Source organism: Prunus dulcis, chromosome 8 (genome assembly GCF_902201215.1).
Source record: "Prunus dulcis chromosome 8, ALMONDv2, whole genome shotgun sequence".
In the NCBI taxonomy this organism is placed as follows: domain Eukaryota; kingdom Viridiplantae; phylum Streptophyta; class Magnoliopsida; order Rosales; family Rosaceae; genus Prunus; species Prunus dulcis.
The window spans coordinates 1435708-1571415 of NC_047657.1; the positions used below are offsets into that span (position 1 = coordinate 1435708).

Consider the following 135708-nt stretch of genomic DNA (forward strand, 5'->3'; position numbering starts at 1 on the left):
GGTTCTCTGTTTCTGATAATTTTTTTAGTGATTCCAATAATTGGGTCTGGTTTGTTCTAACAATCAGTTCCCTTCATTCTGTTGTTTTATAGTGTTGGTGAGGAGTCTTAGCTGCTTTATACCTTTGTTTCTGGTTACATATCTTGTTTTCTTTTGTGCATCCTGGTGGGTTTTTTTTTTTTTTTTTTTTTACATGCAGATGCTTGATCTTTTCCTTTTTTCTTTTCTCTTTTTGTTAAAATGTTTTATAAATCAATTAATGATGATGATTCACTTTTGATCTGGGTTTTCTTGGATTGGATTTGATGGGGGATGCCAATTTCAGTTTGGAAATTTTCTAAACTTTACTGAACAGAAGAAAGAAACCATAATTTTTTTGGTCAATTGTCTTGGCAGGGGACTGATCTTCTAGTTGGTTAATAATATTGATTAAATGGATGTATTGTTTACTAATTGCATTGGCATTTGTGGATTGTAGCCGCGGTGGCATGGGAAGCGGGGAAGCCACTATCAATTGAGGAAGTGGAGGTGGCACCACCACAGAAAGAAGAAGTCCGCTTGAAGATCCTCTTCACCTCTCTTTGCCACACTGATGTCTACTTCTGGGAAGCCAAAGTAAATTTTTATTATACTTTTACTGGCATTGTGTTGAACTATATCCATATCATGATGGCAAAAGAGAACGATTTGGTTATAATCTGCCTCATTGCTCACTACATTATTAAGCATGATTGAGCATCTGTTTATTATTTTGGTAACACATGTTTCCCCTCAAATGAAACAACAAGGGGCCTCTCCTGTACATGGCATTTTCGTTTGGAACTGAATCATCTCTTTTATGTCACAGGGACAACACCCATTGTTCCCTCGCATTTACGGTCATGAAGCTGGAGGGTATGTTTGCTAAATTTTGAGTTTCCCTTGTAGACAGAGTATTTTTAGTTTCCTAAATTTTGCTTGGTTGGCAATTTTTTGTTTAGAATTGTGGAAAGCGTAGGTGAGGGTGTGACTGATCTCCAACCAGGAGACCATGTCCTTCCTGTGTTCACGGGGGAGTGCAAGGAGTGCAGGCACTGTAAGTCAGAGGAAAGCAACATGTGTGATCTCCTGAGGATCAATACTGACAGGGGTACTATGCTCAGTGATGGCAAGTCCAGGTTCTCCAAGGATGGAAAGCCAATATATCACTTTCTTGGTACCTCTACCTTCAGTGAATACACTGTATGTCATGTTGGTTCTGTCGCCAAGATCAACCCTGCAGCCCCTCTTGAAAAAGTTTGTGTTCTTAGTTGTGGAATATGCACAGGTTTGAAAGACTTCTCACATTTTAATGGTTACAATGTTAAATAAGATTAGTGGTTTCTTTGTTTTTGTTTTCCCTAATCAATTTCTGTTTTGTGCATTTGAAGGTTTTGGTGCCACTGTGAATGTTGCAAAACCCAAAAAGGGCTCATCTGTTGCCATTTTTGGACTGGGTGCTGTTGGTCTTGCTGTGAGTCATTCTTATGTTTTGATCCTCTTTTATGGTGCTTCCTGCTAGTTTGGATTATCATGATGATTTTTCTTGTTCATTTCCTTGTTACTTTTTAGGCTGCTGAAGGTGCAAGGGTTTCTGGGGCAGCAAGAATCATTGGAGTTGATTTGAATTCCAACCGATTTGAGGAAGGTCAGTCTTTTTTAAATATCCATCCAAGGAGTCACTGTGCTTCATGTCCGGTTCAGATTAAGTTGTCATCGACTGATTTATCATGCTTTTTTGTACTCACTGGCAGCCAAGAAGTTTGGCGTGAATGAATTCGTGAATCCAAAAGATCATAACAAACCTGTGCAAGAGGTTAGTTACAGACTTTTTTTATGCCTTCACCTGTTGAGGAATTGACCTAAAGATTGCCCCTTGCCTTCGTAATATGTTTACAATACTGATCTTATTGAAGTCAAATAATGCATAACGACTTCTCCCATGTGTACTTGATAAGCTTGTGATTATTGGTTAACAGAGACTATTGGACTTTTATGTTTGTGATTATTGGTTAGCAAAGACTTAACATTTGAATTTTGACAAAAAGGTGATTGCTGAAATGACCGATGGTGGAGTGGATAGGAGGGTTGAATGCACTGGAAGCGTCCAGGCAATGATTTCTGCATTTGAATGTGTTCATGATGTAAGCAATTATAAAAGTTGTAGGTTGTTTAATTTGATAAGATATTAGAATATGCAACCACATTGCTTTTGAGGTTTAAAATTGAACTCTCCTTCCTCTCTGAATTTAGGGTTGGGGCGTTGCTGTACTCGTTGGTGTGCCTAATAAAGATGATGCATTCAAAACCCATCCAGTGAATTTCTTGAATGAGAGGACTCTTAAGGGCACCTTCTATGGTAACTACAAACCCCGATCCGATCTGCCCGGTGTTGTGGAGATGTACATGAATAAGGTAAGTTGGTATTTCCTTTCAAGCATGTTTGTGAATAATTTTCAAACCTACCAAGAACTTTGTTTATATATCTAATGTGTTCTTAGATGGACAATATTTAAGGTTGTGTTCTTTGACTATTCTAGTTGATTGTGGACAGTTTAAATTTCCAATATGATGTTGTAAAACTCTACCTTGTGTACTGATCTTGCAGGAGCTGGAAGTGGATAAATTTATCACTCACTCGGTCCCTTTCGCTGAGATCAACAAGGCATTTGACTTGATGCTTTCAGGACAGTCCATCAGGTGCATCATTCGCATGGAGGATTAGAGCAACTAAGGACTTTTTATGTGATAATGGATAGAATTTATATATCTATCTGATGTCTTTAAGAATAATTGTGTTGGTGTGGATTTTACAAATTTTGAGAGGAGCGACTTTAAGATTTTACAAACTTTGATATAATGATTTTTATGATAAATAAAATATTCCTCATATTTTCTTTAGATTCTCTTTTATAAATATATATGTCGACATGTTTTTTCTCTCTCTACCAATCTATGGAGGAATTCGAATTTGGAGATTTGTGCTCTGGTTATACATTAGCATTAGGTATCTGGAAGCATGCCGATGTGCAAATTCTATCTCTGTTTTGGAAGAATCCTAGTTGTGCATGTTTTGAAGTACTAAAGTGAAGGCAGAGATCCGGCCTCCTTGCATCCAAGTTCCAAGTTCGATGGATGTATTTAAGTTCGAATCCTCCTTTTGTGGATTAGATTCATTTTTGAGTAATTTAGAATAAGTTGGATGCAAGTTCGTGGATGCAAGTTCAAATCCCCCTTTCGTAGATTAGATGTTGTTGACCCTGCAACTAAATGATTAGAGAACCATGGTTACTTTTGACCCTATAGTTTCAATTCCGTCAATTTTTGACCATATAGTTTCGTATTTGTAGCAATTCAAGGTCAACTTAGTATTCCTGCCAATTTCTTTGACGGTGCAAGGGGCAATTTCTTGAACCCAAAATCCTTGAGCATAAAAACTCGTCTGAAACTCCCCTAATTTCATATTAGGGCTTGAAATTGGTCATTTGGGTTTAAGGTTCTTCAAAAATTTGCATTAGTGGTTGAATTTCAACATGTTTTTTCTCTCTCACCAATCTATGGAGGAATCCGAATTTGGAGATTTGTGCTCTGGTTATACATTAGCATTAGGTATCTAGAAGCATGCCGATGTGCAAATTCTGTCTCAGTTTTGGAAGAATCCTGGTTGTGCATCTTTTGAAGGATTAAAGTGAAGGTAGAGATTTGGCCTCCTTGCATCCAAGTTCCAAGTTCGAATTCCTCTTTTGAATCCCCCTTTCGAAGAATAGATTTTGACCTTGCAACTAAATGATTAGAGAACCATGGTTTACAGCTTTCCAATCATCCAGAGCACCGAAGCGATTATACCAGCTGTCGTCACAATATTGATACATAACATTACTTTTTTTTTTTTTTGGGGTTTTTAACTGTAAACATCCCTAAACTTTGCCTCCAGTTGCAATTGGGTCTGTGAACTTTTTTTTTTTTGAGGCAATTACATCCTTTAACTCGACAAGTAGTTCCAATTGAGTCTTACCGTAGCAGAATCTGTCGAGTTTGATCGTGTGAATAGCACGTGCTCTTGTTGTGAAGGGTATATTGGAGTTTTCAAGATGGCCAACCAAGAAAATGCTATTGAAGCTGAAGAACAAGAAACCCAACCCTTGAAGCACTCATTGCTTCTTGAGAAGCTGAGACTCAGGCACCTCAAAAGCTCTGCTAAACCACAAACCAAAACAACCGTAAATCCAAATGGGCCTGCCTAGAGACAGAGTGAGGATGGGGTGGGTAAGCAGAGAGTAAGAAAAAAAGGGAGGTTGAAAATTTTGGGGGATTGGGTCTGACTAGGAGGTCTTGGTAGCTGCGAGAGAGATGGGTATCAAGGTTCCTACTGAAATTCAGTGTATTGTGTTGAAGAATATGAGTCCCATATCGGAAACTTGATTAAATAAAATTCAAAATATAATGAATGGTTCTACTACTAATAACACTGAGGTCTTTTGTAATAAAACCTCACACTTACTGGGCTTTGTAGGTGGTTAAGTTAGGTTAGGGACAATATCAGTGTTGTTAGTAATGGGCCGCTAACAAGTCTCTCTGAAATTTAAATTGGTATCAGAGCGGGTTGATTGATTGGGCCTGAATTGGGCCTCTACCCTTACCCAATATGTGGTGTTCACATGTTAGGCTTGAATGTGTCCCTACCCTTTACCCAATACGTGGTGCTCACGTGTTAGGCTTGAATGATGGACTCCGATATGGACTTGGCTCCACTTGTGGCCCACTATGTGGTGATTCCATGTGAGGGGGCATGTTGAAGAATATGAGTCCCACATCAACAACTTGACGAAATAAAATACAAAATATAATGAATGGTTCTACTACTAATAACACCGAGACCTTTTGTGATAAAAACCCACGCCTACTGGGCTTTCTAGGTGATTAAGTTGGGGAAAATATCGGTGTTGTTAGTAATGGGCCACTGACCCGTCTCTCTAAAATTTAACATATTGAAATCCCAGCGGTGCTTGATCGGGTTGGTGAATAGGATACATAGGGCGTGTTGGTGAATGGGGTGAATGACGACGATGGAGAGCTTGATCGGGTTGGTGAATAGGATACTGAGGGCGTGTACTGTGCTGGGCGACTATGAAGGCAGTGATAATTCCTTCTCTTTGTGGGAAGCTTTGCCCTCTGTTGCCGTCGTCGGTTACCAGGTCTGTCTCTCACCTCACCACCTTTGAATCATTTTGTCCCATTTTTTATGATATTTGTTTGTTAAAGAGGGTTTTAGGTAGAAAAAGTGAGAAAGGATGAGACTTTTTTGGTAGATATTGATTGAAAATTACTTTCAGTGAGAAAAAAAAAAAAATTTTGGTTTAAGAGACAAAGTGGAACTGGTGTTCTTTTTATTATTGTTGTTTTTTAACATTTGGTTTCCTACTGAACTTCACACCGAGATTATCCAGTGAAAGAGACTCTTGGAACTCGAAATGACGCTTTTACCCCTCATTTTGATGGACAAATTGACAGACTTGGATGACAGGACCCAATCTCGTGAAGTTAAAGGATGTAATTGCCTCAAAAAAAAGTTCACGGACCCAATTACAATTGGGGGCAAAGTTCAAGGACGTCTACAGTTAAAAACCTTTTTTTTGTTGGGCAAATTGTGTTAGGTAGGTGATAATTTCTTATCCTTTCACTTGTGCCCTTCAAAATGTCAACTTCACTCTTTATGTAGGCTTCTACGCTTGTGCATAATAGATAATTGAGGAAGAAAAATATCTATGGTACCTAGGTCAAATAAATAAGCCAATCAATTTGGGAATTATTTGATTCTTACCCTAATTGGGAATATGATTTTAATCAAATCCCTAATTAAATCAACTCCAAATTGGGGAAGAATAATTCATTTCAATATGTAGAATTATTCTTCGAAACCTTAGCCTCCCAGGCTCCTATAAATACGTGGCTACACTAAGCGCACGTTTACGTATCAGTAATGGGTATGGGAGGAAAGAGAATGATTTACATTCCTAACTTTCCCTGCGTTTACTTGCAATCAGGAATGAAAAAAATAAGAGGGCCCCACCTCAAAATACATAATCACATCCCCTAAGAACTAGGTATCAAATCAACTATGGGGGAGTAGTCCATACGATTCTCATTCCTGTTTTCTCTTAGTAACTTCCAAAAATACCATTTCCACTTTACCATAATTCCAAAACACCCCAAACCCTAAGAAAAAGAAAAACTCGTTTCCAAGAAGTTCCATGTATTTAATGTATGAAGATTATGCAGATTATATATATATATATATATATACAATTCCGATCTCTTGGACTACAGAGGTCTAAGAGATTTGTGGTCACTCACCATTAGATGTAAATTCAACGGTTCACTAACTCTTGCACTCATTTTAAGAAACTTTTTTTAAACCATTGGATTAACATCCAAAGGTGGGTGAGTACAATCTCTTGGACCCCTGTGGTCCAAGAGATTGGGGCTGTATATATATATATATATATATAGATATATATATATATATATTTATTGGAGTTTATTTTTTTCGTTTGAAATTGGCTCTGGACAAGGTGTTATTAACATTATCATTGAACTGGGCTCTTGTTGTTCATTTCAGCATATTGATTCCTCATGTTTGCACCGCCTTATTGATTTGCTGCAGGATTAGTTTGGTCTCCTTAGCCAATTTGAGAATTATATATGTGCTGTGGTGAAAATGTGCAGAGCATTTTAGTAATCAAATTAATTTGGATTCTGATTCATGAAAATTAGTAAATAATAACAATAGGAACCAACCCCATTCCTTTGCTAATTCCATATGTTTAGTAAACAACTTAATGGGAATGATTCTTCCCATACCGATTCAATAGTTCTCTTATTCCTAAATTCTCTGATTCCTTACTTTCTCCGGTACTGATACATAAACATGCCCTAAGGGTTGTGGTACGTCTAAACTTCTGTCTGAAACTCTGCAGAAATCCTCTCTCACGAACCCTAGCTGCCACACTCTTCCTTTCTCACACACAAGGCTCATGCCACTCGATTCTCCCCTAGAGAAATCTCCGTGCCCTTTGTTAGCTATTGTTTTTCCTACAAACACTTGACTTAACTTAGGCATCGGAGGGCTTTTAACCAACACCCCTCGAGTGTGGCCTTTTCACTTCATATTGTTTTGCAGGGAGAAAGAGAAGTGAAGAGGAAGAAGGGATCTTCAGACGAATATTCTTTAGGGACGAAAATCATAGAGATGTCTAATTTCTGACTAAAAAGCTCTTGGTATTTTGTTTAAATTGAAATGGATTAGTTTCCTCCAACATTTCATTCATTTTTATGTTTGTTCATCAAATCACATATTTAAGAAAAATAACTTCACGAATTTCTTATGAGAAACTAAGACACGTCTTGCATGTAAATTATAAGAAGCCAATCACTAAAATGAGAATGAGAAAAGGAGCCATGTATTTATTATGAGAGACTCATGTATTCCCTAAAACATTTGAAATTTGTTTCAATGAGTTCGGTCTCACGGTTGAGGTTTGGGCTTTTATAAACAACGTCAGGATTGCCAAATCCACCCAAAATTTGATCCCTACACCCAAAAACAGTTATGAAGATTTCATCTTTTTTCTAAAGAGTATGCAAAAATAATTCATCGAAAATTAGAACGAGCACAAAATTAAACCTTCAGAAAAGAAAAAAAAGGCAAATATTTTTCCATTTACAGATAAATATTTTCCAGTGTTTGAAATTAGATACAGAATGTTCAGTGCTTGCTTACACGAAAACGTTAGGTGTCTCTAGTGGCTAAGTCTAGCTGTCCTACTCTTCAAATTAATTGTTTAGAAGTCAGTTGTCCTTGATGTGAAGGCAAAGATGATTACTATAGTTTTCAGGATTACAAAAAATAATGTGATCGATTGGATGGATTAGTTATTGTTTACATCACAGGAGAAGTCAACATACTTAATTAATTAAAATGATGTTGAATTCTTCAATTTAAATTGCTTATTGATTGCCAGCGGTGTTTGCCTTGAACAATCACGTTTGACATGCATTCCAATTTCCTATGTTTACATGTCTTTGGAAAATGTTTGAATCATACAACTCTGTGCCACTAGGTGCAATTGCTTAGAGCATTTATAATGAACTTTCTAAATTATCTCAGACAAATTTTAGGGAGGGATTGAAAAAATACAACTCCAACTATGCTCCTTATTCACCTTCTAAAATAGGAATACCTCTACGAGCTCCTAAATCTGATGAGAGAGAAATGACTCCTAATAATTCCCTATAATTTAATGCTGCTTTATTTAATAAGTTTTTCAAACCTTTAATTAATGCTAACTATTTTTTATATTATTTAATATGATTGGAGTTTAAATTTTATAGATAGCTCCTAAAATAACTTTTATATATTTGTAGCTAAAATTTAACTAAAAAGTAGAGAGCATGATTGTAGATGCTCTTAGAGTATCCACAATAGGCTCTCTAAGCCACCTCTTTAGATAAATTTTAAGGAGGAATTAGAAAAATACAATTCCAATCATACTCCCTCCCTATCCACCTCCTAAAATAGGGAGACCTCTAGGAACTCCTAAATCTGATGAGAGAGAAAGGACTCCTAGTGACTCCCTATAATTTAATGTTGCTTTGTTTTATGCATAGTTTAAACTTTTAACTAATGCTAATTATCTTTATATTATTGTTTTTTATAGAGATGAACCAATCATATTGAATTAAAAAATAACTATAGTATTTATGACTCCCTAGACCAGAGAGTATGACTGGAGTTCAAATTTTATAAAAAGCTCCTAAAATAACTTTGGTATGTTTTTAGCTAAATTTTAATAATAAAATAGGGAGCGTGATTGTAGATGCTTAGGCCTATATGCATACATCATACGTCAGTTAAGAAGTCAATTTCACTTAATTCACATAGGTGGTGATTAATTGCCTAGTCAAAGTGCACTTAATTAACAAGTTGGTTGGTTTTTTCAATAATTAAGTAGGGGGATTTATAATTAGAACTTTGCATCAGTGATGTCAGATGAAGAAGCTCTTGTCAAATGCTTCACCAATATATTTTCATTTCTGAGGCCAGGCCCAAGGGAGTTGTATATATAAGTAAATTGGTTGGTTTTGATTCAGCTACAATCAATGGGGGAATGCAGATAGTTGAATAAACCCAGTTCTCACATATAGTTGCCACCATGAAGGTAATACCAAAACACATGCAGTTGCTTCTTTTGGTCACAACTTCTAGTTTGTTTCCCTTCATAAAATTGTACTTATGTTTGTGTTTGTACAAATAATATCACGGAATAATATTCTGTATTTTGATGATGTTTCTGTGAATACGTAGAAAACTGTGATAAAAGTCACCATCAATTGTCAGCTTTGCAAAACAGATGTACTAAAAGCAGTCACCAAACTTCCAGGTAATTCCATTCACAAGTCCTTTCTCTTACCCTCTTCTTCTTTTTTATTTTTTATAAATGTAAGCTTAAAAACATCTACGTTTTCATACAAATTTTCATTTTAGTGTAGCATATTTTTGTTCAATGATTTGGAGTTTTAATTTGCTAATTAATGTAAGGGGAGCTTCTCCAATAATAATTTGTGTTAATAACAGGTTCAGAAATTATAATTTCAGCCGTTTAATGTTATATATTGGGTTACATATTTTTATTATTATGTGTCGTACATGTAATTCAATGATTGATATTTGAAGTTCTTAATCGATTCTTAATATAAAATCTTTAATAGAGACTTTCCCTTAATATAAGTGGGGCGCGCGCACATATATATATATATATATATATATATATATTATACTACATTATATTATATTATGTATTAGACATGTTCTTATAGTGTTGTTGATGAACAGGTATAGATATAGTGGCTGTGGATGGACAGAAGGGAACGTTAACTGTTGTGGGGGATGTTGACCCAGTGTTGGTGGTCAAACGACTGAGGAAGATCGGAAAGACTGCACAAATTATCAGCGTCGGACCGCCTAAGCCTCCTGAACCTAAGCCTTCCATACTCCTCCTCCCTCCATGTTGTAATCAATGTGAGCTTGTTGGTTTCAGATATGCTCCTTATGATGGCGGATTGTGCAGCATTCTTTGAGGGGATCTTCGAAGTTGGTATATAATATTCATGAATAAAGTCATTCATTTTCATCAACCCTACTCAACTTTTTATATACATTTTCTTTAATATGAAAATAAATAGACTAACATAATATTTGTATAAATCCACTACCAGCACCGATATTGTCTCCAAATCCAATTCTATGGATAAAGTCATGTCCAACAAACCCTTATATTATAGGTGCAGGATTTTATCTTTAATATTTAAAAATATATGTTTCACAACCCAATTAGATTGAAACGCATGAGGTGGTTCTTTAGGCTTATTAAGACAAAATCATGCACCTAGAAGTGTCTATTGAGCTTGACCTTACCTACAAAAATGGACTTGGGTGGTTAAATTAGGGATAATGGACTTGGGTGGTTAAATGAACTTGGGTGACCTATAAAAAAATAAATTTAGGTTTTAGCCACAAAAAAACTTTCACTTTTGAAAAAAGTTTAAAAGACAGAAAAACCTCTCAACTTTCAAATTAAAGACATGCAAATGTAAATGATTCCTTAGGAAATCCAAAAATAAATAAGGGCAATTTTGTCCATTTTAGTTTCTTTTAAAAAATTTCTCTCTGTGGTTAAATTAGGGATAATAGGTGATGGTAGTGAACCTATGCGTTTCAAGAATGATCACGATTTTTTATTTTATTTTTCTCTTTCTAATTAACAGGGATCCTAATTAAATGACTAAAATAATTTGGATCATATAAGCACATTACATGCTACTTTAACAATATAATATTTTCAGGATGGGCTAGATCTTAAGGTGGGTCTTAGAGCTACAAATACACAATGGGCTCCCTAAACTTTTCAAATACTTGTAATCCTACAGCTTAAATTGTTGTTACAAGATTTAGGTTTTGCATTGAGTCAACCAATAAAGTTATTCTGTGTTAATCAAGCTGTGCTTGATACTGCTCATAATCTAGTGTAGCACGATTGGACGAAAAATGTTGATAGTTTCTTTATCAAGGAGAAGTTGGATGATAAAATTGTTGAAGTGCCTGCAATCAGGACAAAAGACCAGCTAGCTAATATTCTTACTAAGGCAGTATTGAGTCTTGTTTTTCAAAGGTCTTGTACAAGTTAGGCATGTGTGATATTTATGCACCAACTTAAAGGGGAATGTTGACTTCTGTATTTTGGGTAATTACTTGCAATATTAGGTTTCGTAGTATAGCACGGTAATTATTCTATGTGATAGGGGGATTAGGGTTGTAACCCTATGTATATATTCCTGCCGAAATAGTATTCTTCATCTAATCCTGCCCTGTGGAACTTCATTGATCAACTCCAATCTTGCATCCATTTTGCGGTGTGGTTGTTGATTTGTCTCCTGACGGGGCTGAAATTTATGGTTCCCGTGATCCTAATTTGGATGATCCGATTAGGATTCTAAATAGACTGGAAGCCATTGATGAGTGCTGATTGCCCACCATAATGCTCAGAGAGCAGAGAAAATAGTACAGAAGGAGCTACAGGTAGAAAGACGAAGAAAGTTGGATAAGGAGAGATTGAGAGTTTTGGGTAGTGTGCGATTGGTAATTAATAATAATAATGTTGACTAAAAGTATTGTTTACAAGATTATAATAAATTAGTTATGAGATTTAATCTCAACCATTAATATTGCATCAATCCAATGGTTTAAAACTTGTGTCAAATGTTGTGTAAAAAATAGAAGAGCTGGTCCTAAAATCTCCCATTTTTGCAGTTGACCTCATCCTCTCTCTGCTGAGGCATTTGTTCAACAAGCTATTGTTATGCTTTTTTATATTTTTTTTATTTAAATCTAAAACTGAAATCTAACACATAGAGGCAATAGTGTGACACAGAGGGTGCAGAAGGGTGGAAGGAAAGAATCAATATTCAAAACTGAAATCCAAAATGTGCTTTTTTTCTTCTTCTAAGAGTGATAGTATTTTATGGATAAGAGGAACATAAACAATGTTCCAACTATGAATAAAGTTTCTCTAGTGACCAATGTTCAGCAACCAAAAGCATGCCCACTCAAACCTATACAAATCTGCCACGCAACGGCAGAAATGGCGAATTCGTATTGAAAGTTGAAAACTAAAAAAAAAAAAAACTAATAAATGACAAAAAATTCCTGAAGAATTCTTGAAAACTATTAGACAAACAAAGTAAGAAGCATGACTGCACATAACTTCTAATTTGGCTAGCTGGAACATTATTGTTTTAATTCGGGTCATCTACAAATGGCATATTTATGCTCCATTTCTAGTCATAAAAAAGGATGAACTTCAAATCTTATATAACAACTCCCAAAATATGCAGAACCACCTCTCCTTCCATTGCTTTCATTTATAAGTTCACTCATTTCTACATCTTATATTCCGTATGTGAAAGGTCGCTAGAGCATTGAGTCGCACCATAAAGTATGTCACCACCAAAAAGTTCAGCGTGCCCTTGAGCAAACATACGTGCGGTAAGAGAAGCTTCCAAACATAATCTCATTAGGAAATGTTGAACATTCGTATTAAACAACAAGGGATTATCATCCAATTTAGTACTCAATGAATAAATCCCATTAACAGTGTCGCTTTTACCTAAGAAATCTTTTTCGAGTATTTTAAGAAACAAAAATTGTACCAAATTATAGCTCCTGACTGTCGAGGACAACGCTTTCTAACCTCTAGGCTTGCTCTACTGATGCATCTTCTACAAGATATACGGTCGAATTCTGAGACGATTGATCCCCAGTACTTAGCCAGCCCATATAAACTTTTATTCGGTTCTTGTCTGTCAATGTTTACAATTACATTTTCTAGCTCAGCTGGTTCTCTATTAAATCTTGTCGGTATTGTTGTCAGGATTTCCTCATATGCCTCATTGTCTGGAAAATCTGTGTGACCAAAACAATTATGACCAAGACAAGTTTGAGCATGAACAAAAGGAGAGAAAGATAAGAGACTTACAAGGATTAATAATTTTGAGAAAAACATTTTGGTTAATAACATAGAACTTTAATTCAAATTTTTTTTTTTAGACTGCATAAAACAAACTTGAAATTATAACAGAGTGCAACTTCTATTTATATAATATTTATAATATATTTAAGACATTATAAGCTTTCGTACTTTAAAAAAAACCAAGAGCTCTCTTCTATTTATATAATATGTGTGATAGATTTGATATTAGTACTATAAATGTTTCTTGTAAGCTTTCGTACCAAAAAATAAAATAAAATAACCCAACCCTTCCTCCAAATTTAGAGTCGATGGCTTATCCCCACCTAAAATGGGTGTTTTTTTTCCATGAGCTTCGTCTCAGTTCTAGAGCTCGTGTCTACTCTTTGTTTCCTCTCCATTTCTATGCGAGTGTTTAAAAATGCGGAGACAAACATGCCGAGTACAATTAAAGTATCAAATTGAAATTAATTACACTTCAAAATGGTTGTTTATTTGTTGCTAAATTTAGAAAGGGGGAGGGGAACTCACACACATAGTTACCATGCACATGAGAGCACATCAAAGACCTAGACCAATCCAACACATCCGATTGGTCCTAAATTTAATGGTTGAGTTGAAACACTTTATTAAACCTAAAAGAATAGCTAGGTTAGTAAACCTGTATCTATGCACCCAAGTTCGAATCCCCTCATTGTAAATTAGATCAAGTTCACATATTTTTATTTTGGGCCAAAGTTAGGAGAAATGGGAATTTTTTCACACACAATGCAAGGTGCCATGAGGGACGATTAGTCCTTTTCCATTGGGATAGATCCCATTGACAATTCAAAAGAACAAAGCAACCTTGAAAAAACAGTTAATAAAACCTAAATTCGAAAATGGTTGTGCTCATCACAACTGAAATCCTATACATAATTCCTATTTTTATACGGAAATATATATATATATATATATATATGTGTGTGTGTGTTTGTTATAGTCAATATTGACAGTGACGAAAGAGGTGTCCACTAACTGTTTGATTAAATGACTGATCGAGCTATTCTTTGTTGCGCGCAGCGTGCATCCCTTTTTTTTTAAATTTATAATTCTTTTATAAATCCTAACCAAAATGATGTCATTTTGGACCGGGCCAAAAAAAATAATAAATAAATAATAAATAATAAATAATTTGAAGAACAAGAAAAACTACGTAACCTGCCAATAACTTATAGCTTGAATTGAAGACAAACAATCACCCTTGCATTGAAGGAGCTAACCCAAGCCTTGCGTTGAATTGATGATAACTTGATTATTATTGATATGATAATAATCAAGGCCTAGTACTTGAGACTTAAGGCCTCGTTTGGTAGGGTAGACTGAATTGGATTAGATGTATTACACTGAACTGGTTAGGATATGACTAGATTTTAAATAGTTATTTGGTATAATAAACACCAAGTTGAGCTTGTAGGACTTGAACAAAAATAGCAAAATTTTTAAAAATACAAAAAAAGAAGAAGAAGAAGAAGAAGAAGAATACAATTCTCAAAAATGCAATTTGACTAATCTACCAGCAAGATTCGCAAGGCTCCTCCTTTTAATCAGATCTCAAGTTTGGTCGGATCGATTGGAAGATGCGATGATCCGCGACGCCGATGAGATAAGAGTGCTGTGAAACGGCACTGTCGGGTTGACTCAGAGAGAGAGAGAGAGAGAGAGAGAGAGAGAGAGAGAGAGAGTTCTCGCAAATCAAAGGAGGCATGCTTGCAAGATGACTCGGCTGGCTTCGGAACCCATGTCTACCGATGGGTTCTGGAGCCCTTGCTCTTATGGACTAGTGTTCAATAACCACATCCAATCCATGATACATTATAAGACCACCAAACAATGGCTAGGATCTATGTCCAATTTAATTGAAAAAGTCTCATCTAGTCCAACCCACCAAACAGGGCCTAAGAACATTGACTCAAGGCCTGGTTTTTTGTTTTTCTTCTTCAGCAACCACCCATAATTTCTTTTTCTTTTTTTGATTTTTTCTTCATAATAATAATAATAATATTATTATTATTATTTCTGATTTAGTTATTTCCATATTCGTATGATTGACAAACTTGAATAGGAAGAAGCGGTGGCACAAGACTTGAGGTATGATCAATTATTATTTGTTTGTTTGATTGATAATTTGATATTGATTTTCTTTAGATCAATTGATGATTTGATATTGATTTTCATATTAATTGATATACTATATAAATTATAGCTCACTCCTTAAAAAGAAAAAAAATTTATAAAAATTTAGCTTTTAAAAATTACACTTTTGCTGAAAAATTCCTAAATTCGTCAATGAATATTGAAATTTTTTTTTTTTTCATGTACAAGCAAATTTGCGTTGAAACGCGAAAGAATTCTTATAAATACTAAAACCTATATAGCTGCTGGGCGAAAGAAACCTTCAAAATATATATTATGTGTACGCAAAATTAAAGGAATGTTGTAGATTTTATTTTTTGTTTGGAGGTGCAAAGTTAAAACAAATATTAATAATATAATGTACAAAGTCATAAAATGGGGACCCTTGCTGTGTAAAAGGCACACGTTGAGAACCCCCAAGGCCAACCGTCTGTGATATGACTAGCATTATTGCATATCAAATTGCATGCTTATTTATAATTGAAAAAATAAAAATAAAAAAATTGTACGGAATTTATGTGTTTTGAATTTCTGAAAGGATAATATAGGAAAATTTATCTTCATAGGTCACTAATTTAGAAAACATCCAGCTTTTTCACGAACGACAAAAATCTTTGAAATATTGTCAAAACATTCCTCAAAGTCCTCTATTTTTTTGACTCGTGGATAATTATACTTCCTCTTTCGTGGTGACCATGGATAATTACACATACGTCGAAAGTTCGCTTGTAACATTGAACATGAATTTTTTTTCCTTTGTCTATTTTGGTGAAGAACATTAATTTTTTTCATAACACTATTTATTATGCTGGAAAGATTATCTTCAGCAATTGAGGTGGGTGGAAGAACATGAGAAGGAAGTGAAGGATTAGAAAGAGATGGTAAAGAGCATGTTCTGCTTGGACTGCACCTTGAATTAGCCATCCATCCTAATATTATTATTAACACCAATATGAACTTTCAATTGATTTTCTCCATTGCTATTAAACTTTTCAAATTATGATTTTTTTAAGAGTGCTGCTAAATGAACCCTAATATTAACTGAGTACACCCTATGATCTAAGTACACCCTAATATTTTAATTTAAATGTAAAATTAACTAGGGTAAATTGCGAGAATGGTCCTCAAACTTGTATGCGGTGTACATTTTGGTCCCTAAATTAAATTATTAGTCTAAATGGTACATAAACTCTATTTTAATCGCTCATTTGATCCAACCGTTACATTTTCTGTTAAATGTAACCAAATTTTAGGGGTAAATACGACTTTTCATAATTAACAAATAAAATAGGGTTAAAATAAATACAAAATTAGAAAATAATTGAAGAAAAAGAGAGGAAAAAATCATGAGGCCCAAACCCCCTCCCTTCGATTTCTTCTCCCATATTCCAATTACTGAGTTTTTATTTTATTTTTAATTATTTTTTTATTTTCCCGTACGAAATGACCAATTTGCCCTCATATTTAACAGCAATATTGACAGAATGTAACGGTTGGATCAAATGGGCGATTAACATATAGTTTATGTACCATTTGGACTAATAATTTAATTTAGGGACCAAAATGTACACCGCATACAAGTTTGAGGACCATTCTCGCAATTTACCCAATTAACTAAGTACACCCTATAGAACTACCAAAAATATCTCTGATACACCCTAATATTTGTAGCATTATTTTATAGTTGATTTTCAGCTTGATTTTTTTAATAGTGTTTATAAATCTTTGATTTTTCATATGGATTTATGCTTCTACTAAAATTGTTGACACTTTTTTTGCAATTTCAAGTTCTTGCAATCACCACCTCTTTCGTTAATAATGATTTTTTTATGCATGTTTCAGTTATATACTACTATGCTACTGTGAAATTTATTTGTTCTCAACGAAGATAAAAACAAGCTAAACAAATAGAGACACATTCGCAAAAGTGCCACTGCTCCAGGGAAAAGAAAACAAAGAGATTCCCAAGAATCAAGAGTACACACTAAGCTCCTACACTACACCCCCACCGTTGGATCTCTTCAGCTTTGAATACTAAATACATCATAAATTGTACACTTTCGCAAAGAAGATAAAAACAAAGGACGGAATAAGAATGCTAATACACATTTTGTTTGGATTCAAGATCGTATCATTTTGGGAAGCACTGATAAATAGTCCTTACTTAACAAAGTTAAGCTTTTGAATAGAGAAAAGGTTTTATTTGCCTTGTGACTTCCTTATCAATGTCACCAATATGATGGTTCACAAAACTACTCAATAAATATAGGGTCATTATCATAAGTGTCTGCTACACCAGCTTCATATCTAAATTGAAATATACGATCCTGATATGGCGTAAGCCAATCTGATACAGTTATGGTTGCACATCTCAACCAATGCTCATCAATTGGTGGCATAGGGTGTTGACCTTCCAAATAAACCTGTAAAATAAAAAATAAAAAAATAAATCAAGTTATGTAAAAAGAATAGTAAACAAACATATATATATATATATATATGCATAAACATCTTAATTGTTTTAACTTAATCCAGTGGTTGTGGTTAACAAATCCAATCGAAATCTCACGGCGATAGATAGAATCCAATGGAGCAGTCTCATATGGAAAAAATGTAATTGTCTGATGCACTGACCAAGTCATGAGGATTACATTATAACAAGATGCAATGAGGTGTCCCATATATGGTATAGTCATCCACCTATCTTGAAGTGGGAAGTCCTCAAAATAGTCCAACATATACTCAATATGTTGTACCCATTCCTTACCATTTAATATTAACTCGTATATGACAGATTCTTTCCTCAACTCCTTCAACAAGTCTCTGTGTACTTTGCGCCAAGCATTGTCACCAAATCCCATCAATGATCCAATGGCTCTAAAACCACAATTACCATCACTCTTAACATCTTGTGCCCCTCTAATATGTATCAACATATGTTTAGGAAACCATTTATTAAACTCTGGTGTTAAGCAAGAGTCATCTACAATGGGTTTAGGCCTATAGACCTGCATATTACAATTACACCCAAATTACAATATAAACGACAGTATACAAATTTAATATTGTAACTACTTACAGGTAGCTTCGAAGGCCGCTTCTTTGGATTCACATATGGCAATGGTTGTGTCTGACTATTGAATACTGATCGCTTTTGGGGTATGGTCATTGGCTTCTTACATGGCGGTCTTGTAACAACTTTGTCAATCGAATGTGCACTATCTTGACCAAATAAGACAACCTCAAAAGCAAAAGGCAAATGTCGAGTAGATGTGTCAACTTTTGGACGACCTTTTGTTTTAATCTTCAGCTGGGGTTGTGTAAGCGTGGTAGATGTGGGATTCATAATCTCTTGTAACTTCATACTAACATGTCTCTTTGTCTCAGAACTACAACTTTGAAACCACTTCACAAATAATTCTAACTGTGCATTTTCTGGAGGATTGTTCGGTGTAGCAATAGGTTGGGGCTCCAAAAAATCTAATTCCTCCAATGAGGATGAATACAATCAAGTGGAATGGGCCTATGAGTCCGTTTGAACTCTTGCATCTCATGTGCACATGTAATCCGTGTGTGTGTTTTGTTATGCAACCACATGATATCGGATCAACCCCAATATAATCTAACCGCTTTAGCTCAACCATAATATTATCCAACACAGAAATGTGCGCGGTAGCTTAATACTTGCAGTGTGAGCATAAAACAAATCACTTACAATATTAGAGGTACCATAGGTTCTATGTCACTCTACATACTCATGGGCAAACAAATTTCGTAGCAATACCTGCATCTCTGACATACCTGCTTTCTCAATCACCCTATTTTTTTGTCTGGCATTGTAGTTTGTCTTCATTGTGGTCACAACCTATCTTCGTGCTAGTAGACTTCACACTTTTTTTCTTTGGAGGGTTTGAACTTTGATCAAGCTTATGTATTGTCTTGCTATCTAATTCCACAACTTTTTTTTCCTAAATTGGCCACCCCTCTCACAACAAAATAGAATTCGACCGGTCTTGAATTTACCAGCTCCTCCAATATCAGACCTTTTAATGATAATCGCAAAGCCATTCCTTTTCCCTTATTCACGAGTCCATCTTATTAATGCATCATGACTAACAAATATCTGTAAAATCACTGATAATTAAATTAATGTATGCAATTATAAAATAAATATATAAATATTCATTAATTTACCTCGTTTGTGATAAATTCCTTTCTGTAGTCTAAAACACATTGTTTATTGATGTCGGTGTCTTGCTTAGATACATCTTCTAGATGCTGTAAAAAAAAAACCCTCATATTTGTCATTTCTTGGTACACATGCTTTAGCCTAAACCAAAAAAAAAAAAAAAAAAAATCAAAGTTAATACCTCTTTTGATGACTTCCTCGAAATGTATGAAGCATCCATTCCAAAATTTCAAAAGTAACCCAACTTGCAAATTTGCATAAAAACATAAGATATTTTTAATCATACACGCTCACAAGCCAAAAAAACTAAGTCCTAAAAGGGGGATGAAGATGCTGCCACCACAATTTTCATTCATGTTGTTAGTGAACTAGGCAAAAGTAATATGCATAAATTCTATTTTTACAGTATATAAGTCAATTCACCATAATATTTTTTTGACAACTTACTCGATTGTCAGGAATTCAATGATCAATCAGGCCTTCACATAATCTCCACCGCTGCCCTTCCTTTTGGACCGCGAGAAGAAGCAAATTTGAGCCCAAGTCTTCTTCTGCTTAGCATGTTGTGCTTTAAGTTCTCTTTTCACGACAAGCTCAGTCATGTATTGAACAACAGCCTAAGATTATATTTGCTCCAAGCCATTCTGACTCGCGGATCACAAAGATGAGAACCAAATAATCTCTTGAGTAGGTTGAATACGATTAGTAGGGTGTACTTATTAAAATTATATTTGTTTCACAATTCCATATATCATTTTTGGTCATTTTATATTAGAGTAAATCAGTAATTCAATATATGCTTTTGTAGTAGAGTGTACTCAGTTAATTTTAAGGTTCGTTTAGTAACACTATTTTTTAAATGGTTAAATGATATACCACTAGAGAGCAGTGGTTTTTATTTATTTATTATTTATAAAATTACAGTTGCGCAAGTACAATTATTTTTCCATTTTTCCAATTCAAAAGTAGTTTTCTCTCCCCGCACCTACAGACACACTGAATTAATGATGGAATGTTTGTATCCCAATCCAAGTAATAACCCTTAGATGGAAATTTTTTTTTTTTTTTTTTTTTAATCTTGAAAAGGCAGATTTTATTCCATTAGAAAGGAGGAATAATGGGCACGTAATGGTTTTTTCGTACATTGAATTTCGACTTTCTTGTTCATCACAACAAAAAAAAAAAAAAAATTTATTCTCCACTTTCTTTAGCGGTTGTCAAAATCAAAATATAAATAATGCCTCCACATTCTCACTTTCCCACATCCAAAAACACAAGACTATTGATCGTAAATTAACAGATAAACATCACAAAGTTCTGATACAATGTCTACAGCTGGTCAGGTTATCAAGTGCAGAGGTAAACCCAGACCTCTTGCTCTCCTTTGTTAAATAGTTCTGCTCATTTCATTCATTTTTACATAATCCCATTTATGTTTTTGGTTATACCCTTTGTTGGGTTCTCTGTTTCTGATAATTTTTTTAGTGATTCCAATAATTGGGTCTGGTTTGTTCTAACAATCAGTTCCCTTCATTCTGTTGTTTTATAGTGTTGGTGAGGAGTCTTAGCTGCTTTATACCTTTGTTTCTGGTTACATATCTTGTTTTCTTTTGTGCATCCTGGTGGGTTTTTTTTTTTTTTTTTTTTTACATGCAGATGCTTGATCTTTTCCTTTTTTCTTTTCTCTTTTTGTTAAAATGTTTTATAAATCAATTAATGATGATGATTCACTTTTGATCTGGGTTTTCTTGGATTGGATTTGATGGGGGATGCCAATTTCAGTTTGGAAATTTTCTAAACTTTACTGAACAGAAGAAAGAAACCATAATTTTTTTGGTCAATTGTCTTGGCAGGGGACTGATCTTCTAGTTGGTTAATAATATTGATTAAATGGATGTATTGTTTACTAATTGCATTGGCATTTGTGGATTGTAGCCGCGGTGGCATGGGAAGCGGGGAAGCCACTATCAATTGAGGAAGTGGAGGTGGCACCACCACAGAAAGAAGAAGTCCGCTTGAAGATCCTCTTCACCTCTCTTTGCCACACTGATGTCTACTTCTGGGAAGCCAAAGTAAATTTTTATTATACTTTTACTGGCATTGTGTTGAACTATATCCATATCATGATGGCAAAAGAGAACGATTTGGTTATAATCTGCCTCATTGCTCACTACATTATTAAGCATGATTGAGCATCTGTTTATTATTTTGGTAACACATGTTTCCCCTCAAATGAAACAACAAGGGGCCTCTCCTGTACATGGCATTTTCGTTTGGAACTGAATCATCTCTTTTATGTCACAGGGACAACACCCATTGTTCCCTCGCATTTACGGTCATGAAGCTGGAGGGTATGTTTGCTAAATTTTGAGTTTCCCTTGTAGACAGAGTATTTTTAGTTTCCTAAATTTTGCTTGGTTGGCAATTTTTTGTTTAGAATTGTGGAAAGCGTAGGTGAGGGTGTGACTGATCTCCAACCAGGAGACCATGTCCTTCCTGTGTTCACGGGGGAGTGCAAGGAGTGCAGGCACTGTAAGTCAGAGGAAAGCAACATGTGTGATCTCCTGAGGATCAATACTGACAGGGGTACTATGCTCAGTGATGGCAAGTCCAGGTTCTCCAAGGATGGAAAGCCAATATATCACTTTCTTGGTACCTCTACCTTCAGTGAATACACTGTATGTCATGTTGGTTCTGTCGCCAAGATCAACCCTGCAGCCCCTCTTGAAAAAGTTTGTGTTCTTAGTTGTGGAATATGCACAGGTTTGAAAGACTTCTCACATTTTAATGGTTACAATGTTAAATAAGATTAGTGGTTTCTTTGTTTTTGTTTTCCCTAATCAATTTCTGTTTTGTGCATTTGAAGGTTTTGGTGCCACTGTGAATGTTGCAAAACCCAAAAAGGGCTCATCTGTTGCCATTTTTGGACTGGGTGCTGTTGGTCTTGCTGTGAGTCATTCTTATGTTTTGATCCTCTTTTATGGTGCTTCCTGCTAGTTTGGATTATCATGATGATTTTTCTTGTTCATTTCCTTGTTACTTTTTAGGCTGCTGAAGGTGCAAGGGTTTCTGGGGCAGCAAGAATCATTGGAGTTGATTTGAATTCCAACCGATTTGAGGAAGGTCAGTCTTTTTTAAATATCCATCCAAGGAGTCACTGTGCTTCATGTCCGGTTCAGATTAAGTTGTCATCGACTGATTTATCATGCTTTTTTGTACTCACTGGCAGCCAAGAAGTTTGGCGTGAATGAATTCGTGAATCCAAAAGATCATAACAAACCTGTGCAAGAGGTTAGTTACAGACTTTTTTTATGCCTTCACCTGTTGAGGAATTGACCTAAAGATTGCCCCTTGCCTTCGTAATATGTTTACAATACTGATCTTATTGAAGTCAAATAATGCATAACGACTTCTCCCATGTGTACTTGATAAGCTTGTGATTATTGGTTAACAGAGACTATTGGACTTTTATGTTTGTGATTATTGGTTAGCAAAGACTTAACATTTGAATTTTGACAAAAAGGTGATTGCTGAAATGACCGATGGTGGAGTGGATAGGAGTGTTGAATGCACTGGAAGCGTCCAGGCAATGATTTCTGCATTTGAATGTGTTCATGATGTAAGCAATTATAAAAGTTGTAGTTTGTTTCATTTGATAAGATACTAGAATATGCAGCCACATTGCTTTTGAGGTTCAAAATTGAACTCTCCTTTTTCCTTTCTGAATTTAGGGTTGGGGCGTTGCTGTACTCGTTGGTGTGCCTAATAAAGATGATGCATTCAAAACCCATCCAGTGAATTTCTTGAATGAGAGGACTCTTAAGGGCACCTTCTATGGTAACTACAAACCCCGATCCGATCTGCCCGGTGTTGTGGAGATGTACATGAATAATGTAAGTTCTTATTTCCTTTCAAGTATGTTTGTGAATAATTTTCAAACTTTGACTGTTCTAGTTGTTTGAGGACAGTTTTAATTTTCAATATGATGTTGTAAAACTCTACCTTGTGTACTGATCTTGCAGGAGCTGGAAGTGGATAAATTTATCACTCACTCGGTCCCTTTCGCTGAGATCAACAAAGCATTTGATTTGATGCTTTCAGGACAGTCCATCCGGTGCATCATTCGCATGGAGGATTAGAGCAACTTGGGACTTTTTATGTGATAATGGAGAGAATTTATTTATATATCTATCTGATGTCTTTAAGAATAATTGTGTTGGTCTGGATTTTACAAATTTTGAGAGGAGCAACTTAAGATAGTACGAGGTTCATGACTTTTGTCTTTGATATTATGGTTTTTATGATAATAAAATTTTCTGCATATTTTCTATAGATTTTCTCTTTTATAAGTATATATTTCGAAGTGTTTTTTTCTCTCTCTACCAATCTATGGAGGAATCCGAATTTGGAGCTTTGTGCTCTGGTTATATTTAGCATTAGCAGTCTGGAAGCATGCCGATGTGCAAATTCTCTCTCTGTTTTGGAAGAATCCTGGTTGTGCATCTTTTCAAGGATTAAAGTGAAGGCAGAGCTCCAACCTCCTTGCATCCAACTTCCAAGTTCGAATCCTCCTTTCGTAGATTAGAGTAATTTAGAATAAGTTGGATTCAAGTTGGCCAAGTTCCAAGTTTGAATCCTCTTTTCATCCAAGTTCCAAGTTTGAATTTACATATGGTTACAACCCTAATCTCCAATCACAGGGAATAATCATAGGGCTATACTAGGAAATCTAATATTACAAGAAATTACCCAAATACAAAAGTCAACATTCACCCTCAAGTTGCATAGATATCACACATGCTCAACTTGTTCAAGACCTTCGAAAAAACATCCTTCGAAAAAACATAACTCGATACTGCCTTAGGATCTCACAAATTCTTAGTGTCATACATTTATATTCATCTTCTGCACTCAAACGAGCAACCGCATCCTGCTTCTTACTCCTTCATGTAACAAGGTTGTGTCCCACAAAAGTGAAGTAACCCAACGTAGAGAGTCTATCATCAAATGATCCTACCCAATTTGCATTGGTATACCTTTCAACTCTGAGATGACCATTTTTATGACCACTTTTTGTAAATTAAAAAAAAAAAAAAATCATTTTCATGGACTCCCCTTCAAATATTGCAATATCCTCATAACTGCCTTCATATGTTACTCGCAATGATCATGCATGTACTGGTTAACCACACTCAAGGTGTAGTTAAGGTTAGGCTTAGTATGAGTTAGATACATCAATTTTTGAACAAGTCTCTGATATCGACCTTTATCAACCGATACCTGGTTCAGATCAATCTTAAGTAGACATGCTAGTTTCATGCAACAAGTCTATTGTGTACTTTCTTTGTGATAGGAAAATTCATGATTTAGACTTTGACACTTTGATTACGAGAAAGTATTTCAGAGAACCAAGGTCTTTCATCTCAAATTCTTTGGACAAATAGTCTTGTAACACTTTTCCTTCTTCTGGATCATTTCTTGTCACAACCTTATCGTCAACATACACAATTAGAGCTGGAAGCTTACCCTGCATTTGCTTAAGAAACAAGGTGTGATATGAATTACCTTGATTGTAATTGAACTCCCTCATAGACTTCGAAAACCTGTCAAACCATGCTTGTGGTGACTGCTTCAACCCATATAAGGACTTCTTCAATCTGCACACTTTTCGACTGTATTGTTCTGGAACGTCACACCAATGAGGGAGATCTATGTAAACTTTTTCTGTTAGTTCTTTATGCAAAAAGGCATTCTTCACATCAAATTATTGTAAGAGCCAATCCAAATTTGCAGCTAAGGACAACAATACTCGAACTGTGTTGATTTTAGCTACTAGCATGAAAGTCTAAGTATAATCAATTCCATATGTCTGAGTGTACTCCTTTGCTACCAATTTCGCTTTGAATCGATCAACTGTACCATCAGTCTTTTACTTTATTTTATAAACTCATGTACATCCCACATGTAATATACCCATCTTGCTTTTAATTCCAAAGCCTAATAAATCTAAAAAATCTAAATTAATTTTGAGCAATAATAATACCACTTATACAAAAAAAAAAAAAAAATGTTAATGTTTCCCTTATATGTGCAAAAGAAAAGAAAAGAAAACTATACGAGATTACATGCAAGTTGCAACAAAGTACGGACCACGTGGGCTTATTTTATTTAACCCAAAAAAACATTAGTAAATGCTTTTTCCTTATTAAAAAAAAAAATCTGCTGAGCGACCAACGACAATATGTCAAGTAAAGTGAGATTTGGAAATTAATTTAGAATAATTAGGCAACTAGAATTTAAATTTCCCTGCTACCAAAGACTAGTAATGCGCCAGCTGTCAATTACTCCTTCAAACACGCCCCCCCAAACCAAACCACGTCACTCTTTGTCGGCTTTGAACAGACCCACAGAAAAACCTGTCATCCATTTCTGCCCTCTCTGAAAACCACTGCTCCCTTGGTTTTACAAAACCCCGCACATTTTCCCTAAACTCTTTACAATGACATTATTATCCTTTACCCAATTTCTTTCCATATTTTTTAAATAGATTTCTTTTCACAATTAGAAAAATAAAAAACAATTTCATTTAAACATTTCGGTTCGATGAGACGCATTTTTCTTTCTTTTCAACATTTTTTCCCGTTTTAAAAATGTGTGGCATTAGAGTAATTATATCCAAGATTGAGGTCAGATACCTGATCCCAATTCTTATAAATGTAAGCCCCCGTTCACTGTGTGACGAAGAGCGAGCACCTACCTACATACTAGACGCAACCGAAAAGAACAATCTCTCGAGACATGCAGGGCTCCCTCTTCCTTGACACCAAAACTCTTGCATGGCCTTCTCGCGGCCACACTCAAACCTCCTCCCACCACCTCCGCCGCCTCACTCCACCAAATTCCACCATCAAATTCCGACAACCACAACCAATCTCCGCCGTCGCCACCTCACCACCGCCATCTCTAACTAGACAAAAGACCCACTCTATGCCCCCTGAAAAAGTCGAGATCTTCAAATCGCTCGAGGGCTGGGCCTCCGAACACGTCCTCCCCTTTTTAAAGCCGGTGGACCAGTGTTGGCAGCCCAGTGCATTCCTGCCCGACCCAGCACTACCCAAAGGGGAGTTTCTGGATCGGGTTCAGGAGCTCCGCGATCGGACCAATGGCCTACCCGACGAGTACTTTGTGGTGCTCGTCGGGGACATGATCACGGAGGACGCATTGCCCACTTATCAGAGCATGATAAATGGGCTGGACGGAGTTAGGGACGAGACTGGAGCTAGCTCGAGTCCGTGGGCTCAATGGACTCGGGCCTGGACTGCTGAGGAGAATAGGCACGGGGATCTGCTCCGCACGTTTCTTTACTTGTCGGGTCGGGTGGATATGCTCATGATCGAGAAAACCGTACAGTATCTTATTGGAGCTGGCATGGTGAGTCCAATACATAAATATTTTTTCCCTTATTTCGAATTAATTAGCTACATAAGATGTTTTTTTATTTGATTGGAAAAAAAGCCCATTTTTCCTTAAATAAAAAGCACTTTTTGGATTAAAATAAGCGTTTTTGGCTTATTTCCCATTTATTTGTTTTTATTTTGGTTCTATTGTTTGATTTTAAATAATTAAAACAGATGCACTTTTTGCTGTTAAATGAGCCAATGCCAATTTCGTGTTTTTAGAAAAAAAAATTAATTATTTTTTATGTGTGGCATTATATTATAAAAATAACCACGTTTGGGTTTCATTAAGGAAAGCACGTTTTGGCTTTTTCAGAAAGTGCTTTTTTGCTTTTAATTTACTGCAGGAGCCAGGGACAGAGAACAATCCGTACTTGGGGTTCGTGTACACGTCGTTCCAAGAGCGAGCCACGTTCATATCACACGGCAACACGGCTCGGCTGGCTAAAGACGGCGGTGATCCAGTGCTTGCGCGCATATGCGGAACCATTGCATCCGACGAGAGGCGCCACGAGATGGCATACTCTAAGATCGTTGAAAAGCTCCTCGAAGTGGACCCCACGGGAGCAATGGTGGCGATTGCTGATATGATGAGGAAAAAAATCACGATGCCGGCGCACCTTATGTACGATGGGGAAGACCCCAAGCTATTCGAGCATTTCGCCGCAGTGGCTCAGCGGCTGGGCGTGTACACGGCTGATGATTACGCGGACATCTTGGAGTTTCTGATCGGACGGTGGAGGTTGGAGAAGCTGGAGGGATTGACAGCAGAGGGTGCGCGTGCACAGGAGTTCGTGTGTGGGTTAGCGCCGAGGATAAGGAGGCTTCAGGAGAGAGCGGATGAAAGAGCACGGAAGATGGGCCCGCATGCGGTCAAGTTTAGCTGGATCTTTAATAAAGAAGTCGTGCTGTAATTAAGTAATTAAGAAGTTAATTAGTAGCAATGGGAATGTAATTAGGAACTTAAATCAAGACTTTTTTGGTATGTAATTAGAGTACTTAATCTAGACTATTTCTATTTTAGTGCTGCAAAACTTTCCTCTTTTTTTGGTAGTTGTAAAGAATGTGTCGCGTTTTTTTCCCAACCTGAGAGACAACAATTTTCTTCGTTGTTTGTTGCTTTCATCAATTTTCTTCATTTTGATTTAAAGTTTTATGTTCGTTTGTTTATATGCAAATTAATATATGACTTGTTTGTTGGGTTGGGTTGCTGTAGACGTCAGAGCAATTCAACCAGGATTTGACTCTATCTGGCAAAATCTCAACTGGACATTTCAATATTGCATTTGAAAATAAACATCCCAAGTTCTACAATTATGATAATGAGTTGGTTGATAAAGTTCTACAATTATGATAATGAGTTAGTCAATTATGATAATGAGTTAGTTGATAAAGTTCTACAATTATAATAATGAGTTAGTTGATGTAATCTTGTCTTATAGATTTGGCCAAAAACAAAAGAAGAAAAAATCTTATCATATGTATAATTTAGTCAGATTATTTATCCAGAATAAAACTAAACACTTTATAATATCATGAATTGTCAGTACTATCTGGAATAGATTAATACTATCTGACATAAATTATCTATAATAGATTAATATTATCTGACATAAATTAGTCAGTACAAGCAGACGTATAAGCAGACGTATAGCCGGCCCGCTAGATTCGGTTTTTTATTTTTTTAAAATGGAAATAGTATAGCCGCGCGGCTATACTAATTTTTAAATAGAAACAGTGTACTTGACCCAAGATTAGACGGCTCTGGTGCACTTTAATGTCAACATAATTGGTGAAACTACTTGACCTAAGAACTGGCTGGATTTTGTGGTTGTAATCTGAGGCAACTGGAAGAGCAAGGGGTCCTTCCTTGCCTGATATTTAGTGGTCTACTTTAAGCATAACAAATGCAATTGGCAGGGATGTTTTGTTTTGCTATGATTTAAAACTTCCTGAGCCTAAGAATCAAGGTAAGACCGTTGGAGCTTAGCTTTTACCTATATTAGTTGTGAACTTTGCCTTCAGCTTCGTCATTTTTCACCTTTCATTTCATCCTAAACCATCTGCAATTTTCCCCTTATTGAACAAATGGAGAGGTGGAGAGCTTCAAGTTGATCCCGGTGACTCATGTTGCAAACATCATACGTTCAAGCCAAATTGCTCTCTTGTCATCATTGATTTCCTGAAACTACATTCTTCTGCCAATTTATAGGAAGGAGTCTTGTGCATATTAACGAAGACGATCTTAGGGCGACGCAATATTCAGTTTTCATCACACCAGTTAACTGGATGTGGACAAGTACAGAATGATTACAAATGTTATTTTCAGAACAGGGGAGCTACTACAAAACAAAGCCTATCAAAAGGAATGCAACCACATGATGAAAGAAACGAAAAGGTAGAAACTCCAGACTCACTGTGGATAATTGATTGTCATTTTTCCCAAGTGCAGATGCGACTCTGGAGAAATATTTTTGTGTCAAGTAGAATGAAAAGGGAGCACCCTTTCCAAGACCTTGAAGAGCTTCATTAGCCCACTCCACCACTGCAACACAACAATGAATCACCAATAACAACAAAACAAAAAGGCAAACCACAATAATTACAGTAGTCTCCCCATAAATTGTGGCTTTAACTTCCACTTCCACCACCAACAAAACTTCAGAGTTGAATTAAAAAAAACAAAGAAAAGTGAGGAGCAATGGATGCTAGTCTGTTCAAGGCTGTGGTTTTGATGAGCATGCTTGTAATAGCTCAAGCTGATATTAATCCCTCTTATACCAATGCGGTTCCAAATGGCAACACTTGGTCAAGTTGATGATATCTCTGATCCTTCCAATACAAATCATCTTAATCCTTGTGGTTTACGATGTGCGAGAAAATGCATGTTGAGCCCAATATGCCTTTGCATATGCATGATTAAATGCAAGTTAACTCCTTCAGATGTTGTATATAATTGTATACAAAATTGTGCCAACTCCATTGCCATCACAAGGATTATTGATCTACCTTTCTCTCTATCTAGCTTTATCATGTTTGTTTTGAATTATATTTCGGTCATTGATATTCTTTGTATTTTGGTTTTATTTGCTTGATATTGTAGATAAGCACTATATGACAAGCATCGTGAATTCATGATGTGCGAGCTACTCCAAGAATAATCATATTATAATTAAGGGATTGCCAATTGCTGCCTAGCTCGCTGCGTGCAGCATGAATGTCCTGCGCTCCAGAAAAATAAATGGCAAATTATGCGTTGCATATGTAATAATTTTAATTTAAAATAATAATAAGATTGTACCAATTTATATTGCTTTGTGGACCTTATTTCTTTCTTTGCAAATATATATGTATGTCATGTCTTTGCAAATATATATGTAACTTCTTTCTAAACTACAATATGTCATGGCATTCCTATTTAACTCACCAACCATCGATATCTATTTATCCAGCTATAGGCTATAGCTCAAGCTAATATTGATATCTATTTAGTGTTTTTGAGAATATTTGCAATAGCTCAAGCTGATATTGATGACGTCCCTGATTTTTCCTATCACTTGCATATGGAAAGAGTACCTTTTAATATGTAATAATTTAAACTGAAAAGAAAACAAGAGTACTTTTGGGTTATTCAGGAGCTGATTTTCCCACTCCACTTTTGTCTACTTACACTTCATTTGTTGGAAATTGGACTTTTGCCAAGAGAAAAAAATTCTAAAAACCGCGTATAGCCGCACTGCTATACTATTTATTTTTAAAAAAAATTTGGAAAAATCCGAGTATAGCCGTAAGGCTATTCTCAGTTTATTCTATTTTTTTAAAATAGTATAGCCGTGCGGCTTTACTCGGTTTTTTATTTTTTATTTTTTATAAAGAAATCATATAGCCGCGCGTCTATACTCGGTTTTTAAATATTTAAAAAATAAATAAATAGTATAGTCGTCCGGCTTTACCCGGCTCTGTATTTTTTTTTTTACAATAAATAGTATAGCCACGCTGCTATATTAAATTAGCAATTTCACATTTAATACTGTATTATACACTTACGTACCTATATTTCAATACTGCATCCGTGTTTTGTACACGTCTTAAAGACTCGGTAAATTTCACTTTTTTTTTAAAAAAAACGTACAATAATCGTATTGAACAAAAATATGCATCGGGGAGCTGCTAACTTTTTTATTTAGTAAAGTTTGGATTTTATACATCATGTATGCTCAGCACTGGTTGTATCTTCCGGAATATGATTTAATTATTTGTTTTCATTTCTTCATTGTTGAGGAGTTGCTGGTGTGAGTCCCCTATCTTCCTTTCTGCTTTCCGAATCCTTGCCTGATCTCCTTTCTTGCCTTAAGCCTGGAGACCTGTTGGGCAAGTGAGGAGAGGCTGTGCTGTGCTAGGTTGGGAGAGTATTCCCCTTCCTTTGTATTTTGGACAATACAATGAGACTATAGTAATCGAATAACAAAGAACCACAAAATCAGTGTAAGAAAGTAAGTTTAAGGCATTCTGCTGCCCCCTCCCCAATTTTATCCCACACTCTCTGTACATTAGATTAATTTAGAATATCGCTGTGATTAAAATTAATTAAAGAAAAAGAAAACCTTATTGTTTCTAATAAACTATAATGACATGGACATGCATCGATCACACATAGTATATCAACTATTTTTATTTTTCGTTTGCAAATATGTTGTGATAGATTTTGTGTTTTTATTACAAAAACATGTATTTTTATTACAGAACACATACATCGTTACAATTTGAAGAAATATGTAACGCATACATCGGAGGGTCACATATTAACAAAGAGAGCATTAATTTTCGACCTAGTTTAGGTGATGAGTTATAGCCCTCATTCATGCGTACGTGTGAAAGGGGACCCATAATATATGTAACAGTATCACTCATAGGAAATCAACAACATGAAAAACTTGATTTGAGAGGAGTTAACTAAAATTATAGTGCTGTAGCAAAAAATAAAGCAGGATCACAACTGGGATGGTAAGTTAGTTGTAAATCATACCAACATAAGCCACTATCGGTCCATTCTTGAGATGTTATCTTAGCCTATATGTTATAATCCTTGAAAATACCTTCCTTATTTTTCAAATATTCTTCCACTTGGTGTGCATGACAAGGAATTTCCCTGAAATCTTCCACATCACATATTTTGACCAAAATAGATAAAGGCGCAGATTTTGGCACAAACAAACATAACTCTCCTTTCATTTCAATTAAGAACATTACACAACGCATTAGACATATGCAGAGAATTTTACTGATCCATCTTATTAGAAAAGAATTTATATATCACTTTTCAGTGATGAATCTTTATTAATTACATACAATTAATCTTGACTTCGTTCCAACCCTTGTGTGCAAGATGTTATTGGCCAATATCTGAACTCGTTGAAGGCTCATCTTTCGGTGCCACTACATTGGCAGCATGCAAACCTTTACCAACTCTCTCATTCTTCCTCACCACTTCGTCTATATGAACATCATCCTCAATTGTTAACACCACAGCTTTTGATCCATAGGGACCTCCTACTATGTCTTCCTTGACCTTTTTATGTTCATCGAAGTTAATGATCTCAGTTTCTGCTTGGACATCTGAGCTCTTTACTTTTCCATGCAAACCCTTGTGGCCAATTGTCTCATTCTTCCTTATCTCCTCGTCTATATGGACATCATCTTCAACTGATAATACCACAGCTTGTGGTCCATAGGGACCTTCTACAATTTGCTCCTTGATCTTCCTGTGTTTGTCAATATGAATAATGTCGGTTTCTTGGATTGTCTTCTTCTTTCTTCTCTTAATCCAACAAAGTAGAGCAAATGCAAGGAATGCAAGGAAGAAAACTGAACCCAATGAGATGAACACAATGATTATGACGGTGGGATTATTGTCCGGGGATGGTGAGGGTGGCAGTGGCGGTGGTGGAGGGCGAGCATGAGGCGGAGGTGGACGGAATGGGTGGTGTGGTGGTGGTGGTGGTGGGGTTGAGTGGCTTGGAGGCTTTGCAGCCGGGGGTGGCGGTGCTGGGGTTGAGTGACTTGGAGGCTTTGCCGCCGGGGCTGGTGGTGGTGGCGGGGTTGAGTGGCTTGGAGCGGATGGAGGAGGTGCTGAGGGTGGAGGGAAATACGGGAAGTAGAACTTATTTGGATTGGCCGCCATCTTATAATATTGTGAAGTTTTGAATGTTTGAGATGAGAAATGAGAATTGGATTGTTGTGGAGAAAGCGGTGGATAGAATGGCTATTTGTATAGCAAAGCGTTTATGCCAAAGAGTTCATATACAAAAAGTTAATAATATTTTGTGACTTGACTCTCATTCTAAGATTTGGGGAAGGGTTTGTTTGCATTGGAAAACACTTCTCAAAGTCCATTGGTTTCTTCTTTGACGATTATTTTAATTCCTTTAACAACATGAATGAGTTCGTATATATGTTTTATTGTGATCGGATATACAATAACACGTGTTTTAAATTAAAACATTGCAACATCAAGGACAAATCTTGTTCCGGTGTACGGGTATTTTTTATAATTTTCAACTTTACTTGTACGTTTTTTCTCTTTCATATGTGTTTCTTTATTCAAGTGTGATATTGAAAAAGAAGCATACGAATCGCCATGTTCAATCACACTGACAAGGATTTCTAGCTGGTATTCCCAATATTTTCTTAAACTCAATTTAATACTTAATGCTCGTTTGGGAGTGATTCTAGATAGGTTAGAATCACTTATGCGGAAAACCACCTCCTTTGTGCTTCTCCATATAATCATTTTTAAGTCATTTTAGCAGAAGCACTTCCCATGTGCTTATCTATAAAATCACTTAAAACTACTTAAAGTAATTATTTGGAGAAGTGAGTCTCTATAGAAGTGCTTTTTAGCTTATCTAAAACAAGCTCTTAGACTTGACTTGACTAGTTTGTTTGGTTTACAAATTTGAATATTTATTTTCGTTAAAGATGGAAGATGGGAAGAGAGAGACTGGAAGACCATTACCATACGCTAACATGACTTATTAATAGACCTCATGATGAATATGGTAAGTCAGTTTGTGTATTACTTGGATTAGTGGCAAGCAGATATCTCTATATGCGTCAATTCATATTTGACGTCTTACAATTTAGGCCCTATCATTGTCGTGTGGCCATTTTCTTTGCTCAATTAATACTCTTATTCTTATATATGAAAGTTACTTTCTGACCAATCATAAGTCATGATGGCATGATCGATACCTCTTAACTTTACAATTTAATTTTTCATTTATTTAATTGTACGTATTCTGATATAAGAAGGGAAATCAAACTTAAAACCTCGTGAATATGAATAATACTCTTAGCCACTTGAGTTACGTCGTACAGATAGCATCACGGCTGCTGCTGGGCAGTTCAACTCAAGTTCCTTTCTTTCATCCAGAATAATGCACCACTTTCTGCCTATCCCCAGTAACCATAAAGAGAGTTAAAACATGCTCTACTATTTGACTATTCCGCTTAATTATCAAGAGCGCAAAAAATCAAATAAAATGTTTAATAGGCCCCTTAATTGCTAAGCAGCATCATGTTGAAGTTCAGTTTAAAGTTCTAAGCATGCTGCGTTCTTTCCCTTGGGGCTTGGTACAACTGCAAATACACTGCTGGCACAGCAACAATTTAAATGGAACAAGAAAGCTGATCTACCGAGGGAACGGCTAGCAGACTGATTTAGAAGTCTCTGCGACTTGCCTTAATCACCACACGGGAATTGATTTTCGGCTGATGCATAGAAACATGTATTTCAATTTAAAGTAATGCTTTCACAAATGGCCTGTATAAGAACTTGTTTTCATACAAATTACAACTTGTAATCCTAACTACACACTACACCTCGTGAACAATTATATTACAGCAAAGCAGCTTCATCTCAAGTTCCATTAGACTTGAACTCTGGTTCTTACACCAACTGCCGGTGGAGAAACAATTGTACAACAAATGATAAATGTGTAGACGAATTTTCTGAACGGTCAAGTTCAGATTATGAAGCCAGGATATCTCTTTTTCCTTCATGCATTTTCTGAAAAACAGGGTGAAACTAGAGGTACTCGTTGATGCAAGCAGCAAAAAAGGAAGCATAATCGCAAAACCCCGTCATTGAAGGGAAACATCATTCCCGGGTAGCAGATATGACAAGAGAATTTCATTCCACATATCAGGTACACCAGGTAGGCACCAATGGCTACAATCAGGCACTGATGGATTATCGCTCCAAGTACCCACATGGCCATCACTTCGGAATGCTACCATAGGTGTAACATGCAGAACAGTTACAGGGACGGTCATTTTCCTCACAATCTTGATAATGATGTTTGAAATTGAGCTTTGGTCCCTTCCCTTAGGGCTTGACAAAGGATGTCGAGTCACTTTGCATGAATTACGGTTACGGCCACTGGTACATATAAGAATCACTAGCAGTCAAGTTTTGCACGAGTATGTTTGTATTCAGGAACAACAATGAAAATTAAACATATACCTCAATTTACAAGATTTAGCTTCCATAAAGCAGAAAATAGGACAAATTTATAGATAACAGGTTAGATTGCTTCAAATCAGCGAATAACAGTGTATTTACACGATTAACCATTGACTAGAGTAATTTGAGGCCATAAAGACTTGGAAATTCTTGTTGATCCCAGACTAACCCAAAATAAATCAGAAAGAACAAAATAATCCAAGCAACTATTTACTTGTCTGCTTAGTCTTTCTAAGTTCCCTGAGGATTTTCAGAAAAACTGTAATTTTATGATATAGAACCCCATTAGAAAACAACCAAAGAGGAGCAACATGGACGGAGATGTTATATTCAGAAGGCTAAATAAATAACAAAGAAACATGGAAGATAAAAAGCGCATAAAGGTGTAGAATGCTCTAATGGGATCAAAAGCGCCCAAAAGAAAAAAATAATATTCATGATAACACAAGTGTAAACCAACTACAAGTCAAATAAATTGCCAACGACAGTATAGTCGTTAGAACTAGATGCAATCAAAGTCCAGCAGCCTTAAGAAGCTAAAACCAGAAAGTTGGCAGCAAGTATCATAACTAACTTCATAACGCACCTCCAATGGGATGTCTCAAAACTCCTGAAAAATATACTTGTTCTGTTTGTATTGATCATTGTCTCAGCCCAAGATGCCCAAGTGTTTAAAGCTGTCTTGAAGGCAGTGGTGATTGGCATTCCAAGCTTCAGTGATTTACCCTCTTGAAAATAGCAGCCCCTGTCTGGAGAAATGTTAGACTTGCTTTGTTTTCTATATTTTATTTTTTGGTCTCTGTGTGTATCTGTTGGAGTATTTGTTGAAACAAAAGTGCTACAAGCAGTCTCAAATGTATTTTGGGAATCTCTTCATAACAAAAGCTAAATCTGAACAAACTTATGGAAATCTGATTGAGACCCAATGGTATGTTGAAAAAACATAATCATTCATACCAAAAAATAAAAATAAAAAAAATAATTGGAGGTGCATATAAACTAACAGAAAATAACAACAGAAGACTACCCAACTTGCAAGTACATATGCATTCGCTCAGACAATCCTGAATACATGAGTAGGTGAGGGAGAGGGAGGGAGAGAGACCCGCCAACATAGCACTAAGAAGTTGAGTATGGAAAATAGCAAATAGGGTCTGAAGTACAATGTTAAAATAACCTTCATTTATGCATTTCTTTCCAGCATTTATCTCCAAATATGTCTTTGACTTATAATTCAAAGCACCACCCCTTAGCTGTTGAAATTTTTTCAATTTCTTTTTTGCCTTTACTTGTAAATGAAATTTACTAGCTCATTTACAAGTATTATACAAAGCATATACATCATCTACAATAAATACAAGAATCATAACAGCTATAGAATTTGCATCACCAACAAACTTCAACCAAGACTTTGGCCACACCAGTACTAAGGGAAATTCTACCTCTCCTGGCAAAGTTAACCTTCTTAAAGGGCACTAACATGCAGAAGGCCTTCAAATCTATTTATTAATAATAACTAACATGCATGGGCCTTAAAAACATCCTCTCTTTTAGGAAACGATGAATGTGTTGGACTCCACTGCATGCACTAATCAACATCTATACCAAGAAACGTGGAGTATGAATGCTTGATGCACAACCAGTTAACAGCGCAGATTCTCGGAACTGAACGTTGGAGGGGTGAGGGATTAAAGATGAATGTACCAAAAATATATAACCTAAAGGTAGACTAAGTAAAAAAACCCCTCTCTTAGGTAAGATAAAAAGTTGAAATCCAGTACATGCATTACATTTTGTGCATTTATCAACATCTATACCAAAAAGCATGGAGCATGAAAGCATGATGCACAAGCAGTTAAAGTGAAGATTATGGAACTGAATGTAGGGGAATTTGAAGAGAAATGAATCACATAAATATAGAATCATAAACCAACTTTGTACACTTTGTTAACATAAAAAAGCATCCTACAAAAATAACTGAAAAGTAGACTAAATACACACACCAAACACAGGATTTATGAAAGACAATGATCAGGAGACTAGGTAACTCACATTTCAAAAAGTTTACTTGGTGTCCACCAGTGCCCTGAATTGAAAACCAAAATATCAGAATCAATCCATTCTTTGCTAATTTCATCCAATTTGTCAACTCTGAGCGTTGACTTAACCCTCTTTGGTGCTCGGTTTGGAGCTGAAGCCGGCTGCACTAGGAAAACCGACCGATAAAAGTCAATTCTGAGATCAAACGAACTAAACCGAACGGCTAAAAATCTAATCCGCTTAGTGATTTTATTCCCATTCACTTCATAAACACTAGTCTTATCCTCCACCCCTGTCATGAGTAAACATATCAAAGATTCCCACTGTGTTCTACCTAAAGAGTCACCAACAAAAACAATCCGTTTCCCACGAAGTGTTTCAAGAACTGCACGCACATCAAACCTAGGAATATCACAATTCTTTGGCTTCCACCTCCATTTAGCATAACCCCTATCTTTCCGCCCATTAGCCAAGCAATTAAATCCAATTTCTGCAAATGGACATTGTGAGGCATTGTACAAAGGGTAACTTTCATCTGGAATCCATCTTCCTTCAAAAACATTACATTTTTCAACAGAAGTAGTGGAATTAGAAATTCCATAGCTATGAACCACTGGGGGAACCCTGGGAAACAAATACAAAAATGCACATGACATGGCAACAACAAAGGACACCAATGAGCCAATTGCAACTAGTCCATTGATTGTTTGAAAACCCCAGATTTTACCATGACCCCTCATCATCTCATTACCAAAATTCAAAACCCTTTTGTAGAAAATCCTGAATTGAACAAACAAGTCCAAATTAACGTTTCTCACTATCTCCATCATTTACCAAACAAACCCAGATGAAGAAGAATCCCAGCTGAAATCATATATGAGACATAAAAGATTAGGCAACCCAGAAGAAACAAATTTATGTATTAATAAACCATCAATAAAGTATAAAAATTGAGCCAAGACTTGGAACTGCCTACTAACCAATACATGATCAGCTACATCACAAACCAAGAACAAAAATTGGTAACTTGAAGAGAGCCGAAAACAAGCAAACGAGCAAAGTAAACAGCAAGCTTACAGATTCACCAATTGGGTTTTGCGAGAAAGCACTTGGTTGTGGTTTTGACTGGTTCTGCCAGAAGAGAAGAGAAGAGAAGTTGGTTGGTGGAGGAGCAAATGGGAAATAAAGGTGAAGGATGATGGCATTTTTGGTTAACTTAGAACCTGGTTCAGGTTGGTCTGAGTGAACATGACCTCTCAACCGAAATGTTCAAATGTTGAAAATTGTTCTGTTATTTTTAAAGTGACTCTTGTCGGTGGGTTCTTAACCAAAAAACAGTGCTCAGTGGGCTTGAACACGTGGGAAAACTCCATTGGGTGCGCTGGGCCGGACTTGTGAGCGCTCTTGTCTTTTGGACTGTACTTGACGGATACCTTGTCTTTGTTCCGTTTATTTTATTTACAAGCAAATGATAAATAATTTATTTTAAAAAAAATACTATTTCTTTCTAGCAACTGTGGATTTTAAGGTCCGTCGAATTTCTAATTTTACTATTTATTTGAGGTTGTTTCATTAATAAATAAATAAATTGAGTTCACAACTTACCCCATTAAATCATCTATGTATAAAAATAATAATTGTATTCATCAAAAAACAACTGAATCATAGCATTAGAGAACATAAATCCACGAAAGATTCTAACATCAAGAGGAAAACTACCACTAATAAAATAACGAGGTTCTAAGTTCAAGTCCTTTATTCCTCATTGATAAAAAATAATAATAATAAAATAAAATGTCTGAAAGCATGAAGAGAGAAACTAAATAAAAAAGACTGGGGAGGGATATTTTTTATTTTTGGGAGTGTCAAAGACAAGTCAGGGAATTAACCCTCTTGTGATTCCTTTCTTCTTCCTTTTTCTTTTCTAATTGTGTTCTAGTCACTATTATTTTATTAAGCTCTCTTCCGAATTTCTAATCATAGTAGACTCAATATGCTCCCATTTGGCCTCTAGTGACTCCCCACCTGATGTGGAAGAAATAAAAGAATCATTTGTATAAAAACCAGTCAACCCGTTTTCGTTGTTTGCGAGAAGGAATGAAGGAATTCCTAACAATATAGGTAAGAAGTCCTAATTACGACAGGATTATCCAAAAAGGAGCAAATACAACCTTGAGTAAAAAAGGATACTAAAATTACCTGATCGGAGAGGGAAAGATCTCTGTATAAACCCCACAACTCAAGGTTAGTCTCATAACTTGTTGTAGAAATTAAAGGAAAAAGAAACACAGTGTTTACGTGGTTCAGCTTAGTTTGCCTTCATTTCGTGAATCAAATAGGGCCAGACAACGATTTCTCATTTTTGAACTTATCAAACATGAGGAAGTAACTGATTTCTCATTCCCAAGTCTCATTTCCCATGAACTACACGGAGTCTTTGTTCATCATAAACAGAGAATTAGCTTCTCTGGTACATAAAGTGCACTCATACAACAGCCAACTGAAAACAATTTAATGGACACATCAGGTAACCAAGCTACGCTCATAAAGAGCACTCATACAACAGCCAACAGACAACTAACTCCACTCAGCCAACATAATAATAAATGAAGGAAATAACTCTGCACATAGTCCAATACTTGCAAAGCTTTCCTCTTGAGATTTTTGAAACTTCAAATTAAACTCTCTCTTAACTTTTGTTGCTCGATTAAGCTTTGTGCATTGTCTTTTCTTCAATCACCCATGGAGAAAACACGATCATCCCCCTTCATTCTCCCACTAACGAAAGTCTTATCACTATTCTTAGTATTGATGGAGGTGAAATGAGAGGGATTATTACAGAGTTATACTCAAATTCCTAGAATTTGAGCTTCAGGTGAAAAGATCAAAACTAGAAATCTATACATGTTTAGCGGAATTATTAATTATGAGCAATATATAATACGAAACTTGATTCACCAGACAATGTTTCATTCATTAAAATATAGGGTTATTTGTAGCAACACAATATCTGATTGAGTGACCTCCGTAGGGACTAATGGTGCAACATAACACCTAATTGAGTGACCTCTGTAACTATTTTTTGGAGTTGAGTGACCAAAATGTAACTCCGAGTATAATTGAGAGACCATTGCTACAAATAACCATTATTTATTTATTTTTTGTTATTTCATTTTTATAAATATTTGGAATGAATTTCCAAGTTTACCCATGGATTTAACGGAAAAGTAGACAAACTTGACGAAAGGGACTAGTAATGCAACAACATACATAATTGGGGAATCTCTGCAACTATTTTTGGAGTTGAGTGATCAAAATATAACTACAGGTATAGTTCAGGGACCATTGCTACAAAAAATCCTAAAATATATTAGACCAATCTGCATTTTTGTTAGCCGATACCATGTTATTCGAACTTATAAGATATAATAGTGGCATGTGTAATACAAGGTTCATATGTTATGGAGCGTATAATATAGATAAATAAATACGCGTATTACAATAGTGCTATACCTAGTTAGCATATTTGCTCCACTTCTCACAATTTGATGTTGGTGTGTTTCTCATGCTTTTTTTAAATATAAATAAAAATAAATCTAATACAACTAATTTTGCTTTACTTGTTGTCTATATGCTGAAGCTGTGTGGTAAGAATGCAAGGCTCGCATATTATTTTCATGTAGTTATATGGATGAGCACATGTGGCCTAGGGCTGCCATGCTTACTACCCCATATGAAAATAATCATCCCTTGCATGTCGATGAAGATGTCATCCCTTTTTATCTCAAACATTGCCCTAAAATCCTCCCCCAATCCAGGTACAGTTAATTATTGACAAAGAGACCAATTCTTGTACTAAGTACCTTTCGTATGCATACAATATCCTTTGTACAAAGGCTCTCTCATTGTCAATATCTCATATTATTTGAAACTTTTAGGAGGGCCTAAATATAATGGGAAGTATTTACATAAATTGTTGAATAAAAAATTAGGAGACAAGCATTTGCATGACCCATTGACTAACGTTGTAATTCCAACTTTGATATAAAGCGGCAACATGTAGTTATTTTCTCCAGCTATCAAGTTTGTTTATTAATTATCTTTTAATTTGAACACATATATGTATATAATTTAATTCTTTATTTTGCTCTTTTTGTAACTAATTAATTAATTCTTGATTTTATATATGTCATGATTTTGGTTGGAAAAACACCCCAACCTATATGCTTTGCTCTAGGATATACTCATTGGAACTTCAATAGCCCCATATTACCTTTGTGGGAGTAATTTTTGTCCCTTAGAATATTCGATCAATAGATTCTCCTTTCTCCTTCCTCGAACTCTTTCTCCCTACAAAACCAATCGGAGCAAAAGGACCACACCCGGGGATGTTGGTCAAAGGCCCTCTGATGCATAAGTTAGTTTGATTGATTCGTAGAGAAACAATAGCTAAAAAGGGTACATAGATGTATGTATGGTGTGAACCAGGAGGCTGAAGTCACACGTGTGTGGTAGCCGGAGCCTTGTGTAAGAGAGAGAGAGAGAGAGAGAGAGAGAGAGAGAGAGAGAGAGAGAGAGAGAGAGAGCAGCAAGGAGGGAATTTCTGCAGTATTTTGTGAGCTTAGAATGGCTTACCTCATGCCTTGCGTAGCCTCGTAGGGCTAGGGTTTGGGAAAAAATAATCCTTGTTGAGAAATGAATTATTTTTTCCTGATTTTATGAGATTTAAATCAATTAGTAATTTAATGAGAATCAAATCCCTAATTCAAGACAAAAATCCCCAAATAAAAGGAAGTATTTGACCAAGAGTTTTGCTAAAATTCGGTTCCCACAACCTTCCAGTTTATCAATTTAATTTTACAATTTCAATGGATGAATCAAGAGAATTCAAACTCATCGATGGTGGAGTTGCTGCCAATAAAACGATGGGAATGAATTCTCTTGATTCACTCGCTGAGTTGTGGCATTAAATTGGTGGGCTGGAAGGCAATATATGGGGCTGCTGAAGTTCCAATGCACATATCCGAAAGCAAAGCATCTAGGCTAGGATTATTTTCCAACTAAAATCATTACCAACATATATATATATATATATATATATATAAAATCAAGAATTAATTAATTATTTACAGAAAGAGCAAAGCAAAGAATTAACTGTATACATATATGTGTGCAAATTAAGAGATAATTAATAAACAAACCTGATAGGTGAAGAAAATAACTACATGTTGCCGCTCTATATCAAAGTTGAGATTACAACATTATAGTCAATGTATCGTGCAAATGCTTGTCTTCTAGTTTTTAATTCAACAATTTATGTAAATACTTCCCATCATATTTGAGTCCTCTCAAAAGTTTCAAATAATGTGAAATATTGACAATGAGAGAGCCGTTGTAAAAAGAATATTGTATGCACATACGAAAGGTACGTAGTACAAGAATGTGGTCTCTCTGTCAACAATTAATTGTACTTGGTTTTGGGGAGGATTTTAGGGCAATGTTCAAGATACAAAGGGATGATATCTTCATCAACATACAAGGGATTATTATTTTCATCTGGGGTAGTGAACATGACAGTCACAAGGCCACTTGTGCTCGTCCATGTAACCACATGAAAATAATATGCGAGCCTTACATGCTTACCATCCAGCTTCTGCATATAGCCAACAGGTAAAGCAAAAATTAGTCGTATTAGATTTATTTTTATTTTAAAAAAACATGAACAACACACCAACATCAAATTGTGAGAAGTGCAGAAAACATACAAGCTGGGTGTAGCACCATGTGATGACATGATTAATTCACTCATTTTGTAATACACGTATTTATTATCTATACGATACGTTCCATAGTATATGAACCTTGTGTTACACATACAAATATATTATATCCTAGAAGTTCATATAACATGGTATCAACTAACAAAAATACAGATTAATTGGACTTATATTTTAATGAACGAAGCATTGTTTGGTGAACAAAGTTAAGTAATATGTATTGCTCATAATCAATAATCCTGCTAAACATGTATATAGAGTTCTGGTTTTTATTTTTTTACTTGAAAATAAGACTCTAGGAACTTGAGTATAATCCTGTAATTATCCCTCTCATTCCATCTCCATCACTACTAAGAATAGTGATGAGACTTCCGTTAGTGGGAGAATGAAGGGATGATCCTGTTTTCTCCATGGGTGAGAGACTGAAGAGAGGGCAATGCACAAGGCTTAATCTAGCAACGAAAACTGAGAAAGAGATTAATTTGAAGTTTCAAGAATCTCGAAAGGAAAGCTTTGCAGTTCATGGGATCAACCTTGAGTTGTGGGGTTTATATGGAGATCTTTCCCTTTTCCCATCAGGTAATTTTAGCTTCCATTTTTTATTCAAGGTTGTATTTACTTTGATTTTTGGATAGTCCTGTTGTAATTATTACTCCTGAGTTTATAAGTTCAAGAATAAGTTTATTGTAATAAGTTTGCATGAGTTTCTGTTTTGTAAGAAGCATTGCATTCTTTCTTGTACGTACAAGGAAGACTCATGAAATCATGTATAAAAAATATAAAGCACAAAATAAAACCAAAAAAATTTTAAAATATCAATCCACACCCAAACTCTAACTAGGTAGCCACAACTCAATCCCCTCCCATTATTCGATATGGCTCTACCCAATCCGCCCCCACCATCACCCTCCCCATTCGACATAAACCCAACCCATGTAAAATTCCAGCGCAACGATGTCCGAAAATACCTAGAGCTGCGGGGAGGGTTGGCACATAATATTTTTAACAGTAAATTGGATGGAATGTGAGCAAAATTGACGGCAGGGAGAAATTGGCTGAAAAAATTATTCAGATCCTTTTCTGAAAAACAGGTTAGGGGCAAATTGAAAGTATGCTACAAGTTCAGGGGCTTCACCAGTTTGGCCACAAAAACAAAAAGAAATGGAAGGACAAATGATGTAGAAATCAAGAAACAGTTCGCAAAAATAGAAGTAAAACTTCTGTAAATAGAAAAAAAATAAAAATAAAAATGGGGTGGAAATTAATTGTCTTCATTTTCAGGCAACCAATCACTTGTAAAAACTAAAACCATTTCATATCATGTCCTACCCAAGCCCACATCATTTATAGCAGACCACCATTGAACTCATAGATTGATGGGGTGGATGAGAACAAATTCATACCTGGCCATACTTTTTAGACCTTAAATTTCTCAAATAAGAAACAATTTCTCTAGATCCGAAAGATTCAACATGAATATGGGCTGCCAAATTCACAATAATGAGCTTGGTTCCAATTAAAGTAGAAGAGAAAAGGGAAGGGGAAAAAAAAAAAAAAAAAAAAGGTTTGGAAGCTACTTGCTTAGAAGGTAGAGGCATCCCCATTCCCCACAAGTATAATCTGAATTTGTAGTATGGTGCATGAGCATCCCACTCCAGCGGCAAATATCTTTAAAAGTCACCTCCAAAAATAGAGAAACATTCTGGACCAGAACACAAAGGTAATAGTCAAATATTAATTTGTGTCCAAGAGCCTCAATGTCAATAATACAATACTGGGATTTCTTAAAACTACCAACCTCAAGAATAATTTTCTTTCTGGATATAAAAAAGCATTCAGAATAAAAAGCAACCTTTCTACAAACTATCAATCTTGCTTCACTTGGCAAGATCACATAGGGAAGTCCGGAGCAGAGTTGCAAAATACTGATGGGATAGTAATTCTGGTTTTACTTTGCAAATCTTGCTGAGAGAGAGGCCTTTGGACGTAGCATGGATACTAATAACAGTATGACTTGGCCTCAATAGTCAATACCATAGGTACTTCACTCTTCTTCATCCAAGAAAGAATATGTGTCATCAACATAGCCCTCTTCTTTCATGATTGCTGTCAAATACTTTAAAGTTGCAATGATTTCACCAGCATTTGGATGAGACTTATCACCTGCAACAAACAAATTTGTTCTTTGTCCCACCACAATCCAACTACATCCGGGAACCTTTGTCACTCCTTTTTCTTTCATTGCTCTCCTCAAAGAGCTAGCCTCATTCCAGTTTCCTGATGCAGCATGTATATTAGAAAGCAAGACATATGGTGAAGAATTTTGCGGTTCTAACTGAATTAGTTTCTCAGCCGCACGTTGTCCCCTTATGTCATCTCCATGTAATCTGCAAGCACCAAGTAATGTAGCCCAAATCATAGCATTTGGATCAAAACCTAGTTTGTCAATAAATTCCTCTGCTTCTTTAAGGAATCCCCATCGGCCTAGAAGATCAACCATGCAGGCAACATGATCAAACCTGGGTTGGATATTATACTCATTAACCATAGAATCATATATCTGACGGCCTTCAGTTACCTTCCCTGCATGACTACATGCAGTGAGAACACCGAGGAATGTGACGTCGTCAGGCAAAACAAGAGATTGTCTCATCTCATCAAAGATCTTCAATGCACATTCTGCATAACCATTTTTAGCAAATCCAACTATCATTGAGTTCCAAGAAATGACACCATTTTTAGCACCCATTTCTTCAAAAACTTTCACAGAACTTCTCACATCCCCACATTTAGCATACATGTCTACGAGGGCACTACATGTTAACTCATCCAGATCAAAACCAGTATGAAAAATGAGGGAATGGATCTCTCTACCATTTTTCAAAGAAGACATGACAGCACATGCTCGAAGAACACTAGCAAATGTTGCTTGGTCGGGTAGGGCATTATCACTACGCATTTCTTGATACAACTGTAGCGCTTCATCGCTACAATCATTTTGACTGAGTCCTGAAATCATAGCGGTCCATAATACTTTGCTTTTTGGCTTTGGGAACTCTGAGAAAAGAATGGTTGCATCTATTTTGCTTTGGGAATTTATGTACATACCCAAGAGAGAGACACCCAAGAAGTCGCCATCATACAAAAGCCCTTTCTTTAGTACTATGCAGTGGATTTGCCTTCCCAGTGTTAACATTACAGGTCCACTACAAGCATCTAAAAGGCTTGAAAAAGTTATTTCAGTCGGGTTCAATCCTACTTCATGTATCTCACGAAACAAGTTCACTGCTTCTTCCAAGTTGGTATGAGCAAACCCAGCAATTAGAGCATTCATGGAGACCACACTCCGGTGGGGCATATAATAAAGAGCTTTATGCGCATCCCCAATGACCCCACATTTGGAATACATGTCAATAAGGGAGCTCCCAGAATAAAGGCTCGTTTCCAGACCATTTTTAACTGAGAGACAATGGACTTGTTTTCCCATCTCCAGTGCTTGAACATTTGCACAAGCACTTAGTATACTGGCCAAGGACACTTCATCAGGCATAATTCCATGTGAATTCATTCTTCGGAACATATTAAAAGCCTCATCCTCGTCTTCTTCCTGTACATACCCAACTATAATTGCATTCCAAGAAATATTGTCTCTATTTTTTATGAGCTCAAATTGTTTCCTTGCTTCCTTCAGAGCCCCTGATTTAGCATACATATCAACCAATGCATTTCCCACATATAAATTTGATGCAAATTGGTTCTTGATGATATGTGAATGTAACTGGCAACCCATTTCTAGATATTCCAAGGAAGCACAGGCACTAAGAATGCTAGTATAGGTAAATTCATCAGGGTGAAGACCACATTCCTTCATATTGGAAAACAAATCTATGACTTCACAGGCATGCCCATTCTGTGCATAACCCCCAAGCACCGTATTCCACAAGACAACATTTTTCTCTGATAGATAATCAAATGTTTTCTTTGCAGCATCAATTTTCTCACATTTGGCATACATATTGATTAATGAACTGCCAACATAAAAGTTAGAATCTAACCCTTGTTTTATTGCCATAGCATGAACTAGCAAGCCAGAGTCTAGAGCAGCTAAACTAGCAATTGCGCTTAAAACACTTCCTAGTGTGGATCTTGACGGTTTTTCACCAGCTTTCCTCATTCTCAGGAAAAAGTTAACCGCTTCCTCCTCATAGCCTCTCTTGGCATGCCCAGAAATCATCACATTCCATGCTACAACATTTGGACTGGGCATCTGGGAAAACAATTCACATGCATCACCTAGTCTTCCTAGACCAACGCATGCATTTATGGCAGTCACAAATGCCACCTGGTCCAGAAAACCACCAACTCTCTGCATCCCCTTGAATACTTTAAGTGCCTCCTCAAGCAAACCAACTTGAATATACCCTGAAATCATTGCTGTCCAAGCAACCGTATCCAACTCCATCACTCCATCAAATATCCGTCGAGCATCACTTAAACAACTGCACTTGGCATACATATCAATAAGTGCACCTTCACAAAATGAACTCAACTCAAACCCCATCTTAATAACACCACAATGAACTTGTCTACCATACTTAATATCCACCAATCTTGAACAAGCAGACAAAACCATCGCGAAAGTGAATTCATTTGGTAAAACCCTGCAATTCCACATGGAACCAAATGAGTTAATAACCTGTTCCAACAATCCCTTACTTGAATACATTGACAAAACTGAGTTCCAAGCAAACACATCCTTGTTTTCAAGGCAGTTAAATGCCTTCTCGGCAAAGCCCACGTTACCACACTTGGCATAAAACCCAACAATGGCATTTCCTAGAAACCCTTTGGACCCAACTCCAAATTTCAAGCTCTGGGCATGGACAGTCTTGCAGGTTCTTGAAGCTTGAGCCAGCAGCCTTTCAGGCATTTCATCGAACACTTTGTGGGTTTTGATATTCTTGCACTGCTGTATACAGATTTGCAAGAGATGGGTGTAAAGGGGCCCAGGGGCTCCATCTGGGTAGATTGATTTGGATGGAATCGTTGAGAGGCTATGCTCTTGGTGGAAGGAGTGCAGGGTTTTGGAGGGAGGTCTGAGGCGCATTGACTCATGACTAATTGGTGTCACTCAGTTATGAAGAGACAGACACTACAGCAGAAGAGCCAATCCATGAGACCTGCAAATTGCTGATATCCTCTAGTGTCCCAGTCACTTCCAATCGATTTCAGAGAGAGAGAGAGAGAGAGAGCTGGGTTTAAGTTTTGAGGGATTCAGGAGTGTTCGCGCCAGAGTTTAGTTAAGGGTCAGAAGACGCAGAACCCGGCCGGGTCTGGGCTCAGGCTCAACGATCCGAGAGCCTGACCTCTTGGTCACGTGGCCCACTTAACATTTTAATTTTAATAATTTGTTATTTTATAAAATAAATTTTAATTAATATTTTCTAACAATGTATATTAAAAGTAATATATAGAATCTTATTAAATAATTTTCTATTTAATTCTTACAATTAAAAAAAAATTGGTTGAAAATATTTATGATTATCTCACAAAACAAAGGAAAAACAAGTTGTTTGTTTTAATTTTATTGTGTTTCCGGCGCTTCTCCAATAAGGATTTTTGTTATGAAGCCAAACGCATTGTGTTTAACTAAAAAAATATCATTTACATAATGAAGGTTCTGCAAAACAATCATCCCATATAATGGCAGCTGGTCTATCAAGTGTTGAAACACAGCCTTTAACCCATGTTTTGCAGCCATTCTTTTTGTACCAACTCAAACTTCAATGGAAGGATCTTCATTCAGAAGGTAAACAGTTTCATTTCATATGATTCAAACACAAAAGTGAAACGATTATCAATTCAATGAATATCTTCCCATCTTATATGTATCAAAAACAACACCTATGGGTGAAATGTAAAGTCCAACAACAAACAAAGAAGGCAGAGAAGTTCTTCATTCGCCTCAAATTAAATGTCTTTTTCTTTTTTGCGAATGTCGTTGAAATATTCTTTTCTACACTCTTTCATACTCTTGCCAAAAACAAATCACCCTTCTTTATTGCCCTTGCGGTAAAGAAATGCTCTGCCCGAACTGCTAACTTCTGCCACTACATTGTACCAATTCTATTAGCTGTTTAATCGTAAATGGAAGGATGCGTTGTGTTGGGCAATCTCCGGCCACGAATGAATGAACTGAACAGGTGCAATGCTCTTGACGGTTGAGCATATGGAACCATATGGGCAGCACCCCTTACTGTGGCAAAAGTCAATAGATCTCCATACTCTGTAGCCCAACCTCCCACCTATTCATAAACATGTACAGATATTCATAAATAACAAAGCTAGGATATATTCAAAGGAGACAAACTTGAATAGGAACAAAAGGATAGTATTGTTAAAAGAAGTAAACAAGCACCTGGCCTTTGTGAAACCAAACTCCATATGGGACCGTTATCTGGAACTTTAGATCATGTGCTAGTTCCCGGATAAGTGTTCGGGAACCCAATAATGGTACAACAGAATCTTGATCGCCACTGCAGTCAATTGACAAATCATATGATTGAGCAATACTAAATTTAGAGTGGGCTTTGTTCATCTTTTATCCTTCACATATTAGCGGAATTAATTACCTGAAAACCCAAACTGGTATACGATTATGAACTATCCTTGCGAGCAAGGGAAGAATGTTGATGTTAGCATCAGTATCACTGTAATTTAGAACACTGCACCATGCAAGACGGAGAAAATCAGTTATACTATATATATGCAAGTTGTAAAAGAATAATTCACTAAATTGTCTGACTAAGAAAGATTGTATTTATCACTTACTTGCTACACATACTCCAACTATAAGGTAAGTTTGTACGATTTGCATGAAGGGCTTTCTGAACCTCAGGAAGGTTCAAATAAAAACGTCTTTCAGAGCTCATACATACATCAACTCCAACACTTATCTTAGTAGCCTGCAGATTGAAGGAAAAACTCATTGCAACAATCAAATGACAAATTGCATGAAAGTGAAAGATGAAAAAGAAAAATAGAAACTAAATAGTAAAGAAACATAGAGGATACCATTTTCCGTAGTCTCAACTCTTGCTGCACTATAGACGGATAACAAACATCAAGGATCACGTCGTAACTGTTTATATAGTCGCCAACTATTTGATCTGCTTGAGATACTGCAGTGTTGCACTTAACGGTTACATTGTGAGGATTTGGAAATACATAATCATCAAAATCACATTCGTTCATGATAGTGAGGCCGATTTCATCAGAAATCATTCCATGAGACCAAAAGTATTCATACGTTGCCGGAATATCACGATCAAGTCTCAGCAGTGGATTGCCAATCTAGCCACATAATTTGAGTGTAATTGTGCAAACATCAGCAAAATAGACAAGTGACAACTTTACAGATAAACGAAAACAAAGAATTAAAAATGTGAGGTCTTCTTACAGCAATCCCTTTCAGATTGAACTTGAAACCAGTTGAATGTTCATTATGGTCCAATATAGCTATAGCCAATTGCGGTATGTAGTGCCCTGTACATAACGGTTACAGTTAGAAAGGGTTTGATATATTGTTTCACCAGGCAGAAAATGAAATAAACCAACATAGAATAAACCCATTTTCATTTGCCTTCAACACGGAAAGCAATGGTTCCCCTTTTATGTAAAAGTTATAAGATAGTAAAGTTACTAAATTATTGAATCTCCCTTCAACTAGAAAATAAAGTGAATCCTTTTTGTTTCCATTTCTTACTTTTAACTGACTCAATAAATCTTTCCTTTTTTTAAAAAAAAAATATATATATATATATATAAATGGATTATAAGAGCTGCATTTCCTAATACTTCAGCATAGAATTGACACTGATAAGACTTTGCAGACCTGCATAGCTTTCTCCGGTAAGAAACAACTCCCGAGATCTGAAAGCTGGAAACTTCTCATACCATTTCAACAGGAATGTGTGCATATCCCTTGCTGCAAAATCAAGGGAATGAGGTTGGCTCAAATCAAAGTGAAATTTATTATTTTTTTCCTTCTTAAAGTCTGATTGCTAAGTTATAGCATTTACAAAAGAATGAGCATACACTAGAATCAGTGAAAAGAAAAGGAAGTACACGTAGCTATTCACTTTACCAGAGGACGCATCGCCAGAATTATAATCTGAACTTGTATTCGAGTATGACCATCCTACTCCAGCAGGAGACTCAACAAAGAGGAGATTTGATGCTACAAATAAAATGTGGGACATAATTTAGATAGGGTTCCAATAAGTATCTGAATGGTGAAACAGTGCATATTACCCGTTCCCAAAAGAAGGAAAACCAATGTGTCCATTAAATGTAATATTTGATATACCTCTATTCCATGACATTAAATTTCTTCGGAGGCCTCTACCATCACCTGTAGGATAAAATGGACCCAGCTCTGTAAAGGCACCTCCACCAATAGAGGAGCAGCCTGGACCTGAACACAAAGTTAATCATCGAATGTTATAAACTATTCAGTGTTTATTCTTGGTAAGGGCACGATAAAGTTTCATTCTTGATAAGGGCATGATATGAATAACGAGCATGCTTTCAACAAGCATCAATTCAGAGTTGGTGCTATATCCAAAGCCACTGCTATTTTCTTTTGTTCTTTTTTGTTTTATAGTGGTAATGCTTTCTGACCGACTACCAAAAGCTACAACAAATGGAATTGACAGTTTAGAGTTGCAAAGAATCCTAACAAAAATGCAGCACATGTGAACAAGAGACCAACTGAAGACAAGGATTATTAAAAGCGATGATGATGCACAGCCTTTTTTTCATATATAATTTGAAGAATTCGCTAGTAGGAACTACATGAAAAATATCTGTTATAGTGATAAACTAAATACATCAATCAATTCCACAACTAAAATCACAACTTGCTCTCAAGAAAACCAGAAAAGGCTAAGAGTTCCCAAGTATCAAGCTGTATAATCAATTGAACAGGAACAACAGAGAATTCAAAACTAACCTCCATTGAGCCAAAGAGTGAGGGGCTTCTTGTCAGGCTCCTTGTCTGCTTCAACAAAGTAGTAAAACAAGCTCCTCCCAGCTTTCACATCCACATCAACATACCCAGCATACTGCTTGAACCCAACATTTGGCTGCCCAGGCAACCTCACCACCAGATCCTCAGCTGGGTACCCCTCCACCACACCAACCACAACCCACCACACACACCCTAACCCAATCAAAACCCCACTAAACCAACACCTACCCATTTCCTGAAATCCCAAAATCCCACAGAAGAATCAACCGTTTTATCAATTCCTAGGCAATTCTCTCTCTCTCTCACTATATATAAATATTATAGGACACACACACACACACGGACAGAGCCTCACTCACTCAAAACAACATTTTTCCTTTTTAAAAGGAAAACAAAGATGACCCAAAAAGAAACAAAATAGTGAGCATAAAGGTTATCTGAATATATCTTTTATCTTTAAAGAAACAAATTCTGTTATAGCAATAACACGTACATTCTGGGCTGCTTTATAAGAAAGGATAAGGTATGTGTATAATTTATACAAATACCAGATCTGATTTTAGAGAAGTTTCTATAGATAACATTCGATGCAACCTCAGAGTCAAATATTAAAAAGAGAGAGAGACATTAAGGAAGGTGCAAGGAAAGCAGAGGCGGGTGTTTTTACTGCTTTGCAGAAGTTGCAGGTCATGCGTTGAGAGAGACGTTGGGAAATGGCATGGGCGGCATAGTAATAATCGCGAGGGTAATGGCAAAAATCCACTTGGCATTTGCGAAACTTGATAAGATAATGAACTATGCACGCTCTACACTGTCAATAAAGTCAAACACCTTGTACTCGTTTGGTTACTTAATTATTTTTGCCTAAATTTTCAACAATTAAAAAATACTTTATATTTTGTTTTTTTAGGGTGAGGGAAACAAATATTTTCATCATAGTTTTTTGGATTTTAAATCTAAGATTGGTTCATATGAATAATCAACTTACTTGGATATAATATTCATAATATGTAAAAAAAAAATTATTTATATGAGAAAAACTATCATGAATTTTAAATAATTCATTACATCTATCAGATATGAGATTCACCGTAAACACAAATATAAACAAATAAAACAAAACCATATTAAAAAAAAGAGATATTTAGTCGAATATCCATTCTTAGCACTAAAACTATAAATAAACCCTACACTATTTAATTTCTATAAACATACTCCAAAAAAACCCAAAAAATAATAGCTGGCCCTATTGAATTTAATTTTAATTATTAAATTACTTTGATACCCTATTGAGTGTTTAAAAAAATTGGTTCATATGAATAATCAACTTACTTGGATATAATATTCATAATATGTAAAAAAAAAATTATTTATATGAGAAAAACTATCATGAATTTTAAATAATTCATTACATCTATCAGATATGAGATTCACCATAAACACAAATATAAACAAATAAAGCAAAACCATATTTAAAAAAATTCGTTCTTTGATCACTTTTAGCCACTTCTTTTTTTTTTTTTTTTCATTCAACATTTTGTCATCATAATCTTCTCGATGATAAAAAAAAAAAAAGGATGTTACTAGACCAAATGACAAGAGGCTAGATAAACCTCATTTGTATGCTCTTGTTAATCACTTGAGACAGTAAAAATAAAACCAATAGCTCTTGTCGTAGGACACTGACCAATCACTAGACGCAAAAAGGTTCATGCTTCGTGTCCCTTCGACTCTCTCTCTCTCTCTCTCTCTCTCTCTCTCTCTGCAGCTTACTTTAGCACTTTACAGCCCACAAGATTATCTTTTTTTATTACAAACTTTAGAATAACATTTTATACAAGTGGAGATACTCGTGAGGCTCAATTTTGAAAGAGCCAAGTTGGTCTTTATCAATTGTAAATTGATACTTTATTTGGGTTTGAAAAGAAAAGAAAAACCTAAACAAACAAAAAGAATCAAATTAATCATAATATAATGCAGATAAAGTGAAATTTGACTGCTATCGTATTGTTTAGTATTATTACATCATAACAAACGTGTAGTTTTGTGCATGCACGTGAAAAAGTTCCCTAATTAGTGGAGCTTATTAGGACTTTTTCGTTCTTTTTCTTTTCTTGAATATTCGATATGTAGAAGAGAAAATCAAACACAAAAATTATATACAAAAAAAAACTGAATATAAAATCTAGAGTGTAAGGTTGAATGCGCGTAATCACTTGAGATATAAGTTCATTATCTTATATCATTGGCCAACAGAGACAGAGAGAGAGAGAGAGAGAGAGAGAGAGAGAGAGAGTTGAAGCTAGTAAGAAACAGGGCAGCACCAAGTGCCTTTGCTACATTAGGGTTTATAAGGGTCAAATAATTGAGATTCATAGCATGCCATGTCCACAGCAATGTGGAGTTGGTGTAGGGCAGTCAATTCATTATCAGACAACTGGGTCTCATTCAGGATTGGATTGTGTTCCTTTCTATTTCAAATAGTCGGCATAAAACTGCAACGCAGAATACATTGGATCTCACTAACAAAGAATTCAAATTAGAACATCTTTGACTACACGGGGTCTCAGTCAGGATTGGATTGTCTTCCTTTCTATTTCAAATAGTTGGCATAAAACTGGAACGCAGAATACATTGGATCTCACCAACAAAGAATTCAAATTAGAACATCTTTGACTACACGGGCGCGCGTACACACTTCCAATGTGCCATCACTTTCTTCTAACAAATAATGAAAACTTTAGAAAGTATAAGCCGAAGCAGGTAAAGATAAATATCAAGGAACAAGTTGTGGGATTGGTAGGGCACACAACAGTGAAGCATGATAAACGCAAGATATCGCTCAACATTTTTTTTTCAACACCCTGATTCTCAATTCTCAAGACCCAAAAAAGCAATTTGGCCATAAAAAACGAAGGCGAAAAAAGGCCATTACAAGATATAATAAAGGGGGATATTAACACTGTAGCACTCATATAGCTTCTTGCATTTCAAAATGAATATTTTTATATCTTACAATATGGAGTGTAAAGAAGAGTGCCAACTACCGTAAATATGAATAACTTAAGATCACAAGCAATGAGACTTATACGTGATTCACGAGCAATGACAAACACAATCCACTACACAAGACAGCATAATAAGAAGATTACAATGAAGAAAATGTACTTTTTCCTTACATGCAAAGGTACTTTCTCTTCTCTCCCCTTGTTCTGAAAGAAAACCCCAAATGCACACGCAAGCACTCATGTTTTTTTATAAAGGAACATTTCCACAAGCATTCACACATTAAAAACACCAACCCTAGTATTTTAACATAATGTAAAAACTAGGGCTATGAAACAAAAAAAATAATAATAATCCAAACCACCTTTAAAAGCTCAAAAAACTAGACTTGCTGAAAAACGCTTAAGCCCTAATATGCAACCAATATACAGAACAAAAATTTCTAGAATTTACTTACAAATGTACTACAAATAAAGAGCTATGCCAAAAATGGACTGCAGAGAAAGTAGAAGAAGACCTCCAGAGACAAATTCTCAGGAACTGATTTCTGCTTCATCAAGTCGTGCTCTAGGTTCTTGAAAAAGCTTCAATGTCTTCCATATTTGGGGACCAGATCTGTAGTACATCCATGTGGTTTGAGCTCAAAAGGCATTCATATGACAGCTTACACAATTTGTGAAGAGAGACTTATTAACAAACAGATATGATTTTTTCTACCAATAAGAAAACAGAGAAACAAACACAAATGAAGTAAAGTTAACAACAGACATTCAACCAATATTGGTTTTGCCACATCCACATTAGTTATTAGACGAGTGGTCTGCTTACTAGCTGCATGAAAAGCTTCCAAGTTTTATACAGTAGAACTAGCTCTTGTTCGCCCAAGAGAACAATAAGTTTTGGCCAAAAAAAAAAAAAAAAAACTTAAATATTAAGAGTTGTAAACATAGATTATTAAATTGGATCTTGGAAGTTGAACTCTTATTGTAAGTAAACCTGTTTTGATGTTGCCTTTTGGTAGTGCCTTTCAATAACTTGAACCTTTTGGGATTAGTGGTAACCTAACATAGTAACAGAGTCATATTGTCTAAAAAGTGGTTCAAGCCTAAGTTCTGGAAACTTCTATTTTGAACGTGTAAGGTCCAGTTTGGTGAAGTGTTAAGTTGACTGTTAAGTTGTGATTGACATGCATTGTTATCCCATCTCCTAATAGCTTAGGCTTTTTAGATCAATTGTCCTGCTCTTCAAATATGTGGTACATGAAACATTTAGACCAAAAGTTACCAATTTTCAAATAAACCCCCAAATAAGCCTTTTACCATTTGATACATTATAATGCTAAGATCCCAAATAATCCAATACAATCATCGAATTGCTATATGCTATTTTTGAACCACATGCAGAAACAATGTCACGTTTTGATCCACTTCTTCATCATATGCACTATCCAGCTATATTAAAAACGATTGGAAATGGATTCACATAAAAGATTGCTCACAAAGAGTGATTAGATAGACAAGAGGAAGAGGTTAGTGAAGGAAAAGGCAATCTGAAGACATCTTTGCAAACAAAGCATAGAGATCTGTGTGCACAATGCAACACCATTTCCCTTAAAGCTCCAACCCATCAAACCTAATTTTGATAGAATCAGCATACATAAAGTTTCATGATACGCTCTTACACATGGCAAGCATAGAATCTGCATCACATATTAATTTTATAAAATTGTAAATTAGCAAGTATTCAAAATTATTCGTCACATCTAATTTTGGGTTTGATGATTACCTATTCAAAAGCTTCTCAATGCGCACTTGGATGGTGAAATTTGGCAACGTTTTAAACGCGTATATTTTTGGGTCACCATCAAAGGACAGAATAACTTCTTCAGCTATTTCTAATGCTTTGTTATCCCACCATACCCCAGCAAGAGAAATTCCACCTCCTCCGCCTCCATCTCCAGCCTTCGAATGAATCAAAAGATTGTTAGGATCAATCTCTAAGATTACCAAGCGGCAATAATAACTCATACACACTACTCACATAGAGTTCAACAGAGTCTTCTTTGTAGTAATCATCACCCTCATCATTCATTGATGCCTCTGTATGATTAACAATTCACTCGAACATGAAACATTTCTGACCAAACTTTGCAGTAATAAAATAGGATAAGAAAATGAAAACCATTCTCATTACTCAGATGCTAGAACTACCCATTAAAGAATAATCAACAAGTTACCATTATACCTAACTAGCTTTTCTGGTATAAAACAATATAAGAAACTCGAAATACATGACAAAGATTTATAATGATATAAGAAACTTCATGGCAAAGAAATGTACAAATACAAATTCAAGAACCCAGAACATAAGCAAATTCTAATATCTTATCAGAAAAAGGAAAGAAAAGGAAAAATAGGTAAATTCACAAAAACACCATCTTCTTTGAAGTCATCCAAGATAAAGTTGTCGTCGTCTTCATCGTCCTCTGAAACTTCTTTGATAATGGTTGGTTTGAGAAGTGGCTCAGGCTCTGAGTTTCGCTTGCGGGCGTGAAGTGCAGGAAAATAGTTGCATGCTCCCACTTGTGGAGCTTGAAAGAGAGTTGAGACAACACCCACATTCTTCCTTGATTGCACATAAAATCTAAGCATTTTACTAGTCCAAGTTAACCTCCCTATCAAACATGGCCTAAATACATGAAGCATTTTACTACTCCAAGCATGAAATTCCAAAATACATTTACTGCAGAAATATGATAAACTTTCTTGCTATAAACTAGCTTTATGACAGTACTCTATTTATGGAGAACGCGTGATACCTCGTTCACAATCAAACAAAATTCAAGCCTAATGTATGTACATAGCTCAGTGCCAAGAAATAAATAAAGAACTGAAATGCACAAGGTTAAATAATCTTACAGCTCCTCCTTTGTGAACCCACTCAATTTAATTTGAATCAACTACAAGAACACTATTGAATAAGATAGATATCTGAGCTGAGTATGCAAAAATGATCATCTTCAGGTAGTAACCAAAATAAATTTTCAAACTAGAACTTTGGTAAGAAGACGCTCCTTTTTCTTTGAAAGTAGAAAACATGGAGGGAACTCATGAATCACCCTTCCTGACAAATTCATCAACATTCCCAATCCCCTTAATCAGAGAGTAATATGTGCTGTCATCAGGTTTGATCCCTCTGCTCACCATTTCTTTAAGGAGTACTTCAGCAAGATCACCTTCTTGGGTTTTGGATAGACCTTGTATAAGGGCATTGTAAGTTAGAAGGGTAGGATTGAAACCTATGCTCAACATCTCGTCCCGAACTTTAAAGGCATCCTTCAAATCACCTCTTTTACTATAACCGCTAATTAGGGTATTGTAACTAATGTGATCAGGTTTAATCCCCCTTCTCTTCATCTGGTCCAGAAGTTGACGGGCTTCCTCAACTTTCCCTTGCCTGCAACGCCCTTGCATTAGGGTATTGTAAGTCACTTCATCCGGATGAACCTTCATCTTATCCATCTCCCCCAAAAGTGCAAATGCACGGTCCATGTTACCGTTAGCACAGTGGCCATCAATCAAGGCATTGAACATCACAAGGTCCGGCAGAACACCCTTCGTCAATATCTTCTTAAACAAGTCATCTGCCTCCTTCATTCTTTTGTTTTTACTCAAAACATACATAAGTGATGTATAAGTTACCTTAGTAGGCTTTATCGATTTACTCAACATTTCATCAAGAAGGCTAAAGGCTTTCTTTGCATTCCCACTTCTGCAATAGCCGTTAATTAGGATGTTATATGTAATTCCATTAGAAACCACTCCCTTCTCTTCCATTTCTTTAACCATCTCATAAGCTTCAACCATCCTACCTTCCATAAACAATGCATGAATCAACAAATTGTAAGTTGACACAGTCGGTCTTATACCCTTCTTCACCATCTCATCTCTATAACTGAAAGCCTTGTCCAGATCACCTTCGTTGCAATAACCATCAATCAAGGTGTTGTAAGTCACAGCACTTGGAAGTAGCCCAATTTCCAGCATTTTATTGAAAAGCCCCACTGCTTCCTGAAGTCTTCTTTCCTTGCACATCCCGCTAATAAGCGAACCATAAGTGTAGGAATCCGGCTCAACGCCTTTACCTTTCATAGCACTAAAGATCATTTGAGCCCTTCCAACTCTCCCTCTTGAACAAAACCCATGAATTACCGTATTGTAAGTTACAACATTAGGCTTAATGCCCGAACTCTCCATAAACCCAACAAACTCATTTGCCTTCTTCAGCTTCCCTTCTTTACACAACACATTAATCATTATGTTAAACGTACAAACACTCGAATTTATCTTCAACCTAAACATCTCAGCATACAAAACCCACACTCTCTCCGTTTGGTTCAATTTCAAGAACAAACTCAGCATGTCATTGCACGTCTCAGTCTTAGGCATAAAACCTTTATCTACCATCAAGTAGAAGCAGTCAACAGCCTCGTCGGCATTCTTCATTTCACAACAAGCCCTTAGCAACAAATCAAAAATAATGCTGCTACTTACACTCAGACGATCCCGCGAGAGCGCCAGTGGATTGAAAATCTCTCTGATTGTAGCAATGCCACTACCAACGACTTGCTTCAAGAGTTCTAAAGCGGGTTGTGGGGAAGACTGGCGGGCCACAATGGCGATGGCGAGGCACCGGGTTTGGATATCCAGGCGGTGAAAGTCGACATTGGAGATGAATTCAAGGACAAGTTGAGGGCTTTTTTGGAGTTCAAAGAGGGCCTCGGAGATTAGAGAGGGGGAAAGGTTGGGCGAAAGGTGTTTGATGAAATGCCACTGAGAAGATTGGATGGTTTTGAGTAGAGAGTGGCGGGTTATTGGTGGAAGGTCTGTGGGGTTTTCTGGATGAGTGAGTGAAGAGAAAGGTGCGGAGGAGGGAGCGTGGTTTGTGAGGAAAATGGGTCTGAGCTTGGAGGGTTTTAGGGTCTGAGGGTTGAGGAGTTTGTGGGGTTTCATGGTTATGGTTGCCTAATTTGTGCAGAGCAGAAAGCAGACAGCACAGAGACAGAGACAGAGAGAGAGAGAGCGTTTGAGATAAACTTGCCTGTTTGTTGGTACTGAGCTGCTACATCAGATTCAATTCAAGCAACAACGACTCTCGCAATTCTCTCTTCTTCTACTGCATCACCGTCGCTGGCACACCTCTTCCATTGTCACCATCTCCATCGCTGGCCAACTTGAGAGAGAGAGAGAGAGAGAGAGAGAGAGAGAGAGAGAGGAGAAGGGGATTTCGGCTGGGAGGAGTTGGGGTTTTAGGGTTTAGGGTTCGAGAAAGGTACTGCCCCCTGGTTGTGGGATTTCCTGCCACAACGGCGGATCAAAATCGGAGAGAAGGGCATTGACGACGGCGTTTTGTTTAGATACGAATCGTTTGGGGAGACATATCGGGGTAGAAGGGTAAACAAGTGCTATTATAGCGAGTAAAATCGTTTTGAAGTCTTGGTGCTAAAAATGTGTCAAGATTTGTGACCTCAACCCGCTTGCATTTTGTTTCAGATGATATTTGATGGAAGCAACTTACACGAAAATAATAACTTGTGTATAAATATAGAGTAACTTAATGGTGCTGAACACTCCGTTAACCCTACTCCACAATGTAATTTCATGATCCAAACCAAACAGTTCATTTTTTAAGTCGTCATTCAAGGATTATTCCTGCAAAATTTCAACCAAATCAAAAATCGTTGCAATTGCTCTGAAAGCTACACTGACAGTTTTACACAATCCGCAATCCCCTAAACAAAACAGCAGAAGAAAATGTACTTTTTCCTTTACATGCAAAGATAATTTCTCCTGGCCCCAAGTTCTGAAAGAAAACCCCAAATGCACACACAAAGCATTCACACATTAAAAACCCCAACCCTAAAATCTTAAACATAAGGTGAAAACTAGGGCTACGAGACGAAATCAAAATATAAAATTAAAATTAAAATCCAAACAACCGTTAAAAAAAAGCTTGAAAAACTAGACTTGCTGAAAAACGCTTAAGCCCTAATATCCAACCAATATACATAACAAAAAGTTCTAGAATTTATTTACAAACGTGCTACACATAAAGAGCTATGTCAAAAATAGACTGCAGGACAGAAGATGGCAAGTTGAGAAAATGATCTGTACCCCTGCATTATTCTTATTTATGTACTGCACTATATCATAGCATTTCAGCCAAAAATGATTTACAGAATGAATGATCAGATATCAGAATACAACCGAACTAAACGTAACGAATCAAAGGGTGTGTTCAATTGCCACTGCCGCTGCTTTTTGCTAAGTGGTCTCCCTTTTCCTGCTTTTTCTCTATTAATCCTCACGTCTGCTAAACCCCAAATGCAACACTTTGTTTCCACATCAAAAGAAACAAGCCTGAAAACACCATCATTTTCTGAAATTACGCCAGTTTCAGCCGTCTGACTGAAATATTTCACATGCATAGGGCGATCTTTGAACCGATCCAACTCATGTGGAACCCGAACTATCCTTTCAACACCTGGAGATGACACCTGAGAGTAAACTTATTTCTTTAGACCCACAAGGTAGAAAACACAAACAATTAGGGAGTACCAATTTTAGAAGTTTCAGCTTCACAGCTTTAGCCAAGGTGGTAAAAACCTACCGAAACAAGTTGGCATTATAAACTGAAGCAATTGACCACTGCCCTTATCTAAAGGTTTTATGCCTATCTACATAAAAAAGTTCAGACCCATCTTTGCCGTTCAGTTGCCCATAGTACATACAGCAATGGGACAGCTAGACTCATTTGCAACCCACACCCCACTACCCTTCATATTTCATGGAGCATTAATAATCTACGACGGTATGTCTTCCCCATCACATAAAATAGAAAAAAGACAAACAATACAAAACAGAGAAAGGGTATTAGAAACTGAAGAGAGAGAGAGAGAGTAGAAGCAGACCTCCAGAGATAAATTCTCAGGAAGTGATTTAGCAAGCTCTGCTTCATCCAGTCGTGCTCTATAGGTTCTTGAAAAAGCTTCAATGTCTTCCATACTTGGGGAGCCAGATCTGTAGTACATCCATGTGGTTTGAGCTCAAAAGGCATTCATATGACAGCTTACACAATTTGTGAAGAAAGACTTATTAACAGACAGATTTTATTTTTTCTACCAATAAGAAAACGTAGAAAGAAACACACATGAGAAAAGTTAACAACAGCTGCATGAAAAGCTTCCACATTAGCTATTATTAGACTAGTGGTCTGATTACTAGATGGATGAAAAGCTTCCAAGTTTTATACGGTAGCACTAGCTCTTGTGCACCCAGGAGAACAATAAGTTCGGAATAAAATTAAAAAAAACTTAAATATTAAGAGTTGTCCAGATTATTAAATTGGGTCTTGGAAGTTGAACACTCATTGTCAAGTAAACCTGTTTTGATGTTGCCTTTTGGTAGTACCTTTCAATAACTTAAACTTTTTGGGATTAGTGGTAACCTAACATAGTAACAGAGTCATATTGTCTAAAAAGTGGTACAAGTCTTAGTTCTGGCGACTTCTAATTTGCACATGTAAGGTCCAGTTTGGCGAAGTGTTAAGTGTGCTGTTAAGTTGTGATTGGTATGCATTGTTATTCCATCTTCTAATAGCTTAGGCTTTTCAGATCAATTGCCCTGCTCTTCAAATATGTGTACATGAAACATTTGGGCCAAAAGTTATCTATTTTCAAATAAACCCACAAATAAGCTGTTTACCATTGATAAATTACAATGCATAAGATCCCAAATTATTGCTATATGTTATTTATTGAACCACATGCAGAAACAAATGACACATTTTGATCCATTTCTTCATCATCTCCACTATCCAGATTGGAAATGACTGGAAATGGATTCACATAAAAGATTGCTCACAAAGAGTTATCAGATAGAATAGAGGAAGAGGTTAGTGAAGGAAAATGCAATCTGAAGACATCTTTGCAAACAAAACATAGAGCTCTGTGTGCACAATGCAACACCATTTCCCTAAAAGCTCCAACCCATCAAACCTATAATTTTGATAGAATCAGCATACATAAAGTTTCATGATACGCTCTTACACATGGAAAGCATAGAATCTGCATCACATACTAATGTTATAAAATTGTAAATTAGCAAGGTCTTCAAAAGTATTGGTCACATTTAATTTTGGGTTTGATGATTACCTATTCGAAAGTTTCTCAATGCGCACTTGGATGGTGAAATTTGGCAACGTTTTAAACGCGTATATTTTCAGGTCACCATCAAAGGACAGAATAACTTCTTCAGCTATTTCTAATGCTTTGTTATCCCACCATACTCCAGCAAGAGAAATTCCACCACCTCCGCCTCCATCTCCAGCCTTCGAAATGAAGCAAAAGATTGTTAGGATAAATCTCTAAGATTACCAAGCGGCGCTAATACCTCAGACACACTACTCACATAGAGTTCAGCAGACTCTTCTTCGTAGTAATCATCACCCTCATCATCCATTGATACCTCTGTATGATTAAGAATTCACTCGAACATGAAACATTTCTGACCATACTTTGCAGTAATAAAATAGGATAAGAAAATGAAAACCTTTCTCATTACTCAGATGCTAGAACTACCCATTAAAGCATAATCAACAGGTCACCATTATACTAACTAGCTTTTCTGGTATAAAACAATATAAGAACTCGAAAAAATATGACAAAGATCTATAATGACATGAGAAACTTAATGGCAAAGACATGTACAAAGACAAATTCAAGAACCCAGAACATCCAAAGGAAAGTTCTAAACCATAGATATCTTATCAGAAAAAGAAAAGAAAAGGAAAAATAGGAAAATTTTCCATAAATACCATCTTCTTCGAAATCATCCAAGATAACGTCGTCGTCGTCGTCGTCGTCCTCTGAAACTTCTTCGATAATGGTTGGTTTGAGAAGTGGCTCAGCCTCTGAGTTTCGATTGCGGGCGTGAAGTGCAGGGAACTTGTTTGGAATAAAGGGAAATGGGTAAGCCCAGAATTGGCAAGAGAGCTTAGGAGGAGGGGAGAGAGAAGGGCGCTGCAAGTGGGTTCTACTTCTCCTAGTGATGATTGGTGACAATGAAACTGCAGAGGCTCTCAAATTCCATGTTGTTGTTAAGTCCATCTAGTTTTGTTTCTTCTCGGAATTTAATTGAATTGGCCCTTCGACAACGAGAAAGCGAATACAAAGTTGAGGAATTGAGCGAGTGCGTTTGGGAAGCTGGACCGCTCGAGCTTCGGCAGCAGTGAAAATGTGTCCGATTGCCCCAAAATAAAAACATAACAAAAAATTCAAAAAAAAGGTACCAAGAAAAACTCTATTATCTATATTGGGCCACAAATTATGATTTTGTGTGGATCCAAGTTGTGTTGGGTGCTAATGATATTTGTTAGGCTTTTTTAAATAGGGTTATGAATTTTATAAGAAATTTCAACTTGATAAATAAATTTAGTCAAATTAATCATTGTATTATCAAAAATTTATAATTTTTAAATTTGCAATTAGTTTCCGTTAAGTTGTTGGATTAAATACTTCTTGAGGGTTTTCCCCCAACCAAAAGGCTACAATGGAGGCTCAACCACCATGGGATATAGAGCCCAATGCAAAAGAGGCAACACCAATGGGATGCATTTGAGTCTCCAAATCCTAGAGCCCACTTTAGTTTGCCCCAGATATAAAGACCCTACTAGAGCCTTAGAGCCCGAATAGGCCACAATTACTGTCAAAAGTTGGCCCAAAAGTCAGCTACATCATTACATTATTTAACTTGTTTTTTTTTTTATTTTTTTTTTTTTTTATGTTTTTAATACAAACCAACAACTAGTGCCATGCAAAATCACTTTTTTTACTTTTTATTTATTTAAGAAATCAAGGCCATATAGCCGTTGGTGGTGCAAGGTGAAAGCTTATTTTGAGTCCAACGACTCTATTTGATCAAACGTTTGTTGAGAGATGTTATCTTATCGTATGGGATATGGATAGATTTTTATAATGAATATGAACTAACTTTATCTACTATCATAATATTCTGAGTAAATGAGAAGGTGATGGAAGGTCATAATGAATCAAAATCAAATTCATCTACCATCATAATTTTATGACAAAAGTATATGAGAAAGTGATAGAAGGCTACTAAATAAATGTTGTATTTTTTTAACTTTTGTCCAATTTTTTATTTTTTATTTTTGATAGAAATGTTTGAAAAACTAACATAACATAAACATACATTAAAACTAAATAAGTTAACCCAAAAAAAATTTTATTTTGAACCTTTTTTTTTGGTCCAATCTATGTTTTGACATAGTTATGGATTTAAATTTTTGTGAATTTGGGAGTACGATATTGATTGGGATTATGATTTGAGCTTTTTTGAAAAGATAGATTTGCATTTTAGTGAAATTATTATATATAAACATATTTTGCCAAGATGTGTTTCCTTTTTTTAGCCTTAATTGATGCTACACCAATCATAAAGTTTTAGCCTACGAGTAGCGTGTGCAAGAGCCTATTTGCATGGATTTTGGCCCCAAAAAAAATTCTCAATGATCAAATTGAAATTTGTGTAAAACCTAGTGACCAAAACGGTATTTAACCCAAAAACTACTTAACATCAAGTCTATAAATTGTAAACTTTGGTTAATACAAATACAATGACCAATTTGGCTACATTTTTTTTCAGTGACCAAATTGAAATTTCATGTAAAACCAAGTGGCCAAAAAAGTATTTAACCCAATTAAAAAATAATAATGCATTTGATGCTATATTGTAATCCTAAATTATTAATGGGACAAAATAGTCATAAAAAATATGCAATTAATGTTGCCTTAGTTTCCCCTGGGAAGGAAAAATGTAACCCAACGGGGGTGGAGGGTTTTATTTTTCCCCATATTTTCTCATATGTTAGACAACTATTTCTCATACCTGAACTTACCAAACAATGAAATCATTTGATTTCCCATTCCCAAAATCCATTTCCCATAAACCTAACACCCCCGTTAGGAGTGCATGAAGTTTCCTCTCCATCACGAGACTCGTGTGTTCTCGAAGAGGGGAACAAACACTCTCTGAAATTCCATGCATCTTTAGCTCGCGATCAACATAATACAAGTACATAAATATTCAATAATATGTTGGAGATTGATTACAACACAGAGAGAGAGAGAGAGAGAGAGAGAGAGAGAGAGAGAGAGAGAGAGAGAGAGAGAGAGAGAGAGCAAGGTGGATAAAAGAGAGGGCGAGAAATGCGGAATAAAGAGAAACTAAGCGCGCAACTTCATAAGATGTGCTAGGGTTTCAAGATGTTCTTATTTCATGTTAATTTCGTTGTAAAGTATCAGTTGACACACTTTATGTGTTATTTATTGATGTTTACATACACAAATTTTCTTTCCCGTCACAAAAGGTACGTCTTCACACGTAGCAGAAATAAGCTTGTTCCCGTAGGCCTCTGTGCATTTGTTGGTGCAGTCAGGTTGAGAACACTCGATCACAACTTCAACACCCAGCGCTGGGTCTGGTGCACCCATCAAGACCACCACAGCAATCATTAGAGCCAAGCATTTCAACCCTCCACCTTCCATTTTGAAAACCCAAATGCTTTTGATATGTGTTATGAGACAAATATGTGATTGTGAAAATTGTATTTATAAGAGAAAGTTGTGTTAATCCTCACCTTTTTTTTTTTTGCCTTCTCTTTTCCTTATTTTCTTTCCTTTTCTTAATTTCGAAATCTCATTTAAATAAAAATCCCATAAGATTTTTTAACAAAAGGAATATAATTAAAACTGCTATTATTTGTCAAATGTAATAAATCTTATTGGATTAAAACTGGTAATAAATCCCATCAGATTTTTTAACAAAAGTAATATAATTAAAACTGCTATTATTTGTCAAATGTAATAAATCCCATAAGAAAAGGAGAGAAAATAAGGAAAAGAGAAGGAAAAAAAAAGGTGAGGATTAAAACAATTTTCTCTTATAAATTCATGCTTCACAATCACCCCACAATCACATATTTGTCTTATAACACATATCAAAAGCATTTGGGTCTTCAAAATGGAAGGTGGATGGTTGAAATTCTTGGCTCTACTGATTGTTGTGGTGGCCTTGATGGGTGCACCAGAACCAACACTAAGTGTTGAAATTCTTGACTCTAGTGAGTGTTCTCAACCTGACTGCACCAACAAATGCACAGAGGCCTATGGGGACATGCTTATTTCTGCTACATGTGAAAACTTACCTCTTATAAGCGAAAAGCTAATTTGTGTGTGTAAGCTAAAATAAATAACACATAAAGTGTGTCAATTGATACTTGAAATGAAATTAACATGAATAAGAACATCTTGAAACTCTAGCACATCTTATGAAGTTGCGTCGCTTAGTTTCTATTTATTCCACCTCTCTCTCTCTCTCTCTCTCTCTCTCTCTCTCTCTTCTAATCAATCTCCAACATTTAATTCTTGAATATTTATGTACTTGTATTATGTTGGCCGCGAGCCAAAGATGCATGGAATTTCATGGAACTGTTTTTTCCGCACTCCGAGAACACATAAGTCTCAGGATGGAGAGCAGATGCTCCTTGCACTCCCTTGCCCCCCTAATTTTAGGGCATTTGGTTCATTGGAAAATGGAGTTTGGGAATGGGAAATCAAATGATTTTTATGTTTGGTAAGTTTACACATGGAAAATGGTTGCCTAACACATGAGAAAATAAAGGGGAAAATGAAACCCTCCACCTCCTTGGGTTTCATTTTCCCTTCCCATGGGATACTAAGGCAACATTAATTGCACATTTTTAGTGACCATTTTATCTCCAGAGTAACAAGGAATTGAAGTCATTTCAATTAAGTTGTTTACTAACTATTAGGGATCGAAATGAAAACTAAAATTGATTCCCATTAAAATTGTTATGTCCCGTTTGGTTTATGGGAAAGAAGGCTTGGGATCGGAAATCAATTGCTTTATCATGTTTGGTAAGTTTAGGCATGGGAAATCGTTGCCTAGTACATGAGAAAGAGGGGGGAAAGTGAAGCCCTCATCTCCTCTTGGGTTTTGTTTTCCTCCTCATGGGAAAGTTTGGAAAAATGAGCCAACATTAAATACACATTTTTCATGACTATATTGTCACCATTAAAAATTTAGAATTACAATATAGCATTAAATGCATTCTTTTTTTATTTAATTTCATATGTGTATAATTGGAAAATTAAACAAACTTTGTTTTACATTTCTGCACAAACCAAACATGTGAAAGGAAATAAAGTGGTATTTCTTGGTTACTTTCCTAGGATTACCAAACATGGGAAATGAATATCCATTTCTCATCCCTTGGAAAATGATATGGGAAGTAATTTACCCTCAAATCCGTTCCATGAACCAAACGAGACCTTAAGGTGAAGAAACAAAATTAAAACCAATCTATTAATTTTTAATAATTTCTAAGATTTTTTTTTTCCTAAAGTGTGAGTATTGTATGGTTTATCGATATTTTTTTTGTCCTATTTAAATAATAGTATTAAATAGTTGTTTAAAAACGATAAGAAATATGAAGAAAAAAAATTAAAATTAAAAAAATTCATCCGCATCTTCTTCCCCAGACCCTAGCACCCACCATCTCCCCACCGCCACCCTACCCTCTCATGAACACGCCACCCATCTCCACCCCACCCTAGCGTTGATGCCGCTCATCCCCTCTTTTTTCTCTCCCCCTCTGTCTCTCTTTTCAATTTGATCACTGAGTTATTAAAAAAAAAAAAAAAAAAAGTGGCCAAAATCTATGCAAATGCTATGCTCTTGCACACGCTGCTTGTAGGCTAAAAATTTATGGACTTAAAGCAAAAAAGGGAATCATATCATGACAAAATATGTTCATATATAATAATCTCACAAAAATGAAAATCGATCTTTTCAAAAAAGCTCAAATCATAATCCCAACCAGTATCATACTCCCACATTCACAAAAATTTAATTCCATAACTATGCCAATACATAGACTTGACCCAAAAAAAAAAGTTCAAAATAAAGTTTCGTATTTGCATGGCTTTTGGCTAAATTTTGTTTTAGAGGTCAATATGAAATTTAATGTAAAATTCAGTGACTAAAAAGTTAATTAACCTAACAACTTGATAGAAACTAAATTCAAGTCTAAAATTGTAAAATTTTGATAATACAATGACCAATTTGGCTAAATTTATTTCTCAGTAACCAAATTGAAATTTAATGTAAAACCTAATGACCAAAAATGTATTTAACCCTTTTAAATATTTTTATTCCCAAAACATGTTAAACGTTTTGTTACCAATGATATTTATTGTCATTTATTGTCTGGTTTGATAAGCACAATTCGGAGAGGAATTGAAGTGATTTCAATTAAATTATTTACAAACTGTCACGAATCGAAATGAAAAATAAAATAGATCCCATTTAAACTGTTATTGTGAAGAATCAAAATCAAAACCAATCTATTAATTTTTCTTAATTTCTAAGGCTTTTTTCATAAGGTTTGAGTATTGTATGATTTTTCTATATTTTGTGCCCTATTTATATGCTTACATGTATGAAGCCCTTAAAAATCAATTACACAACAGTATAAAATAACATAAAATTGAAATAAAAGTGAATAGGGAAAGGGGCTTTAAACGTGCGGCATATTGTTTCAATTTGGGTAAAACTGAATTTAGGGTTATAGGTGGAAATCAATTCGCAGAATTGGGGATTTTTGGGAGTTTTCATAGTATTCAAATAATCAATGCTTTCTCTGGCTTCGTCTTGGCTCCAGAGAAATGGAGGTTTAGCAGTTGACTTGGTTCTGTGTTTGTTATCTAATCTGCAACATTTTCGTAATGGTTTTGATGTGTCTATGAAACACATCTATCTCTCAATTGAAGGCCTGATATTATTGATAAACAAAAAGCGGGAAAAACAAATAATAAAAAAAGAGGATCCTAGTATACAAATGTAAAGCGTATAGCTGTTCGGTTATACTATTTTTTTTATTTTAAAAAAAGAGCCAAGTAACGCCACGCGACTATATTTATTCTATATAAAAAAAAATTGGAAAAAGTGAGTATAGCTGCGCGGCTATACTATTTAATTAAACAATTGGACAACCCAAGTATAGCCCCGCGGCCATACTAATTCTTCAAAAAAAATTAAAACCCAGTGTATAGCCGCTCGGCTGTACTATTTCTTTAAAAAAATTGAAAAAACCAAGTATAGCCGCGCGGCGATACTAATTCTTTTAAAAAATAAAAATAGAGTATAGCCGCACGGCTATACTTTAAAAAAAATAATAGGGAACAAAATACACAAATTGAACTTCTGCATAACATCTCAAACTAGAAAGCCAATATTAAAACAGAGTGCAGTTACCAGCAGAGGGCCAAAACCAGCTATGATAAACATCACTTTAATCATGCTGCATAGCTCCAAGCCTTAATGTAATTAACTAGAGCAAGGAAACGCCAACTGCACCTGCAATCTGAAAAAAAATAATTAGCAAAGTGGAAACAAAAAACCAATTGCAATAGCAAAAATAAAATCCAAAACTACTGCAAGTCCAATTCCACTTAATAAAACTTCGACTTGCTGAAGCCTCTCAAGGTATATTCTGAAAATTTCTGCTTTATTAAATGCTGCATATACAACACAGAATAATTTAAACTCACAGTGCTCCTCCATATATAATAAATAGAAACATTCGACCAAAATGAATAAATAAAGAAGAAACATTTAAGTCACCCAGAAAATACAACAGCGCTGTTGAGCATACATGATACATACTAGGCTAGCTGCTAGTTCCTCCACCATGGGCTGGTTGATTTTGAGCATGCTGTGGTAGAAGTAACTATTAACATTAATATCACTCTCAAATGAAGCTTCTTTGGACCAACTTCTTGTAATAATGTTGCACACCACTATATCTCCGTCGACATTCAGATACAAGCTATCCTCATCATTCGGGTCAAAAGCTATCAGCTCCACCACCGTCATGATCTGTAAACATTTGGTCCAGTGGATAAACCGTCGACTTGCTCAAACATTTGGTCCATGGAACCTTATGAGAACTCCGGAGTTAGCAGCTTCCCGGGAGACGATATTCTGGGAAAGAGTATCTATATAACTCTATGATAAAAGTGTAACAAACTCCATTAAATAGTTAAAACGGGTTGGATCAGAGTTTTATTGGCAACGGAAAATAAAACAAAATCTTTTCACAATGAAAATTTACATTACCTCAAGCTCGAGGTTACAAGTTTGTTGTAGAGTAAACTCACATTAGTTTACATGAAAAAGAGATTCTGAAACCGCAAGTAATAGTATAAATACAAAACTATAGTTGGGGTCCAATCATCATGCAGGATTTTGATGAAAGCTAACTTCTTAATAGATTTTGAAAACCAACTTTTCAGTGAAAACTCAGGTTTTAGCCAAATGAAACAGTTGCCACCGATTCTGTAGCACTTTCATTCTTTGTAAAAATACCAGCTAGTAGCTAGTTCCTTCACCATGGGCAAGACACGTAAATATTTAGGTGAGACATAAAAGGACTTCACTATATAGAAGGTCTAAAATAACAAGCTAAGGTCCCATCGGGTCTAGATGAGGAAAAAAAAACAGCGAGTAGCCTAAGAGCTCAGCAGTTAACCTCAACCTTATCCAGAATTCAAATGTAAACCCCATAAATTGATTCCACTAACCAGATGATCATGGAAGTTATCTTGGTGATCACCGGATCTCCACATCCTTATGAAAGGATCATCTACCACCTGGAAGGGGAAGCAATCTTTTACTTACAGAATCTTATGTAAGATATAGATTACCAATAATGTTCCAAAAATTATCATGACAACTAGATCATGTAAAATGAACATTTACATTACACCAATCCCGAGGATACAAGTTTTCTGTAGAGTAACCTCTCATTAGTTTACAAGAACCACAACCTTAATAGTATTAGTAAAAGGCAAGCATATTTACAAGTGATATAACAACACAATTTACAAGTGATATAGCAACAAAATTTACAAGGTTAAAGAAGTAGGGTTGCCTTCATGTGCAAGAAAGGATCTACAAGGTAGCGGTTTCAAACATTTTTTGAGCTTACTAGAACTTTTCGCATGCTAGAGATTGGGAGGACAACCTCCGCACTTGAGGTGCATTGAGGCAAATGGTCTTTTGTCAAGGTGAAGGTTTCTTGAAGATTGTGAGGATGGTCTTCAAGAGCATTAAGAGAACCTAAAGGTGCAATTGTCATGTTTGGTTGATGGCTTGCCAAAGTGGAGATTGTTGTGATTGGCTCGCCATTTAGCATGAAGTGTTGGAAGCAAGAAAACAAGACCTTAGTAGGTGTCCGACCGGTCTCCATGGTTTGTGCATGTTTCAGAGCAGCAACAAACAAAGAAATCATGATATCATGGCATGCAGCCTCAAAAAGCATTGAAAGTACAAGAATCTATGGCACATTAATGGAAACATTTGTGTAAGACGTATTGGGGAATATGCGCACAAAATTTTACAAAAAAATTGTTGACCTAGACTAACTGAATTTAAAGCAGATACACTACTTGTGTCTTCAGAACGGAAGTATGCAAGTATGAAAGAAGAAAACAAGTCATAACAAAGAGACCGATGCAGTAGTAGTAAGTGCAGGTAGCGATGGAGTAATAATAGCATTATCTGTCCAATTCTTTTCGCCCCAGTGCCGTAACATGTTCTTCCAGGAGCAGAATTCCTCAGAGCATGTCTTCAAACGATCGTCTTTTATCTTAATTTTCCAGTGGCCGTCAGTGTAATTTGCTTTCTCGGCTTGCCTCCGATCCCACTCTAGGCCTGCCTTCTGCTCTGTCCGGAGCAAGCAGAAGTTTTGCAAGTTCTGGGGCATAGCATCATGCACTTTCCACCACCTTTTATGTGCAACGTCACTAGCAAACTCCTGCATAAAATCCACATTCCAGTTGCAGTCATAGTCACGGAAGCATAGCCATGGTTTATTGCCCAGATAATGGAGGACATAGAGGATTGGAGGGTCAGCTTCGAATAGGCGAGTTTTCATCTGCTTTATCTCCGGCTCATCACCTTCCCAGAAATGTTTCAAGAAGTTCATATGCTTTGGGATCCTGTGCCACCATGTAAATATCTCATTGAGATATCCCTGATCCCCGCCGTTGTAAGATACAATTTCATTGACATGATCCATGAGCAGCTGGAATGTACAATTTGATGGTTCCACAACCATCACACCTGAGTTGAACAAACTAGCATCATTTCCTGTGGCAGATATTTCGGGCATCTGAAACAGGAAATCAATATTTCGAAGTATCAGCATGTCTGCATCAATGAAAATGATCTTGTCATAATCCGTCAACTGCCAAAGACGGAATTTGCTGTAGTTCCATTCATTGTACGCTTCTGGTTCAGCTTTAGGGTTCCTGATTCTTTGGATTGTGTGGATCTTCCACCCAGCAGCCTCCAATCCCCCTCGATGATACTCGGTGATTGTTTCATCTACCAGTATGACAAGATCTCGTGTTGAACCAGCCATTCGGATGCTCTGAGCTGCAGCAATGGCTCCACAAACGTATACATGGGCAGAGTGTAGGATTGTCGCATATGCTTCTCTGTGGGCTCTTTGGGAGTTAACATGTTCTGTATTATAAGGTGTAATGCAGTTCAAGCTCAGTAAAATTTGAAAGTAACCATGCTTTATATTTTCTTACTTGTGGGATGCATTCAAAATGTGGAATTCATTCACAATGAACTCATTTCCACATTTTGAAAATTTCCAAAACACCGATGTTTGAAAAAATAAAAGTGAAAACAGAAAGAAAGATTAATGGTAAAGAGGTAGATCAGCAGCTTTCATTGCACAAAGCAAATTACTCAAAAGAAAGTTCAAATGTTGAAAAGAAATATTTGATAAACCAACACAAGATACTAGTTTGAATCTGACCTTTAGCCTTGAGAGGAACTGCAAGTTCACATGACCCTACAGGGAGCTGTAACTTATCTCTCAACGTATTCGGGTTTGGTTCATAGAGCCATATATTCCCTTCACGTCTAACAAGATCCTTGCAAGTGAATAAATTTGGGATTGGGAAACAGTCAGTCACCAAAAGCACACGCACAGGGTGATATCCTTTGGAAGAGGCAGCCAGCCTTGCTGCTTCAAGCTGCAAGTGCAACCGAGCCACATCTCTTGACCAGCTGCCTGACTTGTTGCAGGGAAGCTTGACAGCAACCAGATCAAGACGCGGTTTTCCAGGAATTTGAAGCTTTGGTAGAGAGGGACAAGTAGGGACTTCGGACTCTTGTTCTTCATCTATCCATTCAGGATACAGGGATTCCCATGTTATGTTATTTGCCGCATAGTTGAGTTTTAGAACAACATGTTCACAATCTGGCAAGAGCTCCTTCCAATGGTCAATCTCATTGTGGTCAAAGTTTAATAGCCCAATTCCCAGATTATCTTTACCGTCAGTCAGGTTTTCAATAAAACCAGAAATTTCATTCCAGTTAATGTTTAAAGATGATACGTAACGTAAATCTGCAGCAGCACTCTTTTTCGTCCATATGTGTTGATAAGTTAGCCTGCAGGATATAAACTTGTGTTACAAATGTTGCCATGGAAGAGAGATCGAGAAAGAGCAAAGGAAAACAAAAGAAAAGAACAATGCTCTTTTTCCTGTTAGCTACTAAGATGACTTTTCCAGTCCAGACAAAGAGCAAAGAGAGTGCAGTGCTGACAATATGGTTTCCCAGGAGGAGAAATTTTTGAAGTACTCAACATCAGAAAAGAAATTAAAGGTTGAAGCAAGAAACTATCTAACCGTAACCTAATACCACGAAATGAGAAGAGAAATCAAGATGATCAGCTCATAGGACATACTGAGATACAGAAGTGGATAGATGATCTGTATTATAAACAGCAGAAGAGAGGAAGAGCGTCACAAAAGTCCCAAATACAAGAATGATCAGCACAAGCTTCAAGGTAGGCTTGCAATTCAAGATTCTATCTGTAGCATGAACGTGGAGAGCCTTTTCAATATCTTTAAGAACTTTATTTCTCTGGGACCTTCTTTTGTTAGCATCTTCACTGAAACAAAAAGGGATTCATAACAACATCAACACATGTCTGAATGGCAAGAGAAAGAAAGTACAAAGAGCAACAAAATGGAATGGGAAAAACTAAATAAAGTAGTAAATAAGTGAATGCCATGGGAAACAATCTCAGAAAGACAAACAAATGTTACGCAATCAACTGGGTCATTGTAAATGCATTGCACATTGATATGTCTATGAGCAAACAGCACAAATTTGAAGTGTCCTAAATCCCATTAGGCAGATTACAAAGAAAAGTTATAAATATCATTTGCAAACTAGTTTAGCAATATCCCAAGAATTCGATATTGAAATCTCATGCACCATGACCATCACACAGTAGCTAAATACATGGAATGGCAGATCCTCTCCAAAATATTTCACACAGTGCAAATTGTAGTCTAATTATTGGCAAGACTCTTCACTTAATCAAAACACGTTCAAATTTACAATACAAACTTTTCGAGACCCACTATTCATCCATGTTCATGGGCCCAATTTAATGCCAACATAGTAAATTTTGCCACAATTTAAAAGGTCTAGTCTTGACCTGTATACATATACATATATATAATTTAGAAGGAACCCATCTAATCAAACTGGTAAATGAGCACTTAAATTTTGAACCAACGGAAGCAGAGATGCATAGGAAGAATTTTCTTACATGCTTATTATTCTGATATCCAAGCAAAATGAAGTCAAATTACACTAAACCAGAAAGAAAAATAACAAAAACTAAAAATTTAAAGAGAGAAACTGACTTGGCTGAACCAGATAGGCGGTGTCTGGGTTCAACTGGACTTGGGGATGGCCCTCTCATCTTTGCTCATTCGGTTTGATGCATGTGGGCAGGCACCATCTGATTCTGATATCCTGATCTGATATAAATAAAGAAAAAAAACTGTGAATTTGAAAATAGAAAAACGAAAACAACACTTGCAGACAGCACATTTGAGAAGCCGAAGGCGGTTGGTCAATTCAAGAATGAGGCCTGCTTACCTTCTGGGTCTTATTCTGTCTTTTGGTTGTACCTTTTCGGGTCTTTATTCAGCTCCAGTCCAAGTTTTTACGCGAAGTTTTTTTCTGCATGTTTGAAGACCTTTTACGCAATCGTGATGAATGATGAAGAGTAGGCACAAATACAAAGCAAACCAGTTTCTGCAGCAAAATTCAAAAAAAACATTTGATCTTTCACGCAGCCTCGCCATTCCTCTGTTTGACTAAAATGAAGGCTTTGTCATTGTCGTTGTTTCACCTGCCTTCAAGCATTTTTAACAGTACTTTCGAAGCCACTTAAGTTAGGATGTTTTGTCACTATCAAAAAACTTTTTGTTTTTCATAATCATGTTTTCTGTCACCATCATTTTCTAGTTTTACATTCCGTTGTTATCGGATAATGCTTCTCTCCTAATTAGCTTTTTTTTCTCCCATAAAACTGATATGCGACCTTTTTTGGTATCTCTTAATTCTCAAAATAAAAAATTCTTAAATGAATTCCTTTAATTTTTCTACCTCAGTCAAAATTTTAAGTCTTTTTGTGACCCTTTCCAACTCCAGCGAAAACAACCCCACTTCAACCAAAGTTGCCACTGACAACGAAATGAAAATACATTTACCAGTTCCGAAACAGTAAATTAGAGTAATCTCATTGACCACAAATGACAATCGTTAAAAAAAAAAAACACCTTCTTAAATTTAGGTCCAAAACGATTAATTGCTATTGGATTTAGTTTTTAATTTTAGATGTAGATCGTTTGACATTTATTACATTTTCTGTTGTGTTGATTTTACACTTTGAGGTAAATAGGGGAAACACATTAAAAGTCTAAATTTAATGCATTATTTCCTTCATAATATTTACCTAATATATTAATAAAATACAATTTAATCAATGAAAAGTAAAGACTCACATATTATACCAATCAATTAGTCAAGCACTCACATGAAATTATGTACATGACATAGGTAAATAGTGTTATTATTAGCAATTAAAAAACCTTAGTGATAAATTGTGTTACCAATAAGTTAGTAACATAAATTAGAAGACTACCTATAAGTCAGATACAAAAATAGACAAATAAAATTGTATCTTACCTATAAAATAAATTTTTTTAAAAAAGGTACATAAAATACTATTACACATTTTCGAAAATATTAAAAATAAAAAATAAAAACACACACACACATATATATCAATAGGCAATAGGACAATATACCTACACCATAGGATAATATACCTACAAGAGTATATAATATAGCAAAAATAAAAAATAGTTATTTTATTGTATCTCCAAAATAATAAATTGTCCTAAATTTATGGGATTTACTAACCTATGTATATCCCTATATTAAAATCATAATAAAACCTTGTAATTATTGTCCTATAAATCAATTTCTACACAGTTTATACTTTAGTGGTATAATAAGAAGAACTATATAATTTTATAAAAACAAAAATAATATATCTACATTAGAAAAAACAAAAAACGAATGTAATCCTATTTGTTACAAAAGTCAGAGAACTTTATATCAATGACAACAAATGCGAGGATTAAACCCAACTTATATTCTAAATTTCAAACTTATCCCAAATTTTCTATAAAAATAAAATATATATATTCCCTCATCAATAATTTTTCTATGCTGAACAACATGCACAATAAGTATGCAATTCTGAGAATATTTTATTATAAAAAAATAAAAAATAAAAAGACACATCAATTTGTGGTTGAATCACATTGCCTAAATAATAGCTATTGCCTAAATAATAGCTGGTTAAAGTGGGGTTTTCGAAGGAATTAAAGGAAAACAGAGGTGACAATGGTGTGATAGACACTTGGCACTCTATTATAGTAATTATAGTTAATAACAAACAGTGGTTATCACTTTAACCTCACTATTTTCGCTCATTTATGTTAATAAGATGTATTTGGTGAAGGGTTTATGTTAATTAATGACATCTTAACCAAAACCAAACAACCTTGATTTTAAAAAACAAAAAACAAAACCAAACCACCAAGCATTGTCTGTTTATTTGACCACACAAAAAAAAATCATTGTCAAGCATTGGGGTGGTATTAGTTTACTCTTTTATTGCGCAGTGTAGTTGGTGGTAGATGATTGTGGTCAAGAAAGTTAAGAAATGTGCTTACTTTTCTATGATTTGAAGAATAATAATGGCAAACTTTTCTATCTTCCACAACTCCCTTCAAACAGAGAAACTTTGGGTAGGTTAGAGGACACTCATTATATGGAGAAATTCTCAGATTAAAGTTTGGGGTGGCCAAAAAATATAGTTGTGAACATAACCCAAAAAGAATCTATAAATTACTTAAAGAATATCCTATTATAGATTAATTCATCAGTTACCACTACATAATTTCACAGGTCAAGACAATTTCCTAGTCCACCAGATCAAGACAACGACAGTGCATAAATTTCTGTAAATTTAGCAGACCATGACAATGGTTGGCAAAACTGGTATCGAAATCCCGGAACAGTAATAAGAACTGGTAAAAAGAAACCAAATCAATCTGGAAACTTAGAACAAGCCAACATAAGAAAGGCCAAGGCCACTTTAAAGATGACTAGAAATTACGATATCACTTCATACAGCCTCAAAAAGCATTGGAAGTGCACAAATCTATCCCACCTTGATGGGGAAATGGGTATAAGATGTATTACGAAAAAATGAGTATAAAATGAATTACAAGGACGTTGAGCTAGATACTAAGTGAAGTTTAAGGAGATACACTTTTCTTTCTCACATTTGTAGGCATGGACTACGTGTTGACTTGTGTCCTCGGAATGAAGTATGCAAGTAAAAGAAGAAAACAAGTCACGAAGAAGATACCGATGAGGTAGTAAGCGCAGGTGGTGATGGAGTAACAGTAGCATTATCTGTCCAATTCTTTTCACCCCAGTGCCATAACATGCTCTCCCAGAAGCAGAAATCCTCAAAGCATGTCTTCAAACGCTTGTCTTTTATCTTAATTTTCCAGTGACCATCAGTGTAATTTGCTTTCTCAGCTTGCCTCCGATCCCATTCTAGTGCTGCCTTCTGCTTGGACCGAAGCAAACAGAACTTTTGCAAGTTCTCTGGCATAGCATCATGCACTTTCCACCACCTTTTATGTGCAACATCACTGGCAAACTCTTGCAAAAAGTCCACATTCCAATTGCAGTCATAATCACGGAAGCAAAGCCATGGTTTATTACCCAGGTAATGGAGGACATAGAGGATTGGAGGGTCAGCTTTGAAGAGGCGAGTTTTCATCTGCTTTATCTCTGGTTCATCACCTTCCCAGAAATGTTTCAAGAAGTTCATATGCTTTGGGATCCTGTGCCACCATGTAAATATCTCATTGAGATATCCCTGATCCCCGCCGTTGTAAGATACAATTTCATTGACATGATCCATGAGCAGCTGGAATGTACAATTTGATGGTTCCACAACCATCACACCTGAGTTGAACAGAGTAGCATTATTTCCTGTAGCTGATATTTCTGGCATCTCAAACAGGAAGTCAATATTCCTAAGAATAAGCATGTCAGCATCAATGAAAATGATCTTGTCGTAATCAGTCAACTGCCAAAGGCGGAATTTGCTGTAGTTCCATTCATTGTATGCTTCTGGTTCAGCTTTAGGGTTCCTGATTCTTTCAATTGGGTGGATCTTCCACCCAGCAGCTGCCAATCCTACTCGATGATACTCACTGATTGTTTCATCAACAAGTATGACAAGATCTCGTGTTGAACCAGCCATACGGATGCTCTGTGCTGCAGCAATGGCTCCACACACATATACATGGGCAGAGTGTAGGATTGTTGCATATGCTTCTCGGTGGGCTCCTTCCGAGAAAAAATGTTCTGCATGCAAGTATTTAGGTCATCATTTATCACCTATGCTGCAATTATTACATCAGTAAAATTTCCAAAATAACCATGACTTATATTTGCTTTCTTGCAGGATGCAAACAAAGGCACTGGACCTACCACATATGAATTACTTAGTGGAGTCTGCATTTAAAAAATATAAGGACCTTCACCAATTTCTTCACCAACTGATGTTCAGGATGGTCAGGTGGTCAACTTTAATATTTATCATTGAAGTAGCACATCTCCTTACCACATGACGGACACGATGCATCTCAACTCAATTTTATTACATTCTTATGTCTAGGACTTTCAGTTGCGTGACAATTGTGAACTTCATGAATCACTGGGGGATGCTAATCACATTGACGGTAGTGAGCCAACACCCTCATTAGCATTGAAGGACATCAGGCATTTGCATCGCACAAATGAAATGCCATATATTTCACATTTACCATTGTTGTGAGCATGCATGGACACCTGGATGGACTACTTGACCAAAAAAGAAAAAGTTTAACTGAACTCAAAAACACCTAATCCCCCTATCATGATGTATCTACCTATGTCTGGAACCACATTAATACATACTATGTTCCAATTCAAATTCATTCACAAATATACTACCCCGTTTCAAACAAAAGTTTCAAAATTATTAAATCCATTTAATGTGGGGACCACTACATTTAGAACTCGTCTTTTTCATTGCGCAATCTTGTCCCCTTGGTGCGGGTCAATACATACACATCAAAATAAACTCCACATAAACAACTCAAAGTTTTTTGCAACAAGTTCCGATTAAATTCCACAGTGGTCGGCTATTCCAAACATACAAAAATGTAGAATTCATTTATAAATGAACTCAGTTCCACATTTCAAAGGACTCCAAAACACTGAGTTTCAAAAAATTAATAGAAAAAAACAGAAAGAAAGAGTAATGGAAGAAAGTTAGATCAGCACTTCAATTAACAAAAACGACTTATAACATAATTCAAATTTAGAAAGAAAATAAAAAAAGTAAATAAATAGCACTACTAGACGCTAGTTTAAATCTGACCTTTAGCCTTGAGAGGAACTGAAAGTTCACATGACCCTACAGGGAGCTGTAGCTTATCTCTCAACGTATTCAAGTTTGATTCATAAAGCCATGCATTCCCTTCACGTCTAACAAGCTGCTTGCAAGTGAATAAATTTGGGATGGGGAAACAGTCAGTCACCAAAAGCACACGCACAGGGTGATATCCTTTGGATGAGGCAGCAAGCCTTGCTACTTCAATTTGCAAGTGAAAACGAGCCACATCTCTTGACCAGCTGCCTGACTTGTTGCAGGGAAGCTTGACAGCGACCAGATCAAGCCGTGGTTTTCCAGGAATTTGAAGCTTTGGTAGAGAGGGACAAGTAGGAACTTCAAACTCTTCTACTTCATCTATCCATTCAGGGTACAAGGATTCCCATGTTATGTTGTTTGACACATGGTTGAGGTGTAGAACAACATGCTCGCAATCTGGCAAGAGCTCCTTCCAATGATCAACCTCATTCTGATTAAAGTTTAATAGGCCAATTCCCTGATAGTCCTTTTTGTCAGTCAGTGTTTCAAGAACATCAGAAATTTCATGCCAGCTAATGTCTAAAGATGATATGTAACGTAAATCTGCGGCAACACTTTTTTTTCTTGATCTGCCTTGAGAAGTTAGCCTGCTGGCAATAAACTATTGTTAAAAAATATTTCCAAGGGAAAGAGAGCAAAGCCAAAAAAATATTTATTAAAAAAAGTATATATTTTGACTGCTAACTGAAAAGATGGCCTTTCCAATTCCTGACAACATATTTTCCCAGGTGGGGAAAACATAAATTATTGATAATCTCAACAAAGAAGCCTTTTGATTGAAGCAAGAAGTAACAAAGAATAAACTAATACCATGAAATAATAAGTGAAAGCAAGGTGATCAGCTAATAGGACATACCGAGATATGGAACTGGATTGATGATCAGTACTATAAACAGCAGGAGAGACGAAGAGTGTTACAAAAGTCCCCAATATAATAACGACCAACACAAGTTTCAAGGTGGGCTTGCAGTTTAAGTTTCTATCTTGGGCAGGAACATGGAGGACCTTTTCTATATCTTTCAGAACTTTATTTCTCTGGGGCCTTCTTTTGTTAGAGTCTTCACTGAAACAAAAATGGATTCACTACAACATAAGCACATGTCTGCATCACAAGTGAAACAAAGTGCAAAGAACAACAGATGGAATGGAAAAAACTAGATAGAGCACTAAATAAGTGATTGGAAACAAGTTCCACTCGAAAGACAGGCAACTGCCCTGCAATCGACTCCATCATCAGAAATGCATTGCACATTCAAATGTGGAAACAGCAGATAGATGAATGTTCTACATACCACTCAGCACATTACAAATAAAAGCGCTCAGATTATTTGCAAAATTTACATTAGCAAGAGCCCAAGAATCTGATATCAAAATGAACCATGACCATTGACCCTGTACAAGCCTCACAATTTGAACATGTTGCTCAAGATTTTGTCATGCCCTTTTCAAACAGTGTAAATTGTGGCCAAATTATTAGCATGACACCTCACTTAACCAAGACAAGTTCAAATTCAGAATAAAACCTCTTTCAACTCCTGCTACTCATCCATATTCATGAATCATGACCCAAATTAAGTGCGAACAAAAAAATTCCCCCCAAGTTTAAAAGCCTTGATCTGTATGCGTATACATATATAATGAAGAAGGAAACCAACCCATCTAGTGAAATTGGTAAATGAACAAAAAATGAGTGCCAAAATCATGAACCAACAGAAGCAGAGATGCACTAGAATTAAACCGCGTAGCTTAAGACTGTTTATGAATGAGGCTTTTCTCACATAAGGTTTTTTTTTTTTGGTCCTAATTGTGGTACTAAAAATCAAACGCTCAAATTAAAATGAAGTCAAATTACACTAAAAAAAAGTGAGAAAAAACTCAGAGAGAGAGAGAGAGAGAGAGAGAGAGAGAGAGAGAGAGACTGACTTAGCTGAAGAAGATAGTCGGTGTCTGGGCTCAATGGGACTTGGGGAAGGCCCTCTCATCTTTGCTGGTTCAGTTGAAGCATGAGGAAGGCACCATCTGAGTCTGATATGCTGATTTTACAAAAACAATGGAAGCAGAAGAAGGTCAAACAGAAAACTTATAATTGTTTTTATTTTTATTTTAAAAAAAATTGGAAAGAGACAAATTCCAGAAAATGATTCCAACCGAATCTGTGATCTGTGATCTGTGATGAAGAAGGACAGAGGAAGCGAGCTTTTGGGTTTGAAGAGTCTGAGTGAGAGAGAGAGGCGGTTAATTTTCATGCTTTGGGTCTTTTTCAGTGAGACTGGTCAATGTAAGAAAATCTCAAGTCATTGACTATTATATGTGTTCTAAACAAATTTTACCTTTAGTTTGCCCCAAATAGGTAAAATGAGCCATATTTCTTCATTTATTTGGGTCAAATATAAGTTTTTTCATCTATGGTAAGTCTTTTTCTCTTTTTTTTTTTTTTTTTGTGGAGAAATTAATGGTCTTACTTGGATAATTCCTCATCCCTTTTCACATACTTATGCTAATAACTTAATTAATTTTTTTAGGGTTAATTTAGTATCCTGTGATTACACTCTTAAGTTATGTTAGTCCCTATCTTCTTAATTTTTACAATAACATATCCTAGTCTTTTAAATTTGTTACAATGTGGTTCTATCTCTCCGTTAGTTGCCTTTGTGGCACCGTAGGTCCCATATTTTTCACTTTTTTTATTTGGAAAAAATTGCATTAAAAAAAATCCTCCCCAACCAAGCCCTCCTCCCCCTACGATATTCTTCTTCCCCCTTCCCCCTGCGATTTTCTTCTCCCACCCCCAAAAGAACCTAGAACCCCCAACCTGCAATGAACCCAGAACCCTAGCTCGCTCACCCCCAAAAGAACACAGAACCCCAGCTCACCGAACCCCAGCTTGACGGTCATCATCTCTCTCTCCTCTCTGTCTATCTCTCTCTGCAAATTCAAAAACCAACAAATCTGGGGAGGAAATTGTGGCAGTCAATTACCAGAGCTGAGAGAATTTAGGGGAAATCTTGAACCCTACTGAACCCCGAGAGCAAAACTTTCCATCTCCTTTCCCAAATAGGATAATGTTAATTTGACTAATTTTCAACTAGATTTAATAACTGGGGAAGAAATCGGGGCTGGGGTTCTCGATTCATGGGGGCTACAGTTGAGGGCTGGGGTGGAGGGTGGCTTTGGGATGGGTTTAGGGGTTGGAGCTTGCAGGTGGTGGTCATGGGGGAATGGGGGGAGAAAAAATCAGGAAAAAGAGAGAGTTTTTTTTTATAAATATTTTATTTATATTTTAATCCATTTTTAAAAAAAAATGGGACTCATAGTGCCACATAGGCAACTAACGGAGAGATCTAACGGAAACCTAACGGTGGAACTATATTGTAACAATTTAAAAGACTGGGGTATGTTATTGTAAAAATTAATAAAATATGGATTAACATGTCTTAAGGGTGTAACTACAATATACTAATTTATAATTAACCTTTTCCTTAAATTGTTTTTATGGGAGAGTGAATATGGATAAAATGATTGTGGTAAAAAAAAGTTGAGTAATGTGCTAAAATAATTTTAAAGTACAATGGATAAGAATAATAATGTAATAATGGCACGTCCCCAGCTTTGTTTATTTTTAATTTTTAATTTTATCATCTACACTCTTCTTCAAGAAACACAAATTTTTGGAATGTTTGGAAAAAAAGCAAGACTGATTCATGTTGAATCCTAATGTATATCATTATGACATATGTGAATTACTATTTATTTTCTTAGGTCTCGTTTGAGAGTGATTTTGGAAAGACCAATAATCACTTTAAGTGATTTTATGGAGAATCACATAGGAGGTACTTCTCTCCAGAATCGCTTAAAATCACTTACCCTCCATTTGGATGAGAGAAAATAACTCGGAATTTAGCTAAAAGTTGAGAATTTGATAGAAGAAATTGACAATTCCCTTGTTTGGCAACTTAAGTGCAAAATTTATTAAATGATGCGCAGAAAAAATCGTGGAAGTTCAGACATCAAATTCCTAAGTTTAATTGCCACCAAAATAAGCGTCTTTTGACAATTTCCATAGTGTCATATACAAAATTTAACATACATAAATCCAAACACTAAAATCTTCAATTGCCAGAAATTATGGAAATCTAATTTCCGTCATTTTATAATTTTATGTAATTTTCAATTCCTTTATCCAAACGGAAGGTTAAAGTGATTACATGGAGAAGCATGTGTGAGATGCTTCTCCCTATAAGTGATTTTGGCTTCCAAACAAACCCTTAATCACCATTTTCCTCCCCATTGGAAGCTAAATAATTCACTCAAAAACCAATGAAATAGACAAAATCTAAAACTTTCCTTGATTATTAAAATAAAAAAATAAAAAAAAAACCAAATTCAAAACGTATGATTCCAAATCTCTAGACAAGAAAATATCAAATTAGAAGTTGTAGTCATCATAAAGAGTAACTAACTATAAGAGGAAACTATAAGAGCATCTCCAATAGTTGTAACTCTTTAAATTGAAGTTTGTTGACTTAGGTGCCAATTCGAAAAGCTTTGTTTGCTACTTTAATAATTTATGCCCCAACAGACTCTTAAATTCAATTAATGTAATGTTATAGAAAAGAAATGTCTGTGTATTTATTGTTTGAAAATAAAAAAATGCATGTTTTTAACATTTTCAAGGTATGTTTTATTTTTTGAAAATTAAATTAAATGTTTTGAAGAGCCAAGGTCATCTCCACAAAAAAACCCTAGCCCCCAAAAAAACACTCTTAGAGCCTTTTCCACATTGAGGGGGGAAGAAGCCATTGGTCTTCCCCCCTCTCCTCTCTTCTCTTCCTCTCTTCCTCCTTTCACCTCTTCCCCCATTTTCAAAGACAAAGGGTTTTCCCTATTTGTCTTAGTTTTGTTATGATTTTCATCCAACCATTAGTGGCGGCTGCGGCTCAGCGTCGGATCTTCACCTGCATTTCGGCGTCAGATCTCCACCACCATCTTTTTCGCAATTTCTTTATGTTTGAAATAAGTTGCAGAGACTCTTTGGGTTCTCTGTGTAGTTTTCACCTCTCCTTTTGTGAGAGTTTTTCATCTTTATTTTGTGAGAGCCTTTCATCTCTCCTTGGTGAGAGTTTTATTTGTATTGTTATGGCTTGGTTTTTTCAAGCTTTATCTCTTTTTTATTATTCTAAGTTTGCAATCTTAGTTGGGATGCATATGCCAGAGTTTCTTCGATCTTGCCTGATCGTTGGTGGAGACATACCTAATTTTCTTAATTTTGATATTAGACCGCTCCGTTATTGTAATGGCCCTTTTGTGACTAGTTTGTAATGGCCCTTTGTGACTAGTGGCTTTTTTGGCTGAATTATGAATGCAATCATAGAATTTCTCCACACACACACAAAAAAGAAAAAAGAAAAAAGAAAAAAAAGAGCCAAGGTCAACTTACTAATCCTAAGGAGAGAGAGATATTGCAATTTGATGATTGAGTTTAATAAGGTTGTTGGAGAGGATTTTAATGATGTGACTCACCTATTTTAGCATTCCAAAATTATTAAAGAGGCGGTTGAAGATGCTCTAAGAAGACTATTATCTTTTGTCTTCACAAGCAATATTATTTTGTTTTTAAGTCGAGATTTTTCTTCATACTAAGAGCATTTCCAGCAGCTAAGGCTGGACTCGGGCTAGGGGGGGTTTGGGCAAAAAAATGGTTTCCAGCAACAAAATCCAGCCCTGGCAAATGGTGGGACCCAGCATACTGGGCTGGCCCCAGGGCAAGACTGGCCCGAGTGCTGGCCCGAGGGCAAGGCAGATTTCTTTTTTTTTCTCTATACCTTATTTCCATTTTCAACATTTAAGTAAATGTCTTTGTCCTTTTACTTTAATTTATTTTTATATTACTCCATTTACTTAAGTTTACAATGTAAATAAGGAAGTACCCCCTATTTGGATTCAAATAAAAATACTAGAAAATCAAATTCCCATCAAATCAAAATATGAAAAATCGGTTTTAGTGCAAAATACGATTTAAGCTAAAAATGATGGCTCATTAAGTCAATATATACTTCATATTAAAATTTCATAAAATCAAGTTTTCTTATTTGATGTGTAAGGAATAAAAGCCGCCAAAAATTATCTTGAGAAAATGATTATTCCAAAAAATCATTTTTCATACTTAGTCAATATTGCACATCTGCTACAAAAATTCTGGGTTCGCCAATGTCTATAAATACTAACCAATACTCTTCACTTTTAACACCAAATCCCCATACTTTTTTTTTCCTATAAATACCAACCAATACAACTAATAAAATAAAATCTTATCCGAAAATATTATCCAATATGAATAGTATTGACACGTAGAAACCAAAAAATCTTATCCAAAAATATTATCCAAATTAATTGTTTAAGTAAAAAAAGTTGTGAAAAAAACAAAAAAATGAATAGTATTTGCCATGGCAAGCCCCAACTGCTGGAAACACATTTTGCTGGAGGGGGCTAGGGCAGCCACTATTCACGTGAATAGTGTCTGCCCTAGGGCTAATCTTGCCATGGCAAGAGTCAACTGGTGGAAATGCTCTAAGAATAAGGAAAAGAATGGGTAAAAAAAAGGGAAACAATAACTAATGAGGGATAAAAAGGGCAACTAGGAGAGCGAGTAACTATAGTATTTAATGAGGGTTGGCTTTTAAACTTTCTCAGCATTAAAACAAGTAATTTGTATAGTATTGCCTTAGGAGAAGCTCTGCCTACCTAAGCAAAAAACCTTCCTTGTAACGGGGATAGTGTTTTGTTATTTATGTCAATAACACAATGACACGTGAAAAAGTTATCCTAAGTGTTATTACGTTATTGATTGGGTAGCAAAAAATGATATTCTCATTATTGATGGTAGAGTTCCTCTTTCTTTTTTTTTTTTTTTTTTTTTTTTTTTTTTTTTTTTTTTTTGTGTGGCTGGGCTAACATATGGAGCTATTTTTATTTGGAGACATTTGGGCTGGGCAGTAGCCCACCCTTCCCTTGGCATTGAACCGCCAAGAACATACCGTTGAGAGACCAAACTGCGACGACACCAAACGGTGCTTTTTCGGAGACCACTTATTCGTCCACCCAATTCAACCTCCTCGTCTTCGTAGATCTGCATCTTTCTCATCTCTAGCACACAATTTGACACACTGTTTAACAAATCATCATCATCGGCACCGGCACAGACGTCAAATCTTCGCCGTAGATCTGAAAATGGTGCTGGTCTCAGCCGTACGGGATTACATAAGCCGGATGTTGCAGGACATCTCCGGCATGAAGGTTCTTATCCTCGATTCCCACACGGTAACAACGCTTTCAACTACCAATCATTGAAACAAACCCAAAACCCAAAACACAAATGAAATGTTTATGAATTTCTTAAGCATGGAAATCAATGAAAATGGCATATTTTAGTTCAGTAAATAATGGGTTGTTCTGTTAATTGAATGGGGTGTAGGTTAGTATAGTGAGTGTGGCGTATTCGCAATCCGAGCTTCTTCAGAAAGAAGTGTTTTTGGTGGAATTGGTTGACTCCATTTCCAAGTCCAGAGAATCCATGTCTCATCTCAAAGCCGTTTACTTCCTTGCACCCACTTCTGAGAATATCCAGTATTTGCGCCGGCACTTGGTTGCTCCTAGGTTTGGAGAGTATCACCTGTGTAAGTTTTGCTTTCTGCATGTTATTTTGGTTATGGAGTGAGTTTGGAAGATACCTAGATGAGTTGACTATTATTTGGAGCTCATTTCTCATTCTATACTGGAATTTACAGTTTTCTCCAACATATTGAAGGATACCCAGATTCATATTTTAGCTGATTCAGATGAGCACGAAGTTGTGCAGCAACTTCAGGTAATTCATCATTCACTAAAATGTTTCCTCTTTCGTTCTCTCGGATTATCTGATAATTTATGTATGTAGTAATGTCAATTGCTAACTGAATTGAGAGTTCGAGTTTTATTTTGGATAACTGAAATTTGAGAATACTATAATAAGTAGTAAGTTAGTAACAGGAAAATAGGGACAAGGTAAATTTTGCGTAAGCTTATAATATCAATAGGGTGCCAGGTTTTCTTCTACTCACTTTTGTAAGGAAGTTGATACAAAATGTATTGTTTTTGGTTCAAATATAGTCGCTCTGTCCTTTGACGGTTGGAATTGGTTTCATTTTGCCATTAAATCCTTGTTCTGATACATTCTTTTAAAGAAATAATAATAATACACCCTTGTTCTAATGCATGGTTAGACAGATCCAGTTTGCAGTAAAGTTTTTTTTGACGAAAAAATAAATCTCGTGCAACATAGTGGTTATGTCACTCTAATAATAAGAATAACAATGTACAATAACAATAGTATAGTTGTTATGACACCTCATATCTTGGTTTAGTTTCTTACTCTTCATATTAGATTCAGTTATTGTCTTGGTCTTGCAGGAGTTCTATGCAGACTTTGTTGCCAGCGATCCTTACCATTTCACTTTGAATGTGCCATCAAATCACATTTATATGCTCCCAGCAGTTGTAGATCATTCAAATTTGCAGCGCTTCTCTGATCGAGTTGTTGATGGAATTGCAGCTGTCTTTTTGGCATTAAAACGAAGACCTGTAATTCGTTATCAAAGAACATCTGATATTGCGAAAAGGATTGCACAGGAAACAGCAGTAAGTACAGTCGTATATTCCAAATAGTTTTCTATGGACACAACGTTTTATGTATGTATACATGTCATATAACAGCCTGCGGATTCTAGCCATGAAAGTTTGCACAGGGGAACTGATATTGTATTTTGGGCATGTAACAGAAGCTGATGTACCAGCAGGAAAGTGGACTTTTTGATTTCAGACGAACAGAAATTTCTCCATTGTTGCTGGTAATTGATAGGAGGGATGATCCTGTAACCCCATTGCTGAATCAGTGGACCTATCAGGTAATTGTGGTTGCAGCTGACATTTTACAACATATGTGAAAATGCCTCATGTTGATATACATCTTTGAAATTACAACGGGATAAGATTACTAGAAATATAAATACAGCTCATTGATTACACTATTACAGGCAATGGTTCACGAATTGATTGGTATTCAAGACAACAAAGTGGACTTAAGAACCATTGGCAAATTTCCAAAGGATCAACAGGTTGAGTTGTAATTTACCCTCCAATAATGCACATGTTTCTGTTTGTAATTTTCAGTGCTAAATAATTACAGTTGTGGTATTGATGTTCATAGGAGGTTGTGCTATCATCAGAACAAGATGGTTTTTTCAAAAAGAACATGTACGAGAACTTTGGTGATATTGGGATGAACATCAAGCAGTTGGTTGATGAATTTCAGCAAATTTCGAAGAGTAACCAGAACATTCAGACGATAGGTTGTAGAATGCAAACATGAAAAGTTTAGATTCATAACTTCTTGTGGTTACTAACAATTGGCACTTGGAACAATGATTAACTATGGTAATTAAACATTTACATTCTTTCTTGTTGCAGAGGACATGGCCAAATTTGTTGACAATTACCCTGAGTACAGAAAGATGCATGGAAATGTTTCAAAGCATGTGGCACTGGTTACAGAAATGAGCAAACTAGTTGAAGAGAGAAAACTTATGTTAGTTTCACAGACAGAACAGGAGTTGGCTTGCAATGGTGGGCAGGTGGCAGCTTTTGAGGTACTGAAAAACAACATATTTCTATAAATAAATAAAAGTAAATTGAAATTGAAACCACTTCTCCTTTATTCTCTCTGCCCTCCTTGTCCCTCTACAAGTGCACAACTACTTTTTTCTCTTGTTTCTACTTATCCTAACTACCTATGAGGGAAATTATTTTTTTCTAATTTAACTGTTTAGTATCATCTTTAAAATGTGAGTGGTATCCCTGTTTTTTTTCTTTTTTTCTCTTATTGCATGGGTCTAGTCATATAAGGAGCAAAGAACATCTTTGTAATGTTTTGTCCATTTATTACTATCTGCTAATTGGGGATGATCAAATCTGGGTTGGGGTTGGGGTAAATGTTTAAACAAGGTTGATATTATATTTTAACTTTGTTTTCTCTCCATTTATAGCATTTTTAAATTGAGGGGGCCTGCTGAGATCATAACCATATGATGATGATTGGATAGTTTGAAACTACAGTGGAAAAATGGCCTCTCTATATATATATTTTTTTCATGGCAACTTGTAAGCCTTCTGTCATGATTGAATGGCCACACAGGTTCTCTTGAAATGAGAAGGGACTAGTTCCTTGTCCAAAAGGGGTGGAGGTCCTGGAAATTATTATACAATTATCTTTAAGCCAGGCGGCTGAATTAGTGCTATGAAGTTGATACAAAACCTACCATGAGTGTGTCTGTGTTGGTTTGCCTTATTTGCTATTCTTGCGACAAGTTATTATTAGGATTTGGAATCCAGCTTTTAGTCTGTACTATATACTTTTTTTGGTTATTGACTTTGAGATAGCAATCTTCATGGAAACATGAAAAGTTGGAAACAATCATCTCCTTCTCCTATGTACTTTGCAGGCGGTGACAAATCTATTAAACAATGAAAGTGTATCCGATATTGATCGCCTACGACTTGTCATGTTGTATGCTTTGCGCTATGAGAAGGAAAGCCCTGTGCAACTGATGCAATTATTTAACAAACTGTCTTCTAAGTCTGCCAAGTACAAGCCTGGGGTAATGTAACCAGGACTGCAATCCTATTTTGATTCTGTTTCTTATTTTTTTTCTCTTCATTTATGTTTAAGTGGCAATTTTCCATCCCTAAAGCTTGTCTTTCTTCATAAGCCACCTTCATTCAGAGGATTAATGATGGCAACTTGTATTTTATTCTATGTGTAGTTCGTTTCTGCTCATCCACTTTTGTTGGAGATTGACCTTTCTTTGGGAGGGTAAATCAATGCAGAAATCATGCCAAAATCTGCTGTGTACCTTTCTTTTAGCTACTAGAGTAATTCACAGGTTTAATAAATTGGGTATTATGGCATTGCAGCTTGTCCAGTTTCTCTTGAAGCAAGCGGGTGTGGATAAGCGAACTGGGGATCTTTATGGAAATCGAGATTTCTTAAATATTGCACGTAACATGGCTCGGGGGTTGAAGGTTTGCTTGCGAAAGTTAATACTTTATGCTTTCTAGTATAGGGTGTCTTTGCAAGCTTATAGATAACTTTTTTTACTAATGCTGTAGGGGGTTGAGAATGTGTACACACAACACCAGCCTCTTCTCTTCCAAACTATGGAAAGCATCACCAAGGGACGACTGAGAGATGTGGACTACCCATTTGTTGGAAATCACTTTCAGCAGGGCAGGTTGGTTTTTGAATATATTTTATATATATATATATATATATAAGTAATTTCCTCAGGAAGTTACTAACTTATAATTTAGCTGCAATTTTGGGGATTGTTGTGTTGTTTCATTCTAAGCAAGTAGTGTCACCAAAAGTATTGACACGTAACTGATGCCGAAGCCAAGTTCAAAATTATAATAAATGAGGGTCTTTCTAGTTTCTTAGGCCATCCCCAATTGGGGCTCTAAGATCATCCCCAATTGTTGGGGCTCTAAAAGAGGTCGTAGAGCCCCATTTAGAGCTCCGATGGAATCTTTTGGGCCACAATGAGAGGCTCTATATCTGGGGATCTATATTAGGGGTTTGATATTTTTTTTTATGATGTAATTTAATTTAGGTGCTATTTTTGCTTTTTGTTCACTTATTTATGTTAGTTTTTTCATGTGAACATTTCAACCCAAAAAAATAAAAAATTGGACAAGATTTGAAACACATGGTTAAAAAAAATAAACCTAGCCGTTTAGAACTTGAGGTTGTAGCCCAAGTCAAGTTTACAAAAAATTTAAAATAAAAACAATGAGACAAGCTTGTTGCAATTGGCCAAATGATTAAAAAAAAAATAGAAAAACTGGTCAGCAACCATTTTTTTGTGCGAGTAGGGATGCGGAAGTCGCAAGGGGCGTCATCAACAAAGCAAGTGGGCTGGCAGCTTTTCCTTCATGCGGGTCCCACTGGGCTTCAAGGGCTTCAACCAGGTACATACATTTGGGTTCAGCTCCGTAAATCCTTGAGCCTCACCGGAGCTGAACCTAAATGTATGGACATGGTTGAAGCCCTTGAAATCCAGTGGGACCGGCATGGAGGAAAAGCTGCCAGCCCACTTGCCTTGTTGATGACGCCCCTTGCGACTTCCGCATCTCTACTCGCCCAAAAATGATGGTTGCTGACCAGTTTTCGTATTTTTTTTAATAGTTTGGCCGATTGCAACAAGCTCTCAAATTCGTTTGGCCGCTAAAACTCTTTCTTTAAAAAAAACCATGTTTTCAAATTTTGTCCAATTTTTATTTATTTTTGGTTGAAATGTTCACCCAAAAAAAAAGGTAATTAAAAAAAAAACATCAAACCCCTAAGATAGAGCCTCTCACTGTGAGAAAGATGCCTTTAGAGCCCCAAAGATTCTACCAAAGCTCTAAATGAGGCTCTATCAACCTCTTTTAGAGCCCCAACCATCGGGGATGGCCTTATGTAATAAATGCAAGTTACACATATATCTAAAGGTTCCTTGTCTTTGAGTCTCTCTAGGGCAGATTATTAGTGTATTAGGTGTCATAAATTATGTTTTTAGAGTTACGAAGTATATTAATGGATCATTCCAGAGCCATGTACCAATGACCCTATGAAATGGGATGCTTTGTAAGCTTAAAAAAAGAAAGTTTTAGCGGCACAAAATGTTGTCATTTACTGCTGTTGTCATTCATTTGATCAGAAATATGATGAGAATGTCAAACTTTTAGCCCTTGTTTAAACTCTTTAGGATGTAGATGGGCTCAATTGATGCAACCTCACATGTCCCGAATTTTAAGTAGTATAGGTGTGTGATGATTAGAGAGGAGTTTACTACTTTAAGAAATTCGTGTCTTCAAGAGTCTAACCGCGAGGAACATTGAAGTGAAGCTCCTGCACTTTGACACTGCCTGGAGCCCATTTCTTCTGTGCTGTTCTATACAAGCCGAGTGCTTATTGACATCAATATTTAGGTTACTAATCAGGAGATCATTGAGAAGGCCATGCCACCTCAACCTGTAGGCAGGCTGGCTGTCTAGTGGACTTAATCACTGTGGTTTTCATGATTGCTTCTATTCATAATTTTTCTTGCTGGTTTCTCTAGATATATCAGATGACTCAGATGTAAGCCCAACTGTGACTAATTACTAATTATGAGCTGCTCAGTCATCATTTTGCCTTTCCTGTCAAGTTGCTCGACTTTGATTCTACTATCCCCCCACCCCACTTCATTTTGTCTGGTTTACATCCTTGTGGACTCAGACTAGCATTCTATGATATTTATAATAACCTGTAAATCATCTTGTTAAAGTTATAATTTGATAGTGTGAAGATAGAAAAGTTAATAATTTGGATAATGTTCTGAATGACACATACTATCTCTAAGCAGGCCTCAAGAAGTTGTGATTTTCATTGTTGGAGGAACAACATACGAGGAGTCTCGCTCTGTAGCTTTACAAAATTCTATGAATACTGGAATTCGTTTTATACTTGGTGGTTCTGCGATTCTCAATTCTAAGAGGTATGCTTCAGGTCATCATTGTATTTTTGCAGAAACATTTGCATCATAAGTGTGCTAGCTGGACTTACTGCTTTGACATCTAACACTGGCTTTGAATGGTCCGACTTGATATACTTCTTTCTTGTGTTGGATGCAAGTTTGAGAGTTTTGGGCATGATTACTTTGGCCTCTGTAAATCTTAACTTGTCTTGGGGTTATTTTGGGTTGCATTACTAATTCCATATAGGTACAATTCATCTAGCATATTAGTTCCTAGAAAGTTTTGAGAACATGATAATTAAGCATCCACTCGCCTGATCAATCCTGGACAATGGGAGGTTGTGCTTGGTAGACAGTTTGCTTAAGAGATTTTGGTACAAGTATTTAAGCATCGACCGTTGGAGGTTTTTAATTATATGTTGTAATTGTTTGAGGCTATTCTAGTGAATTACTGTAGCTTATTGAAATTGTCTAATATGAGATGCTCCGCTCCAATTATTGTTTGGCTGGGAAAAACAGGTTCTTGAAAGATTTGGAAGAAGCTCAGAGAGTAGCTCGGACTAGCAATGCTGTCTGAATTTTGGGTTCTTGTATATCTTTCATTTCAAGAGCCATGTGCACAAGTGTTTGTGGATGTATACGGGTGTTTAGATATGGTCACCAGCTATAATATCAAAAATTGCCACACATGCTTGAGGGTTCATCAGAATCGCCCTCTGGTCCTGCAGAAGACACGGCCTTTTCGTTACCATTTTGTTGGGAGTAATTACTGAAGGGGATTTGTATCCCATAAATTTGGAGGGAAAGATCTAACAGCAGTTTCCCTCCATACCATAAGAAGCATAGAAAAGAATGAGATCTCACAACTTTGCACCAATTTTTTCGCTAACCAAGCCGGATACCCTAGGACTTAATTAACATGTACTTTCTTGCCTTGTTCAGAAGAAGCTTGTCATACATGAAATCTCCCTATTCTTTTTATTTTAATATACATTACTGTATCAATGTAGTTTGTACTTAAGATATTGTGAGAGATCAACAAAGTATAGATTTACAGTATCGGCTTCTTGTTGCAAATTCAGGTCTTGGTGAGAGTGTTTAAGTTTTGATCCAGTCGTGCTGATAGTACCATGCAAACTATCCCTCCCAATATTATAAAATCCATGCATAATTATTTTAAGGGACAGCATTTGAAAGAATTAAAAAGTAAAAGTAGAATTTACAGTGCAAAGGGCACCCTGGCCAGAAGTCTGACATGAAGCCAAACTGAGTCATAAAGGGATTGAGAAAACCAGATCGTTTTGCACTTTTTTTTTACAATATTTGTTTTATTAGGCTATAAAATTCATAGCGGAATTGAGAAAGACAAAGTCAGCTAAACCAACTTTAAAATATATATATTAAAAAATTTCCTTTCGGTTTCATTTTTTGTATCTTATTTTGACAAGGAAGTTGTTATTGAAAATTGCATCAATGAAATATATTTTAAAGTGACAATAACAGTTTCAAAGGTGATCTTTTTTTTTAATTTTTTTTTTTTATAGAGAAATGTTTCAAAGGTGATTTAAAAACACATAAATTATAAAAAAATTTAGATGTGTTGTGTTTTTATTTTTGAAGCTTCTATTCACAATTTAGATATCTTGTGTTCGTTGTTATCATAATGAATTTTTTATGAAACATGTTGATAAACGGAATTGTTATTTGTATCCCTTTTTGTTTATAATTTGACGTGCGAATGCTAAAGGATGGCAATGGGTACCCATTAGGCCCAATAGGTATCAATTGCCCCTCCTAGGGAACTAGAGAGGGTATGCGAATTATCAATATTTAAAGTTTACGTATTTCTTGATTTCTAAAGAGAAATGCTAATGCATATGTCCGATTTTCGGACGCATTAGATTAGAATTAGGGATATCATTATAAAAACTTTTGGAATGAAAATTTACCCAACATTGATCATAAATTCGTAAAACTCAATTTTTTTTTATAGAAAGCTTTTTAAACTTATATATTTTAAAATCCATTCGTCAATAATTCAAACTTTTGAACATACCCAAAAATTTGAAAGGTCAAAATGAGCTTAAAATTGAAAGTTCACACTATATTTTAACATGAAATTAGACATTGTGAATAGCTCGAACTTGAAACTCTAATATATTTCGGAAAATTTCAAAGTACATTTTAATTTCAATTCAAATATTTTCATAATTTTCGAATTTCATAATTTCGTTGGAACTGTTGCTAAATTTGGAAATTTTTGGACTGACCAAATCGTAAAATGAAAAGTATTAAGCCGTTGATGTGATGTGAACTTTATATACATCAACAACCGAGCCAAGCACAACTCGTCTTCTATGGCTTAAGTCTAGGCAGGAAGGCAGCTAGCCTTTGCCCTGCTGCCTGCACATCAATCTTAAACCCTATGACGCCATGAATCCAAATTAAGTTTCCCACTTAATCACTGACAGAGATGTGTGGCTAAATTTTGCAATGGTGGGTAGCTGACAAACTGTATGGGCCGAAAAAAGAGCAGCAAGAACCTGGCACCGTGTCCATCTTCTTAAACCCTACAGTCTGTCTATATATATATATATATATATATATATATGTCGTACGTTAGGTTTGGTGCCTTCAAAATGTGAAATGATTAAGCAGAGCAGCCTAGGAGCCCTAGCTAGGAGGAGAGTTAGGGGAGCCTTGTCTGAAAATAACCAACAACAAGACTTAAATACAAAGTGTGTTAGATCCTACTTAACTCTTCGGCCTCCACCACCACCACCCTATAAATAGAAAAACATCATTGCATGCACCACATGGAATTGATTGGTTTGCTTCTCTTCTTCTCTTTCCAAAATTTTAAATATTGTCCAGTAATTTATAATTACAGCTGCGGAGGAGACTGAGAGGAAAAAAAACTTTCTTATAATGAGAATAACACTGTTTTACTATTTTAGACTAATAACACAATAACACTTGAAAAAATTATCATAAATATCATTGCGTTATTAGTCGGGAACATGAGAGTTTCTATCGACTGAGAGGCCTTGAATGAATGAATTGGGACGGCTTGATTTAGACTCTTACATCAAAGTTTGGCTTTGGGGAACGTTTCTGAGTTGATAGTAAACTTGCAGATGCAGGGCTCTGTTCATATCATGATAATTGCAGTCGTACTAAAAGTACCAATACATCCCACAGAATCCCAACAGTGGTCATTATCAAGTTGGTCACATCTTAATTTTACTGACTAAATTTAGTACACTTGTATTTTTCGCATGTATATTTCCTTTGAAAAATTAAGTTCCAGTTTACTTTGACTAGATTTTTACTTTAGGTTGCATGAAATGAAAAAAGAGGACAAGGTTTGAATTTAAATCCAAAAGCTTAAGCTTTGGTTGGAAAAGATAAAGAAGGTAGCCCTTGATAGCGTAGGAGGAGGGCCGGGGGGTTGGGGGGCCTATGTACATTGGATTAGACTTTGAATGAAGTTTACGTTAGTCAAAATTTTATCATAAAATGATACTAGAAGTGTTTTTCTTAGTATAAGTAATAGTCTAAATTATAGAAAATGAGGTGTTTCTCACATACACAATCAAGATGCCATAGAATTCGAACCTAAGACCTTTTGTCTGCAAATCAAAGTCTTTTTTTACTAGGCTAGACCATGTTTGACTAATGATACTAGAAGTATTAAAATATCAAAAGAGAAAGATAAAAAGAAAAGAAAATAATATTATTAAGTTGTATATGATCTTCCATGTAGCCCAGACAAAAGGCCCTCTAGGCCTCAAAGCAAGTTCCAGCACACAAATCTTGTCAGGAGAAGAGATGGGCTCTACCAACCCAGGTAAAGCCCAAGCCTAGATGAGCCTGAGCTCCTGTTTGAGAGCTGTGACGCCAGCGCATGAAATTAAATTTTTTTTACTGTTGGTGCGTGACATACACGCAGGGACCGAGCACACAAACGTAAAAAAATTTGAATTTTGCGTCAGCGCCTGCTTTCCTCCAATGTCTAGAAACCTAGTGGCGTTACCTGGGGTGTGTGATTAATTTTTTCCGTTGCCATCCAACGACATAAAAATTGAAGAAGAAAAAAAATCGAAAAAAAAGTGAAAAAATACCCAAAAATTCTGTTTTTTTTAATTCTATAAATACCTGCAAAATATTATTCACTTTCCTCACCAAATCTTCATACAAATTCTTCTTCTATCTTTGTGTAAATTCTTCACTTTCCACACCAATTTTTCTACTACTTTAAATTCCATTTGTGTAAAAATACAAATGACCTCTTCCATCGAAGCCGGAAGCTCATGGAAAACCATGAAAGATGTTTTGTTATGTGAGTATTGGGTTCAAGTTGGTCATTGCCTGATCACGGGCAATGAGATGAAGTTCTCTCATATGTAGAGGAAAATTCATGAAGAATTTTATGAAAGATTAGGTTCGCCTCGTACAGAGATGACCTTGGTTAATAGGTGAATTTTTTTGAATAAAGAGTTAGGGAAATGAAGAGATGCGTTGGAAAAAACGAGGGACAATGTTCGAAGCGGTGAAAATCTTGACAATGAGGTAACATTTTTGTAATTGCTGTTTTATTAAATTTAATGTCAAAATTTTTGATATTTTCTTGCATTTTCAATTTGTTTTTTTAATTATAGATTATTCAAGCACAAATGTGGTTCGGTGCCATTGGGTAAGGCAAAAAATCTTTCAACAATCACCAATATTGGGAGGTTGTGAAGAATTGTCCGAGATTCAAAATTATTTCCACGGCTCCAAGCTTTGTGTTAAATGAGACGCCGCTCCACGATTCACCGGTATCGGATTCGCAGTTGGACGATCGATCAAGAATCACTAATCCAAAAAGAGCTGAGGCCTATTGGGAGAAAGGCGACAAAGACCAAGAGAATGAGCACTTCGAACAATGAATGTGCAATTTTTTTAGAGCAAATTGCTTTCAACGGCGCACTGAGAATTGAGAGAGACGTGAAAAGAGATGAGGCTGACAAGGCAAGAGATGACACATTTGCAAGAGAAATGGAGTATGCACACAAACAAAACATGGGCAAGAAATATCGGGAAACCATGGCTATGAATACGAGCCAAATGTCCCCTGAAACAAATACATTTTAGAAACAAAAACGAAGGAATGTTATGAGAAGAAGGTTTTTTCGTGACGCCGTAGCACCACGGATTGGTTAAATGACAAAAACCATTAGGTTGGATTGGTTAAATGACAAAAACCACAAACAAAACAAAACATAATTAAAATCAAAGCATTAAACTTGACTTCATTGACCGTGATTGTCTCTCAGTGCCTATAAGTGCTCGATCAAGTCAACTTGACGTCTTTCATGAACATAAGAAGATTTCATTTCCGTATAACAATCAATCATACGGTTATTGTAATGACTGTCTCTAATCAATGGTTCATGCTCTAGGGGTTGTCTATTTGCTCCAATGGGTCGTTAATAAATTCTTATCAATGTCGTGTTTATAGGATCAGGTTCGAACATCTCTAGTTGATCATAATCATACTCATCCTCCACAATCACGTTATGGAGGATGATGCAAGCAATCATAATGCTCCGAAGCACCTATTCATCAAACATACGAGCAGCCCCACTAATGATTTCCCATCGAGCTTGGAGGATACTAAAACACATTTCCACATCTTTCCTATAACCCCCTTAATAGGTATCAAAGTATTTTTCTTTCTCTGATTGGGGATCCAAAATTGTTTTAACAAATGTCGTCCACCTCAGATAAATTTCGTCTGCTGGGTAGTATTCACCCGAGTAGAATGTATTGTTGATTTGATACGTGATTTGAGGGGAATGTCCTCTCAACACATCGTTGAACATTGGGGATTGATCGAGCACGTTAAGGTCATTTTGAGATCCCGCAACTCCGAAAAAGGCATGCTAAACTCAGGCATCAAATGATGTGACGGCCTACGGAATGATACTTTTTTAGCCCATTCTATTCCCATAATATCCTTGCCATGCATTTGGGCAATTATTCCACTGACAATGCATGCAATCGATGCTTCAAATCATGCATGAGAAACTTCTTTTCTCTGCTTTTTGTAGAAGCCTTTGGAGATCCTTAGGCATAGGTTTGTGGAGGTAATCCCTCATGTAGATAGTTTCGATTGCATTCACATAATCTGACCGAGCACTCTAGGATAGTGGATTTCTCCATCATAGCAATCTCATTCACTTAGTCTGCAGATGAGCCATATACAAGCAACTGTAAAGAAGCTCTAAGTTTTTGTTCCGGAAGAATACCCAAAACCCTAAGAGCATTGTGCTTTTGAACAAAGTGTGCATCTTAATTGCAAACATCATTCATGATTTTATTGAACAAATGGGGCTACATTCTATTTCGCCCCTCAAAAATCAACACTAGAGTACAACGAATTTGGGATAAATTAATTTTTCAAGAAATTCTTACCCCGAGAGTGCCTACGTCTGTCCACGTTCGGGCCACAGTCGGGTTGTGAACCACATTGGTGTTGGCTTGATTGATTGAGCATACCCACCGCTAAAACAACTTGATCATCTTCTGCTTCCCACTCCTTTTCTTCTTTAGCACGTTTGAACATTCTTTCTTTATTTTCTCACTTGGCCCTCTCCAACAACCTCCTCATATAAGACATCGAAAGTATGATGTATTTTGTAAAATCTAATAAATGTAATGATAAAGAGGATATAAATGATTAATGTGAGTTGAGGGTGTGGTTTTATAATAGAATTTAGAAGATAAAGAAGACACATGGCACAATAGTAGCAACCGAAAATCTTATTCGAAATCTAACATGTGAATGGTAACAGTCATTACCTCCCTTTGCCTTTTGCTATAACAAATAGGGTGAAAATGCTCTATAAATGCCAATTTATCTGACTCCAAATTCTTTTGAAGAAAAAAAAAATGTCAATAGTTGGAAAGTTCCTTCGAAGAAAAAAAAAAAATTCAGAGAAAGAAAATGCTCACATCAGCAAAGAAGACTATAGAATGCCTACACTTAAAACAAAACACAACAATCCAAAAAACTATAGAACCTTTATAATAAAAAAAACATTAATTTAAGTCCAATCGTAGATCCACGGAAGTAGGGTACGATTTATTAATATTTTGTGTCATAGTTAAGAAAAATAATTTCGAATATTGTCACGTCCAATACAAACTAATAGATAGCAATCTTATCACACCAGATAAAATGGGAGCTTTTAAACTTTCACCAAACCCTTTTGACATTTGTTATCATCTTCTGGATCCTCATTAATTCATAGATAGCCGTCTATGAATGTTGTTTTCAACACATTATGAAGCAAAAGATTATACTAAGTTCATTTTTTTTTAAAATTAAAAATCTTAAATATGACTAAAGTATTTTTTTTATTCCTTACGGAAAAAAAAAGGTACCGAACACAGCACAAGTCAAGAAGGCTCCTGACTGTACGATTGCAACTCTTTTAAAAAAAATATGATTAACTTTTTTTCTTTACTCCTTACCCAAAAAAAAAAAAGGTACCGAACACAGCACAAGTCAAGAAGGCTCCTAATTACACGATTGCGACTTTTAGAGATGCTAAGTTTTGTCTTATAATTTTCTCTTCTCTTGCGAGGAAAACGTTTAAGAGCATTTAGTATTACATTTGAGATCCTGAGTTCTATTCTCCTTTAAATTCACTTGTATAAAAACAATAAAATCAATAATTTTTTTTATTAAGCATTGTTAAAAGGAAAATACTTGGTTACTTCCGTCTTCATTTATCCCTTAATCACGATTTGACATGAGTACAAAAAAATTAATTTAATTGTCTGGGTCTCATCAAGGCTTTTTCTTCATTATTTACTATCATTTTCTCCCCCTTATACCTAGTGATTCTTCTGGATAAGCATGGAAGCAGAAGCTGCTTGTTAGATTTATTTCTTATTTTTCCAGTCTGTCTATCTGTCTGACTTAGACTTGGATCCCAAGTCTCTCTCTCTCTTCTTTTGTCACAAGAGACAAATGCCATTGGGTCAGACACCTTTTACACTTGTCCAAAAGTCTAGGGAAATGTCCCAATTGGAACAATATAAAATAACCATTTTTCCAATAGTGTATCTCTGTATTTTTCATTGGAAAAAGCAAAATTATTATAAATAAAATAAAAAAACAAGGAGGCCAAACCAAAATGTTGGCATGCGTTTCTCCATTAATTCCTTCTGCTTCAAAACAGTCTCAAGACTTGATGAGCAAGTTAATTTCAGTCAGCAACTGAGGCCCTCATGAGCAGAATACTAGTGGAAAAAAACCAGTACAAAAATGTCTGGCTCTGAGACACCTAGGAAATAGCTCTGGAAACATACAAAACCTTGACGTCTGCCCCAACAAAATTGACCTGAAATTAAAGAAAATTGAGAGGGGATCAAAATTAAAGGAAAATTAAAATTGGTGTCCAAGATCCAAGATCACAACATTGATCTGTACTCTTCCCTGCAGCTTCAAAATGGCATGCCCAATTAGTACTAATTTTGCTGGGATCAATGAGTAGTTGTAAATTGGGGTTCACTCTTATGATCCATAATTCCCGTTTCCATATTGATTGAGACTTTCTTGCAATCTTTGGAAAGCCACTTGGATTGCATGTACTTGGCTTTTCTCCAAGGAGGAACACGGAGGCCATTCTCCTTGAGAGATTGTTTTGCAGCTGGGCAAAGCAGAGATATAATTTTGTCAAGCTTTTCTTCTGTCCCAACAAAGATGGTGGGCAGAGTGTCTTTGAGCTGCTTGTAGTTTTGTGTAGGTCTTGCCAGTTCAAATTGAGACCTGAAATCCATGTCCACTATAAGCCTTGTCACTTTGACATTGTTCTTGTCCTTCATCATTACATCAACATATTCATAATCACCTGTAATTTGACAAACTTAAACAAAACAAAAAAATTAACCCATCAAAACCAGAAATGGGTTTTTAAAAACAAATGAAATTTTCAGACAGAGAGGGAGAGAGAGAGAGACAGAGTACCTTCAGAGAGCCTAAAAGAAGAAACCCATGAAGTTTTGCAAAGGGAGGCTTCATAACCATCCTTTTTCAGTTTCATCACAACCCATTTGTTTTTCAGATTGTTGGGTTCCATCAAAGTCTCAGTGTTCCTCAAATACATCAACACTTTCTCAAGAATCTCAATCTCACAATCTGTTGCCCTCCATATTATCTCCTTTCAAAAATAAAATAAAAAACCAGCATAAAATTAATTACCAAAAAAGGAGGAGGAGAAATGTACATATACAGTAGTAAAAGGAAGCTTTAGAAAAACAGAAGAGACCTGTAAAGTGAGATATTTGGATTGGTGAGGAGGAGAGAGGGGCTGTGAAGATGATAATGAGTTGGGTGGTGGAGCTGATGAGTCTGATTCATGGAAATCTCTCACCATTTGCATAAGTTCTTCTTCTGTTAAGCTGCCCATGATTTTCCTCTGTAAAATTTAATCTTGGCTTCCTTCTAGGCCTAAGGAGAAGAGTTGTATTTAAGAGCAAGTTTCAGAATTATGAGGTAACTTCATTTTTATTTCCTTTGCCTTGTTTGGTATTGCCTAGGAGCTTGACTTTGAGCCATTGATATAGTGATGTCATCAAGAAAAGGTGTGAAAAAACAAAAAAAAAAAAGCAAAGAAAAGTAGTGCCATTGTAATCATTAGTACTGCACTGCATATCAATATCCTAAACTGTCACAGTAATTAAGTTATGGATATTGGATAAAGGACAAGGGCATTAATGTCATAGCTTGTACCATGCCCTCCTAGTCAAGTTTAATATTTTAAAATTATAATTTGATTTGTTAATGTTTCAATGTGGTTGAAATTACATTTTGGACATGTTGGTTGGCAGAAAATGTGATTCTTGTCCTAATTCATCAAGGAAGTATAACTAATCTGAAGGTAAATTTAGTGAAATAAAAGTTAAGGACTGGAATTTGAACTTCTCGTTTGAGACTGCTTTTTTAAGAAGCAATTTTGTTTATAAGTACTTCTAGTAAAAGCGTTTTTATTATAAAGATGTTCGCCAAGTTTGGCATTGCTGTGATGTGAAAATAATCGTTGTCATAGTTGTTTTGAGAGAAAACAATTTGGCGTTTGGTAAACTTTTTGTTACAAGTGTTGTTGGTACTGATTCTCGCATAATCAAAAAATGATTCCCATAACAATTTTAACCATAAGTGATTCCCAAGAACCTGTGTTATTGGTAAACTCAGCACTTTTTTGAAACTGATTCCTGTATAATCAGAAAATAAAAGCACCTCATTAGTTGCTTTCTCATATAACTTTCTCTCACATCAATTTTTAATAATAAATTATTTTCTTATAGTTTACTAAACAGGCTGGGCTTCCCAAGGCTGGTCATTCCAAACGGGCACGTTGAGGTTTTCATAAAAAATGGAAGTGTTTCCTGAAAAGCAAAAGAGAGTGCTTCTTGAAGAAGCAACACTTCTAAATTTTTTGCCAAACGTTGTTAAAAGCACTTTTGATTGTTATTAAGCACTTTTAACCCATCTAGAAACACTCTCAAAAGCACTTTTCTTTTTCCTATTGAAAATTGCGTATTGACTTACAGAAGGATAACATTTCTCGTGTAACGGATTGTATATAATCTTTTTTTTATAATTATTTTTTAGGGTTGTGTGTATAATCCGTGTTTAAGTATTAAATTGTGATTATGACTTCAGCTTTTATTTAATAAATAAAATATTATCAGATGATTGGGCTTGAGACAAAGTTATACACAATAAGTCGTGTAACAATTTTATTTTTAAAAAAAATAAGGAAAAAAGAAAACAATCTTTACAATTTTTTTCCTTGAAAAGCAGCTGGTAAAAAGTCTTTAAGTTATATGGACATCTAGCCATTTTGGATTTTTGTTTTTTGTTTTCTCCTCCTGACTATGCTATGACTGTGATTCAAGATGATGAGGTTGGCATTTCTCAGTCGTTGCGATTTTCTTTATAATTAATTCTTGCACAGGCAATATTGTTATCAATTAGTTTTTTATTTAGTAATATTTATAATTCTCTTGGTCTGAAAGTCCAGTAATATTTTTGATTTAGTAAAACTGATGCTATTTCTTTGAGCTTCTTCCAAGTCCTTCAAGAACCTGTGTTTCACAACCAAACAATAATTGGAGCAAAACATCTTAAGTAGTACGTTATCACATTTTTCTTGGAAGTAATTTTTATATCAACTCAAAGTTTGTCTTACATCGCGAATTGAGTCATAAATTATGTAAGTTATAACGTAGTGTAAGCATTGACACGTTGTTGCGTAAGTTATTTATGAATATAAATATTATAACTAAAAAAGATAAGACATAATATAGAGGAAAGGCAACACCTATCGATTAGAAACATCGAAGTATGACCTTCAATTTCATGGATCTGTGTCAATTTTTAGGTAAATTTGAGGTTTATGGTTTTTTTTTCAGAAGCAACACCCATCAACGTCATTTTAGACATTTTTTTTCTCTTTCAAAAAGAGAGAAATTCCATAACCCGCATCAATGCGATAGTGCGACTGCGATATAGCTTACACGACGCTATTTGACACTTCTGCAAAGATAGTCCGCTATGTCTGAAAAAGAATTCCGAGACACTATGAAGCTCGACAAATCCGCTATTTAAAACACTCTTACCCAGCATTTTAATGCTCTTTTATTTCCAATTTCATACTTATTTGAAATTACAATGAACGACACAATACTTTCTTTTGTTAATACAATTGATAGTTTAAACAACTTTAAATTAATCTAATTTGGGACTCAAACTAAGATGCAAGAAGGCGGGCTCACTGGCCTTACTCATACCTGCGAATGACACAATAAACACATCTTCTATACAAGCTTTCAACTTTGTTTTATACAGAAATAGCATATACCTGAAAACAAATTTTTCTTTTTCTTTTTCTTTTTTTGCCAACATTATCTTAGGGAGATCATTTTTCTCCCAATTTAGCACGAGTTTCGGAATAATTGTTTGTATAAGACTAGCAAAGATGATACAGAGTAATGAGTTACACAACAAAATACAGATTGGTGAAAAAATTAGCGGTAAGGTTTGGTACACAACATCTCCAGATGGCCTGATGAAGTTGAATGGAAGTTTTCCTAATGCCCAGCAGAATCTTCTTTGAGACTTCATGAGAATCTATAAAATGATTTCCCACAATTGAAGAATGAGATATTAAGGCAGCCGGATGCAGCTTTCACACAGTGAAAAACTTGGTTGTCATCAAATAATAACTAGTTATAACAGTTCAGGATTGAGATCTCTCCCGCATTTTGGCTCTGGCGAAAAATACTCCAGCCACAAGACCTACCAAATTGCAATTTGTTATGGTTAATGCTACAAAACTCTATTGTCTTTGCAAAGTAATAAAGTAGTACATCACATTCTGAAGCCAGTCTAGTTGAGAGAACTTACCAAAGAAAATGCTAGCGGAGTTCTCTAAACTGGTCGGGACTTTGAAAAGTAGGATACCAGCAACAGATAGAGGGATCTTATTCAGCGACCCCACAAGGCTGCAGACATTGAGCAGTCATTAGAGATGTCACTAACACCTCCTTATTCGAAATAAGCATAGCAATTTAATCATATGCTAAACCGACAACACAAAACTAACATGAAACGATTTTCACATATAAATATAAATATGGGGTTGTTTTAAATTGGTTTCCAAGTCTTATTACATAACTGGCCATTCCTAGTGTATATTTTCCAGCTTTGGGAAGTGTCAGGCTACATCAACAACTGTAAGATATCAAGCTGGCCAGATTATGCTATGTAACAAAAGAAATCAATGCTGATGATCCATTCAGCCTGGAAAAAAGGGATTTTAAACTTATTGCACCAGGCTTCAAAAGTTTCATTAAAAAAAAAAATTCACTTATAAATTTGAAAGCTAAGAATAACGTATCAAGGGTTTAAGCTCAGTAATCAAAGTCTCATTTAAACCAGGTCGGAACCCTACAAATGTCATACCATGCATCAGCTACATTCAGCTTACCTGTATGTGGTGGCACCTGTTTGATGAAGAAACCACATAGACGTGAAGCTGATTGCAAGACCTAAAAATCCACTTAGCGTCATTACCATCCAGAAGGTTGGTAACCTCAAAAGTGGTCTGCCATTTTAATTCAACCTTCATTAGATTCAATAGGATAAAAGAAAACAAAAATTTATAAGAAAAACAAATGTAAAAACTTTTGTTCTTCCTGTTTTTCTGTTGACAAGTAGACATCCCACATGGTAATTCTAGACATCAGTCATAGCTAAATGGGCTTGCATACACATTATTAGCTAGTCATTGCAGTTTCAGGCAGAAAACAATAACAAAATAAAACCAACGATGACAAAACAAACTTTGGAGTACTTCATGCATATTTTTAAATTACTATACCATATATTAGAGACAGTGTAGTCCATGTGAAATATTTCACACTTTGATAAATATTTCAGGAGGGGAACAGGCAGGAAAGGAAGAATACAGAATAGTAGGAACCTAATCGAACGACATTGTAAAGTGGTAGTTGCAAGCTTTCTGTCCACACCTATCATATAGATTCTAATTCAATATTCAATATGACAAATTCTAAAGAAGATGTGTGTGTGTGTGTGTGTGTGTGTGTGTGTGTGTCTATGCAAGTTATTCCTCTTTCACTAGCTGATTTGCACTTTCCTTTGTATTGTAGGAGTTTCCATACTTCTATATATCTCCAAAAACATCCAAAGTTTTGACTACATTGACCAAAATGACCTTAGATAGGAGAAGGGCTTTGATAACCCTCCCACACATTAAATTATGAACTATGGCTAAACTCATAACTCGCAAGCATATAATTTAGACTACAACCATCCATCTTTATTGTTAATAAAAAAATTAATTACATCAATATAACACAGTAGACACTGTGGTGGTAGATGTGGCATACATTAGACAACCACTAGACCTTAAGAACTTTAGTTGCTAGGGATTAGGCCAATGACGTACATCAAGCTAACACCCTCCCTCACATCACATGTAGCCACATCCTGCACGTGGAGAGGCAACGGCATGCAGAAAGAGAGGTAGAGAGAAACATATACGTGTAGCCCAACCCCACACCTTGCAAAGCAACAAAGAAGTGGGGAAGTAATATCAAAGCAGAGCAAACAGAATACTCACGTTGTAAAGAGATAATCAACCTCCCTGAAAACAAAAATAAGCACAATCCCCAAAGGCAGAGAAAGAGTGTTATTTAGCAAGACCATTGAAAACTCATTCAGCTTTCCAGATTTTGTAACAAGCTTTGCTGTATCCATGACCCTACGTAGAGTCAGCTGCCAAAACATTAAAAAATAATAATAATAAATAAGCTACATAACAAGTTAGAAGAAAGTCAGCACACAGACCAAGAAATTACAAGAAAGCACTCAAAATTTTAGAAACAAGAACAAAGTTCAATTCTGACATCCTGTTGATTTTGCACTATAAAAGTAAAAATCTTGTTAACTCAATATTAGAAGGGTACAGGACCTCTGATATGCAAGAAGGAAACTGAAAAGATTTAGACGGTGTTGGATCAAATCAGAATGCTGGTAAAAGGATATTGTTATTCCACATGAGAAACATGATTTTTATTGTCTATAATTAGTTCTGGCAATGCCTCCTATAATTAGTAATGACCACTATTAACACTCAAAGACTTCAATTTTTCATAAATATGAAAAGAATTCTCATCAAGGTAGATCTAAAAACAAATTATCACGTAGCTTCCTAATTCGTATTCTTATTGCTAACAACTTCTTCTGGGGGGAGAGATATCAAGAACCACATAACAGATAAAGGAATCTGTAATGTGGTAGTTATCTAATATACTTTATATGAAGTTCTGTCATGAAACAATAAACTAAAATAAAATTTTGCCATATATACAAGCTTATATGCAAAAGTGGGAAAATTAAAGACTAATGGGATTCTAAAGTGTACAGAACAGACTGAAACTTCATGTTATTTACTCACAGAATATGATGCAGTCAAGAAACAGTTAATGATTTGCCATGCATAGCCGACAGCATGGAAAGATAAATCAGTCACGCCTCCAGAAATTGCTGAAATTATCTGCACAGGTTAGATTTAAAACCATGTCAAACCATATCATTATCATATGAGAACTCATTAATATATTCTTATGATACCCAAAAACATCTTCAAATAAATTCATATTGAGATGCGGCGTCTGCAGGCATGAATAGCATTAGGTTGCCATCAACGAAAATATTGCTATGAATAATGAACATGCATGCATACGTGTACGCAAGTGTACCCACACAGCATCCACTTACCCCGAAGGACATCAACCCCCCACAATTAGAGAACTATGATATAGCATCAAACATAGAAGTGTTGCCGGCAGACTCCTGGAAGTTAATATTTTCACCTATTCAACAAATGTTTTGTCCTAGTTGATTTGGCTTGATGCTATCATCAAAACCAGAATTTAAACAATTAACTACACCCCACACATGCAGTCTGATTTGGTCTTCAATTCATATATTCATCACCAAGCTCCAAACCAAAGAAAAAAAAAAAAAAAAAAATTTATAAACATATGATTAAAAAATTTTAATTTTGAAAAAAAGGATTTTTTTAAAGAAAAAAAAATGTATTTATATACTCACCCATCATGGTATTCTTGACATCAATATGATGAATTAAGATGTGAATCAAACTTTCAAAAAGAAAAAGAAGAAAAAAGGGAAATTTCTGAGACAAATAAAAAATAAAATAGAAAGGCAAGGCAAGACTAGAGAAGAACACTCAGTAAAGCATTGAGCCAGCTTCAAACCAAAGAAAAAGAAAAAGAAATTTATAAACATATGATTAAAAAAAAAAAATTTTTTTGTAAAAATGGATTTTTTCTAAAGAAAAAAGAAAAATGAATTTATATACTCACACATCATGGTATACTTGACATCAATATGATGAATTAAGATGCGAATCAAACTTTCAAAAAGAAAAAGAAGAAAAAAGGAAAAATTCTGAGACAATTAAAAAAGAAAATAGAAAGGCAAGGCAAGACTAGAGAAGAACACTCAGTAAAGCATCAAGCCAGCAATTGCAAGATGAATACTTAAGTTAATTTTGTTATTTTAAATCCCAATTGAAACATGTATCAACATCTGAATCTCAATTCACATTCTGACTTATCAAACATACCATTAGAAACAAAGCAGCCCATACTCTGCTGTCATGGTGCTTTTGGAATAGATACATTTCACCAATAGCAGTTATCACATTGGTAACATTCTTTAGGACCGTGACCATTGCTACATTGATGTACTTTAAGCTGCAAACATGAAATTAAGTACAAATAAAGAAAAGTAAGAGAAAAATACTGTGCAGAGAGAGAAATTTACACCTGCAAGAGCCACAAACCCAGGAATACTTTCATGATCGGTATTTTTCTTATCCAGATCATACAAGATTTAATGCAACAAGAATGTGAGTATAAATATGGTGTGACAAATGTAGACCTACTACATTAAGAGCAAAAGAAAAGAATGTGGGTCAACATCTCATATTAGGCTAATGTCATTACGTGGACAATAAGATACACCAATGCTGAACGCTCATGTCAGCAAATCTGAGGTGCTTTTGATACATACTCAACGGTACCTAATAAGCATTACATGTATTTCAAGAATTTTAATATTTTTCAAAACACTAGTGAGGTATCATGCATGTTTTTGGCAGTGGCCAGAAAATATTGTATCAGAAGACTAGGTCAAGTGTTGGTTATAAAGGATCAAGACGAAATTTGCATACCAACGAGATGGACGCTGGCATTAAATGTAATATTTGATATTAACACTCAATAGTCCAACAAATTAAAGACTACCAAACTCCATTAAGCACCAAGATGAACTTAAATAGGAAAACTCTATCTACTTCATACCTAAACATGCTTGTAATGAGCATCCCAACGAATATAACATTCACAGGCAACCAGACCTTAACCAATCTCCATGTTAGCGGCTCGGTTGATATTATGCCCAGAAAACTCAACACAGAAACGATTATAACCGAGACTAGGTTCTGCATCCATATAAGTACCATGAGATAGTTAGATCTTGACAAGTAATCTGAAATTGTTTGATTAAATAGAATTGAGTATAAATAAATAAAAAACCCTTTTGATGTCATCTGGAGGAAAACATAACAAACTCTACTTGAAATAAACAAAATCAATAATGTAATTACCTGGTACAGCATCAGAGAAATTCCAGCATCAAAATTGTAGCTCGAAAGCACGAATTTGTTAACTAATATCATGCTGCAGGACGATATGCAATACGCAAGACCAGCCAACAAGGCCTGATTCTGTGATTTAACCACCTTATTACCTCGTGTTGCTTTATCTCCATCTTTTAACAATTTTCCGCCTTCCAAGTCAGTTTCATTCTTTTCAAACTGATTCATTGGAAATAAAAACCTACATGAAAATTTAACAAGATAATTAGAACTCTTTTCTACACTCGTTAGATAAGAGACAAGGAGAAGGAGAGAGGTAGAGACAGACACGCAAACACAGACATACAGATAGGCTGAGAGAACTCATTCTGAAACATAGAGAACATATGGACTGGTTCCAAACAGATTTTACAGGTCACATAAGAGTGAAAAGTATCTTGCAGGTAAAATAAAAGCGAAAAGAAGAAAAGAGCTATAAAAAAAGGACAAAGCCACAAAGAGAATTATGTCTTCTGTATATTCAATCAACAAGAAAGGTAACTATCACTAACACTTGAGTAATTAGCATAGTCAAGTGCTTGCAACTAATTTATCACTTGGAGAATTGGAAAAAGGACAAGAAAACTTATAATTCCAAGCCAACGGTCAAATACAAACAAAACGGTAAAGATACATCCACAACAATGGAACTACACTTGTACAAATAGCAGAATATGTTCTCAATTATCAATAATGATTTTCTACACGACAGATTGAGTCAAAAACTGATAGAAGAATCAACCTTTCAACGCTCTAATCTGAGGAAGTACAGCATGGAAGGCCTGCCATGTATTGGATGGTTATGTAGAGACTTCCCATACATGAGAAGTCTACCCTTACTTTCAAAGTTTCTTTAATGACAAGTTTTCGACTTTGGCAGGATATCTTATGCTTCTTCTTTTATAAAATTCCAACTGGAAAACAGTCCGTATCCATTTGGCTGCTTTAATGGCTCCAATGTTCTCCAAATCAAATGGTAATGCATCAAGTGTCTCTAAAATAATGGTGAGAATATTACAGCTTTCAGAAACAAAAGGTAAGTGGGCAGATTTTATACAAGAGTCTTTGATCTTTTTCACTGTTTTTGGCCACTGAAGACTTACTGGGGCTGTGAGCATTTGCTATTCTGTTTGCTCTTCTGAGGAACTACGCAGCTTAAATGCATGTAATATGCCAAAAGATGGCTGAAATATGTAGCAAAAAACCACATAGCAAGATGATGCATGAATATATCATGAAGCATTACAACCAACACTAATTGCAAATATATCACAAATGCGAATGAGAAAGAAATGATTTTAAGGAGCATGTGACACCACCACACATAAGCAAACCTGCTTACTACTTGTCTTGTCTTCTCTTTACTTTCCAATCGACAACTACTACCTCTCTTCTAATTTGTTTGTGGAATCAATCTAAAAACCTTGCCAACATAAATGATGAATCAACTTCATCGGCATATTGGTGGAAATATCGGATGCAAAGATGGAAAGTTCCCAAATTTGTATAAATTTCAACTGAACTTCACCGAAATTGAACATGAAGAAGAGCTAAGAAATCCCTAAACCCAAAAATCCGAACTGAATTAGAGTTGTAAATTCCTAATTAAGCCAAATCCAACGCTCAATTTAACCAATTTAAGCAAACAATCTACCAACCCAGCAAAATAGCACTACCAAATCAAAAGATTCAAACTTGACAGAGCATTCAGTCCTAAGTAGAAAAGAAAAAAGACGGCAGAGCTCAGTCACCTCTTTCACTTTGTTCAGGCCTGCTTTTCTCCAGCCAGCTAGAAGAGGCCGGGAAGGATCTCTCTACTCAACTACCATTCAACCAGCAAGAGCTTCTTCTTCTTCTTCCACTTACCCAGAAACCTTTGACTCTGGAGAAGCTTAGCTCTTTTTGTAAGCTTCCCCCCTTTCTCTATCTTCTAAGTCCAACGAGAAGCTCCTCTCTCTCTCTCTCGATCCGTTAGTTGCAGATGGAACGCCAAACAGAGGGAAGGTGGTCCCACCCGAGGCGTCAATGCTGACATGAAAATGAAGCCTGGACAAAGAAAGAACGTCAATTTTGACTCCAACATATTTAAGCGTCTTCTTTTCCATTATTTCGATTTATTTTTCTTTTTTGAGGAAAAAAAAAAAAAAGTGTGTGTGTGTGGGGGATGGTTTTGATTTAATTAATTCTAAATGACAATGTAGGTGTAATGTCTGCTGGTATGCTTCGTTGCTTTCAGTGGCTGCATCACAGATTTTTATTCTTTTTGCCTTATCAGTTTATATTCTGTTTGAATTATTACAAATAGGGTGGGTATGCCATAATTTGGATTAGTTTCAATCAATTATTTTTAAGCAGTAAGCATCGGTTGGTTTGAACTAAAACTATTATGGATTGATTCATTTGAACTAAAATTAGCATATAAATTAAACCGAATTAAATCATTATGGATTGATTCATTTGAACTAAAATTAGCATATAAATTAAACCGAATTAAATCATTATTGGACGGTATAATTTGAGTTGTATGGTTATTTATTTTTAAACGTTTCTTTTCGTCATTTAACTCAGTTATATAAAATCATGTTATTTTTCTTGTTGATTTATTTTTTAGAACTGGAATTTTGCATATTCTTCAAATCTAAGATTGAATGTGGAATGGTAGAAGGAAGTTATGGTTGTGTTGAGGAAGTATGTGACTTATCTTTACCTAAAAGCTTTCAGAAAAAGGCTGGAATGTGTTAGTAAAGATCCACTCATCATAGTGGCATTTGAAAAGACATTGGCCATTTTTGGCAGCCCTCAACTAAAATTGTAAATTCTTTAAGTTCGGCAATGAGCAAAGTCCATTTTATACAAATAGTGGATCTCCAAATCAAAAGTTTGAGATTGAAAAGAACAACTGAGCTGAGCAAGCAATATCCATATTAGTAATAGTGGATGAGCAACCACCTTAGTTCTATTTTTGAATAGAAACTAGAAGAGTATGGGCTGTCTATGAACTGTTCCTTTCCATTTTATTTTGAGCTGGTCTGGTTTGCGTGTCCGCGTGATTTCTTTTTATTTTATTTTGATATGATTTGGTTTGCGTGTCCGTGTGATTTTTGCTTGTAAGTTGTAACGGTATTCTTTTTTGTATTAAAAGAAAAGAAACTAGAAGAGGTTTTTTTTTTTTTTTGAAGTAGTAAATGTTCATTATTAAAATTGTGAAAGGTTACAGACTCGAGCAAACAAACGTGGCCTCATTAAAACCTTGCGCAGGAAAATCCATTAGGACAACACACGCTCCATAATGGCTACAAACAAAAGATCATGACAACTCTAGATTATTAGCGTTAGCTTGAAGAAACACATTGATCCGTAGAGGACCCTCTTCAAGCCAAACGTGTATGGACACACTACCTAAAGCAAACTTAGCAAGTTACACAATCTGGGAGCAAATACTAAAGAAAGTGAATCAAAATTTCTAGATAACATGTGGATGTCATTGATAATCCCTCCTGCAACCCCAAAAGCCTTAGTGCCAGAGACGATGTCGTTAATATCATTCTTCGCATATGTCTTAACTATGAATCGTAGCCGGCCTCCTATGCAAACTGAAGGCCTTCCCAAATTGCTAAGAGTTCAGTAATCTTGGCAGAGAAACATCCAGTGATAGGGACTGAAATTGCACCCATAAGATCTCCATGCACATGTCTGACAACGGCCCCCAATCCACGCTTCCAAACGGAAGTACTACAAGCGCCATCCACATTCAGTTTCAACTTACCAGGAGGGGGAAGACACCAATGAGTAGAGGAGGGAGAATGAGTATGCGCAGGTGTAGCGTTGGCGGAGATAAATTCAATTGAAAGGCGATGGGCTGTTGCATACAAGTCATCAGGGTGACGTCCCTTTTGGCCATGCATTTGTGTATTTCGATCAAGCCAAATAAGCCAAGAAGGTAAGCAAAAACCTCCAGGTCAAAGTTCAAGCCCACTGAAATTACATGGCACCAAAGATCTGCAAAGTAGGTTCATGCCAAAAGTTAATCACTTCACTAAGAAAAGAAAGTTTCCAAATCCTTTTCACCTCACGACAGCCCCATAAAGCATGAATAATGGTTTCCTGAGAGCCATGGCATCGAGGGTAGCAACTATCATCTCCAATATGTCTATAGGTAAGAGCCCAACGACAAGGTAAGGCGTTTATTTGTTCAAAAACTTAAGAGCATCTCCAATGGAGAGATACAAATTTGGGAGCTAAAGCCCAGTTGATATCTCCATTAGCGTCTCAGGTGGAATAAATATATGTAAATGATATTTCGCTCCATTGAGAGGCTCTAAAATTGGGTTGTTAAAACTGGTTTTTTTAAGCAACGGGCTTGTAGCTCAAAGTGGTAATGAGCTTTTAATATGTTAAACCCTACAACAGCTTGAACACCCCAGCTAACAAGTTACAAAGCTAAAACCTGAAAATTAATTGATCATTATAAACGCAAAGAGCCAAATGATCTCTCAATAATTGATCTCTTTTATATAAGCTGATTGCCTGGTTGTAATGAAATTCATAATGTCTGTTGCATTGCCATGCATTACAACTCTCCCATCTTCCATATAGACAGCACCATCTGCATACTCAAGTTCCTCGAGACGATGGGTGACCCATAATGCAGTAACTTCTCTAGAACTATCCACAGAATTCCTAACTGCTCTGATCACCCCAATCTGGTCATAAATGCCAAAACTTAGTAACAGTAAAATAAGATGAAACAAAGAGATAGCAATTACTCTTTTCCAGAAAATGGTGATCCTGTGAAGAAACTATCTCAGAAAGATTATCGTATGTAACTCAGAATAAGATCACTGGTCAAGTAAATCAATTATAAGGTAATCAAAGCCATATAAAGGTGCCCAACTGAGTCTACAAGCAGTAGCATACTGTCCAATTATGACCTTAAGCACCATCAGATAGAATTCCCTAAATCAAGACCAGATTACAATAAGATAAACTATATGCTTATGAATTCAAACTTTAATTTCGTTGGTCCATGTGGATGGAAGGATTTAAAATCTGAGAGCTTTAGAAATATGAATTTATTGTGTTGATAAACTCCACATGTAAATTTGATTATTTAAGGATAGAAGGGATTTGAAATGCTCAAAAGAATGTAAAAGATAAATAGTTTTAAAGTTCAAAATTTTCATTTTAAATCCTCTATCCAAAAGGGAAACGTTCTCTTGCCAGACTGATAATGGACCATTGATCAGGTTGGTTTTTTTCCAAAATCTGTGGTACTGATTCACAGCTCAACATAAACATTTGTCTTGCAATATACGTCTGGGAAGAGAATATTACTCCTATCCAAATGACCCTTAGTTCTTTAGCCAGCAAAATGCAAGAATATGCTGTGAAGGGGAAAATCATGAGTGTTTTTATAAAGTTTTGGGTACAAATTGTCTTTTCCTCTTTAATGCAGTTCAGCTTGTCGCAATTGTGTCCCATCAGACAAAATTATAAATAAGCAGCCTTGCTGTTTCATGTCGATCATTATTTTTTTGATTTTAAAAAAAAACTACCTGATCATTTTCATCCAAAAATGTCGTAAGCTCGTCCAACAACAGAACTTTACATGCTTCAGCTAAAGCACCAGCAATGGCAACTCTTTGCTTCTGGCCACCACTGAGAGTCTGAACTGACCTCTAATGCAACAAAAGGTAGATATGAGAAATTATCGTTAAAATGTTTGGTGGGTGCTCTAGTGATATTTTAACCATTTTGTTTCTACATTACCTGCATGTAGTTCAACATACTGACAGCATCCAAAGCTTTTGATACTCTATATTTGACTACATCAGGGGTTAGGTTGAACTTACCAAGGCCAAATGCCACATCTGCTTCTACTGTAGGCATCACTACCTGCACATGAAAAGATTCTGGCATTATACATTCACATTGACAAAAGAGGTTCCTTGATGAACTTTACTGAAGTGAGACAAACATGAAAACTTGCCCTCGCATTCAACTTCACCTTAATCATTTGAGGTTTGCAATTTTTATGTCAGTATCCAAAATTAACTAGAAATAGAACTCTCGCAGGCCAATCCTCTTTTTAATAGGACTATTGATGCTTAATGTGATGGATCACAGTAAATCTCCTCTAAACCTTGATAAACTAAGACCACACCCAACAGTCTTGAAACCTTCTTGGAGAAAGAATAATTGGATCTTGATCAAGAAAGAATAATTGGATGATCAACCGCAAACCATCTTTGTTGGGATTAAATGCATAATGCAAATATTTGATTATATTAGTCCCCATGTTTACATAAATACAGTAAATGCATCCATCAATTTCCTACAGGTAAATCTTTCATATCCAACACTACAATGATTGTTCATTCTGCAGTCATCACAAAATCAAACTTTTACATTGTTTCTATCCTTGAAGCTCCCCACAACTCGAGACATTATTTTTGAAGGATAAGCTAGTAAGTTGAAGGTAAATGTTATATGATAGAAATCATAAATCATCATAACGAACCTGATGGTCGGGATTTTGAAAGACAAAACTCCTAGGCCTCTTCACATGCACAGTTCCATCTGTTGGATTCAACAGACCAGCCAAAATCTGCAAATTTCAGAACAACGTAGAGAAAATATACTATTATCTTTTTAATTGGGTACAGCATTAAAAGAACCAACCAACGAAACCATGAAAAACAATATCAAACCAAATACCCAAAAATACCACATAACTAAAATCCTTCAAGCATGAAAGGTATGTTGTGGATTTTTACATACCTTCAAGAGGGTAGATTTCCCACAACCATTGGGTCCAAGAAGCATCCAAAACTGCCCCGAAGGAATGTGAAGAGAGCAATCTTTAAGAATGGGTATGGTTTTACCTTGCCTCGTCCCAACCGAGAAGCTGAGGTTGCGACCTTCGATGGCAATGTTCTCGGTAAAATTGGTCCTAAATAGACAGAGAGAGAGATATGCATAAGAGAAACGCAACCAAACAGAACTAACTTCAACAAGAAAACAGGTATAGGAAAGAAGAGCATAAAAGTGTTTGAAAACAAGCCCAGCTGAAAAGATATTGCGTTGTGTGAACCTGACGCGAGGAGTGGAATACAGAGGAGAGGCAAAAGGCTTAGAGAGATGGATGAGATTTGAGGGATTCATCATGTTATGGATTTAGGAGGTTGGAAAAGTTGCCGGCTTCTTATTTTTCCCCTCCTACAAGCTGCATAACCAAGTAAGTAGACTAAGGGTGAAGAAAAGTATCTTGCAGTTACAATAAAAATTGAAATGTAGAAAAGAGTTCAAAGAAAAAATAGGACAAAACCAGCAAGAGAATTACGTGTCTGTATCGAAAACAAAAGGTAGCTAGCTGGGCACTGTTGGCCAATGACTAGTTAGCTACTGGGAGTTTCAGCATTTGCTACACTGTTTGCTAATTACTCAAAACTACGCAGCTCAAAATCATATCATATGTAGAGCCCAAACCATATAGCAAGATGATGTATGAAAATTCAATTCAAAATAAAATATGGTAACATGAAGCATTACTCACATGTTTTGAATCTTCTGACATTCGCAAAACAATCGCCATAAAATTGATGCTTACCAAACTCTCGAGTCAAATAGATGTTGAGATGGGTAAGTAGTTCCTGAGAAGAAGTAATTTTCGACGAGATAATGATTAACAAAACTCAGAAAATCAAAATAGACGAAACCCATTTGCCGAACCCAAAAAAAAACAAACGAATAATAGTGAAGAAATCTTGTGTAAATAATAAAATAAAAAATTCTATTAGAAACCCAAACCAAACCTGAATGCTTTCTTCGTTGATGCTCTGCCGTCTGCAGGAAGGAAATTAAACTGAAAGAACGGTTAAGAAAATGAAGTAGGATAATGGGAGCGCTCGAAAGTTGAAACTAACCCGACTGGTCCTTTTTATTTTTTCTTTAGTACAGCTACGATCTGTGGGGTCTTGAATCCGAAGGACAGAATTCGTTGAAGCAATGGGTTAGATATCGTTTTCAATGGGTTGGATTGATTTATGGTAGGTGTGTGTTTCATCCTACGGATACAAACGGTTTGTTGTTTGCGAGTCCCGCATAGTTTGCCGCTATGAGCACACTCGATTCCGCGCCTACTGAGAGGTTTTTAAAAAAAAAATTTACAAATTTATTTTAAAATTAAAAAAGATAATAGTAGTTGTGTTCCATAAAAATAGAATCAATTATTTGGTTTTTTTTTAATTTTAATTTTTTAAATATGAAAAAATGTGAATTTATCATATTATCCTCATTTAATTAATAATTTCAAATTTTAACGTTTGCATTAACCAAGGCTTTTTTTTGGTATTTTGAATGTTTTACCATTCTCTGCCTTTTGCTTTATATATAAATATATTATAATTTTTTGTTAGTTTACAATAATACCCATATGAAATATGGCTATGTGCAGAGTAATGCAAATCATACTTTGTTTCTCAAGTGACAAAATGGCAAAGTTGCCGCACTCAGTATATATGTAGATGATATGATTGTGACGTGAGATGATGTTGAGGAGATAGAGAAGCTGAATACTTATTTAGCTTTTGAGTTCGATTTGAAGGATCATGGAGGATTAAAATATTTTTTGGGTATAAAAGTTACTCGTTCAAAGCAAAGTAGATTTCTGTCCCAAAGAAAATAAATTTTGGATTTATTGAAGGAAACTGGTATGTTAGGATGTCCACCTATTGATACGCCCATAGCGTAGAATTAATGTATGTTGGAGCTCCCATATCAAGTACCAACTAATAAGGAGAGAGATCAGAGGTTAGTTGGTAGATTAATTTATTTGTCATACATTAGACCGGATATTGCATATGCATTAAGTGTTGTGAGTCAGTTTATGCATAATCCAAGTGAAGTCCATATGAGTGCAATGATGAGAATTTTGCGTTATCTGAAATATGCTCATAGGAAAGGTCTTATGTTTCTTTTTAGGCATAGACACTTTGAGATTGCAGGATATATAGACTCTGATTAGGGTGGCAAATGTTTCAGCCGAAGATCCACTTCTGGGTATTTTACCTTTGTAGGAGGAAATTTGGTTACATGGCGTAGTAAAAAACAGAAAGTGGTTGCTAAAGGGACTATGCAACTTTATTGTGATAATCAGTCAATGATTAAAATTGCAAAGAATCCGGTAAAGCATGATAGTACCAAGCATGTGGAGATCGATTGTAATTTTGTGTATGAAAAATTGGAAGATAATATTATACATATTCCATACCATATGTGAAGACTACAGAGCTAGCAAATATTCTGACAAAAGCCGTATCTAGTCAAGCATTCCATGGTTCACTTGTCAAGTTGGGCATTAGAGATGTATATGCACCACATTAAGGGAGAGTGTTGACGTAAATCATGTAATTATTTTTATTATGAATTGTAATCCCGTATAATTATAGGATTCCTGTATTAGATGAGGAGTAATGCTACTCTTACCACATTTGTATACCACATTCTCATACTTTCTTATGTGGCAGATGAAATGGACAACCACATCAATTAAAAAGTGTCAATAAATTATAAAAGAAAAGAAAATGTTAAATTAATTTAATTGATGTGGTTGTCCATCTCATCTGCCATATAAGGTGGTATGAGTATATGGTATACAAAAGTAATAAGAATAGTATTATTAATTAGATGAGATTGTAATTACTTTCCTATTTATTGTATACTTGTACATATATAAATTCTCTCATGGCAAGATGAAAAAATCACTCTGAATTATTCTACCCTAATATTTTAAATCTTTTTAATTGGTGGGGATGTGCCAGGGAAGTTCCAATGAGGAGACCTGAAGTCCTAAACCCTCAGAAAGTCCAGAACTGACGTGGATGCCTGGTCTGAGATATTGCCACGTCTACTTGCTTGCGTGGAAGTTAAGTTACCCTTTCTTGATTCAACGTTATCCATCTCGAAACGACAGGCAAATAGCTTACGCACGAAACGACAATCCACAAAGCCGTTTGATCACCCGGACCCGCATCATTCAGAGGTAATGCTGTTACAACAATAGGTCACCGCTTTGTGACTTTTATGTTTATTTCTTTTTTAATATTAAATGAAAAAATAAAAAACTAATGCTAGGATAGTCTTCCCCAACCGCCGAAGCAAAAAGGAAAAACGTCTTCTTTTTCGAACGAGTTATAATTTGTTTCTTTCGACTTTCTCGGAAATTAATCACTCTCAAATTTCCCGGGAAAATCCCGAGCTCAGGTTCGTACCCTAAGACCTCATTTCAATTGCCTTTGCTTAAATCTTTTCTTCTTTTCTTTATTGTTTTCAAGAATTGGTTCTATTTCTGGCCCATATTCAATTCTTTCGCATAGGTTAATCATCTCCTCTGTCATTGATGTTTTAGGGTTCTTCCTTTGATTTTTAGTGAAGAATGTGCTATTTATTCTTATTGATTTCTGTTAATTGTAATTCTGCTTCTGGAAGTTAGGTTCTGGTGGAACTAAGTTGTTTGGGTTTGGCTGACAAAGAAAAAGTGATTTTCATTATTTTACTTGGATGTTTAGCTTTATATTCAATGATTGGTTAGTAGAATATGTTAATGCTTCATGCTTAAATTGTGATACTGATGATGAGTATATGGATCACTGTGTTTTGTATTGATTAGATGTATGTTATAGGTCTGTTAAGTGTATTAATTGTAGAAACTGACTTCTATAGTGCTGATAAAGTGCAAGGTGTTTCATTTAAGCTCCACAATTTTTGGTCCAAGCCTTGACAAAAACTAGGAGTGAGCATGGGGTTGGGCGAACCTGACTAACCCGAATCCAACCCACATTTTGGGCAAATCTAGTAAGGATAATTGAGCTAACAAATTTATAATTTTCTTAACCCAAACAAAAAGTTGGCAAACATGTTAGCTGGGTTTGCATGGTGCTTGTAAGGAAGAGATATCATGATGTCAGACATTTATGTCGAAAAGAAGCATTTTCAGCTTTGATAATGCACTATATTGGAGGTAGTTTATGTATTACATCATGAGTTAAAAGGATAGCTATTCATTATTATAAAGATTTTCTTCCTATTAAATGCTGTTGTTTTAATTTTCACATTAATTAAAAGTTTCCTTTTCTCATTGGAGATTTTGTTTTATTTACCCGGGCTTCTTCTTTTATGTCCTGATAGCAAACATTCGCATTTGGCTTAGATGGTATGCTTGTACTGCAGATTATCTTCAAGGAGCTGTTTAGCAGGCAAGAAGGTGGCTGGCTCTTCTCTATTGTGACACCATAATTTTTTGCCAGGAGCAGTTTTCTTAAAGAGAGGAGAAGAGGACCCCTGAAGGGAAGGGCTGATGAATTCATCTTGGACAAAATAGATCACTTAAGTGGTGTGAAAGCTCAAATAAAGTCTAACAAAAAAAAACCGATAAAGCACGTTTGGTTCAGTGACTCTTCAAAGTTAACTTCACCATATAGTCCAAGACCCGGATTCAATGGGATGGAGGGGCATTTTATGCTCTTCCTTTTTCTTTTTATCCATGGTCGAGGCCTCCAGCAGATTAGGAGAAATGTGGTCACTTAACCTTGGTGCTGAATCAGCAGCAGCCTTCAGCTGGCCAATCCTCAGTGCTAGCATATTCGTACTTGTTGCTCTTCTTCTCTCCATGTACCTTATCTTCGAGCATTTAGCTGCTTATAATCAGCCAGAGGTCTAATCTTGTTCCTCTTGTTATTTGTCAAAGAAAAAAAAAAAGTTTCTTTTTGCACTTTTTTTTCGGTGATACCCTACTTAATTTATCTGCTCTCCTGTGAAATTTTGTTTTGCTTCTATCTAAAGATAACTTTGATTCATCTTTTGTGGTGACATATCATTTTTCTTCTCCTTTTATCTATTTTCAGGAGCAGAAGTTTCTGATTGGTCTCATTCTAATGGTTCCTGTTTATGCACTGGAATCGGTACGACACACTACGTTCTGTGATCACATTCTTCAGTTGTATGCTAGTTTTACTTGTAACTCTATATGAGTTAACTATTGATATTGTGATGGATCACACTTTCTTTTAAATATATTGAGTAAAGCTTAGAAACACATGAGTGTATATAAATGCAGTTCAAGGGCTGTTTTAAATGAAGGCGTTTTACTACTTTACCCTTCTCAATTAGTTAGAGAATAGTTACAAATTTAGTATGAAACAGACTAAGAGGAAAATCAGATTGGAACATGATGCTCATCCCAAAAGCATGCTATTTACATAGTTATTAGTATTGATATGGAGCTCAAATGAATGTGCATTCCTCTGGAACGCTAAATGGGAGTATACCAAGAGGTCATGTTTCCTTGTGCAGATAAAACAAATTGTAGCATGCCAGATATTTTGATAAGTATATGGATTCAATGTATTAGTTAGATATTGACAACTTGTCGAAATGACAGATGGAGAATTTGGATGTATTTAATTTCTTTTGCTAGATTAGGTTATTACCCATTTTATAGATAAGTGAGTTTAATTTCTACTTCTTGTTAAAAACGGAGATAATTTGGCAAAGTTTCTCAAAGGAAGGAACTAAACTTTTAGTTCAAATCCTAGAGTTATGACAGTTATAAGATTTCTGCATAGATGGGCCCTTTGTCTACAATTCTTTAAGGATTTCAGTTCATGAAATCTGTTCTTATTGTGGAAACTATATGACAAAAGTAAGATTTCTGCATACAGTTGATCCTTTTGTTTTTCTTAGTATCTGACTGCTTTTATTCTATCATGTATCCAGTTCGTACTGCTTCCCTTTTCATTAGTACTTACCATTTGATGGATTAGTAATATATTGCGCATGATAACACTTTTCGCTGTAGTTTTTGTCGCTGTTGGACTCAAATGCTGCCTTCAACTGCGAAGCAATTCGGGACTGCTATGAAGCTTTTGCATTATATTGTTTCGAGCGATACCTGATTGCCTGCTTAGGTATGTAACGGAAATGTGAATGTTGAATCTTCTGTGATTATGAAGTACTTACTACCACACACAGTGGTTTGAATCAGTATTCTTTTTTTCCTAGAAGTACTGTTCTTGTGTGCGCAGTCTGTATGCATTCATGCAAACTTATATATTGATAAGTAATATTCCAATGGATGAGTAGTTAACCAGGTTTGTTGAACATCTTTAATAACATAAAGCCTGAAAAAAATCCTTGTTGTGGACAAATATTTTTCTATGTTAAGGTGGTGAGAAGAGGACAATTGAATTTATGGAGAGTCAGAGCGTACTCGATTCCAGTACACCTCTTTTGAAAGATGCTTACGCTTATGGAGTTGTAGAGCATCCCTTCCCACTAAATTGCCTCATAGGTGACTGGCCTCTTGGTCCCACATTCTACCATGCTGTGAAAGTGGGCATCGTTCAGTATGTATGTAGTCATTTCCTGCTGAAACTTTATTTCAATCGTTTTATTTCCTTCGAAGTTTTCCGCCTTATTTGGTCTTCTCTGACTCATTATTTTCCAGATGATACTGAAATTGATCTGCGCTTTGCTCGCAATGATTCTTGAGACTTTTGGTGTTTATGGAGAAGGGAAATTTGACTGGAGATATGGGTAATATATTTTCTTTTGTATCATTTAGGTCTTAAAGCTAACTGTTACAAGTAGATAAATCTTTATGCCTGCTTAGATGACAGGTTGAGTATGTCTTATATATTGATGCTTGATGCACACACGCACAGACACTTACACATACTGACACTTTCTTGAGCACAGAAGTTTTTGTGCGTGCTTAGGATGACTTGTTGGCAGCTGTGATTTTATTACATTTCGCTTTTAATGATGGACTTGTTTCTTTTGTATTTCTCATTATATATATATATATATATATTGTTCTGACTTAGTTTTGTTTGCTTGCAGCTATCCTTACTTGGCAGTTGTTCTTAATTTTAGTCAGACGTGGGCCCTATATTGCCTTGTGCAGTTTTACTCTGTTATTAAAGACAAATTACAACCCATTAAACCATTAGCGAAGTTTCTGACTTTCAAGTCAATTGTGTTCTTGACATGGTGGCAAGGCATCGCAGTTGCATTTCTTTTCTCTATGGGTGCCTTCAAAGGGTCTTTGGCTCAAGAGCTGAAAACTCGCATACAAGACTATATCATATGCATAGAGGTGAGTAATTTAACTAATCATTTACATGTACTGTTAAATTGTATTGAGTTTGATGTTGTAGGGCATGAAGGCCTGATACATCTTTAACAATTTGACGTGCAAACGTAAGTGAATTGAAATTGAAAGCGTCAAATTAGTTTTGAAAGGAAGTAGATAAATTAATTAGTTGGACCAATGTTTTGGATGATCAGAAGAAACCCAGGATCTCATTGGAGATCAAGTTTATCCCTTAGGTGGGTAGTTCTAAGTTATTGCACTATAAAGTAGACTCTACTTAGATTGTAATCATACCATGTTCCTTTAAGGAAAACAATGGAAGAACCTCCTTTTTGTTACTGTCAGAGTAAAATCCTGAAGTTCTTAAAAGAAATAGAAAAACCAAAGGTTATCTTTTATAACAAGATGTTAAGAGGCTCTTGTATAGAACCCAAAAACCCTAACTAAATTAAAAACCCTAGCTAAATTAAATTCTATCTTTCAAAATAATCAGCAGTCCAAAATAACTGAGGAAGATCATAAAAAAAGTATGTAATTAAAATATTCAGCTACAGTACTATGAACAATTAACAGAGCTGTGTGTGAAGAATGACTGGAAAATTGTGTACACTTTTCTAATAAAAGTTTTAAATTCTGGTTCACCATTATTTTATGAGAACTTTGAGTCAAATATTAAACAATTGTTTTGAACTGGAAATAAAATGACTTTGGTGACTTAAGCATACTAAGCTTATTCCAGTTGTGGCCAAAGTTTAGCTTGAAATCTAACGAATCTTGGTGTTCAAGGTTGTTTGGTTTTGAAGGATGCATGAACGAGAATCAAGTGTAAAACACTTCTCAATCTGTTTAGCCATTTGCAAATATTTGGAAAACAGCATTTTCAGATGATGACTGTAGAATTTGAATTTGAATATATCTAGAAATAGATTCTCTGTTCGTGATAATGATTTGTATATTTAAGATCATTAGTAAGTCAATAGGAAGATTCAGTGATTAGTTTTATGTTAGTGGTTGTTACCATTGTATTTATGCTTATTTTCTTAATTCAACTATTGTTATATTTATTTGTCTTATCAGGATTGCTTTTGTTTTTAGGTTTTTCAATATTATATCTTATTTTTTGTTAGGTTATTTGATCAAAGGTGTGGGTCAATCTTAAAAGCTGAACAATAAAAATTCAATCTCATTTCCCTTAATCTTAAAAGTTGGAGAATTACAGTTATCCATTGTTAGTAATAAAAAACATAAGTATCTTCTTTAGGACCCACTTGTTAAATATTTAGATACTTGAGGAATTGAATAAATTACTATGGTTATCTTTCCAAAAAATATTCAACAATTACTCCGATTTTATGTGTATAATAGTTTATGATACATGAGTCAAGTTTTCTGAATAGGTTCTATGTGTACCTGTTTGTTGTAAGTTCTGGTTGATGTTCAGTACATAGAAACTTTTCCAAATATGATCCTGAAGTTCAAAGGGTTGTGATTTCAAACTTGTCAAACAGATGGGTGTGGCTGCTGTGGTTCACCTTTATGTCTTTCCAGCAGTACCTTACAAACGAGGAGAAAGATGTGTGCGTAATGTTGCTGTGATGACTGACTATGCATCATTGGGAGCACCTCCTGATCCAGAGGAGGTACGTGATTGTGAAAGAACAACCAGAGTGCATCTGGCACGGCATGATGAGAGAGAAAAGCGCTTGAATTTCCCCCAAAGTGTACGTGATGTGATTTTTGGAAGCAGTGAAATTGTGAGAAGTTAACCCTAATAACTTACTTTTTCATTTAAAACTCTTTTCTGGACTTTATCGTCACTTTTATGTTCTCATTTGTTGTTTCAGATTGTTGATGACATGAAGTATACAGTTTCCCATGTGGTAGAACCAGTCGAAAGAGGATTTGCAAAGATAAATAAAACCTTGCATCAGATATCTGAGAATGTGAAACGCCACGAGGAGCAGAGGAAGAGCATAAAGGATGATAGTTATGTTATCCCCTTGAATTCATGGAATAGAGAATTTTCTGAAGTTCGTGACAATCTTGTTGAAGGGAGTATCAGTGACAGTGGTTTGTCTAGTGGGAGGAGACAGCAGTCCCAGTCTAAAGCTTCAACATCTCAGAATAGAGCATGGAGATGATGTTAACAAAAGTATATGTAAGATCATCACCGGCGTAACTTGTAAATGGTGTCGTGAGTTCAACGTGATTTTAGAAGACGTTGATATACATTAGCTGGCCAGAAGAGCTGGTGGTTTATGGAGCTAACTCGTCAACAAAAACAAACATTCATGAATTTTGGCATCAAGAAGGAATCTTCTTGATCAAAAAAGGATTGTTTTTTATGTGCACAGTACAGAATGGCGGAGCGATGGACAGAGCTAATACCACTTTATCTATGTGAACGCTAGGCCACATAACGATTTGAGTATAAGCAATGGAAATAAAATTTAATTTTGGCAGAAGCTATTCTAGTACAGGATGTGTTATGATAGCCTGTTTCATCTCTCTCTTGAGACATGGTTTCTTCAGAAAACTACATTTGATTAGGCCAGACTCACTACCTTCTATATTGTAAATTTAGTAGAAAGGGATCCTTGTGCTCGTTATAATTTGGTTATCAAATTGCATTGTGTTTATTTTGGGTGTGTAGAGCATTATCCCAAGTCAAAATTGTTTCTGTCTTTCCTTTCAGATCTTGTCTCATTTAACAATTTATTACTTATTTTGAAAGCGTGGGTGATGAGATAAGATTAAGATGGGTTCACCGGACCGGTTTCCTCTAATGTAACCACACAAAAAAACCTTTGATTTTCATTATTGATGTCTGTTTTATTTTTTTTTAAAAAGTTTATCTCAAGAATAATTTACCGCCATTTATTGAGAAATGTAAAAATAAATTAAAAAAACTATATGTTCCTTAAAAAAAAAAGTTAAAGCATAAAAAGTTAGAATTAAAAAAAAATACTATGGGCCTTCTCTTCAGATTCAGACCGAATAGAAAATATATGGGCCTTTGCCCCCTTTCGTTAGGGTAAATTTGTCTTTGCACGTCATAAAATTGGGGAGCTAGGGTTTTGTTTATGTCTCTCTATAAATAAGACTGCGAAAGCACTCTGTTATTTTGTATGTATTTTGTTTCTCAGCCTCTCTTCGTCTCTCGCTCTCCGAGTTGATGTGTCTGTGCGTTTTATATTTGAGGCAGTGATGAAGAACTGAGGAAGTCATGCACCACTCTGATGATTTTAATCAATCTGTGCTGATAACCTTCTTCATACCCATTGATTCTGAGCCTCCTTTTTTTCCTTATTAATTGTCAGTTCCCGTTTTTCAATTTTACTTGTTTTTCTTTTCAAGTTTTAGGAATTTATGCTTTATTTGAATCCAAAATTAGAAGGGTATTTTGAATTCATCCCATCTTTTTATTTGGGATTGAATATCGGAATTGGAGGGACCAAGTGATGGGATCTTTTGATCTAACCATGATGCGGACCGTACAGCTCTTTGCTAATGGGGATGAAAATTTGGTGTCTGATGGTTCCTTCTTTAACCCTTAATTTTATTTATTTTTAGTTTAATATTTTAGTTTTTATATGTAACCATTTTCAGGGAATTTATTTAGGGTTTCTTCCACTAAATTTTACAAAAAATAATAACACTCACAGTCAACTGAAGTCAATTTAATTAACAAATTGTTAGAATGTTGGGCCTCAAAATTTTCAACCCTCAATTTGCTTAATTTCAGTTCATTAATACTTTAGCTCCAGATCACCTATATGAGTATATGGCAAACAAATTGAGTGGAAGGAGCTGCTTTTTTTTTTGTTTTTTTGGGGGTCAGGTTCTGGGTTGGCTCTTAACCAAGATTGACCCGACGTGTGTCCGCTCCTACGTATTGGTGATGGCATTATTCCATATATGGGAAGAAATAATCAATTGGGTTTTTAATTCTCGAGGTTCCTAATTTTTACCTCGTGTTGCAATTGATTGCAATTAACTCTACAAGTGTTGTGTTGAATTGAGTTTCCATTAATTACATGCCAAGTGGATTTGAATTTAAAAAAATGTATATTTTGAAAATTTTCTCTATTTAAAATTAAAAAATTAAAAAGATATTTTTTAAAATGTGTTTAAAATTAGTGCAAATACAAAATGTGTTTACACCACTACATTTTCGAATCTCTGAATTTTTTAAGTAAAAAATATCTATATTATAACACTTAATTTGACGAAACTAATAAAATCATATAATAGAATAATAAGTCCAAGGTTTTACCATCATACAAAGTTAGTGGTAACTTTTAAATTGTTATATTAATATATATTATATATTTAGTACCTAAAAACCTAATCAAAAGCACCTCTGGCGTTCTCTTCAGTAAAACATCCAAGTACTTTTCTACATAAGTAATTTCTGGACAAGCTCTAAATTATTTCAAGTTATCTGTTAGGCTTAAATATTCCCACTCAAAAATGGCACCAATGTATGCCTAAACTGGCTTAACTGAACGTGGTGGAATGCACATGTCAAGTAAAGTATGGGTACAGTACAACATAAACGAATGGAAGAAAAGCTCATAGAAATTCATATGAATGAAAGTTTGTCAATTTCATCATGTAATCATCGTGGATGTGTGATTTGTAATTTTCTAAATAAATTCATACCTGTTGCAACTGGTAATTAGGTGCCATGCGTAAGTCCTTCAGACTCGATATGTAATTTCCTATATAAATTCATACAAGTTGTAGCTGGCAGTTGGCTCGATAAGTTGTAGTTACCTTACTACCAAGCATATGAATGATCATAACGTTCGGCCACTCTATAATATTTCAATATACGTTATTTTTATTCAATAATATGTAAAATTGTGTGTATAATATGTGAATTTTGTGTGTGTTGTTGATAATTTTGTAAAAACACGTGTATCATACATGAAAAAAATCCGCACGTACGTGTATTGTACGTTTACCTTGCGTACGAAAAATGGAAGTATTGTTGAAAAATACGGATGTATGTGTATAACACGATTATTAAACGGCAATATATTATACTATTTATTACTAAAAGTAAAAATAAAAACAAAAATAGGCCCCCTGTGAAATTAATTAAACTAATCTGAATTAACTTTTTTTAAAATTTATTAATTGGAAACTAAATAATTAATTTAAATCTTAAATGCCCAAGTGCCCCAAGGCCAAAGGCCATCTTTTTGATAATTAAATAGATAATGTTATATATTCAATGCCCAAGTTGAATTTGAAGCCCAATTGCCTTCTACTTGGGCCAACTTCCAATTGCCTTGTGTGGGCTAACTTCCAATTACTTAGTGTGGCCCAACTTCCAAGTGCCCAATGTATTTCAATAGTATAGCCGAGCGGCTATACTATTTTTTAGAGAAATTTTCACATAACCCAGTATAGCCGCGCGGCTATACTATTTTTTCAGAGAAATTTTCAACAACCCCAGTATAGCCGCCCGGCTATACCCTCGAAATGTATTCTGCTTAAAGGTCCGCCCCCCCCAAAAAAAAAAAAAAAAATCAAAGTACAGCCGAGCGGCTATATTATATTCAAGAGTATAGCCGTGCGGCTATACTATTTATTAAAGAAAATTTTTAAAAAAAACCCCAGCAACGGTGGGTATGAATCGATTTTTTCTTTTTTCCTTAGGCTATCTTACCTTACTACCAAGCATATGAATGATCATAACGTTCGGCCACTATATAATATTTCAATATACGTTATTTTTATTCAATAATATGTAAAAATGTGTGTATAATATGTGAATTTTGTGTGTGTTGTTGATAATTTTGTAAAAACACGTGTATCATACATGAAAAAAATCCGCACGTTCGTGTATTGTACGTTTACCTTGCGTACGAAAAATGGAAGTATTGTTGAAAAATACGTATGTATGTGTATAACACGATTATTAAACGTCAATATATTATACTATTTATTACTAAAAGTAAAAATAAAAACAAAAATAGGCCCCGGGTGAAATTAATTAAACTAATCTGAATTAACTTTTTTTAAAATTTATTAATTGGAAACTAAATAATTAATTTAAATCTTAAATGCCCAAGTGCCCCAAGGCCCAAGGCCATCTTTTTGATAATTAAATAGATAATGTTATATATTCAATGCCCAAGTTGAATTTGAAGCCCAATTGCCTTCTACTTGGGCCAACTTCCAATTACCTTGTGTGGGCTAACTTCCAATTACTTAGTGTGGCCCAACTTCCAAGTGCCCAATGTATTTCAATAGTATAGCCGCGCGGCTATACTATTTTTTAGAGAAATTTTCAAAAAACACAGTATAGCCGCGCGGCTATACTATTTTTTAGAGAAATTTTCAAAAAACCCAGTATAGCCGCGCGGCTATACTATTTTTCCAGAAAAATTTTCAACAACCCCAGTATAGCCGCCCGGCTATACCCTCGAAATGTATTCTGCTTAAAGGTCCGCCCCCCAAAAAAAAAATAAAAAAAAATCACAGAACAGCCGAGCGGCTATATTACATTCAAGAGTATAGCCGTGCGGCTATACTATTTATTAAAGAAAATTTTAAAAAAAACCCCAGCAAGGGTGGGTATGAATCGATTTCTTCTTTTTTCCTTAGGCTATCTTACCTTACTACCAAGCATATGAATGATCATAACGTTCGGCCACTATATAATATTTCAATATACGTTATTTTTATTCAATAATATGTAAAATTGTGTGTATAATATGTGAATTTTGTGTGTGTTGTTGATAATTTTGTAAAAACCCGTGTATCAAACATGAAAAAAATCCGCACGTACGTGTATTGTACGTTTACCTTGCGTACTAAAAATGGAAGTATTGTTGAAAAATACGTATGTATGTGTATAACACGATTATTAAACGGCAATATATTATACTATTTATTACTAAAAGTAAAAATAAAAACAAAAATAGGCCCCCGGTGAAATTAATTAAACTAATCTGAATTAACTTTTTTTAAAATTTATTAATTGGAAACTAAATAATTAATTTAAATCTTAAATGCCCAAGTGCCCCAAGGCCCAAGGCCATCTTTTTGATAATTAAATAGATAATGTTATATATTCAATGCCCAAGTTGAATTTGAAGCCCAATTGCCTTCTACTTGGGCCAACTTCCAATTACCTTGTGTGGGCTAACTTCCAATTACTTAGTGTGGCCCAACTTCCAAGTGCCCAATGTATTTCAATAGTATAGCCGCGCGGCTATACTATTTTTTAGAGAAATTTTCAAAAAAAAAACAGTAAAATAGCCCATATAGCCGGCTATACTATTTTTTCAGAGAAATTTTCAACAACCCCAGTATAGCCGCCCGGCTATACCCTCGAAATGTATTCTGCTTAAAGGTCCGCCCCCCCAAAAATAAAAAAAATAAAAAATCACAGTACAGCCGAGCGGCTATATTATATTCAAGAGTATAGCCGTGCGGCTCTACTATTTATTAAGTAAAATTTTAAAAAAAAACCCCAGCAAGGGTGGGTATGAATCGATTTCTTCTTTTTCCTTACGCTATCTTACCTTACTACCAAGCATATGAATGATCATAACGTTCGGCGACTCTATAATATTTCAATATACGTTATTTTTATTCAATAATATGTAAAATTGTTTGTATAATATGTGAATTTTGTGTGTGTTGTTGATAATTTTGTCAAAACACGTGTATCAAACATGAAAAAAAATCCGCACGTACGTGTATTGTACGTTTACCTTGCGTACGAAAAATGGAAGTATTGTTGAAAAATACGTATGTATGTGTATAACACGATTATTAAACGGCAATATATTATACTATTTATTACTAAAAGTAAAAATAAAAACAAAAACAGGCCCCCGGTGAAATTAATTAAACTAATCTGAATTAACTTTTTTTAAAATTTATTAATTGGAAACTAAACAATTAATTTAAATCTTAAATGCCCAAGTGCCCCAAGGCCCAAGGCCATCTTTTTGATAATTAAATAGATAATGTTATATATTCAATGCCCAAGTTGAATTTGAAGCCCAATTGCCTTCTACTTGGGCCAACTTCCAATTACTTAGTGTGGCCCAACTTCCAAGTGCCCAATGTATTTCAATAGTATAGCCGCGCGGCTATACTATTTTTTAGAGAAATTTTCAAAAAACCCAGTATAGCCGCGCGGCTATCCTATTTTTCCAGAGAAATTTTCAACAACCCCAGTATAGCCGCCCGGCTATACCCTCGAAATGTATTCTGCTTAAAGGTCCGCCCCCCCCAAAAAAAAAAAAAAAAATCACAGTAAAGCCGAGCGGCTATATTATATTCAAGAGTATAGCCGTGCGGCTATACTATTTATTAAAGAAAATTTTAAAAAAACCCACAGCAAGGGTGGGTATGAATCGATTTCTTCTTTTTCCTTAGGCTATCTTACCTTACTACCAAGCATATGAATGATCATAATGTTCGGCCACTATATAATATTTCAATATACGTTATTTTTATTCAATAATATGTAAAATTGTGTGTATAATATGTGAATTTTGTGTGGGTTGTTGATAATTTTGTAAAAACACGTGTATCATACATGAAAAAAATCCGCACGTACGTGTATTGTACGTTTACCTTGCGTACAAAAAATGGAAGTATTGTTGAAAAATACGTATGTATGTGTATAACACGATTATTAAACGTCAATATATTATACTATTTATTACTAAAAGTAAAAATAAAAACAAAAATAGGCCCCCGGTGAAATTAATTAAACTAATCTGAATTAACTTTTTTTAAAATTTATTAATTGGAAACTAAATAATTAATTTAAATCTTAAATGCCCCAGTGCCCCAAGGCCCAAGGCCATCTTTTTGATAATTAAATAGATAATGTTATATATTCAATGCCCAAGTTGAATTTGAAGCCCAATTGCCTTCTACTTGGGCCAACTTCCAATTACCTTTTGTGGGCTAACTTCCAATTACTTAGTGTGGCCCAACTTCCAAGTGCCCAATGTATTTCAATAGTATAGCCGCGCGGCTATACTATTTTTTAGAGAAATTTTCAAAAACCCCAGTATAGCCGCGCGGCTATACTATTTTTCCAGAGAAATTTTCAACAACCCCAGTATAGCCGCCCGGCTATACCCTCGAAATGTATTCTGCTTAAAGGTCCGCCCCCCCCAAAAAAAAAAAAAAAATCACAGAACAGCCGAGCGGCTATATTATATTCAAGAGTATAGCCGTGCGGCTATAC

General features: G+C 35.6%; 17 protein-coding genes, 1 non-coding gene and 1 pseudogene across 30 annotated transcripts; 6 read left to right on the top strand and 13 right to left on the bottom strand.

Annotated features, from left to right (window-relative positions):
• Positions 1-456: 456 nt before the first annotated feature.
• Positions 457-2919, top strand: LOC117638869 (alcohol dehydrogenase 1-like; the record flags this gene model as incomplete). The annotated part of the gene is made up of 9 exons (XM_034374024.1): positions 457-615; positions 848-894; positions 981-1306; positions 1410-1492; positions 1591-1666; positions 1773-1834; positions 2067-2162; positions 2272-2433; positions 2627-2919. Coding segments are annotated over 9 exons (1128 nt in total), but the record flags the coding sequence as incomplete, so codon positions are not given.
• A 17792-nt stretch (positions 2920-20711) lies between these two features.
• LOC117638868 (alcohol dehydrogenase 1) lies at positions 20712-23793 on the top strand. Its single transcript, XM_034374023.1, has 10 exons — positions 20712-20823; positions 21400-21536; positions 21769-21815; positions 21902-22227; positions 22331-22413; positions 22512-22587; positions 22694-22755; positions 22988-23083; positions 23196-23357; positions 23487-23793. The coding sequence occupies exons 1-10, from the start codon at positions 20790-20792 to the stop codon at positions 23601-23603; spliced, it is 1140 nt and encodes a 379-aa protein (XP_034229914.1). The 5' UTR covers positions 20712-20789; the 3' UTR covers positions 23604-23793.
• Positions 23794-26201: 2408 nt separating this feature from the next.
• LOC117637305 (stearoyl-[acyl-carrier-protein] 9-desaturase 6, chloroplastic) lies at positions 26202-28079 on the top strand. The gene is made up of 2 exons (XM_034372164.1): positions 26202-26895; positions 27269-28079. The coding sequence occupies exons 1-2, from the start codon at positions 26263-26265 to the stop codon at positions 27833-27835; spliced, it is 1200 nt and encodes a 399-aa protein (XP_034228055.1). The 5' UTR covers positions 26202-26262; the 3' UTR covers positions 27836-28079.
• A 4056-nt stretch (positions 28080-32135) lies between these two features.
• LOC117637963 (proline-rich receptor-like protein kinase PERK1) lies at positions 32136-33154 on the bottom strand. Its single transcript, XM_034373032.1, has one exon. It carries the CDS (start codon positions 33100-33102, stop codon positions 32311-32313), a length of 792 nt encoding a protein of 263 aa, XP_034228923.1. The 5' UTR covers positions 33103-33154; the 3' UTR covers positions 32136-32310.
• A 1533-nt stretch (positions 33155-34687) lies between these two features.
• On the bottom strand, positions 34688-38802 carry LOC117638019 (protein trichome berefringence-like 7). 2 transcript variants are annotated; one of them, XM_034373104.1, is made up of 4 exons: positions 38466-38802; positions 37498-38349; positions 36032-36190; positions 34688-35361 (listed from the first exon to the last, which is right to left on the bottom strand). In XM_034373104.1, exons 2-4 carry the CDS (start codon positions 38313-38315, stop codon positions 35064-35066), a joined length of 1275 nt encoding a protein of 424 aa, XP_034228995.1. In that variant the 5' UTR covers positions 38316-38349; positions 38466-38802; the 3' UTR covers positions 34688-35063. The 2 variants fall into 2 exon arrangements, with proteins under 2 accessions (XP_034228995.1, XP_034228994.1); XM_034373103.1 differs by having other exon boundaries at positions 38563-38765.
• A 4144-nt stretch (positions 38803-42946) lies between these two features.
• On the bottom strand, positions 42947-43674 carry LOC117636912 (annotated as a pseudogene).
• Positions 43675-44861: 1187 nt separating this feature from the next.
• On the bottom strand, positions 44862-48507 carry LOC117637770 (pentatricopeptide repeat-containing protein At3g09040, mitochondrial). Of its 2 annotated transcripts, none has more exons than XM_034372774.1 (2): positions 45061-48507; positions 44862-44964 (listed from the first exon to the last, which is right to left on the bottom strand). In XM_034372774.1, the coding sequence occupies exon 1, from the start codon at positions 48367-48369 to the stop codon at positions 45307-45309; it is 3063 nt and encodes a 1020-aa protein (XP_034228665.1). In that variant the 5' UTR covers positions 48370-48507; the 3' UTR covers positions 44862-44964; positions 45061-45306. The 2 variants fall into 2 exon arrangements, with proteins under 2 accessions (XP_034228665.1, XP_034228666.1); XM_034372775.1 differs by having other exon boundaries at positions 44915-44964; positions 45115-48507.
• A 552-nt stretch (positions 48508-49059) lies between these two features.
• On the bottom strand, positions 49060-53112 carry LOC117637772 (serine carboxypeptidase-like 42). The gene is made up of 10 exons (XM_034372779.1): positions 52276-53112; positions 51631-51738; positions 51409-51501; positions 51157-51249; positions 50722-50807; positions 50337-50615; positions 50094-50227; positions 49895-49987; positions 49681-49798; positions 49060-49567 (listed from the first exon to the last, which is right to left on the bottom strand). The coding sequence occupies exons 1-10, from the start codon at positions 52523-52525 to the stop codon at positions 49400-49402; spliced, it is 1422 nt and encodes a 473-aa protein (XP_034228670.1). The 5' UTR covers positions 52526-53112; the 3' UTR covers positions 49060-49399.
• A 2335-nt stretch (positions 53113-55447) lies between these two features.
• Positions 55448-60830, bottom strand: LOC117637771 (pentatricopeptide repeat-containing protein At2g15630, mitochondrial). 2 transcript variants are annotated; one of them, XM_034372777.1, is made up of 3 exons: positions 57340-60830; positions 57085-57260; positions 55448-55914 (listed from the first exon to the last, which is right to left on the bottom strand). In XM_034372777.1, exon 1 carries the CDS (start codon positions 60309-60311, stop codon positions 58407-58409), a length of 1905 nt encoding a protein of 634 aa, XP_034228668.1. In that variant the 5' UTR covers positions 60312-60830; the 3' UTR covers positions 55448-55914; positions 57085-57260; positions 57340-58406. The 2 variants fall into 2 exon arrangements, with proteins under 2 accessions (XP_034228668.1, XP_034228669.1); XM_034372778.1 differs by having other exon boundaries at positions 55448-55962.
• Positions 56977-57950, bottom strand: LOC117636913. The gene is made up of 4 exons (XM_034371641.1): positions 57734-57950; positions 57340-57398; positions 57085-57260; positions 56977-56998 (listed from the first exon to the last, which is right to left on the bottom strand). Exons 1-4 carry the CDS (start codon positions 57948-57950, stop codon positions 56977-56979), a joined length of 474 nt encoding a protein of 157 aa, XP_034227532.1.
• A 517-nt stretch (positions 60831-61347) lies between the features above and the next one.
• On the bottom strand, positions 61348-64595 carry LOC117637773. Its single transcript, XM_034372780.1, has 5 exons — positions 64174-64595; positions 63768-63826; positions 63512-63687; positions 62270-62378; positions 61348-61855 (listed from the first exon to the last, which is right to left on the bottom strand). Exons 1-5 carry the CDS (start codon positions 64463-64465, stop codon positions 61547-61549), a joined length of 945 nt encoding a protein of 314 aa, XP_034228671.1. The 5' UTR covers positions 64466-64595; the 3' UTR covers positions 61348-61546.
• Positions 64596-72729: 8134 nt separating this feature from the next.
• LOC117636307 (putative UDP-glucuronate:xylan alpha-glucuronosyltransferase 3) lies at positions 72730-76622 on the bottom strand. The gene is made up of 5 exons (XM_034370744.1): positions 76440-76622; positions 76202-76318; positions 75229-75435; positions 74293-74930; positions 72730-73988 (listed from the first exon to the last, which is right to left on the bottom strand). The coding sequence occupies exons 2-5, from the start codon at positions 76258-76260 to the stop codon at positions 72955-72957; spliced, it is 1938 nt and encodes a 645-aa protein (XP_034226635.1). The 5' UTR covers positions 76261-76318; positions 76440-76622; the 3' UTR covers positions 72730-72954.
• A 2375-nt stretch (positions 76623-78997) lies between these two features.
• On the bottom strand, positions 78998-83722 carry LOC117637691 (putative UDP-glucuronate:xylan alpha-glucuronosyltransferase 3). Of its 2 annotated transcripts, none has more exons than XM_034372666.1 (5): positions 83569-83722; positions 83344-83453; positions 82277-82483; positions 81370-82007; positions 78998-80309 (listed from the first exon to the last, which is right to left on the bottom strand). In XM_034372666.1, exons 2-5 carry the CDS (start codon positions 83400-83402, stop codon positions 79279-79281), a joined length of 1935 nt encoding a protein of 644 aa, XP_034228557.1. In that variant the 5' UTR covers positions 83403-83453; positions 83569-83722; the 3' UTR covers positions 78998-79278. The 2 variants fall into 2 exon arrangements, with proteins under 2 accessions (XP_034228557.1, XP_034228556.1); XM_034372665.1 differs by having other exon boundaries at positions 81370-82010.
• Positions 83723-88389: 4667 nt separating this feature from the next.
• Positions 88390-96065, top strand: LOC117637333 (vacuolar protein sorting-associated protein 45 homolog). 2 transcript variants are annotated; one of them, XM_034372200.1, is made up of 13 exons: positions 88390-88737; positions 88892-89093; positions 89205-89284; positions 89866-90093; positions 90234-90359; positions 90489-90569; positions 90662-90803; positions 90922-91100; positions 91953-92108; positions 92425-92532; positions 92620-92741; positions 94896-95027; positions 95526-96065. In XM_034372200.1, the coding sequence occupies exons 1-13, from the start codon at positions 88648-88650 to the stop codon at positions 95581-95583; spliced, it is 1704 nt and encodes a 567-aa protein (XP_034228091.1). In that variant the 5' UTR covers positions 88390-88647; the 3' UTR covers positions 95584-96065. The 2 variants fall into 2 exon arrangements, with proteins under 2 accessions (XP_034228091.1, XP_034228092.1); XM_034372201.1 differs by lacking the exon at positions 91953-92108.
• A 7066-nt stretch (positions 96066-103131) lies between these two features.
• LOC117638174 lies at positions 103132-104514 on the bottom strand. 2 transcript variants are annotated; one of them, XM_034373296.1, is made up of 3 exons: positions 104330-104514; positions 104029-104221; positions 103132-103912 (listed from the first exon to the last, which is right to left on the bottom strand). In XM_034373296.1, exons 1-3 carry the CDS (start codon positions 104468-104470, stop codon positions 103545-103547), a joined length of 702 nt encoding a protein of 233 aa, XP_034229187.1. In that variant the 5' UTR covers positions 104471-104514; the 3' UTR covers positions 103132-103544. The 2 variants fall into 2 exon arrangements, with proteins under 2 accessions (XP_034229187.1, XP_034229186.1); XM_034373295.1 differs by having other exon boundaries at positions 103132-103927.
• A 2349-nt stretch (positions 104515-106863) lies between these two features.
• LOC117637315 (GDP-mannose transporter GONST1) lies at positions 106864-114407 on the bottom strand. Of its 2 annotated transcripts, XM_034372176.1 has the most exons (9): positions 114073-114407; positions 112292-112523; positions 111987-112126; positions 111248-111377; positions 110051-110149; positions 109214-109368; positions 108056-108172; positions 107473-107570; positions 106864-107364 (listed from the first exon to the last, which is right to left on the bottom strand). In XM_034372176.1, exons 2-9 carry the CDS (start codon positions 112508-112510, stop codon positions 107306-107308), a joined length of 1017 nt encoding a protein of 338 aa, XP_034228067.1. In that variant the 5' UTR covers positions 112511-112523; positions 114073-114407; the 3' UTR covers positions 106864-107305. The 2 variants fall into 2 exon arrangements, with proteins under 2 accessions (XP_034228067.1, XP_034228068.1); XM_034372177.1 differs by lacking the exon at positions 108056-108172 and having other exon boundaries at positions 114073-114383.
• Positions 114408-116762: 2355 nt separating this feature from the next.
• LOC117636297 (ABC transporter I family member 10) lies at positions 116763-120334 on the bottom strand. 4 transcript variants are annotated; one of them, XM_034370729.1, is made up of 9 exons: positions 120247-120334; positions 120136-120166; positions 119877-119973; positions 119415-119546; positions 119102-119273; positions 118842-118928; positions 118091-118216; positions 117877-117999; positions 116763-117024 (listed from the first exon to the last, which is right to left on the bottom strand). In XM_034370729.1, the coding sequence occupies exons 4-9, from the start codon at positions 119486-119488 to the stop codon at positions 116815-116817; spliced, it is 792 nt and encodes a 263-aa protein (XP_034226620.1). In that variant the 5' UTR covers positions 119489-119546; positions 119877-119973; positions 120136-120166; positions 120247-120334; the 3' UTR covers positions 116763-116814. The 4 variants fall into 4 exon arrangements, with proteins under 4 accessions (XP_034226620.1, XP_034226621.1, XP_034226619.1 ...); XM_034370730.1 differs by adding an exon at positions 119664-119756 and having other exon boundaries at positions 120136-120251; XM_034370728.1 differs by having other exon boundaries at positions 120136-120287.
• A 2138-nt stretch (positions 120335-122472) lies between these two features.
• Positions 122473-129160, top strand: LOC117637945 (protein LAZ1 homolog 1-like). Of its 3 annotated transcripts, XM_034372999.1 has the most exons (9): positions 122473-122584; positions 123628-124034; positions 124225-124281; positions 125178-125286; positions 125544-125728; positions 125826-125914; positions 126221-126476; positions 127982-128227; positions 128318-129160. In XM_034372999.1, exons 2-9 carry the CDS (start codon positions 123819-123821, stop codon positions 128612-128614), a joined length of 1455 nt encoding a protein of 484 aa, XP_034228890.1. In that variant the 5' UTR covers positions 122473-122584; positions 123628-123818; the 3' UTR covers positions 128615-129160. The 3 variants fall into 3 exon arrangements, with proteins under 3 accessions (XP_034228890.1, XP_034228891.1, XP_034228889.1); XM_034373000.1 differs by lacking the exon at positions 123628-124034 and having other exon boundaries at positions 122476-122584; XM_034372998.1 differs by lacking the exon at positions 122473-122584 and having other exon boundaries at positions 123590-124034.
• Positions 129161-129672: 512 nt separating this feature from the next.
• Positions 129673-129768, top strand: LOC117612298. The gene has a single exon (XR_004583339.1). It is a non-coding gene; the product is annotated as a small nucleolar RNA Z221/R21b (small nucleolar RNA).
• Positions 129769-135708: the final 5940 nt, after the last annotated feature.

What these genes read in the sequence shown, in the direction of transcription:
- LOC117637773 (XM_034372780.1), bottom strand. Translation starts at nt 64,465, where the DNA reads ATGGACTTAACAACAACATGGAATTTGAGAGCCTCTGCAGTTTCATTG. An exon ending in AAGAGTCTGCTGAACTCTAT is followed by an intron (nt 63,688 to 63,767) that starts GTGAGTAGTGTG and finishes TTCATTTCGAAG; the next exon opens with GCTGGAGATGGAGGCGGAGG. An exon ending in CTGAGAATTTATCTCTGGAG is followed by an intron (nt 61,856 to 62,269) that starts GTCTGCTTCTAC and finishes GTTTACTCTCAG; the next exon opens with GTGTCATCTCCAGGTGTTGA.
- LOC117637945 (XM_034372999.1), top strand. Translation starts at nt 123,819, where the DNA reads ATGGGATGGAGGGGCATTTTATGCTCTTCCTTTTTCTTTTTATCCATG. An exon ending in ACTATATCATATGCATAGAG is followed by an intron (nt 126,477 to 127,981) that starts GTGAGTAATTTA and finishes CTTGTCAAACAG; the next exon opens with ATGGGTGTGGCTGCTGTGGT. An exon ending in TTTTTGGAAGCAGTGAAATT is followed by an intron (nt 128,228 to 128,317) that starts GTGAGAAGTTAA and finishes TTGTTGTTTCAG; the next exon opens with ATTGTTGATGACATGAAGTA.
- LOC117637691 (XM_034372665.1), bottom strand. Translation starts at nt 83,402, where the DNA reads ATGAGAGGGCCTTCCCCAAGTCCCATTGAGCCCAGACACCGACTATCT. An exon ending in CGACTATCTTCTTCAGCTAA is followed by an intron (nt 82,484 to 83,343) that starts GTCAGTCTCTCT and finishes TTTTTGTTTCAG; the next exon opens with TGAAGACTCTAACAAAAGAA. An exon ending in CAATCCAGTTCCATATCTCG is followed by an intron (nt 82,011 to 82,276) that starts GTATGTCCTATT and finishes GTTTATTGCCAG; the next exon opens with CAGGCTAACTTCTCAAGGCA.
- LOC117637305 (XM_034372164.1), top strand. Translation starts at nt 26,263, where the DNA reads ATGCAGGGCTCCCTCTTCCTTGACACCAAAACTCTTGCATGGCCTTCT. An exon ending in ATCTTATTGGAGCTGGCATG is followed by an intron (nt 26,896 to 27,268) that starts GTGAGTCCAATA and finishes AATTTACTGCAG; the next exon opens with GAGCCAGGGACAGAGAACAA.
- LOC117638174 (XM_034373295.1), bottom strand. Translation starts at nt 104,470, where the DNA reads ATGGGCAGCTTAACAGAAGAAGAACTTATGCAAATGGTGAGAGATTTC. An exon ending in CCAAATATCTCACTTTACAG is followed by an intron (nt 104,222 to 104,329) that starts GTCTCTTCTGTT and finishes TATTTTTGAAAG; the next exon opens with GAGATAATATGGAGGGCAAC. An exon ending in TTCTTTTAGGCTCTCTGAAG is followed by an intron (nt 103,928 to 104,028) that starts GTACTCTGTCTC and finishes GTTTTGTTTAAG; the next exon opens with TTTGTCAAATTACAGGTGAT.
- LOC117637333 (XM_034372200.1), top strand. Translation starts at nt 88,648, where the DNA reads ATGGTGCTGGTCTCAGCCGTACGGGATTACATAAGCCGGATGTTGCAG. An exon ending in TTATCCTCGATTCCCACACG is followed by an intron (nt 88,738 to 88,891) that starts GTAACAACGCTT and finishes AATGGGGTGTAG; the next exon opens with GTTAGTATAGTGAGTGTGGC. An exon ending in ACATGGCTCGGGGGTTGAAG is followed by an intron (nt 92,533 to 92,619) that starts GTTTGCTTGCGA and finishes CTAATGCTGTAG; the next exon opens with GGGGTTGAGAATGTGTACAC.
- LOC117637772 (XM_034372779.1), bottom strand. Translation starts at nt 52,525, where the DNA reads ATGGGTAGGTGTTGGTTTAGTGGGGTTTTGATTGGGTTAGGGTGTGTG. An exon ending in ATACCAGTTTGGGTTTTCAG is followed by an intron (nt 49,799 to 49,894) that starts GTAATTAATTCC and finishes AATTGACTGCAG; the next exon opens with TGGCGATCAAGATTCTGTTG. An exon ending in TTTGGTTTCACAAAGGCCAG is followed by an intron (nt 49,568 to 49,680) that starts GTGCTTGTTTAC and finishes GTTTATGAATAG; the next exon opens with GTGGGAGGTTGGGCTACAGA.
- LOC117638868 (XM_034374023.1), top strand. Translation starts at nt 20,790, where the DNA reads ATGTCTACAGCTGGTCAGGTTATCAAGTGCAGAG. An exon ending in TCTACTTCTGGGAAGCCAAA is followed by an intron (nt 21,537 to 21,768) that starts GTAAATTTTTAT and finishes TTTATGTCACAG; the next exon opens with GGACAACACCCATTGTTCCC. An exon ending in TGGGTGCTGTTGGTCTTGCT is followed by an intron (nt 22,414 to 22,511) that starts GTGAGTCATTCT and finishes GTTACTTTTTAG; the next exon opens with GCTGCTGAAGGTGCAAGGGT.
- LOC117637770 (XM_034372774.1), bottom strand. Translation starts at nt 48,369, where the DNA reads ATGCGCCTCAGACCTCCCTCCAAAACCCTGCACTCCTTCCACCAAGAG.
- LOC117637315 (XM_034372176.1), bottom strand. Translation starts at nt 112,510, where the DNA reads ATGAATCAGTTTGAAAAGAATGAAACTGACTTGGAAGGCGGAAAATTG. An exon ending in TTTCTCTGATGCTGTACCAG is followed by an intron (nt 112,127 to 112,291) that starts GTAATTACATTA and finishes ATATGGATGCAG; the next exon opens with AACCTAGTCTCGGTTATAAT. An exon ending in CTCATTACAAGCATGTTTAG is followed by an intron (nt 111,378 to 111,986) that starts GTATGAAGTAGA and finishes TCATGTTTGCAG; the next exon opens with CTTAAAGTACATCAATGTAG.
- LOC117636297 (XM_034370729.1), bottom strand. Translation starts at nt 119,488, where the DNA reads ATGATGAATCCCTCAAATCTCATCCATCTCTCTAAGCCTTTTGCCTCT. An exon ending in TATTCCACTCCTCGCGTCAG is followed by an intron (nt 119,274 to 119,414) that starts GTTCACACAACG and finishes CTGTCTATTTAG; the next exon opens with GACCAATTTTACCGAGAACA. An exon ending in GGAAATCTACCCTCTTGAAG is followed by an intron (nt 118,929 to 119,101) that starts GTATGTAAAAAT and finishes TGAAATTTGCAG; the next exon opens with ATTTTGGCTGGTCTGTTGAA.
- LOC117636307 (XM_034370744.1), bottom strand. Translation starts at nt 76,260, where the DNA reads ATGAGAGGGCCATCCCCAAGTCCAGTTGAACCCAGACACCGCCTATCT. An exon ending in CGCCTATCTGGTTCAGCCAA is followed by an intron (nt 75,436 to 76,201) that starts GTCAGTTTCTCT and finishes TTTTTGTTTCAG; the next exon opens with TGAAGATGCTAACAAAAGAA. An exon ending in CTATCCACTTCTGTATCTCA is followed by an intron (nt 74,931 to 75,228) that starts GTATGTCCTATG and finishes TATATCCTGCAG; the next exon opens with GCTAACTTATCAACACATAT.
- LOC117636913 (XM_034371641.1), bottom strand. Translation starts at nt 57,950, where the DNA reads ATGCTTAGATTTTATGTGCAATCAAGGAAGAATGTGGGTGTTGTCTCA. An exon ending in GGATGACTTCAAAGAAGATG is followed by an intron (nt 57,399 to 57,733) that starts GTGTTTTTGTGA and finishes TTAATCATACAG; the next exon opens with AGGCATCAATGAATGATGAG. An exon ending in ATTGAGAAGCTTTTGAATAG is followed by an intron (nt 56,999 to 57,084) that starts GTAATCATCAAA and finishes TATGTGATGCAG; the next exon opens with ATTCTATGCTTGCCATGTGT.
- LOC117638019 (XM_034373104.1), bottom strand. Translation starts at nt 38,315, where the DNA reads ATGATGGAGATAGTGAGAAACGTTAATTTGGACTTGTTTGTTCAATTC. An exon ending in CCAAGTAAACTTTTTGAAAT is followed by an intron (nt 36,191 to 37,497) that starts GTGAGTTACCTA and finishes TTCTCCAGACAG; the next exon opens with GGGCTGCTATTTTCAAGAGG. An exon ending in TTTGAGACATCCCATTGGAG is followed by an intron (nt 35,362 to 36,031) that starts GTGCGTTATGAA and finishes TATATGTACCAG; the next exon opens with TGGCCGTAACCGTAATTCAT.
- LOC117637963 (XM_034373032.1), bottom strand. Translation starts at nt 33,102, where the DNA reads ATGGCGGCCAATCCAAATAAGTTCTACTTCCCGTATTTCCCTCCACCC.
- LOC117637771 (XM_034372777.1), bottom strand. Translation starts at nt 60,311, where the DNA reads ATGAAACCCCACAAACTCCTCAACCCTCAGACCCTAAAACCCTCCAAG.